The sequence below is a fragment of the Pseudorasbora parva genome, chromosome 5 (genome assembly GCF_024679245.1).
Source record: "Pseudorasbora parva isolate DD20220531a chromosome 5, ASM2467924v1, whole genome shotgun sequence".
Taxonomy (NCBI): Eukaryota; Metazoa; Chordata; class Actinopteri; order Cypriniformes; family Gobionidae; genus Pseudorasbora; species Pseudorasbora parva.
Window position 1 is genome coordinate 1,809,724 of NC_090176.1, and position 125,070 is coordinate 1,934,793.

A 125,070-nucleotide genomic window follows, 5' to 3' on the forward strand; every position below is an offset into this window, starting at 1 on the left:
CATTACAATATTAGAATTTTTTAAATAATAATATCAATAATCTCATCTCACCTTACAATAACAGTAGTTTCCTCAGTAGCTGGCTCTTCTCTGCAACTCTATCCATTACAGTGTCTGTGTCTAAAGCCGAGGATGTCCTTTTCAGTAGCCATCAACATGAAGGCTTCCAATTTGCTGGCAGACAGGCTGCTACTCAGTCTGCTTTTTATATATTTTAGGGTTGAAAATGATCGTTCGCAGTTATTGAAAGTGTCAACAAAAACTTGTCCGCAAGTCCAAGCAGAGGATATGCATCAGTGAGTATGTTAAATCTCTGGAGAATCTGATAGCAGCACAGTGGGCACTCTTTGCAGGAGGCACAGCTTTTGTTGATGATTTCCATGTCCTCTTCCTTTCCATCAGGTCCATCCTCCACTGTCCTGGTCGCATAATCATCCAGGGGTGACTCTTTCAGCTTGTCCCACTGTCCTGCTAAGCTTTTCAGCTCATTCTGCAGGTTGTCAACCGTTGCCCTGCTTTTAAATTTAATTAGGCACTTGCTGAGGTCTTCAAGTGCAGATTTAGGAAGAGCACTGTTTCTGATCAGGGAGAAGTTTTTTGGATCCAGAACTGACAAATCTGCATAAAGAGTGCCATGTGTCAGAAATCTTTGGTGGATGGCCTCAATAGCTGTATCAACAACTTGGTTATGGACCTTTACCTCGTAGGCTTTCTCAGCATTAATTATGGTGTCATCTAGGGCTGGGCGATATGGCCAAAATGTCATATCCCGATATAGCTCATTTGATATCCCGATAACGATATAGCAATTTTTCTGTTAATTCAGTTTATGAATAGTCTATACAAAATTGCAATGTGGAAATGCAGTTTGAAATGATATACAAAACAAATAAAGGTAGTATGGACTACATTTTTATTTTATTTAGAACCTTTTTTTCAAGCAAGACTGTTGGTTAAGTTAACACCTGCCTAGGGATGTTAACCGATGACCGTTTGACCGATGGTTGACCGTATCAACGTTAACCGATCAAAGTTGTCGGTTGTTATTTTTAAAAAAAAAGTCATCTCTAAATTAGACTATTATACAGTGGACTAAACGCTACTACAGTCAGCCGTCTCATTCCAAAATCTTTTTGTGTGAAGTGAACATATCCCTCGCACTCAATTTTTCATAACTCGCCTGTTTGTATAATAAACCAATAAAAACATTTGGCGCGCTCACAAGGTTTGCAAAAAGTAAAACACTCGAGGCTAAAACACTCGAGGTTAGAGCCGGGACAGACCACAGTATGAAGCGTGCATTTCGCTTAAGATGGGCTTACATTTGGAAATATATTACATCTACATTTCTGTGGTAACACATAAGGTGTTGATCGTCTTTCTTTATTATCGTTAGCACTCGGAGCTGTCATTTTCTTAAATGAGCCGCGGCAATGTTTCAAATGAGCTTCTAACGCTAGACAAATGCCTTTATTTTCAATGCGATCACCTTGTACCCAAACCATTTCGAAACTAACGCCTGTTTCACATCGCAAGCGTGAGCAGCGTGTGAGCAGCACTTCAGCGTAACTACACCGTGACTGCAGCTGCAGACGCGCGAGAGTATTCACACTGGAAGCGTTGGTGCAGCGTCACAGCAGCGGCTCCCACAATGATAGAGCCTATACCTGTCTGAGTATTAAATACTAAACTAAAATAAATTATTATATTTTCTGGCTAGTGCACTTTACTGTTTAAAATGCTTTCACCCAAACTGAATAATTAAAACAAGTTTAAATGGGTAAATCTTCTACAGATGATTTTTATTCTTCGTTTTCTTAAATGACATACTCCAGTTATTGTTAAAACACACCACACGTGCTTCTTGTGTGCATTTTCAGCAGTTTTGTGATATTATATTTATTTTGTCCATCAAAAGTGTGCTTTCGCTTTACACCGTGACTGCAGCTGCAGACAGAGAGCCTTTACCTGTCTGAGTATTAAATACTAAACTAAACGAAAGTTTATTATATTTTCTGGCTAGTTTACTTTATTTTTTATAATGATAACCATACTTTCACCCAAACTAAATAATTAAAACAAGTTTAAATTGGTAAATCTTCAACAGATATTTTTTTATTCTTCGTTTTCTTTTCTGACATACTCCAGTTATTGTTCAAATACACTACACGTGCTTCCTGTGTGCATTTTAGGCACTTTTTGTGTGAAATCATATTTAGTTTGTCCTTTAAAAGTGTGCTTTAACTTTAATTGAGCGTCAGGAGCGTCAGCAGCGCAGCAAAAATAGGCTCGCAGCCGAAACCCCCGCTTCACTGCTGCTCACGCGCTGCTCCTGCTCCCGGTGTGAATGCACTCATTGATTAACATGGGCGCCGGAAAAAATACGCGTTGCTCACGCGCCGCTCACGCTTGCGGTGTGAAATGGCCCTAAGGAGCCATTGTCCTCAGATTACAAACAAGCTCCTCGGCGGCGCGTTAGCGGGACTCATGTTTCGTGCTGTGGGGAATTTTAAAAAAGTGACGTGTGTGGAAGGGAGGCGGCAGCGCTAGGACAGTGTGTGTGTGTGTGTGTGAGAGAGAGTAGGAGCGCGGCTCGCGGCTGTTATTTCAAATAGCGCAGCATATTTTAAATTAATCGGTTTCAACCGGCTAATGAGGCTCGGTGGTCGGTCAAGAAAATGTTTAGTTTTCGCCATCCCTACACCTGCCATTAAAATATTTCAATATATGGCTATATGGTGTGCCACGCGTAAAAGCCCGTTGCAGCGTCTGTGTCTGAAGTTTGTTTTGAGCGCTAATGCCACCACTCTGGCATAATTACTCTGAGAATTACCCTGGTCTGAACCGCGTCTACTACCGTCTTCCTCCATGTTTGTTTATGTATTGCAGCGTGCATGGGCATGCCGTGGCGTGAGGTGCATCTTGACGTAAAATTCTGCCGTAAAAGCCTTATCGTGGCGTAATCGATAGAGCCTAATATAAAACGATAGACATTTTCTATCGTCCAGACGATATATTTCGTCATATCGCCCAGCCCTAGTGTCATCCTGAGACATCTCACCCGGCATGGCTTTCTTCTTCCTTCTTCTTTTTGGTGGCAGTGCAGCCTCTACTTCCATATCTGTCTCCTCATCTTGCTGCTCAAATTTTTCATTTGCCCATTTAACAAAGTCATCGGCAGCAGCCTTGACAGCCTGGAAATCTCTCGCCATCTATTTTAGGGCATCTTGTGTCGACATGACCATCCTATGGGCAGAGAGGATGTCCATACCTTCCGTCTGCAGGTACTTTGACAATGGTGATGTCTTCTCAAATATCTTAAGGAATAATTGAGCTGTCAGTATTGTCTCATACCTTAGTAGGCCCCCTTTGTATCCTCTGGCTTTGGTGCGTACATTTCCTTTCACAGTGTTCAGTTCCTGTATGGCTGTGAGTGTGGACAACACATCAGTGTACAAACTGTCTTGAGGCTTTCCAAAGGATCCAAATACTTTGTGCAGAGCATCGTGCTTTGCCCACCAACGTGTCTCTCCAGGAGCAATGCGTCTGTGTCTCTTCTCATGGCTCTCCTTCTCCCAAATGTTCACTCTCTGATATGACTCCCTGATGAACACTGCTTTGTCATTGAGGAGATCAAACAGTGATCCACGCTCTATCACTATTTGAGTGGTATCAGACAGCACGAGATTGAGGACATGTGCATAGCACCATACATGCACATGGTTGGGTGATTGTGATGCCAGCAGAGAAGCCTCTATACTGCCCCTGCATATCTGAAGCTCCATCTGTTGCATTTCCAATGCACAGACTTGTGTCCAGTTTCAGATGCTCAATGACCTCTGTTAGCAACTGGACAAAGGACTGTCCAGTGGATGCGCTGCACCGGACCATGACAACAAGCCTCTCATTGACAACATCAGTCACATACCTCAAAATGACTGAGCATTGGTCTTGCGCTGTTTTATCCTGTGTTGTATCCAGCTGGATCGAAAACATTCCAGCTTTCTGGATTTCAGCTGAGATGTTTTGCTGAATTAAGTTCCGGATGGTATCAATCACAGAGTTTACAGTCGTTTTAGACAGTAGAGAGATGAGGGAGCCTCTGCCTCTTGATCCTCCTGGTGACACATGGAGTTTTTTGCTCTTCTCAATCACATTACTTAGATGCTCTTTTAAACACACATCATATTTTCCCAATAAAATTATCAGCTCTAAGAAATTCCCATGGTCGATGCTATCGTTGTCCAGGGTATATGCAGCCTCATTCTCCTCCTGTCTGTAGCTTAGGCCCCGTTTTCCTATCACTTTTACGACCTCTACTACCCGTTCCAAAACCTGATGCCTCTTCTTGACCTGATTTTTGTGCTCTGTCACCTGTCTGCCCACCAGTAGGTTTTTGATGTCAGCTTTTGAGCAGTTTAAAAAATAAGCTTCGGCACAATTTCTGTGTGCCATGCTTTTTTCGTATTCTTCCACTCTCTGGTGCACATGTCTCCAGTCTGACATTCCAGCAATGAAAATTGTTGAGTCAGTTGGCTTGCTGAAGGCCAGACATAAAAAACTAAACAAAGCATGACGTTTATTGCAATACGTCAGCCACTTTCTGTTTTTGCCATCTTTACTGGTGAACACCTTCTTCACCACAGGATTTTTAGTATCCTGTTTGGGGTGATGATTTAAAAACACCTCCATCAAAGCAGGCTCAGGACGGGCAAAGTAATCTAAAGCCTGGTCCTCCCTGTCTCTATCCTATTGGCTAGGCAACGTGGGGGAGAGGACGCTGGCGTCGTCTGTTCGCCGCTTCTCCACCCACAACAAATCATGTTAATGTACTATTAGATTTACATTTTATTTTATTTCCTTATGTTTGTGACTAGTCTAACAGTCAGAGCTACAATTGGGACTGTTGCTGATTGCTGGCAGCCACTGAGAGGACGTTGTTCGTCGTTTCGCCGTTTTCAACCGCTTCTCTAATGTTTACATTTGAATTGCTGCGGTTGGTTTCTGGTTTGGAGGACATTTTATGTTTCTCGCCGCGGGTGCTCACTGGTGGTCTCCCTTGGGCTTAAGCTGCATGGTGGCTGAAGTTTGCACCGGGCTAGCGTCATCCGGGCTCTCGTCGTCGGTGTCCGGCATGATGTTGGGATGTTCTGCTTCTCGGCTGCGCCGCTGTTCCGTCCTGCATTGCGACCGTGGAGCGACATCTGCGCCGGCCCCGGTGTGTCCACAGAAGTGCCTGGAGGAATGTTCTGCCTCCTGCATGGTGCTGCAGCGATCCCCATCGTTTGAATCATCATGAAGAAGACCCATCATCTGGTCTTCAGCTGTCGTGCCTCAGCGATGTCATCGGGACACTGCCACTGGGAGAAATCTGAAACATGGAGTGGACCACAGTGTGCTGCGGAGCTAACAGAGACTTCCACCATCAGCTGTTTTCTGTTCACCATCAGCTCTGTTTCTGTTCACCATCAGCTCTGTTTCTGTTCACCATCAGCTCTGTTTCTGTTCTGTTTTCTGTGTTGGTTGATTGTTTGTAGTATTCTATATTTTTACTTGTTATTCATTTTTTTGTTGTTATCCCCCCCCCCCCCCCTTTGTTGCACTTTGAGATTCTTCGGAATGAAAAGTGCATTATAAATAAAATCTATTATTATTATTATTATTATTATCCTCCACTGCCAACTCAACCTGGCTTGACTAGACATAAGGACACAGAGAGAGGATTACAATTAATATGTAGAGTTATTAAAGTACACAGTAAGGTCCATTTTGGTTGTATAGTCTTGTATTCTTGAAGAGTAGGATTTTTAGATGGAGAATGTGCTCCATGTTATAAAAGCTAGTTAACCCTTAGAAACCAATAGAATGTGAAGGTAGTATACAGATAATTCTAAAAATATTTTTTCCCCAACAAACTACAATTTACAATTACAAATGTAGTGGGTTTTTTTAGGTGACGTCACGGTGAAATGCGGACCACATGATTTCCGGCCAGATGATTTAAAGCATGCAGGGCGCGACTCGGTGGGAGGCACGCTCGTGTGTTTGGTGTGATTTTAGTGGGAGCGCGGAGAGTTTCAGCACACCGCATACAGCGCAAATCGGTTGTTGCTGTTTCCTGTTCATGCGGCTGATAATACCCGGCCACCTGCCAGCGCGGTCATTTATTGAGGGCTGTACATCTTCGTGTTGTTGCTTTTCCCTGTCTATGTTGCTGATGAGACTCTGTAACACACTGCAGTATGGTTGCTGAACTTGATTGATTATGATGTGTTCAGGTTAATGCAGGAAACACTGTGAAGATTTACCGGGGAGTAGATTGTAACTAGACCACTGTTTTTTCCCAGTGTTGAATGTTTATTTATAATTTGTTTTGGTTGTTTATTTTCATTTCATTGCTTTGGTTATGTGAATGTGGTATAATTTAATGGATTTTGTTTCGTTTCTTTTTATTCAGTTGCTTTAGGGGGGCTTCTGCTTGGAGGAGACAGCGTCACGGCTATATGGTGTGGTGTGATGCAGTGATAACACTAACACTATCAGTTGATTGATTTTATGGTTGCATATTGCCTAGCACGTGTGGACCGTACAGGTCTTTATGGTGATATTAGAAATAGCTGAGACTGTTACTTCCAAATTTAGATATTAATCTAAATGAGTCCATCCAGCCCCACTTGTTGCAGTTATTTTGTTTGTATGTTATTAGCATTTATTCTTTGATTGTATTTTATGTTGATTTATTTCAGATTGTTACTTGGTCTTTTTAAGAAATGCACCAGAGGCCAAGTTTTCATTTAATTGAGAGACTTGAGCGGGTTTACTGCCCCCTATTGGTGATATCCAGGTTGGCCATTATTACACCACCCTACAACACAAATATACTTTGTTTTAACGAGCACAAACCCCTCTTTAAATGTCATTTACCTCTCATTGTTTATATACTCCCCATCAAAAAATAAAATAAAACACAAACTATACTACCAATTACTCAGAGAAAATTGACTTATTAATATGATATTCATATTATTCACTTGCCATAAACAACCAAGTGTTCATACCAGATTAATAGGGTACAATACCAAGAGTTCACTCAAAGCAAGGAGAGTCTGCCTTTAGCTATTATGCCAGCCGCAGTTGAACCAGCTTCCTGAACAGATCAAATGTGCTCCAACAGTAGCCACATTCAAATCCAGACTCAAAACACATCTGTTCAGCTGAGCATTTACAGAATGAGCTCTGAGCCACTGTACGTCCGACTGATTGCACCTTATCTATGCATCATTTTTTAAATTCTTTTTATAACTGTTTTAGTTTACCTTTGTTATCAACATTTTATTATTTTTAATTCTCTTTACATTGTATTCTTTTTCTTATGCATTTTTTATCCCTATTTTAATTCATTTCTATGTAAAGCACTTTGAATTGCCATTGTGTATGAAATGTGCTATATAAATAAACTTGGCTTGCCTTGCCTAAGTTGATTCGTCTTGAGAGCCATTAAGAACCGGTTTGGCTTTCCACATGTAGAGAGCCACCACAGAGCTATAGGTCTTACGTCACTGTATACGTCTCATCTCTCACTAGTGTTTTAGCAAGGCTAGCGAGGCAGCGGGAAATACAACACACCAGGCTTGTTTGAGATGCATTGGCGCTGCGCGGACCGATCCGCGTATGATATCAAAATACTGCGTGAGCAATTTCAAAAGCATAAGGAGTCGTTTGCGCTCGCTGTACTTTGATGTCATACGCGATCGGTCTGCACAGCGCGCGGCAATGCTCCTTTATTCACCCTAACTAATGGTGCATTCACAGCAGACGCGAATGAAGCGTTAAGCTCGAGTGATTTACATGTAAATGAAACTAAAAAACACACGCCTCTCTGGATCAACGTCACAAAAACCCTCATTTCACCAACAAATGGAGGTTTTCTCAGATAATTAGAAGTAAGATCACTAAATGAATCAATTTTGGTGTTGGTGCAAGCATTGATGTTTTACAATAGTTTTACAATAATAAGTGATATATTTATCATAATTAAATTGTCAAGATTACACATCAGTCACACAGACATAAGGTGGTATTTATTGATATTCATTCATATCGGTTTCTGTTTATTTGAAATCACAGGATGGTAGGTTTACTTAACGTTTAGAAAGAATGATAATTTCTACAGATCATCCACTAAAAATACAAATAGCTTTATCTCTCTCTCCAGTGACAGTCCCAATACAGTTACACTCTCAGTCAGAGGAAGGGCCAGCTATTTTATAAGACATGCAGAGCTAAATATGGATATCAGACAGACGTTTTGACATCAAGGCTTCCTTGGTTTTTTGAGTCATTCCAAGGTGAAGGCACATGAAAGGCTTCTCTACGGTGTGAGTTTTTACATCTTTATACAAACTATTCTTAATTTCTCGAGTGAGTCCTCATGTGGGTTTTAAGAGTTACTTTACATCTAAAACTCTTTCCACACTGTTGGCAGGTGAACGGCTTCTCTCCGGTGTGAATTCTCATGTGGATCTGTAGATTTCCTTTTACTAAGAAGCTCTTCCCACACTGATTGCAGGCGAAAGGATTTTCTCCAGTGTGAGTTTTTTACATGATTCTTAAGGCGTTTACTGTTTTTAAAGGTTCTTCCACACTGATCACATATAAAACATTTCTCTTTTGAGTGAATCCTCATGTGGGTTTTAAAAGTTACTTTCCATCTGAAACTCTTTCCACACTGATCACATGTGAACGGCTTCTCTCCGGTGTGAATTCTCATGTGATTCTGTAGGTTTCCTGTTCGTGAGAAGCTCTTCCCACACAGATTGCAGGTGAATGAGTTTTCTCCTGTGTGATCTCTCATGTGGACATTGAGGCTTGATCTTTGAGTGAAACTGTTTCCACACTGTTGGCAGATGAAAGGCTTCACTCCACTATGAATTCTCATGTGGACTTCAAGGTTTTGTTTTCGACTGAAACTGTTCCCACACTGTTGGCAGATGAACGGATTGTCTCCAGTGTGAACTCTCATGTGGTCATTAAGACTTGATTTTCGACTGAAACTGCTTCCACACTGATGGCAGGTGAACGGCTTTTCTCCTGTGTGAATTCTCATGTGGGAATTAAGGCTTGATTTTTGAGTAAACCTTTTCCCACACTGTTGGCAGGTGAAATCACTGGTAATTGCTGTCTTCAGAGCTCTGTTTCGTGAGGGAAACTTTTTTTTCATTGAGCAACTAAAAGATTTTTCTCCAGTTATGTAATCATGGTCTTTCAAATGCGTATTTTTCTCTTCCATTTCCTCCAGTTCTTGACGCTCCTTTTTCAGCTGCATCAGGTCTAAAACAAAACAAAAGCAATTTTAAGTTAACCCTAGTAACTCAAAGTGATTTCCAGCCCAAGGGGTGGTACAGCCCAAACCCCAACAGAAATTAGTAATAATCAAATTACAAGCAACCACTGAATGGAATAATTCAAAATAAGTTGCTTGGAAACTGTGTACCACCAGCAGGCACCTGGCAAACTGTTGCTTTGATTAACACAAAATAGGTTTCATTTGAAAGCTTAGAGTCTGAAGTTTACAATGAAATGCCGCAACCATCGCTGAACGTGCCATCGATCCAACACCTGGTACACAAAGAGAGAGCCTCGCTTTGATGTGTCTGTAGTTTTCTGAAGACTGCAAACAATCTCAGCTCCAAAGTGCAGAACAAATGCGGTCGTCACTTACTTGGGTATTCAACTGGAGCAAGCCCACTGATCTGCCACTTAACATCATATTGAGCAAAACCCAAACCCCCAATTCAGTTCGCACATAGGCTTATGACCATGTTAGTTGTAGTGGGTGAATTGCTAGCCTGACAAGCCAGAGCCACATCAAGATGTTTGGTCTGGAAACTCACCATTGACAGCTCAATCCGAGGGGAGGGATAAACAGTTGTCTTTCAAACTCCCTCTGCACGCGATAGGATAGCGCTACACCAACCAGAGCAACGAAGGTGAAGCAGAGCTTGTTGACTGATTAAACATTCACCGTATCCGGTCAGCTAAACCACAAACACATCTTCCCTTCTTAAGAATGACTTCAGTGCCGTTCTTTTCTCAGAGAAAAGCTTAACTCCAAGTCTTCCAGAGTCGCGGTCAAAGCTGATTCGAAAGACCGCCGTTAGCCAGCTTCTGTGTTTACTAGAAGCACACAAATGCAACTCGGCCGATAATTTTTTTTGGGCCATATCGCCCAGCCCTAGTTAGGGGTCAGCGAACAGACATGCGCTGAATTAGAGAAGGTAGAGAGCATCTGGATCATCTACGCACTGTCGTGTGATTGCTATGGGTGGCTGGACTCACGGCAAACCCGCAGACGTGTGCAATAACGATATCTGGGTTTCCACTTGGGCTGCCTTCATGTGCAATCAGAAGTTTCCCACTTCAGAAGACGTGATTACGAGCTTGTTGCATTCAAGTGCTTTGTTGACTGGCAAAAATTTGGCTTGACATTGGACGTTTGATATTCTCAAATTTAGGGGTTGTCTCTAAAGTTACATCGGACATTGGTATACACGTTTTAAACTTCACTATCATTTGAAGAGAATGACTTACAGTCATAAAACTAACTGTTAAAGCTACACTGTGTGATATTTTCCCCCATCTAGTGGTGAAAAGGTATATGACCATCCAGTGAATAATAGTTTCTGCTCCTCTCAATTCCGATTTCGTTTCAACTCCTACGGTGGCCGATTTAGTCATGGCTTCCAGTTCGACCTCGGTGAGTGTTGCTTCAACTCAAGTTATGAGGTAATTTTTGAAAACTATTATAATTTGCAGTTATTTAATTTACCAAATGATCTATGATCAAATTAATCTATGTAAAATGAATAATAGTTTTACGTTTTCGTTATTTTTTACCATTTCATTGCTAACGTCAGCTATCAGGTTTCCAGACGAATGCAAGCTAATCTTAGTAAAGTAACTTTTATCAGTGCTATCATTATTCTGTATATTGTACAACACCACTAGTGTAAGGCTAACAAATTATAATGCAATTAAAATATTAATCTCATGTTATCCGCCATAGAACACGGATTTATGTTAAAAGGTAAACAATACTTTTTCATCATTGACGCGAGGAAAACTATCCTAGACGTCGTTCTAGTGTTATGCACAGCACACCATGATATAATTAGCCAAGCAACAATAAAACTTCCAATATACACAAATAGGCTGAATTAATATTACCTGTCGAGAAGAAAGCAGGCAACGTCGGCGTTCTTTTTAAAATCGTTGCTCCTCATGAGCTCTTTATCTTGGAAAGGCCACTCCAATATTTACTTTTGTCTTGTTGATTTGCCTGTTGCGTTGCCGTCTTAATTCTCTTTTCCGCTTCCTTGGCGACTCTGATACATATCCCGCAATGTTACTAGGTCCCCGACCAGGGTCGAATTCGGTAATCAATTCCGGGACGTGGTTGCTTTCAAACAGAAGGCGACCCGGCAATGCTCCGGGAATATTGCGGGTCCGATGTGCAGTGTGAAAGGGGCTCAAGAGTGATCCTCCATCATCATATAGCAGCCTCAAGAAATCCCCCTCTTCACATTCGACACGGTGCCATCGAGTGTAAAAACGCGAAAAGCGAAGCTTGAATTTACGGGTATGTCCCTCTTTGGCTACTGTACTTTCAAGATGGAGGAGCAACATGGCGACCGCCATCCGAACCCTCAACACTTATGCATTTTCAATGGTATATTATAAAATTATGAGAATGCATTATTACTTGAATGAAGTAAATATACATTAATGAGCACATATATTTTTGAAAGAACTAAGTGATTTTAGCTAAGAATAAACTAAAAAAGTTACACAGTGTAGCTTTAAGTGTTTATCTAGGTGTCGGTTATGATGCACACCTTTTACTTATCTATTAATATAAACTGTTGGAATGAACATGAATCATAGAGGAAACCAGGTTTATACTTGCATATTTATTGAGAAAATCTTATTAAAACCAACATTATGTGTAGTGTCACATGCATATAAACATTTACGATGCTATCCAGCTGCCAATTCTGTGATTTTGGTCAAATGCAGGATATGTTCTCTGTGAATAAAACATACAATATGCTTTAAATGAGTACTCATATATGTAAATATGCACTACATTAATGAAAAGACAAGACGATCTGCCTGTTTGGAGGGGAAAACCTAATAAATCATACCCGTCACAGCAGTAGTTCTTCCCGTCACCATGTTTAAAGTTTATGGCTCACCCATCTCAGGAATTTGAGTATTACAATTATTTCCAAACTTCTAATTGCTAATTCCCATAGCACTTGAAGGCAGCACTGGGATATGGGAAGGCGGATCCTCAAATTGACAAGACCAAAAAGGAGGTGAGACAGTTCCTGGGGCTGGCGGGTTATTATAGAAGGATAATAACTAATTATTCAGAGCTCACCAAAATCTGAGAAACTGAGTTTTTAGGAGTTTGTAATAGCGAATGTCCAACATGGCAGGATGAGTTTCTCAGATGCTCTTGAAGCAACATTAGTGTTTGTCTGGTCATGTGATCTTAACATTTCATCCCACATGAGGCGACCGGCCTAATGTCCAATAAAACTGCTTTAATTAGGACACGCATATTCAATAATATCATTAATTTCTGTAGAGGTAATTTTAATAAGGATCATATGAAACTAACCTGTTTGTTCCTCAGTATCTTCATGTTTTACGCTGAACACTTCTTCAATCTTTATGTCTTCACTCTCCTGTTTAATCACTGCCATCTTTATAGTGTGTCATGTGGATCTCAGACCTTTCACCAGGAGATTTCCTGTGTGTTTGGACATTTTGACATGTTTGAGAGGAGAATAATAAACAATGAACAGAAACAAGAATAAACACAGGAAACGGGTATTGATATAGGTGATCTGATTGGCTGACGCCTACGTTAGCGCTTGAAAAGTAAATGAGAAGAATTAGCTAGTTGCACGTGGCCACCATGTTGGATTTACGATCAGCGAGTGTTGGGAAAGACACTTCTGCTTTCTCTTTATGCTGGTGCTGAGTGCTGAAGAAAGCCGAAAATTAATCTCTATTTATAGAATCTACTAAATCACTTCAAATACTACTAAGATATAGATTACTATCATTTTTTTTAAAGAAAATAATAAACCAGTTGTGTAACATTACATGGCAATTATACCCATTTATTCTTCAGAGATGTAACTTAACTACAGTGCCTTATGGTGGGGTAAGTTAAAACGCTGGGTCAATTTACCCCACATAATTTGGCTCACTTTGCCCCATAGCTGCCATTTTGGATTAAACCTGCTAGTTTACCAATTCAGGCTTATATTTAGCTAAATGATTTGCATGGTTTCATACATTGCTAAATCAATATGGTCACATAACCAAAAAAAGTGTAGAGTTGCCAAGATAAAGGTGTTGGGTCAACTTACCCACTGGCTCATCTTACCCCACTCTATTAGAGAGTTGTTTGAATAAAATACCCTGTGGACATTCACACATTTACCATGTGATAGGCTACAGTTGAGCTCCATATATACTATTTTCTCAATTCTGAGCATATTTTATCTTTACAGGTTTTCTTTGCATCAAATATAGTTTCAGATAAACATGGGCTGTAAAAAGATTGTGATTAATTTGCACTTTGTGGCAGTGATCTGTTATGTCATATTAAGTGCACCGAAACTGTATTTATTGGTTGAATTTCGTATTAAAACTTGGTTTCATATCAAAAGCAGGGTTGCCAATGTGGCGTGACTTGGGCAGAGTGAGAGTCTGAAACAGGTTAAATAAGAGGATTACCAACAGTTTAATATCAAATAAAACATTTAAACTGAAAACGTGTCCTAGAACTGCAGTCCTGAAACCGCAGCCTCTGGTATTGCAGGTGTTACAATATATTCAGATCCTGAAATTTTTGGTTCCAGTGGGTGGAGCTGACATGAATATTCATGAGCCCCTGTCGTGGGTGGGGCAGCCAATACAGACGAGTGGAACAGAAATGATTAGTGGGAGCACCTCAGATCGCAGGTAATAACGATGAACGAAGTTAAGCTTAGGCTGCTTTCACACCTGCTTCATTTAGTTCGGTTGAATCGTACTAGAGTTCGTTTCCCTCTTTGGTACGGTTCGTTTGGTCAGGTCTGAAAGCAGCAATCGCACTCGGGTGCGCACCAAAAGCGGACCAAACAAGCGTACCGAGACCTCCTTGAAGAGCTGGTCTCGGTACGATTTCAAACGAACTCTGGAGCGGTTCGTTTGTGGTGAGAACGTGATCCGACCTCGAACAGAGCCAACTGCAAAAGTACTGATCATTTTTGGACTAAACCAGCTGCCGTAGTTAGCTGCGCTGACATTGTGTGCATGACATTATTACCTGATAGATCGTTGGCAATATTTTCGGGAAGATGAGCATGTAAGAGTATAATTAATGCACGGCTCCGCTTGAAGTGACGAGAGATGCGCTCTCGCCGTCTGCAGTGCATTAGAGCGTTGTTTTCATGTCGCATCCACGCTTCATTATAGAAATGTATTGTTTGCATACTGTGGTAAATACAAACCAGCCCGCAGTCGTCTCTCCATAGTGTTATTATAGTCTGCTGGCTTTTCCTCTTCTGTTGGAATTTTCCCACACGTAAATTCTGACCAATCGAAAAGCAGTTTAGGAAATACGCCATGGCCAATGAGTGATGTGGATGTTGTCACGTTCCTGCGTTTTGGTTTGTTTCAACTGGTTCAGACCAAAGCAATCAGTGTGGTGTGAAAAGGAACCAAAAAAGCTGAAAAATGCAACAATGTATAATTGTTTGCCCTTGGATCGGACCAAATGAACCGAACTAGAGATGTGAAAGCACCTTTAAACTACTCCAGCTACAATAAAGTGCTGACGTTCTATAATAGTAAAATTATGAATGAATGAGATTAAGCTTTCTAAATGTGTATGATTGCAGGTTTAAATAAATATTTACAAATATATATTCTTGTGTTTTTATTCTGTTAACTGTTTTATTCTGAAGCAATGCTTTAAAATTTAGGTCAAAATGGCTACACCCTCCCCTCTTTGCCGTGTATTGTATAAAACCTCATCTAATAGTACTTTACTCACCTTTGATTATATACAAAGACATATTTTTCATTTTTGAAAACACCATCAGGAACATTTCCAGATTTTTTTCAATTCATAAAAGGTATAAAACATTTCCTTGCATTGACAAATTCCACAGGGATGGGTTTATTTATGAATTGTGGTCTTGAGACTCGTCATTCTTTAGCACATCCGCACATCTAACTGGATGTTGTAGATATATGTAATGAACCATTTATTTACTGGCCAGAGCTGTGAAAAATGAACAGAAATGCAGATGTTATATTCAAAGAAGAGCACAGAAAGCATGTTAATAATTTAATACAATAGACATAAAGTTATCTAACTATCCTAAATACTATCTAGACTGTTTAAATTATTGTAAAATGTATTTTTAAATGCATTCATTAACTGGAAATGACTAGTATAGTAAAATAAAGTGTCTTAAAAGTAAATATATTATTCATATTCATCTTGTAAGAATGAGAATGTTAGACGAGAAAACAACGGGACTAATCAATTAGATACTATATGGTTCTAATAGGCCTATGTGTTTATAACTATACATTTCCTTCGTTTGGGATAGTAGTGCCTTCACCAGTGTGTTTTTGTGTTCACTTGTTAACATAAGAATGATAATATTAGTTATATTATTATCAGTTAAGTTGACCAACATTCTAAAGCATTGCTACAGAATAACACAGTTAATGCGCCTGAAGCTTAATGTTTGATAAAGTATGAGGGTTGTGTATGAAAATGATTTTTATTTGAGTGTAGAGCAACATTCAAAGCATGCAGCTGTTCTTGTGTGGTCTTGAGCTATCAGCCTATTATTCAAAGGCTATTTAAATCATATGCAGGAAACTTTAGGAGACAGAATAAAAACACAAGAATATATTTTTAAATATTTATTTAAACCTGCAATATTACACATTTAAAAAGCTTCATTCATATAAATGAATGTAATTTACGATTATTAAAATTAAGTAAAACATTATGATATTACAATAAACAAGCATGTAATGTAATGTGACAACAAAACAAATAAAAGAAAGGACTATATCTATTTGAACACTTTAAATGTTTAAAATCACAAACCTTTCTTCAGCTGATCCACAACAGACGCATCTCGCGACGCCGCCGTATGACGTCACAACACCCCACCAAAATAAAAGTCCCGGTCAAACGCTATCATAGTTTGAATGTGGAAAATAGTGTGTCTAAAATCAAGTGCACAGGAATTTAGACTTCATACAAGTAAAGACATGAAATATAAGTGATACAAGTGTAAATACATATACAACAATATAAAACAGAGACAGACTGATGACTGATTGGTTAGTTTATGATTATTTTGAGAAGGCCGAATCCATCCCACAGAGCAGAATTGCCCAAACTGTGCTACAGGTCATTCCTGGTGTCCTTTTGAACATCATAACATTTTAATAAAATCTTTTTTTTTTTTTTTATCAGTGTTATACTAAAAAAAGAAATGTAAAGCATGAAGCTCAGGTGAATAACTTTAAACATTTATGAAACAAATTTTAAAAAATGTATACGGCCCACATTTCTATGCTTTAGTGACTTTTTTCTTGGTGTGGCTTTGTGGCATCGTAAGTCTGCACCACACTGCATCTGCTGTGAATTGGCTGAAGAAAGGTTTGTGTTTTTAAGCATTTAAGGTTATCAAACAGATATTAGCGATGGGGGAAAATGTTTTCGGGGGAGTATAAGCTAATCAAAAGATTTAAAAAAAAAACCAATCTCAGGCAAAACTGATGCAATTGTATTTTTTCCAAATAATCAAAGTATCATCAAAAAGAGTACAACAGATAATTTATCAGTATCAGTATTCACTGTTGAATTAGCTGCAGTCCTCCTCGCTTTAACATTTGATATGTCATCTTTGTTGTATTCTAAATAAAATGTTTAAATTTGAAACGTCCACATCATTGCATCCTGTTTTTATTCACAATTTGAACAGTTCCAACTTTTTTGGAATCGGGTTTGTATACTAGCCTACTATACTTATCTATCAAAGGCAAACAAAACAAACAAAACAATATAGTACTTGAGAGCTTATTTCTACTGTATTCTTGGCTAATGTTTCACAGGTGACTGATGTAAGCCTGTTCCCGAGGCTTGCCACCATTGCAAAGATTATCCTGGTGCTAGCCCATTCAAATACTTATGCGGAGAGAGTGTGTTCTGTGGTGAGACTCAACCATATACATGTGTTATAGAATATAATGTTCACACAGTGGTTAAACATTGTATTTAAGTTGTTATTAGCTGCATGTAGTTAAATGATGTTAGTCATTTAAAATAACATGAACTTCATAAAGTAAACATGCACAAAATGAGCCATGCTGGTATTTTGTCTTGCTGTTGGTATTTTTCTGAATATGAATGAAAATGAGAAAATTAATTTTCCTCACTGCCTAATCTAATGAGGTTTTGTCTTTGGCCACCAGTCCTCCTGATGTCCAAATTAGTATCTTTTTTTCTTCTTTTTTGTTTTGAAGGATTAGAATTTATGTAAATCAGGGGTCCTCATTCTTTCGATTTTCTTTAGAAATCTTTAAAGATTTCAGAGATCCTTGTAGGTCCCTTTGATAGACCAATGTTAATTTAAATTTGGGACCTCTGGTCCCTACACTGAGAACATCATATATATATATGAATGATACGGTAATGATACAAATTGTTTTGTATGCAGCAAAACTTTGGTTGGCCCCACCAAGATTTTTTGATAAGTTGACAGCCCTGTTATTTATTAAACTTAAACATTTCTATGCACTTGATTTTAGACAAAATATTATTTTACTCTTTGACCGGGACTTTTATTTTGGTGTGGTATTGTGACGTCATACGGCCGCACCATATGTGTCTGTTGTGGATCAGCTGAAGAAAGGTTTGTGGTTTTAAACATTTAAAGTGTTTACCTTGAATTAAGTCTGTTCAGACAGTTTTATTCTTTTCATAAGCAGTAAGTGTTGATTATTTTATGTAACATTATAATGCTTTATCTAACTTTAATGAGCGTTATTTATGTCAGTAACCTCTAAGACTGTTTCCAGTAACCTCTTGTTTAATTTTTTAATTTATTTGTTTAGACACGAGTTCAGTCTCTGGTTAAAGTCTAGATGGAGAAACTCAGAGTGAACTGAACCAAATGCTTGTCAAAATGATTCACAGTGTTTCTCAAGAGTCTCGAGATCCTGCAATGCCAGAGGCAGCAGTTTCAGGACCGCATTTCTAGGACACCACCATTTTATAGCATTTTCTGTTCAATTCTCAATTTGTATTATTCATTTTAATTAAAGATTTACAATTTTAAATCTTTTAAATTTAATTGATGTTTTCTTCTAGTCATAAATATAACTGTTGGCAACCCTGTTGATAATTTAACCTAATTCAGTTTTAATAGAAAGAGAGTCCTTATTTTTCAATCGTAAATAAGCTTTTTTCTCTTCATGATTTCTGTTTAATTAGCCCTGCTTCTCATCTTATGTGCGACGACTTAGTTAGTGCAGTAAAACTGTTTGCACCACAATATATAAGGTTAAGCTATTAACTGAAATAATATAAAAATATACCAGTTTACAACCTTACAAAGTAGGGCTGGGTGATATGGCAAGGGGGGGGGGGATCTTGAAGAGATCGTCATAGTATAAATTCTGTAAAACAAATGACATGTTATGTATTAAATAGATTTGCTGATAATATACATGAAATGGGAAGGCAAATATTGTACAAACGTGTCATAAACACAATCAGAAACAATATAAAATAAGGAAAATTGTAAATATTTCTTAGCCAAAAAAGTAATATTACTCCTGACATGTCTTGACCAAACATTATGCGATTGGTTATAGCAGATCCAGAGTGGCTCAGGGCAGATCCAATAGTTGTAAACTTAAATAGAGTGCCCACCTTCGCAGAAATAAATGCTTGTCAATGGAGAGTGGCGGGACTGTATGTACAAATGAAATGTACGAGAGTCTGGTTAGACCAGGCTTGGCCGTTATATAAACAACATAGCGCTCAAGTTAGAAGAAAGTTCAACGTCTAATGTCTTCGGTTTTTTCCTCATTTCACCGCCTGCATCTGTTTTTTTCAACGCAATATTGCATTATCCGCACACTGTGATGTGCTCTACATTCCCACACGAGCGGTTACTCAGGCATGCCATGTGTTCGGATCATTTTCATAATGAACTATGGCTGGAACTATTCATAATGGCCGGCGCCTCACACACGCATTACATTTTCTGGCATTGCAAACGTGACAGCACAGCCTGTTCATTCTGTATCAAAATATACCAAACATATAAAAAGTTACACTTTGCAGAATTGAAATAGTCAGTAGTAGCCTACAATCCGTGTCATTCAGCGTGAGCGCCGGCCCACTGTGGCACAGTGTGTTCTTTTAATCAAGCTGCAAATGATAGTAGGCTATTTATCTGTTATAGTCTTACTGTCGTTAATGGCTATATATTAGTATTCTTATGGTGAGCTTGACTTGATTGCATGTTAATGGTTGTATATATGGGTCATGTCAGTTAAAAAAGAAAACTATGTTATTCAATTGTATACCAGACCCCTACGTCTGATGGTGTAAATGAAGCAGGAACACAAACACTCTTTTACAAACCATCTGCAATGTTTTCATCAGGTCATCTAAGGCCATTAACTCTCAGCCTGAACTAGCTGATTAAAGTACTATTCGCACGGGATTAGTATTATCTAAAGACTTCTGTGATTTAAAAAATGACTCTCCCACATCTGAGTTTTGCGTGGCACATTCGCACGGGATCAGCAAAGCCTGTGATTTTACCCGAATTTACTGACTTCTCCTGGATATGATGTCAAGACTTGTAAATGTTTTTTTCGTTATAGATATAGCTGTATGAAATCATAAACAGGCATCGATATCGCTTTGATTATTATAGTAATGAACATAATTTCGTTCCGTTGAAGAACAGATGCCATGAACTGAGTACAGACAGCAGTGAGAAGCTGACAATATACGGTGGAAGATATTATAAATTTCTTACGGAGAAAAATATTATGGAGCCTCCATTCTTCGTGAAAGATAAAGATAGAAATGCGGACAGGAAATAAAAAGCTTGCAAAAATGATATACGATCCGCCTAATCCTGGCCAAATCACAGAGATGCCGATTCGCACGGGACTATCATCACAGGACCTCGGTGTTCAGCGAAATAGGGTTAGTAATTTCCGGGGGAATTTTTACTTTACAAATTACAGACATGGCCGATTCGCACGGGATTAAGATCATAGACATTCTCTGTAATTATTACAAATCACCAGAGGTCCCCAGATAACCCCCAGAGATTTACTGTGCATTTATTCCTGTTTCTGTTCCTTATTCATCATTTACGTTTACATTTATGCACTTAGCAGACGCTTTTATCCAAAGGGACTTACAACTCAGGAGAACAGGAAGCGATCTGTCATGAAGAGGCAACGAAACACAAAAAGTGCCCCAGATACCAAGATTTGTACACTGCTCAGAGTAGCAAAGACCAGAAAAGGAAAGAAGAAAAGAGAAATAGAGGGGGAAAGAGTTTTTTATTTTTTTTATTTTTTTAATGTAAGATTAAGTGCTCCTGGAAGGGATGAGTTTTTACCTGTCTTTTGAATGAAGCGAGTGATTCTGTCGTGCGTATGGAGGACGGAAGATCGTTCCACCAACCGGGAACAATGAAAGAAAAAGTTCGAGAGAGGGATTTCATGCCTCTCTGTGATGGTACCACAAGCCTCCGCTTATTAGCTGAGCGAAGGCTTCTGGTGGGTGTGTAGACTCGTAGGAGTGAGTCGAAGTATGCGGGTGCTGCGCTTGTGGAAGATCCATAAGCAAGAGTCAGGGCTTTGAATTTGATCCGGGCAGCGAGTGGTAGCCAATGCAGAGAGATGAATAGAGGTGTGACGTGAGCCCTTTTGGGCTCATTGAATACAAGACGTGCTGCAGCGTTCTGGATCATTTGCAGTGGTTTGATTGCACAAGATGGAAGTCCAGCCAGAAGCGCATTGCAATAGTCAAGTCTAGAAATGACCAGGGCTTGGACAAGAAGCTGTGTTGCATGCTCCGTAAGGAACGGTCTGATTTTCCTGATGTTGTGCAATGCAAACCTGCATGACCGAGCCGTCTTCGAGATGTGGTCTTTGAAGGACAGCTGGTCATCAAAGATTACTCCAAGATTTCTGACCGACCCTGAAGGTATTCTCCTCTTAAACAGGATTTAATTGTCCAAACACACAGGAAAACTGCTGGAGAAGCCTCTGAGATCCTCATGACACACTCTTATTATAAAGATGGCGTTGATTAAACAGGAGAGTGAAGACATAAAGATTGAAGAAGTGTTCAGCATAAAACATGAAGATACTGAGGAACAAACAGGTTAGTTTCATTCTCTTCTTTTTATCCTTCTATCCTCTAGTTTTATCATGTGGACAGACATGTTGAGATCACATGACCAGACAAATACTAATGTTGCTTCAAAAACATCTTAGAAAAAACATGGATGATTTGCTGCAGTGGACACTATTCACTCAGTTATCACTTTTAAAAGGAAATAAGACTAGGCAGGCACAGGCACTAACTAAAAACAAATATAGATTTCACGTAGTGCAGATCGTAGAAAATGCACAGCATTATTTACAGCAGATTCTCACAATTAAAATGCATTGCATTGATCACAAGATATTCCTCATGGAGAAGCAGTTTTAAAAAATCCCGATTAGGCGGTGTTATGGGCTGCCTTGGTTCCAAATGCTGTAACTTTTCATTACTTTATCGCCACAAAATTTGATCCAGCTTCAGCTCACATGAAGGGAAGCATCACCAAATAATGAAATTTCCTTATACCTTATTGAGTTATTGCCTGTCAAATAAGAAAAAATATGTAAAACTATTATAAGATGATACAAATCTGATTCCAAAAGTGTTAGGACACTGTACAAATTGTGAATAACAAAAAAAAAAGAATGCAATGATGTGGAAGTTTCACATTTCAATATTTTATTCAGAATACAACATAGATGTATGTTAAGTGGTCTCTTTAAAAAAAAAAATCAGAGCTGTAGATGATATCAATTGTTTAAACTGAGAAAATGTATCATTTTAAGGGAAAAAATAAATTCACACTCAAAAACGTTGGGACAAGGCCTTGTTTGGCATTGTGTGGCATCCCCTTCTCTTTTTATAACCGTCTGCACACGTCTGGGTTGCTCAAGTTTAGGAATAGGAATGTTGTTCCATTCTTGTCTAATACAGGCTTCTAGTTGCTCAACTGTCTTAGGTCTTCTTTGTCGCATCTTCCTTTTTATGATACGCCAAATGTTTTCTAATGGTGAAAGATCTGGACTGCAGGCTGGCCATTTCAGTGCCGGATCCTTCTTCTACGCAGCCATGATGTTGTAATAGATGCAGTATGGGCTCTGGCATTGTCATGTTGGAAAATGCAAGGTCTTCCCTGAAAGAGACGCTGTCTGGATGGAGCAGATGTTGATCTAGAACTTGGATAGACCTTTCAGCATTGATGGTGCCTTTCCAGATGTGTAAGCTGCCCATGCCACACACACTCATGAACCCCAGACCATCAGAGATGCAGCTGGGATAAAACCACCAACCTTCTGGTTTGAAGCCAACCTACATGAACCACTGAGCCACTGCCGCCCCAATATAAATAAAGGCTACAGCATACTCCGCTAAACAGAAAAATAAGGTCTCGCTTTAAGGGCTGCGAGAACAAAATTACGTCATTTTGTTCTCGCAACCCGGGTTTGGGAGTTCTCACAGCCTGTTCTCGGCACATCGCCTGGGCAGAACTTTTTTCTTGCAACTGTCCGAGCACTATTGTGTGATTGGTCATACATTTAAAGTGGGCGTGGTTAATTCAGAGAAATGCAGATGTTCGGCACCTGCTTTTCTCATGGAGTATGGAATGTACTGGCCATAATGAACTTTGTTCTTGTTCTTGCCACATCGAGAAAACGAACAAATTTCTTTGTTCCTGCAGAGTATGTCCCAAGCTTAAGGCTGTAACAACAAAATGTGGAAAAATGTAATACTTTCTGGATGCACAGTATGTTACCCACTATATTACTTACCACTGCACTGTTAATTAGGGTTAACTTGTATTTGTTTTTGTTTTGGTTTAGACAGGATGCAGCTGAAAGAGGAGAGTCAAGAACTGGAGGAAGTTGAAGTGAAAAATGAGTATGAGAAAGATCATGATTTCAAAACTGGGGAAAAATCTTTTCGTTGCTCAATGTTAAAAAAAGTTTCCTTACGAAAACGATCTCTGAAGACTAGAAGGGATTTCACCTGCCAACAGTGTGGAAAATGTTTAACTCAAAAATCAAACCTTGAAATTCACATGAGAATTCACACTGGAGAGAAACCGTTCACCTGCCAACAGTGTGGAAATAGTTACTGTCGAAAACAAAACCTTGAAGACCACATGAGAACTCACAGTGGAGAGAAGCCTTTCCCCTGCAATCAGTGTGGTAAGAGCTTCTCAATAAAAGGAAATCTACAGACTCACATGAGAATTCACACCGGAGAGAAGCCGTTCACCTGCCAACAGTGTGGGAAGAGTTTTAGCCGTAAATCAAGCCTTAAAACCCACATTAGAGATCATACTGGAGAAAACTCAGTCACCTGCCAACAGTGTGGGGACAGTTTCAATCGAAAATCAAGCCTTGAAGTCCACATGAGAACTCACAATGGAGAGAAGCCTTTCACCTGCCATCAGTGTGGAAACTGTTTCAATCAAAAAGGAAACTTTAATGTCCATATGAAACTTCACAGTGGAGAGAAGCCTTTCATCTGCAATCAATGTGGGAAGAGCTTCTCTATAAAAGGAAATCTACAGACTCACATGAGAATTCACACCGGAGAGAAGCCGTTCCCATGTGATCAGTGTGGAAAGAGTTTCAGATGTAAATTAACTCTTAAAACCCACACGAGGACTCACTCAAGAGAGTTTGTTTGTCATCAGTGCAAGAGAAGCTTCACAGACAGCAAACGCCTGAAGAATCATGTTAAAAAAAATCACACTGGAGAGAATCCTCTCGTGTGCCTTCACTGTGGAATGACCTGCAAAAACAAAGGAAAACTTGAGGTTCACATGAGAGATCACACTGAGAAGACGTTGACCTGCCCTCAGTGTGACGCAAGTTTCACATATCAGAGAGACTTGAAACAGCATCTGCTCACTCATTCTGGAAAGAAACTCAAAAGTTCCAAGTCTGCAAGAGATTTAGAAAAAAATAGCAATTTCAAAAATCACCAGTAAAATTACGGGTAAAATTATTTAATCGTGTTCAATGTCAGAATGTTTTCATTGAATTGTTCAACATATCAGAATGAAAATGTTAGTTAAACTACATTACAATTAAAATGTGTTCTAGATCGTTAAACAATCATTTATTCTGCGTTAGTATCCAGTTTGCTGGGCGCTATTTTTTGCCAGATTGCATATCTGTCTATAAATGTGCTACTCACACTAACATAAAAGACTGTAGGTAAGGCCAGAGTTTAATGCTACACAGACTCAGGATACTGTGTACATTGTTGTCTGAAAACAACCTTATCACTCTCTACAGAGCATGCAGTCTTCAGAGGCAGAGAAAGTTGTCCGAAGGAAATCTGGCTGCGGTGTTATGCTGCATTCACACCAAATGCAAATTAAGCATCAAATTCCTGTCTAGTGCATTGTAGGATTATGATTAACAAGCAGCGACTCAAAACAACAAAGCATTCCAGAGACCCCTTTCTGAATCCTTTACATTTTATCATTTAGCAGATGGTTTTATCCAAAGCGTCTTACAAATGAAAAAAATAAATTAAAAAAAATCATATATTCAATATATATATATTGAAAGTGCAAACTGATGAAGAGAGGCGTGACGTGCTCTTCTTCGGCTCATTAAAGACCACTCTCGCCGCTGCTTTCTGGATCAGTTGCAAGGGTTTGATAGTGCATGCTGGAAGGCCTGCTAAAAGAACACTACAGTAGTCCAGTCTGAAGAGAACAAGAGCTTGGACCAGGAGTTGTGTGGGCTGTTCTGATAGGAAGGGTCTAATCTTCCTACTGTTGTATAAAGCAAATCTGCAGGACCGGGCTGTTGCCGTGACGTGGTCAGTGAATTTTAACTGGTCATCAATCACAACTTCAAGGTTCCTGGCTGTCCTGGAAGGAGTTATTGTTGAAAAAACTAATTCATGGAACCAAATGGCCGGAAAAGACACCTCTTCTGCCTCATCTCAAACTTGTAGCTAAGGAACTCACACATGAAACCAAGTGTTATCTGGAAAGAAAAGGTGTGTCCGGACATCAAACAGGGACACTTTGCCTTCCCTCTCCCTGTCAGTCGACACTGTCCAGATACTCTATGGATTCCACACCAGAAGACCTCAAAGGACTTTCACAAACCTCTGAAACCTTACCATTAAAGTGAATGAATCCACCAAATCTTGTCTTAAACATATACCAAGGTATTGTGTGTATTTGTATGTATCCTGTGAAGTTTGTTGCATGACAGACAATTACCACATGTGAATCTTGATTATCTCCTACTCCAATCATGGGAAAGTTATGCTGTGTGATGGAACAATTCTTTCCAACATTTTTGATGCAAGGTAAATCTGTGTAAAATGCACTGTAATTACACTAAAAAGGTTGGTTTCTTGATCTGGTGTTTACCCAAACTCACAAAGAATGCCAGCAGATGATTAATGTGGACATTATGCTAATGATATACCAACACAGCCGAAGTGGGCGTAAGACACGCCCAGAACAACAGCCGACTGGTTGGTGAAAAACAAAGGACAAACAAGATGTCTTTGCTTTTTGCTTTTGCTTCGTGCTTATTTTGACTGCCATGGTTTTGCGGTGACTTCTGCTTTGATTTGTGCTGAAACTCCCGTTGTGTAGCTATCAGCTATCCAGGATATCCAGGATACGGTACTACCCTGCAAAACCAACTATCTGTCCCTCCGAACACAACAACTGACTACTACCAGCCAAGCAACGCCATCCTAAGAGGAACCCATGCTTGTAGGAGCATTCAAACGCGAGTATAACTCTCCATTTTGGCTGAACTGGTAAAATCTTATCTAAGTAAGGTTGAATTGCTAATATAAATCGATTCTCCCAGGTTGTGGTAAAGAAATCTTGACTGAACGAGACACTTGAGACTCCCTTCTATTAACAAACATCACTTTCCCTGTAACTTTATTAATGTGTGTTCGTGCGTGTGTTTTGGTTAGATTATTTTGTGTGTCTAGAATAATACAATAAACCCTTCTTTACCTTTTCATCTTAAAAAATGTCTTGGGCTTTGTGTTTATAAATTTGATTCTTTTCACGGTAATTCAATACCTTGTTGAGTTATTTAATCCAAAAAAGTCCTCTAGTTGGACGCATGAACATATTGAATCCGTTCGCGTGTCTACAGAGAATCGGATTCACGTATAAATCAAGCATTTGCTTTATTCCAGAAAACTGGGATGTCTGGTCACATGCTGTAATTGATAGGCCTACATAGGTGTAGCTGTATTAAACTAAGATCATTTAAATCCCTGCAGGTTTCAAGTATGCCCCACAATAAGGGAAGGCCAGTAAAAAAGATGAGTAAAGAGTAGGGGTGTAACGATTCGGTTTAACAATGATTCGATTCGGTTGAAATAAAACTTTCACACTGATTTAAATTTTTGGCTAAAAAGTTACTGAATTGATTTCAAGTCACTGAATCGTTTCGGATCATATCTTTCTAAATGAACCAATATCATCCTTAAATCGTATTGACAACCTCAAATCGCGATACGAATCGAACCGTTGTTAACCGAATCGTTACACCCCTAGTAAAGAGGAAACACGTTTCATTTTTTTACTGAAAGATAAAAAAGCCGCACAACAGACAGAAGAGAAACAGACAGAACAGACCAAACAACAGACAGAACAGCAACAGACAACGGAGGTCAATGATTAGAGCCTTGTGTGAAGCTGCAACATCCGGTTTTACCTTCAAGAATGAGTGTACCACAATATGGCAATTTTTCAATAAAGGTAGCCTCAGCACACATTACTGGTGTTCTGCATGTCGTGTAGGAAACATATTGCCACCAGGGTGTTTCAGATATTGTGAGACATGTTAAGAGCAAGGGCCGCCAGGAAAAAAGAACGGGTCATTGAATCCACCACTATAATTAACATATGTCTGATGTCCGCTCTCTATGTTGGGGGGAAGTCAGACGAAGAGGCTAAGGCATGATATGTCATGGTCCTGTCAAGGTTCAAGAGTTTTGTGTAATATACTGTACTGTCATGGTTGATAGTTTTGACTAATTTACCATCTTGTTTAGGTTTTGTATTTATTTGTTCTGTTTCACAGTCAGGTTTTCTTAGTTTAACGTCCCTCTTAGTTGCACATTGTGTTCACCTGTGCCCTGTTGGCTCCTGTGTCTACAAACCCGATTCCAAAAAAGTTTTGACACTGAACAAATTGTGAATAAAATCAGAATGTAATGATGTGGAAGTTTCACATTTCAATATTTTATTCAGAATACAACATATGACATATCAAATGTTTAAACTGAGTTTAAGTTGCACACATTTAGGAATAGGAATGTTGTCCCATTCTTGTCTAATACAGGCTTCTAGTTGCTCAACTGCCTTAGGTTTTCTTTGTTACATCTTCCTCTTTATGATGTGCAAAATGTTTTCTTTGGGTGAAAGATCTGGACTGCAGGCTGGCCATATTAGTAACTAGATCCCCCATCTACGTAGCCATGATGTTGTTATGGATGCAGTATGTGGTCTGACTTTTTTTCTCACAGACATGAAAGGGCTGAGGTTAAAATGATAGCAACATTAGTTCAGCACAATGTGCTGCTTGTGTTGACTGACCACATGGGTCCTCTGAAAGAGTGTTCCAAGGATTCCAAAACAGCCCAGGAGTACAAGTGTGCCAGAACCAAGAGTTCATGTATAGTTAACGAAGCACTGGCCCCAGATTACCACACCAGTGAGTTGGTAATACAAATGAGGGAAGGGCCAGTTCATTATTTTCCATTATTTTTCATTATTTTCCATAATGTAATGATAAAAATTAAACTTTCATATATTTTAGATTCATTGCACACCAACTGAAATATTTCAGGTCTTTTATTTTTTTTAATACTGATGATTTTGGAATACAGCTCATGAAAACCCAAAATTCCTTCAAAAATGTGCATATCATGAAGCGGTTCTCTAAACGAGCTATTAACCTAATCATCTGAATCAACTAATTAACTCTAAACACCTGCAAAAGATTCCTGAGGCTTTTATCTGGCTTTTATTTTATCTATTCCTGAGGTTCATTTCTCAAAACCGCAATCATGGGTAAGACTGCCGACCTGACTGCTGTCCAGAAGGCCATCATTGACACCCTCAAGCGAGAGGGGAAGACACAGAAAGACATTTCTGAACGAATAGGCTGTTCCCAGAGTGCTGTATCAAGGCACCTCAGTGGGAAGTCTGTGGGAAGGAAGTGTGGCAAAAAACGCTGCACAATGAGAAGAGGTGAGCGGACCCTGAGGAAGATTGTGGAGAAGGACCGATTCCAGACTTTGGGGGACCTGCGGAAGCAGTGGACTGAGTCTGGAGTAGAAACAGCCAGAGCCACCGTGCACAGGCGTGAGCAGGAAATGGGCTACAGGTGCCGCATTCCCCAGGTCAAGCCACTTTTGGGCTACAGAGAAGCAGCACTGGACTGTTGCTCAGTGGTCCAAAGTACTTTTATCGGATGAAAGCAAATTTTGCATGTCATTGGGAAATCAAGGTGCCAGAGTCTGGAGGAAGACTGGGGAGAAGGAAATGCCCAAATGCCTGAAGTCCAGTGTCAAGTCCCCACAGTCAGTGATGGTCTGGGGTGCCATGTCAGCTGCTGGTGTTGGTCCACTGTGTTTTATCAAGGGCAGGGTCAATGCAGCTCGCTATCAGGAGATTTTGGAGCACGTCATGCTTCCATCTGCTGAAAAGCTTTATGGAGATGAAGATTTGGTTTTTCAGCACGACCTGGCACCTGCTCACAGTGCCAAAACCACTGGTAAATGATTTACTGACCATGGTATTACTGTGCTCAATTGGCCTGCCAACTCCTGACCTGAACCCCATAGAGAATCTGTGGGATATTGTGAAGAGAAAGTTGAGAGACGCAAGACCCAACACTCTGGATGAGCTTAAGGCCGCTATCGAAGCCAAAACACAACATGTCAACATCATCATCAGTTGAGAGCTGCAACAACAACTTTTAAATGACAATATCCTGGCCGGACTACTGTTGTCAGTGATATATTTGAAATTAACATGATTTCTTAATTTCTAGTGACATATCAGGGCCATTTTATGATTAATTGAAATACATTTCTTACATACAGGGGTAACTTGTAATTGTATTGATGACAGTTGGGATCTTGTCTCCTTTAATTTGACAACACTGCCATTTAAAGAACACCACACAGCAGAAAACATTGCCTGTGGCAGAAAAATTCAGCATTTCATTTGAGAATGTCCTTGCTATTGTCCATGACAATGCACGTAACATTTTGGCATCTCTCATAATCTTGTAAGAGAAATTTGGGGTGGTATCCCATCGTGTGCTGGGCATACACTACAACTGGTAGTCATCCATGCAATGGACAACCCTGTGATTAACAAGGCACTCTCAGCTACACGGTGCCTCGTAAAACACAAAGAAAAGTGAGACAGCTAAGACTAAGCTGAAGCTAAAACAAAAACAGATGGGCACAGTTGAACATAAACTGATACAGGATGTAGCAGTTCATTGGAACAGTTCATGGTTGCGACACTATCAGATCCAGAAATCAAACAGCGTGGAAAGCACAATCTTGATCTGAAAAACAATCAATCAATGGATATTTCTGGAGGAACTGGAAGAGGTGCTCAAACCCTATGAGCAATCCACGGTTTTCCTTAGTGGTCAATCTTATGTCACAACCTCTGTTCTCCCCCTCCTGCTGAACGGTCTCCTGAAATCCACCCGAAATAAATAATATGATTCTGCTGCCATGACCTTTTTCTAGACCAAAGCAGAAGAGGAGATATTGTCAAGGTAGCAGGAGGTGTTTGTATTTCAAGAGGATGGGAAACATGTGTCTCTCATTGCTGCTGCATTCGATTCCCGTTTTCGGAAATTGAAGTTCCTTCCAGCAGATGATGTATTCAGACTACAAGTACAAATACAGACGGTTGCTCTTGATATCAGGAGGAAGCAGAGATTGTTACAGGCAGCTGTGGGACAGGCAGCCTCAGCAAGCTCCCTACCAAAGAAGAGGTCCTGCTCCTGCTCTTTGTGGGACACAAATTCTGAGGGAAGATGGCAATGAAGAAAACATGGACCAGGAGGATGGTGATGGGGACACTGAGACAGTCAGGCAAGGGGTGCTTTTGTATTTGGGGGGAAACCCTATCCCATGGGATAATAAGCCCCTTACATGATGGAAGGATAAGGCCATAAGGATAAGGTTCCCTGCCATGGCTGCAGTAGCCAAGTCATATTTGTCTATACCTGCCACATCAACGCCATCTGAAAGACTTTTATCAGTTGCTGGGAACATTGTTACTAAAAAAAAAGGGCAAGCCTGACTCCTGTGATCTTTCGAGTTTTGTCCACTGTAGTGGACATTATATTTTGGTGAGTTTCTGTGACATCATACACGTCACCGTTTTAAGTCAGGATATCCTGTAAAGAGCACATTCAGGGCTTTGCACAGACACCAAATGATTGGAGGTTTCAGCAAGACAACAACAACTTCTTGGTCTTTAAAAATGGCTGACATTAATTTTTAGCACTCGTATGAAAATATAATAATATTTTGTAATTATAATTTAAATCTAATGATTTTTCAGATTGTTATAAATCAACATTTTAGGAAAATGTAACGGGGTTTCTAATCAAAATATGACTTTTTCTTACAAAACAGGGCATTGATTTCATAAATGTCCACCAAATGTAGAGACGCCAGGACTTAAATCATGTTTATCAGGCATTTTGGAGACACAACAAATGAGTAACCAAGAAAATATATATCAATATTCCTATGAAATCTTACATATGTTATCAAAATGTTGGAAACTTTTACTCCCATTATTACACTTCTTTTTTTCATTACATGTTGCACCAAGAAGACATTAATATGCAAATTAGATGCAGTGTATAAATACACTGTATTGAATGGGAAAATTCAAGTTTTCAAGCCATTTTACCCACATATTGCATAAAGTAAAATGGTATATCAATGCATTCAGTTATATCTTTCATAACATAGTTCAGAATAACCTTTCAACAAAGTTTGTTAAAAGTAATACTTAAACATAAATGATTGGTAAATTAAAATAAATCCAATTGTTTTTGCCTATACATGCACTTTCATGTCATTTAACTGTTAAATTTTAGGCTGATTTTGAGCTGTAATTAATCTATTGTGGATTTTTTTTAAATTAAGGGAGCAGGGAAGCATTTTGAGTCATTTAGCAAACCTTTTTTATCTTTCTGTGAATACACAGTGCTTACTGAAAATGTTGATGTATAAAACATCAGTGTTGCTACATTTACAATGTGTATGTTTAATTTTTCTTAGTGCCAATCTGTTAAATTTAAGACTATTTCTACAAATTTGCCATATGTCATGGTCTACATTCACACTTGAGTATAGTAATGCAACAATGTCAGTCTCAAATGTTAAGGTACTTATATAAATGTCAGTTTGAGAGATTTTTAGTGTTGCTAAAATGAATAAAATACAGTTACAAGCAAAACCAGCAGTATAAGAATTTCGTGTTTTTTGTTTTGTTTTTTTTTTACAATTCTCAAGTATATACATTTATGGATTGTGAGAGAAAAAATGCAGGATATTTTGTGGAGAACTTTTTTGTGGAGTCTAAAAGGTGTTGTCTATGCAAAATCGCATTTAAAAAGTAGTGCCCAGGTGTAGGAACAAAAATCCCTTTTTAGAGACTGTTTCCTAGTTCACCTTATGGCCTAAAAGCCCCAGAGTTTACAATAGGTACTGTCTTCTTTCAACAGCTGTAAGAAAGGGGTGGCTGGGTGAACTCTTTATTTTTTTTATTGAATGCTAGACATCAGAATGCATTATTTTGCTCTTGTACACTCTTACAGTATTTTAAATTTGAGTTTAAGTAAAAGGTGAGTGGCAGAGTGTATTACTATATGTTTTTGTTATTTTTATGTGAATGAAGAATTAAAAGATGCAATTTTTTTAATAAGCTAGGACTGTATTTTCAACATAAATGTTCAGTTCTGTTGGTTCAGGAAGGACGCCATGACATGCTGCTGCCTCTCATCGGCCTCCAAATGGTTGGCTAAAATGCCAAAACAGTTTTTTTAAATGGATTTTTACCCCCAAGGGGGCAAAATATTAATATATATTAGTAAAGAATAAAATAAAATGTATTTTTAAAAATCATGAAATTGTATTATTTGTGCTCTAATAGCTATAACCCAATTTTAGCATTTCTCTTTAGGTTCTTGCCATTCACTTACATTTCACACAACTGCCTGTATGTGTTTTTGTATGCAGCCTAAATTTCTATGCATTTTTCATAATTTTTCTCTTTCTCCGGGACTTTTATTTTGGCGTGGGGTTGTGACGTCATACGGCCGCGCCGCGAGATGCGTTGCGGATCAACTGAAGAAAGGTTTGTGTTGTTAAGCATTTAAAGTGTTCAAATAGATATATTCCTTTTAGTTAGTTTATAAGTTTCTCAAGCAGTGTGTACTGATCATTTAATGTAACATTATAATGCTTTATCAAAGTTAATGCGCGTTATTTCTGTGAGTAAAGCGCGAAACACAGAAAAGCGTCTCATTTCCTGTAACTGTTATCCGGTTAAAGCGGGTTAAGCTGATGGAGAAACTCCGAGTGAACTGAAACAAATGCTTGTCAGAATGATTTTTGTTTCTAGGACGCTCCGTTGTATATCACTTACTGTCAAATTATCTATTTATATTCAATTTAAATAAAGATTAAATGTTTTAAAAGACTTTAACTCCATAAATCAGCAACATAATGATTGTTAACATGATAGTAATACTATCTGTAACTATGGTATTGTGACAGAAATAGTCAAACGCTTATTGGCTTATGTCCATTCACTCTCTCTCTATATATATTAGGGGTGCACGAATACTCAAATATTCGATGTGTAATTAATATTAATATTCGAAAATTAAAAATACCTTTCGAATTTTACTGCGTTGATTTGCTGGCTGTAAATGCACTGAATCCATGATAAATCCCTCTAAATCTCGCAGTTATAACTAAATTCACTGGGTGGCGCTGTGAAGCAGGTTAATAAGTTAAATGTATTATTACATAATGTCGTCTGCCTGGTTATGTTTGGAATTATTTGGATGAAAATAATCTTATAAAATGGAGGTATTTTTGATTAAATCAATTAATGCAACTGAGTTATAATGTCACCAGCACAACGAGGATCACATGAAAACCAAACATCAGCCGAATGAGGAATACTGCACCACGAGTGCGGGGTAAGCGCTTCTGTACCCCGAGTGAGGGCGAGATAGCTTATGATAGCAAAATGAAAACACACAGTGCGTCGCTCAAACTTCACTCAACTCTGTTATCTGTCTCCGTGACGTCTGTCAGCGGGGCATTCTCACCAGAGAATAATATTATTGTTACTCTCAATATGAAAATGTGAAACAAAACATAACAACCATATACCGATTTGTGTGTGTGTGTGCATTAGGGCTAGGCGATATGGCCAAAAATTAATATCCCGATATAGCTCATTTGATATCCCGATAACGATATGCATAACGGTATAGCAATTTTTCTGTTAATTCAGTTTATGAATAGTCTATACAAAATTGCAATGTGGAAATGCAGTTTGAAATGATATACAAAACAAATAAAGGTAGTATGGACTACATTTTAATTTTATTTAGAACCTTTTTTCAAGCAAGACTGTTGGTGAACACGTGCCTAGGGATGTTAACCGATGACCGTTTGACCGATGGTTGACCGTATCAACGTTAACCGATCAAAGTTGTCGGTTGAAAAAAAAAAAGAAGTGATCTCTAAATTAGGCTATTATAGACAGTGGACTAAACGCTACTACAGTTAGCCGTCTCATTCCAAAATATTTTTGTGTGATTGAACATATCCCTCACACTCAATTTTTCATAACTCGCCTGTTTGTACTTAATAAACCAATAAAAACATTTGGCTTAAATAAAAATGTTTAGGTTTGCGCGCTCACAAGGTTTTCAAAAAGTAAACAGGCTAAAACACTCGAGGTTAGAGCCAGAGCAGACGACAGTATGAAGCGTGCGTTTCGCTTAAGATGGGCTTACATTTGGAAATATATTACATCTACATTTCAGTGGAAACACATAAGGTGTTGATCGTCTTCCTTTATTATTGTTAGCAATTCCTCGAACTAAAGCGGCGTCTCTTCGGAGCTGTCATTTTCTTAAATAAGCCACGGCAATGTTACAAATGAGCTCATAACGCTGGACAAACGCCTTTATTTTCAACGCGATCAGATTGTACCCAAACCATTTCGAAACTAAGGAGCCATTGTCCTCTGATTACAAACAAGCTCCTCGGCGGCGCGTTTGCGGGACTCGTGTTTTGCGCTGTGGGGGATTTAAAAAAGTGACATGAGTGGAAGGGAGACGGCAGCGCTAGGACAGGACAGTGTGTGTGTGTGTGTGTGTGTGTGTGTGAGAGAGAGAGGGGTAGCGCGGCTCGCGGCTGTTATTTCAAATAGCGCAGCATATTTTAAATTAATCGGTTTCAACCGGCTAATGAGGCTCGGTGGTCGGTCAAGAAAATGTTTAGTTTTCGCCATCCCTACACCTGCCATTAAAATATTTCAATATATGGCTATGGTGTGCCACGCGTAAAAGCCCGTTGCAGCGTCTGTGTCTGAAGTTTGTTTTGAGCGCTAATGCCACCACTCTGGCATAATTACTCTGAGAATTACCCTGGTCTGAACCGCGTCTACTACCGTCTTCCTCCATGTGTGTTTATGTATTGCAGCCAGGGTTTCCGTTGTCCGGTAATTACCGGACATTGGCCGGGAAAAAAATTAAATGTCCGACAAAATGAAATCTTTTCGGTCAAATTGTCAGATTAAAACTGCCTCTTATCGATACCGTAAGCCTGCGACGTTATGCCCTCCGTGGCTATGGAGGATTGCAATTCTCCACAGCCTGCGAAGCAGAGTAGGCCTATGTGAGTGGAGTGAGGAGTGGAGCGGCGAGATTTTGAATGGAGTGAGGAGCGATTTTTTTAAAAGTCGGAGCGTTGTGGTTTTTACTCGCTCTGAGAGCGCTCCACTACCGCTCAATCACGAGAACAATTTATGACAATGGGCCGGCACAGCACTACATTTTTCGCCAGAACTAGAGCGTAGATCGGCTCAAAAAAATAAAGCCCAACCCTACCCGAGCCCATGCACCCGAGAGACCGGCCCTGCCCGTGTAGCCTAAGTATCGAGAACGAGCCTGTAATGAGCGGAGCGGAGCCGGTGTGATCAGCTCAATAATCCGCAGGCGCTCATGAACCCGCCGGTAAAATGATGTTCGTTCAAATCCAGCTCAGACATGACATAAATCTGTAGCTTACTTGTTGTAGCCATTAAACAATGTTTTTTTTCTTCATATTTATGTTTAAATATTATAATATTATTTTTAGATTTCATCTGATTATGATAGGCTAAGTGCAAAGATGCAAGTGGGTCAGAAATTATTTTGGTGGTTATATTTAGTTTAATATTAAGTTTTGTTTTGTAAAAAGCCTTTCTTTCGTTTTGTACAAATTGTCTCTTAATTTTAATAAAGGTTTCTTCGGTTAATTGCATGTATTTAATAAATAAGAAATAAATAATTAGACTAGGTCGCTGAAGCCATCGCTTTCATTGCTCATGAACTGGAGCGCGTCTCAAATAAACTGAAACTCGGCAGGCTTGCCTCACAGACATGAGGAATATGTAGCCTAATATGTGTAGAAACGAAAAGATTTAAATAAGCACATGGTGCAGTGTTCAGAACTCACACGGTAAACAACCAGCGTTATACAGATGATCACGGCGATTGGCATGAGCGGGCATTTTAGCATTTTGTTAAAGTTTAAGGGATTTTTTTTTTTTACCTTCTACTGAATATGATCGGGTGCAAGCACATTTTAAACAGGTAGCACTTATTCACACACGTAATTTTGTGAATAAGTAATTTTGTCGTTTTCTCTAATGATTTCAAAAACATCTTGTAGTGCTTACCTGCGTACAGTTATCAGTATACTGTTATATTCTATTATATGATTTTGTCATTTCACACGGTGGCCAATTTAAATGTTACCAACTAAATGAGACATACTGAGTTTATAATTAAATGTATTAATTGCGTTTAATTATTGCATCTAAACACAATAGTGTTGTGCCAAGATTTTTCACGTGAATAAAGGCAAATAGGTTTGCACACTTTGCTTAATCACTGGTCTAGTCTGTTAAACTGGTCAGAAGTTCTCGTTTCTAATCTGCCCTCGTAGCCAATTTTTTCTCTCATCAAAACCGAATATCATCAGTGGTTGTACATCAAGAGCAGGAACAGTTTTTGTGCATTTTGTTTCGCGATCTGACCGGAACAAACAGAAAGTCTCTGCAGCGGCGTTAAGCGTTCGATTAAAGCGCTCGTCTGTGTGAAGACTGCACGAGCCGCGAGAGAAATCTGCTCCACTAATAACAGCGGCAACGAGCGCCAGATCGCCTCTTATTTAACAAACGAATGAAATGATGCTCTTCTAGTTAACCAGAGATGTTTTGTTTGTATTAGTTAGGTTCATCCGTGAAGCAAGATGTTTTAAAAAAGTGGTGGGGACATGTCCCACCTGTCCCACCCGCAAATTACGCCTATGAGTTTAAAAAGATCAATCGCCAATCGGACGTTCATGTTTTTTTTTTTTCGTCTATTTGAAAGTTAGGCTAATAAACATCTTGCATATACGGCCTGATTATGTCATTTTTTTAAAGTTACATAAACTGCTTTCAGGAGTTTTTGACCGGCATATCATCAAAATGTCCGGAAAACGAAACCTCTGCCGGTCACTTTGACCGGCACCATTTTTTTCTAGCGGAAACTCTGATTGCAGCGTGCATGGGCATGCCGTGGCGTGACGTGCATCTTGACGTAAAATTCTGCCGTAAACGCCTTATCGTGGCATAAGCGATAGAGCCTAATATAAAACGATAGACATTTTCTATCGTCCAGACGATATATTTCGTCATATCGCCCAGCCCTACTCTGCATGATAAATGGCGTGCTCTGCTTTATTGGTGTTTCTTTCCGCTCACGCTGCTTGAGCTTATAATGTCTTAAATCTTTCATTTTCTCAAAATACCTTTTTTAAATAAACAAATATTAGATTTTTATGAGCCCAAATATTCAAATACTATATATATAACCAAGGCATTTGTCAGTAATACAGTCAAAATCGGGAATATGTGAATAAGTGCGTTGCTGGTTGATTTAAGGCGTGCCCCTACATTTTGTGTCTGACTACTGAACTAGAGCTGCCTAAAGGCACACCGAGAGGTTTATTCTTGTTTTTTTCATAATTCTAACATGAATAAATTGTCCAAACACACAGGAAAACTCCTGGAGAAGCCTCTGAGATCCACGTGACACACTATAAAGATGGCGTTGTTTACACAGGAGAGTGTAGACATACAGATTGTAGACGTGTTCAGCTTGAAGCATAAGGATAAAGAGCAACAAACAGGTTAGTTTCATTCGCTTCTTTTTATCCTTATTAAAATGATCTCTACAGAAATGAATGATATCTTTGAAGAATGTCATATGAGTGTCCTGCTTCCATTTTGGACATTCGTTGTTACGACATGTAGCACATTTAATTCAGAAAATAATAATGAGTTTGTCTAAAACAATTATTTTGTGACAATCTAGTATTTAACAATAATATTTAAAATTGAAAGGTAAGTAATTTACATTTGTTGTCTAGAAGTGTCATAAAGTTCAACTCTAAAACTCTTTTACAACTTTTAAAAGGAAATAAAGCTGAGAAACTTTGGGTAGGAATGGGAGAGTTAGAGTAAACGTACCTATTAAGCTCACTAAACTCTACATTAAGACATTTTAGTGCACAGGGTATTGGTTTCAGTACAAGAAGTTACATTATAATAAAAGCTTAATCTTTCACACAATATTATTTCATTTTATTTTAAATGACAAAAATGTTAAAATTTAAGATCATCATTAAATGCAAAAAGTCTGGCTGTGCGTAATGGGTGCATGTTTGTCCCTTTACACCCCTGTTTTCAATAACCTGTTCCAATAATGTTCTTTTTATTATTGTTTATTTTAAACAACATAAGAATAATTTTATATAAAGTTTAAGTTGAAGTGACAACCATCAGTTAATATTTAAAATCTGTTTATGAAGTAAACACAGACGTTCGATGTGGATGAGATAAAAGGGAGCACACTGAGCTCAATAGGTATGTTTACCCTATTTATATGCTAAATGTTTCTTTTTAAAAAGAGATGCAATAAATTGCTTGTAAGCTAACAATATTCAGAACAGCGTACCATTCAGTGCATCAATGCTCACTATTCTTTCCTTTTTATTTTTCCTTAAAGTTCTGAAGTGTACAATTTAAATCATGTGAGCTAACTCAATACACATAATGATATTAGATTATTATAACGCAATAGATATTTGAAAATATAAACCATTATTTTATTATATTGTGTTGTACAATATAATATACAGGAGGCATCCGAAATAGATGCCCGAGCCTCTCGATATGGAGGAGCAACGGCTCTACTCTGAGCTCCTCCCGGGTGACCGAGCTCCTCACCCTATCTCTAGAGCAGTGATTCTCAAACTTTTTCAGCCCAAGGAACACTTTATCTTCCAATTTTTTTCTGAGGACCACCTACAGAATCCCACTCTGATGCTGCGTTCACACCGCACGCGAATGATTTACATGTTAAGTCAATGCAGAGACGCGAATAGGCATTCTGCGGCGCGATTCGCGCGAATGAGGCGGCGCGAATGGTGCGGCAATGATCACGCGAATTGAGCGTTTTGAATGCTTGCGCGAAACACACGAATCGCTCAAGTTGAAAAATCTGAACTTTGGCGGATATTTGCGCCGCGTTAACCAATGAGGAGCCTGCTTACTGCGTGGTGAAGTGACGGATGGGAAACCCATAGGGGAACCCCGAGGCCAGGGTAATTTAAAAATACTACTGTATTGTCACAAAATGTACTTTTAATCGTTTTTCAGGCGAGAATGTAGTTGTTTATAGCTCAAATATGTGATTTATATATTAAGAGAGCTCCTATTTGAAAATTTGATCTGGTGTTTTCGGAGGTGTGAGACCCAGGCGTTCACCGGAGCTCAGCGCTCATCAACCCCGGTGAGAGCAGCCTTAACTCGGCTAGTCCTTCTGCCGACTGCCGCTGCCTGGCAGAACCCCCTCCCATGACGTGAATTCGCGTCTGTTGTGTAGTGAATGTCACACGCGAATGAAGCGAATGGATTCAAATTGTTCACGCATCCATATTCGCGCGATTTATTTGCGTCATTCACGTGCGGTGTGAACACAGCATGACACGCCCCCAAAAACCAACAAAATAGGAAGGATAAGCTAAATTTAAGTTTAATATGCAACTGTTTCAATTCAAAAACTAATCATTTAAACACAAATGGAGTGATATGATCAGAAATTATTATATACATTTTTATTTAATTTGAAAAAGTAAATGTGAAATGAGTTGTTTACTATTAAACATACTGTAACAGCCTAGGTCCCACTTAATGCCATTCCAAAGAGCCATTAGTTTAAAACTGAGGTGGTGGGTATAGGAAGTCTATGGTTGTAACTATGGTAACAATAAAATGCTGAAAAGAATGTTCTCCTGAGAGCGCCGCATTTTTAGAATGCCTGGAGCGCGCTGAGCGAGTTTTACGCTCACGCGCTGAGCGCTCTGCGTTTTTAACTGGTCGCCGAGAGTTGAAGAATGTTCAACTTTGAATAAAACACAGTGCTCATCACTGTCACTCTTCACTCAGCCGTCCAATCACAGTGGAGGAATGGCGGGACAAATACAACACCAACCGCCACATTCTGCGTGTCGTCATCAGATGAAAAGCAATAATAACCGAACAAAATAATTTAAAACAAAAGCCAGAGCAAATACTTTACATTGGATCTGCAGTTTATATAGAATCAATACAGAAACAAACTACCTGTGAACTTAGTAAGACTTCTGCTGATTTTCCGTATCATAACAAGCAAAGAGTCTGAACTGAAGAAAAAAACGCTCTCACAGCGAGGCGTTTTCAGCAACCCTGCGGAGAAAGCTTATTTCAGCCGCCTGTATCCGGGATCTTGTCCTTTCGGTCATGACCCAAAACTCATGACGATAGGTGAGATTAGGAACATAGATCAACCAGTAAATTGTGGTGAAGACTCCTCCTTCACCACGACAGACCAGTACATCGACCGCATTACTGCAGACGCGGCGTCAATCCGTCTGTCAGTCTCCCGTTCCATCCTTCCCTCATTCGTGAGCAAGACCCCAAGATGCAGGAACTCTCCACCAACATGAAGCTTGCAAGCCACCCTTTTCCGACTGAGAATCATGCCCTAGGTCTTATTCTCCTCAGGTGCTGATTCTCATCCTAGTCGCTTCACACTCGGCTGCAAACTGACCCAGTGCATGCTAAAGGTCTCGGTCTGAGGAGGCCAACACGAAAACATCATCTGCAAAAAGCAAAGACAAAATCGCGTGGTCCCAAACTGGACACTCTCTGGCTCTTGGCTGCACCTAGAAATTCTCTCCATAAAAATTATGAACAAAACCGGTGATGAAGGGCAGCCCTGCCGGAGTCCAACATGCACCGGGAACAAGTCTTGACTTACTGCCGGCAATGCGAACCAAGCTCCTGCTCTGGTCGTACAGGGACCGTAAGCAGGGGGCCCCGGACCCAATACTCCCAGAGCACTCTTCACAGGATGCCACAAGGGACACAGTCTAATGCCTTCTCCAAATCCAAAAAAGCACATATGGATTGGTTTGGCAAACTCCAGTGAACTCTCCAGCACCCTGGAAAGGGTATAGAGCTGGTCCAGTGTTCCAAAAACCACGCTGTTTCTCCTGAATCTGAGATTCCACTGTAGACCAAATTCTCCTCTCCTGTACCCTGGCATAGACTTTTCTAGGAAGTGTGATTTTTTTTTTTTTCCCCCTATAGTTGGAACACACCTTCCGATCCCCCTTCTTGAAAAGAGGAAGACCACAACCCCCCGGTCTGCCAGTCCAAAGGTACTGTCCCCAACCACCACACGAAAGGCCAAAGGCGTGTCAACCCAAGACAGCCCCACAACATCCTGAGACTTGAGGTGCCTTGCCACCGAGGAGCTGTTGAACTACCTTGTTGACTTTAGCTTGAGGGATGGACGAGTCCACCTCCGAGCCCTCGGCCTCTGCTTTCTCAATGAAAAACATGTCGGAGGGATTGAGGAGATCCTCAGTGTTCTTTCCACCACCCAACGATATCCCTAGTTGAGGTCAACAGCTGCCCACCTCCACTGTAAACGGCAGAGTCTGTCCAGCTTCCTCCCCCAGCCATCGGACCCAACTCACCACTAGGTGGTGATCAGTTGACAGCTTCACCCCTCTCTTCCCCCGAGTGTCGAAGACATAAGGCCAGGGGTCAAATGAGATGACCATAAAGTTGATCACTGGTCTAGGGTGTCCTGGTGCCACGGACACTGATGGACAACCTTATGCTTGAACATAGTGTCCGTCCCTCAGAGACTCCAAGAGTGCTGGGTACTCTGCACTGCCAATCGGCCCTTAGGCACAGTGAGAGACCTGTCCCCGTCCTGAAGGCGCAGGGAAGTGACCCTCACCTTCTCTCGTTCAACACAAGGCGGCTGAGCTTCGGGTCTATTAGTAAACCAACACCAGCCTGCCATCTTTCACCATGGGCAACTCCAGCCTCTCTCAAGAAGCGTGGTTCCAGAGCCAAGCTGTGTGAGGAGGAGAGCTCGACTATCTCTAGCCGGTACCTCATCTTCCCACACAAGCTCAGGCTCCTTCTCTGCCAGCAAGGTGACGTTCCATGTCCCTAGAGCTAAAGATCAGGTCACCGGGGCCCTCGCCTGCCGCCCGATCCACTACGCACTGGCCCCTTACGATCCCTCCTGCAGGTGGTGAGCCAGTTGGAGGGCAGCCCCATTTTGCTCATTTGTGCTGAGCCTGGTTAGGGTTAAGGCCACCATGGGGCCCTGTCCACCAGGTGCTCGCATACCTGGGTCTAGGGTGGGGCCCCGGCTGCGCCATGACGGGCAACATATCGTTCCTTGGTTTTGTATTTATAATGGGCTTTTGAACTGCTCTTAGTTCGTCACCCAGGACCTGTTTGCCTTGGGAGACCCTACCAGGGGCATATAAACCTAAACAATATAGCTCATAAGATCCTTCAGGTACTACCAACAATCCCCATAATGACAACGTGAAAGAATTTTTTTGAAATCTTTGCCGATGTATTCAAAACAAAAAACGTACATACATTAGTATTCACAGCCTTTGCTCTGATTTGTTAAAGCAACTTTGGCACCAATTACAGCCTCAAGTCTTTTTGAGTATGATGCTACAAGCTTGCAACACTTATTTTTGGCCAGTTATCTGATTCTTCTATGCAGGATCTCTCAAGATCTGTCAGGTTGGATAAGGAGTGGTGGTGCACAGTCATTTTTAGATCTCTGCAGAGATGTTCAATCAGGTTCAAGACAGAGTTCTTCCGCGGCCACTCAAGTACATTTAGAGTTGTCCCGTAGCCACGCCTTTGTTATCTTGGTTGTGTGCTTGGTGGTATTGTCCTGTTGGAAGATGAAGCTTTATCCCAGTCTAAGGTCCAGAGTCCTCTAGAGCAGATTTTCATCAGGGATATGTCTGCTACATTGCTGCATTCAGCTTTCCCCTTAAAGGGGTCATATAATGGTACATGCACTTTTACAAGTTGATTATACAGCAATGTGTGTTGGTAGTGACTGTACACAACCATCCTATAATGATAAAAATCCAAATTCAAGTATTTTTTTTTTGTTCTCCTTATGTGTTTTCACCTGTCTGAAATCAAGCCGTTCGATTTGTGATGTCACGCGAACGAATACCGCTCCCACGACTTGATTGACAGCAGCGTTTCAGCTCAGACCCGCCCTGAGCGAGCGCAAGTTGTCCGCCATTGTGGAAACGCTGGAGCAGAATGGCGTCTAAGCGATTGTGTTCTGTTCTTGGGCGTAATAATGAACACTGCAGTCATTTTGATGTTGATATATCTGATATATCGAAATTGATACAGTTGAACTTGCACAGATGTGTCCCGAGAGACTCGCGTTGTCAAACTTTCTCCTGTTGTCTAAGCGACCCTTCACACTCAAAGCCCCCACAGAACAGAGGGGTGGGGTGAGCAAAGCTAATTGACATAAAAGGGACATGCACAGAAACGGCTTGCTGAAAACAGAGTTAAATTTTATGTTAAAAGTTAAAAGTTAAATGAGTGATTTCTTACAATACTAAATAGAATTTTATTACAAAGTTTTAGACACTAAATAATCATATTAAGGATTGGGTATATACAGCAATCCTTAAGTTAATTTACTACTTTTTAATACCCTTTTTACTACCTTCAGAATATTTTTTAAAACCATCACGACACTGAATTGCAAGTGTTAATCAGCAACCTTTCTATTATTTACACAGATTTTGACATATATAACATACAAAAAAAAGAATAGATTTAGAGACTAATGTTGACAGCATATTGCACATTTATTTCACTTAGTAAATAATAAAAAAAAATACATAAAATGTGGAATGGAGAGAATGGATAGTTCCAGCACACTGGCTGGCATTCATTGCAAGTTGATGCATTACAAACGGCATCTTCTATGAACTGTTGCGGATTCACAAACTGGCATCTTCTATGAACTGGTGAACTATTGTTTGCACTTGTGCTATAGGCCTAATATAAACTTGTGGGCATAAAGAACGATGCTAATCCCAATCTGATGATGTACCCGGTTTTGTCTTTACCACACGTGAATGACTTCGCGATGTCAGAGTTGGGAAACATTTCTTTAAACAGCTCCGAAATTCCTTCATTGGAATTCAATGAGTGGTGATTAACTGCAGTGTTCAGACACTACAGAGCCTCCGCACACAGTGTTTGTGTGGCGCCCATGACCACCCAGAGGTCAGACGTTGCTGGAGCCGTAGTGTTGGCCAGTAGGCCTACAGTGGCACTAATTTGCGGCGGTGGTGGTGGAGGTGCAGCCACGCAGACAGCTGAGATTAGTAGAATTAACTGCTCTCTCTGAACGCGCATTTCATTTTTATGTTTAGTGGATTGCATATGCAACCCAAGTGAGTTAGCTCCCATCCAGTTGACATTGATGTTTTTGTTACACACTGAACAATAAGCCTGCCTGTTATTCCCTACTACAGGCCTGAGCCAGTCCTTAAATGCTGGGTCGTTAACCCAACTATTAGAAAACTTGCATTTGCCCATGATGACGACGATGATGATGACGACGGTTGTCCAGTCGTTGAAGATATGCCTTGAAGCAAGTCTAAAATAAAACGTGAGCCAGCCACTTCTGTTGAGCGCGCAGTGTTCTGAGATGATGCTGAACGACCACTGAATATGACGTCAGCATCAAACATAAGTTGAGATGGAGATGAAAGATCTTTGATTATGTGTCCAGATATGCTAAAGCCCATATTTAAACGAACTAACGCAAATGCAGATAGAATTTCAATCAGAATAGGACACCTGATAGTCTGAAAAAATAGTACCTAATTTGGAAAAACGTTTTTTTTTTTTTCCATATCGCACAGCCCTAGTGGGAATGATTTTCAGGTGTTGGGCTTGGCCCCTTCGTTTTAGTGAAAGGAACTCTTAATGCTTCAGCATACCAAGACATTTTGAACAATTTCATGCTCACAACTTTGCGGTAACAATTTGGGGATTGGTCCCTTCCTGTTCCAACATCAGTCCACACCAGTGGTATGGCAAATTTATTTACATACCACATTTCAAACACTGGTGATCCAAAGTGCTTTACACAGAAGCAGAATTAAGGGAATTAAAGGGGAGGAGGACTTTGTCTATACAATGGCCCTCATTTATCAATCTTGCGTAGAAACGGGTGTATATGTTGGTGTAAGATTATGCTTACACTCCTCTCACCGCCTGATTCATGAAGCTGTGCGCACCTCTGCAATCCAGGTGTTAGCAATAATTGCCCTTGATAAATGCTGCGGCTGAAAACAATTGTCATTAAAATAACACGCCCCTATTCAAGTCTCCGCCTCCCCCACGCCCTCATTTTACGCCATGGACACACGGAAGACGGCAAAAGAAGCAAAACTTCTCCGTGGAGATCGGGGAGATTCTTCTTCTTCGTATTATTATTATTATTATTATTATTATTATTATGATTTATATTATTAATGAGGATTACTTTTATTTAGAAGAAGAATATTGTTATTATTTATTTTATTATAATTATTATTTAAAAGAAGAAGAATGTCATTTTTATTATTTTGTCAGTCTGAATTGTTTTCAGTCCCAGTCTGTGCGCAGCTGCCGGGCCTAACCCTTTACCGTCAGGTAAAGTGCACAGGCTCAACTGGAGGAATACATATGCCTGCAAATCAAATGCTTTGGTATAGTCACACAAATTAAACATTGAAGTCCATGTTGCACAAAAATAAACACTGAAGTTTATAATTACTTTGTTGTTGTTTTTACAGTGGGTCATAATATAGCATATCGTTTTCAGTGTTTTGTGGTGTTAGGAATAGTTTTTCTGCGCATTTTCGCACGTGCGTACACCACCTCCTGAGCTGGCGTAGGATTTGAGCGTGCCGTACGCCAATGTCCATATTGATAAATCTTAAAGTCACTGTGGTTTTGGGTGTACGCAAGATGTATGCTGGAAATTTGGTGTACGCACTTTTGATAAATGAGGGCCAATGTCTCTGGCTGCCTCTAAAGCAGAAGACTATGCAAACTCTGACTCCCCTCCGCCTTGCTGCATAAAGAGATGGATACAATCAGGCGTCAGAGCTCATTCACATCCTCATGAAGGCTGTAAAAGAGTTGGGCTTGGGGCCTGTCTGCAGCCACCTCTACGAATGGTTCCTGCAACAGAGGTGGATGGTAACTAAGTACATTTACTTGAGTACTGTTCTTAAGTACACTTTAAGTATCTGTACTTTTACTTGAATATTATTTTTTCTGGAAAGTTATGACTTTAAACTACATTTGAAAGACAAATAACATGCTTCTTACTCCAGTACATTTCTCCCAAGGTCCTCAAAGACGTTTCTGTAGCAGCATCGAGTCAGTGGATGATTTTTGTCTTTAAAAAAATTTTTTTGCAAACGACTCTTGTAGTCACATGAAGTTTTACAGCCGCTACATCCTTGTTCCAAAGCAGGATGGCGGCCTCAGGCCCATCCTCAATTTGAGATGTCTGAACTGTGCCCTAATAAGGCGGCCGTCCAGAATGTAGACTTTGAAACAAATCCTCTTGCAGGTTTGCAGACAGGACGTTTAATTTCATATTCAGATAGCCTTTCTTCACAGACCTTTCTTGAGATTCACGTTTGAAAGGGTGGCTTACCAATATGCAGTCCCACCATTCTGACTGTCCTTAGCTTCAAACACTATTACGAAATGTGTGGATGTGTCCCTCTCCCTACTGATACAGATGGGAATATGCATTCTGAATTACCTTGATGGTTGGTTGCTTTTAGCCCATTTGAAGGAAAAACTCTGCACTTCAGCTTCATAGGTTCAAGGTCAACCTAAGCAAAAGCTCAGTCCCCCAGCCAACGAATCTCGTTCCTGGGCAATACTCTTCTCTGCCAAAATGTGGTATTGGATTTCACCGGATCACTGTCTGAGAATTCAGAGATTTGCGGTGTCATTCAGAGTCGTGGACAGCCTTCCCCTAAAATAGTTTCAGAAGCTACTGGACCTCAATGCAACAGCCTTCTCAGAATTCGCCTTGGGTCTGTTACATATACAGTCACTACAACACTTGTTGAAGGCACGCAGAGCATCTTTGGGCATGCAGAGGTGGACGGACCTCTTTTCATCTAAAGAGAGCTCCGCTCCTACTTGCCGATATTCTTCTTAAAGGAAAAGTGGCCACAGATGTAGGCTCCACAACTCGGGTTTGGGATGCCAAAATGTCCCTGTCCAAAAATACAACTGGCCACAGATGTAGAAATTCCCTCAGGTAGCTCTGCTCTCTCAGTACATCAGCCAAATCAGGGGGGACATATGCTTTGTGATTCCCTGGGATGGTACATCTGCTATCAGCAACCCCATGGCCAGTTCTGTTTTTGGACCTCTCTCAAAAGGGATAGACATTTTGGGATCCCCAACCCGAGTTGTGGATCCTACTTCCTTGGCCACTTGACAGGACACTTCATGTCTTTCCTAGGTTGGCATGAACAACATCTGCCTCTTCTGCTAACTTTGACATCAGTCAAGTGTGTTGAGGTTTTGCAGACTCTTTCAGTGTACTCCTCTAATAGAAGTCATCATTAGAAGAAGGTCCTATCTGCCTAAAGACCAGAAATCATTACGTTCACTACTCTACCTTCCACTGAGGATGAGCAGGCACCACATCCTCTCTGCCCGGTTCTGGCACTTAGGTTGTACATTGAGCAATCTTTCCAGTTCAGGCAGTCAGAGCACTGAACCAGTCCTTCAGTGTCTATCATTATACCGTCTATGTTGCTAAGTCATCTGCTTAGATGGAGTCAAGTGTGCATTATTGATCATTAGTTGTGTGAAAAATGTTCTCACGACATGCTTTTCAAAACTCTATTTAAAGTGGAATTATCATGCAGCAAGAAATTCTTGTTGTAGTTAAGACATTAAAATGCATCATTCCACAGGAAAAGGATGCCTATTTGTGTGAACGCCAAATTTATCCATCGAGCATTTATACCAGGTGCAAACTTGAATGTGTCTCCTTCATTTACTTCTAATCGACACACCAGGTGTTTACAGGGATTTGTTGGTTTTGAGGTTTTGCTTTAACTTGTATTTGTTTTGTTTTTTGGCTTTAGACCGGATGCAGCTGAAAAAGGAGAGTCAAGAACTGGAGGAAATTGAAGTGAAAAATCAGCATGAGAAAGATAAGACTGGTGAAAAGTCTATTAGTTGCTCAATGACTAAAAAGGTTTCCTCACGAAAAAGAGCTCTGAAGACTAGAAGTGGGAAAGATCAGACTAGAGAAAAGTCTATTAGTTGCTCAATGACTAAAAAGGTTTCCTCACAAAAAAGATCTCCGAAGACTAGAACTGAGAAAGATCAGACTGGAGAAAAATCTATTAGTTGCTCAATGACTAAAAAGGTTTCCTCACAAAAAAGAGATCTGAAGACTAGAAGTGATTTTACCTGCCACGAGTGTGGAAAATGTTTTACTCGAAAATCAAGCCTTAATGACCACATGAGAATTCACACTGGAGAGAAGCCTTTTCCCTGCGAACAGTGTGGAAAGATTTTCAGTAAAAAACGAAACCTTGAAGTCCACATGAGAATTCACACGGGAGAAAAGCCTTTCTCCTGCGAACATTGTGAGAAAAGTTTTACTCAAAAATCGTCCCTTGAAGTCCACGTGAGAGATCACACTGGAGAAAACTCATTCACCTGCCAACAGTGTGGGAAACAATTCACTAATAAAGGAAACTTTAATGTCCATATGAAACTTCACTCTGGAGAGAAGCCTTTCCCCTGCGATCAGTGTGGGAAGAGCTTCTCACTGAAAGGAAATCTACAGACTCACATGAAACTTCACAGTGGAGAGAAGCCTTTCACCTGCAATCAATGTGGGAAGAGCTTCTCGCTAAAAGGAAATCTTCAGACTCACATGAGAATTCACACCGGAGAGAAGCCGTTCCCATGTGATCAGTGTGGAAAGAGTTTCAGATGTAAATTAACTCTTAAAACCCACATGAGGACTCACTCAAGAGATTTCGTTTGTCATCAGTGCAAGAGAAGCTTCACAGACAGCAAACGCCTGAAGAATCATGTAAAAAAAAATCACATTGGAGAGAATCCTCTCGTGTGCCTTCACTGTGGAATGACCTGCAAAAACAAAGGAAAACTTGAGGTTCACATGAGAGATCACACTGAGAAGACGTTCACCTGCCCTCAGTGTGACGCAAGTTTCACATATCAGAGAGACTTGAAACAGCATCTGCTCACTCATTCTGGAAAGAAACTCAAAAGTTCCAAGTCTGCAAGAGATTTAGAAAAAAAATAGCAATTTCAAAAATCACCAGTAAAATTACGGGTAAAGTGATTTCATTGTGTTGAGTGTTTTTCTTGGCATTACTATTGCAGATACACTTGGCTTGACAATTTGAAATGCCACCAGAAAATCTTTGTGAAATTAAATTAAGTTTTATTTATTTGATTGTTTAATATACCGGAATCAAAATGTTTTAAACTGTTTTGTTGTGAAATGCCACAATGTAAATTAAATTATAAATAAAAGTACATTACCTGAATAAAATGAAAATTGTACTAAATCATTGCAGTAAGAGAATGCACAAGTAAACACATGGTTTTAGTCGTGACTTGAATATGCCAAGGGGGTAATCTAGCGTTCGGAAAGCGTTCCACCCATAGGGGCGGCCATTGCTAACCAAGCCATCACCTGCTGTTAGCATCCCATTGACTCCCATTCATTTTTGAGTCACTTTGACAGTGAATAACTTTACATCTGAGACGTTTAAAGACTCCATTTGTCCATTGTTTATTTCTTAAGAAACATGACAATGCATAAAAGGCTCCGTTACCTTGTATCTTACACTATCGCCCCGCAGAAGCTGTTTTTGTAAAAATAGGCTAACGATTGCGTCATAACCAACGCGACCCTGTCGCACAGTTGAGAAATTACCGTATAGACCTGAGGAGACGCTCGCAGGCAATCTTTTACTGTCTATGAGACAGTCGGGGGGACGTGGAGACATAAAGTCTGATAAAGTCAAGGGGGAAGAATGGGGAGAAGCCCATAGTGAGCCAAAAGCAACGGGAGAAAATATTTAAACAACGTGATTCAGCTTTCACTTTCCACAACTACTAGAAGACCTACAGCTGTCCGACAGGAGGCTCACGTCACATCTACGTCCTCAAGCTCAGTCTGAGCCGGCGCAGTTCGCTCAGCCATCAGGAAGTGAGTGCTCCTATACTGACATCACTTAACGCCGTAGAAGGCAATGGGATAGCTCGGTCCATTTCTTTTACTGTCTATGGAATATGCCAATGGTTGGGAGTATGGAGGCATATCAGTAACAGTATTCAATTTGAAATGTAATATTCAAAATGGCTGTGCAGTGAACACCATTATATGGTAATTTTTAGGGCCTCTGTAGCACACCACTTTTCACACATTGTAACAAAACTTCAAATACTTACAGATCTCATCAAGCCGAACAACTTTCACACTAATCATATCTCCTAATCATACGTAAGCCCAACAGGAAGTTGTAGGAGGCCAATCACATGGCCTATGAGTATTGTGAGTCAAAGTTATAGCGCCACCAACTAGCAACAGGAAGTGTCACTATGCTTTGCTTTCAAATGCTTTTTGAAAGCTTTTTGATTGCCCTCGTTTTTACCTGTTTTGCTTCAAGCTTTGTCAGAATAAAGTCAAGACACAGTAGATTTAGGCCTGCAACAGGATTCTTGATATATTAAATACTGTTGCCATGGCAACATGTCAAACTAATAATATTCTTGGATTTTTTTTAAAGCTCTTAACATGTTTCAAATTCCATGAAGTTCGACATACACATCAGAGTTGTGGACCAGTAGATGGGCAAATTATTAAAAATCGGCGGGGAAGAGCGGCTAAGTAGTGCCACCTTTTGACAAAAGTATGGGTTAAGTTTTACCTACAGTCACCAAACCTATTACATATATTGTTCTCATTAAGCTGATAACTTCCAAATTTATAGTCAATAGCTCCGACAACAGGAAATTGGCTATTTTGGTTTGAATGTGGATTTTTTTTATCAGGCTCTGTATTTTAAACTACTACTAGGTTTGTTTTTTGTTTTTTAACGATTCACACCAAACTTTTTCAACTTGGTGGCAAGACATTAAAGAGGCTAAATTGTGAACGGATATTGGATATCTTGAACAGTGCTGCCATGAAGAGGGATTAAAGTAATATTTATTTAAAAAAAAGGGAAACAGGAAGAGTCTTTAATCGTCTAAACAATAAATTATACAACAATATAACTAATTTATTTATATATAAAATACAATTATTAGAAATAAACATTGTAAACAGTTTTCTTTTCGAATCACAAGGTATGCAAGTTAAAAATAGGCAGATTAGTGTTATCTGGTTGAAATAAACATTTAAACATAGTAGTACCAAATGATGGCAGCATAGACCTATTTTTAATCAGGTTTAAGAAATTGAGAACAATATATCTAAACTATGACACATGCTCTCAATGCAAAATGCTGAACCATTTAGTTAATGTGTTCATGAGCTCAAGGCTAGATTATTGTAATGCTCTACTGGGTGGTTGCCCTGCTCGCTTAATAAACAAACTCCAGCTGGTCCAAAACGAAGCAACTCAAATTCTTACTTAGAACCAGGAAGTATGATCATATTAGTCCAGTTCTGTCAACACTGCACTGGCTCCCTATTAAACATTGCATACATTTTAAAATCTTGCTTATTACTCAAAGCACTAAATGGTTTACCTCCCCAGTACTTGAGCGAGCTCTTAACACATTATACTCCATCACGTCTATTGCGGTCTCTAAACTCTGGCCAGTTGATCATACCTAGAATATCTAAATCAACTGCAGGCGGTCGATCCTTTTCCTATTTAGCACCTAAACTCTGGAACAGTCTTCCTAGCATTGTTCAGGAAGCAAACACACTCTGTCAGTTTAAATCTACACATAAACACATCTTTTTCACCTTTTCTTATTCTAATAATCAGTTAAATGATTGTTAGGCTGCATTACTAGGTCAGCTGGGTCACTTCCCATAAAACCTGATGTACTCGTTACATCATAAAAAGAATGGCATTTACGCTAATGTTGGTCTCTCTGTTTATTCCGAGGTTTACTGCAGCCCTGAAGGAGTTTTGGTTCCTTGCCACCATCACCACCATCACTTTTGGCTTGCTCAGTTGGGTACACTAAATATTCAACTATATCAATGATCTGGCCGCCTTGACACTATGATAATTTAAATGAGCTGGATAGCATCACCGTTTTCTCCAAAACTGTTGTACAGCCAAATCAAATTCTGTTGCATTATCTTCCTGTTAACACTGTGAAGCTGCTTTGAAACAATCTGCATTGTAAAAAGCACTATATAAAGGTGACTTGCATGTTTAAACAAGTGTTGTTAAGCATTAGCTTATTAAGTTTATGTTGAAATTGAATTAATTTAATTACATTTTAGAAAATATAATCTGTAAATGCTTGTATCCTCCTGGACATGTGGCTCATTTGGATATTTAAAATCGTTTAAAGCTTGTTTGTCAGTGCGCATTACAACGTTTTAACGTTCTAAAATAAAAATAAAATTCTCATTATTGTACGCACAACACCCCATATTGAAAGAAAAATACAGATTTGTTGACATTTTTTCAAATTTATTAAAAAAGAAAAACTGAAATATCACATGGTCCTAAGTATTCAGACCCTTTGCTCAGAATTTAGTAGAAGCACCCTTTTGACCTAATACAGCCATGAGTCTTTTTGGGAAAGTTGCAGATCCTCAGGTTGGATGGTAAATGTTGGTGGACAGCCCCTTTCAGGTCTCTGCAGAGGTGCTCAATTGGGTTTAAGTCAGGGCTCTGGTGGGGCCATTCAAGAACAGTCACGGAGTTGTTGTGAAGGCACTCCTTCGTTATTTTAGCTGTGTGGTAATTTATATTATATTATATGGTAATTTTTTTAGAGCTTCTGTAGTGCACCACTTTTCACATACTGTGAACAAACTTCAAATACTTACAGATCTCATCAAGCCGAACAACTTTCACACTCATAATCAAACGTCAGCCCAACACGAAGTTTTAGGAGGTGAATCACATAGCCTGCGAATATTGTGATTCAAAGTTATAGCACTAGCAACAGGAAGTGTCACTATGCTTTGCTTTCAAATGCTTTGAAGTTGCCCTCGTTTTTACCTGTTTTGCTTCGAGCTTTGTCAGAATAAAGTCAAGACATGGTAGAATTAGGCCTGCAAAAGGATTATTGATATATTAAATACTGTTGCCATGGCAAACATAATATTCTTGTATTCTTTTAAACCTCTTAACATGTTTCAAATTCCATGAAGTTCCACACACACATCAGAGTTGTCGGCCAGTAGATGGGCAAATTCTTAAAAATCTTCGGGGAAGATCGGCTAAGTAGTGCCACCTTTTGAGAAAGGTGACAAGGGTCATTGTCTTGTTGGAAGGTGAACCTTCGGCCCAGTCTGAGGTCTTGAGCACTCTGGAGAAGGTTTTCATCCAGGATATCCCTCTACTTGGCCGCATTCATCTTTCCCTTGATTGCAACCAGTCCTCCTGTCCCTGCAGCTGAAAAACACCCCAACAGCATGATGCTGCCACCACCAGGCTTCACTGTTGGGACTGTATAGAGGGAATGCACGTGACGTCATCGTCAGCTGGAGTGACTGTGATTACGCCCCGCTGAGTGGCAGAAAGACTGAGAGGCAGCACTGGTTTACAGCGCGAATGCAGCGTAAACTCACAAAACCTGGCCCGGCGCCAGAAGGGGGGTAGGGGGAGGCTTGTCCACGGACCGCATAGTCATCGCTGTTCTGAGCTTGAGACGGACTTGATAATAGCGTGTAATTTTCTCACTCAAACCACTGCCAACTGCTGCAGCTTCTGCTTTTAGAGTGAAACGCTGCACATACCTGCTTGTCTAGGATATGTAATCCTCTGTAATAATTGCATATTATCAGCGAAAAGGGGATAGCAAAAGATCCAGTGTGTATCTGTATTTGCACTCGTCAAATGATTACATTTCCAACGTGTTTTCGCCTCGGTGAGTAATGTAGCCAATCACAGACATGTTTGTAGAATTCTACAACGGAATTGGCCAATCACAGGTGTTTAATTTGGAATCACTCACCGCTCGAGCGTTTGTCCAGGCGCTGAGTTCAGTTAAACACGCGCAGCAATCCTCTGTAATTGCAGACATTGTGAAAATAAGAGATTCATTGTATACCAACGTCACTGTGGAACTTTGTGAGATTGCGTTTATTGAATGAGTGACAGCTGTTAGTGAATATAAAGTATATTACCACCACTACACGCTTCAAAACACTGACCCATTCACATATACATGCGGGATTCACTTGAAAAATGTGATGAATGACAGTTATAAACATTCTTGTCGAAATGAGGCTCCTAAAAATGTCAGGAAAACACGATTCCTGGCTGCATATCATTATCCATGGATCACTGAATCTTTGGTAAGTTGTAAGGATCGTTTGCTCTACTCGTGTTTTCCTCCATTAACTCCAGTCAGGCAGCAGCTCTTCTGCCACTCAGCCCCGGCTGAGGGGGCGTGTTACGGCGGGAAAGTGACGTCGATGCCCTCTATTGGACAGGTGATGTAGCCTAGAAATCTAGACCCACCCTAGCGGCAGCAAATCTGATCTGCCGTGAGTATGGTCTAGCAACTCTCAATTACTTCTGAGCTGTAAAAACCAAAGTCTGGTCAGGCCAATCACATCGTGTATAGAGTCGGTGGGCGGGGCTTAACATAACGAAGGCAGAGTTGTGCTTGCGTGCTTCTAGTAAACACAGAAGCTGGCAAAAGTCGGTCTTTCGAATCAGCTTTGACCGCGACTCTGGAAGACTTTAAGTCAAGCTTTTCTCTGAGAAAAGAACGGCACTGAAGTCATTCTTAAAAAGGGAAGATGTGTTCGGAGTTTTAATCTATCGAAAGTTTAATTTTTCAACTAGCTCCTCTTCACCTTCTTTATTGCTCTGGTTGGTTGTAGCGCTATCCAGTTGCGTGCTGAGGGAGTTTGAAAGACAACCGTTTATCATCTTGATGTGGGTCTGGCTTGTCAGGCTACAGGCGATGAGCACTGCCTGGTTTTCTCCACACATACCACTTACAATTAAGGCCAAAAAGTTCTATCTTGGTCTATCAAAGAATCTTATTTCACAGACTTGGAGTCCTTCAGGTTTTTTTTTTTTTTTTTTTAAGCAAACTTTCATGTCTTGCACTGAGGAGAGGCTTCCGTCGGGCCACTCTGCCATAAAGCCCCGACTGGTGGAGGGCTGCAGTGATGGTTGACTTCATACACTTTTTCCCATCTCCCGACTGCATCTCTGGAGCTCAGCCACAGTGATCTTTGGGTTCTTCTTTACCTCTCTCACCAAGGCTCTTCTCCCCCGATAGCTCAGTTTGCCCAGACGGCCAGCTCTAGGAAGGGTTCTGGTCGTCCCAAACGTCTTCCATTAAGGATTATGGAGGCCATTGTGCTGTTAGAAACATTAAGTGCAGCAGAATTGTTTTTGTAACCTTGGCCAGATCTCTGCCTTGCCACAATTCTGTCTCTGAGCTCTTCAGGCAGTTCCTTTGACCTCATGATTCTCATTTGCTCTGACGTGCACTATGAGCTGTAAGGTCTTATATAACAGGTGTGTGGCTTTCCTAATCAGGTCCAATCAGTATAATCAAACACAGCTGGACTCAAATTAAGGTGTAGAACCATCTCAACAATGATCAGAAGAAATGGACAGCACCTGAGTTAAATATCAGTGTCACAGCAAAGGGTCTGAATACTGAGGACCATGTGATGTTTCAGGTTTTGTTGTTTAATGAATCTGCAAAAATGTCAACAATTCTGTTTTTCTGTCAATATGGGTGATGTGTTAGCCTGACAAGCCAGACCCACATCAAGATGTTTGGTCTGGAAACTTAACATAGAGAGCTCAATCCGAGGGGCGGGATAAATGGTTGTCTTTCAAACTCCCTCTGCACGCGATAGGATAGCGCTACACCAACCAGAGCAACGAAGGTGAAGCAGAGCTCGCTGACTGATTAAACATTCGCCGTATCCGGTCGGCTAAACTCAGAACACATCTTCCCTTTTTAAGAATGACTTCAGTGCCGTTCTTTGTTCTTTTCTCAGAGAAAAGCTTAACTCCAAGTCTTCCAGAGTCGCGGTCAAAGCTGATTCGAAAGACCGCCGTTCACCAGTTTCTGTGTTTACTAGAAGCACGCAAATGCAACTCGGCCGTCGTCATTATGGCCCCGCCCGCCGACTCTATACACGATGTGGGATGATTCTTTCTGTAAAATTACGTTGAGCAATGATTAATCCCTATTTATGAATATATTAGCCTACTGTATCATTTAAACTGGTCATATTATATTTAAAAGCACATTTTTAGGGGCCATAAATTATCAATATGAACTTTGCTGAAAAACTAAAATTGATGTAATGCCTTCTGTCCTCCGATTGATAGGCCATACTTTTTTTTTTATCAAGTAAAGATAAACATTTACTGGACTGGAGCATCTTGGGTTTACTTGATTATTCATAAATATTTTTTATGTTAAAAAATAAAACTACTCTTTTTTCATAAAAAAAAAAATGACACAACAGGCTTTTGCTGAACATGTATTTGTCCATCTTTTAATTATCATCAGTTTGATGTGGTACTCAACAAAATAAAAAAAAATAAAAAAACAAGGTTGCATGTGTTTGTTTTATAAGTATCATATTACACACACACACACACAAACATATCAGGCGTTTATGGCTCATAAACGCAAATCATTGATAATTGAGAATAAACAAATCTTCCCCAAAAACACGTTGTTTCATTAACATGAAAAAGGGCTTGAGCTCTTTGAAAATGAAAGTGAAAGTGCCCTTTTTAATCGCACCACAGTGAGCGTCATTTCCACCGAGCGGACACGCATTACCAAATAAGCTTCTTTTTTCCCCAATGAATTTGTATCCTCAAAGGGGCAATGTATTAATATATATATTAGCTACTAAAATGAAAAATAGCAATACATACATTTTCTGATTTTTCATTGGGGTCTTGCCCTTCACTTACATTTCACATATTTGCTTGTGTGTGTTTTTGTATGTAAGCCTAAATTTCTATTTACTATCATGACTTTACTCTTTGTCCGGGACTTTTATTTTGGTGTGGTGTTGTGACGTCATACGGCCGCGCCGCGAGACGACGCGCTGTTGTGGATCAGCTGAAGAAAGGTTTGTGTTTTTAAACATTTAAAGTTTTCAAATAGATATAGTCTGTTCGGACAATTTTTTTAGTTTCACAAGCATTGCGAATTGATTATTTCATGCAGTATTATATAATGCTTTATCTGACTTTAACGAGCGTTATTTCTGTGAGTAACATAAAATAGAACATCTTATTTCCGTTATCGTGAGTCAGTTTAAACACGAATTCAGTCTCTAGTTAAAGTTGTGATGGAGAAACTTCGAGTAAACCGAACCAAGTGCTCATCAAAATGATTAAATGTTTCTCTTGTGAAGAATATACCAGAGGCGAGTAGGTCTGGCTGCAGATCGGGGCGTGGCTGCACGTGTCGCCCCGCCCACACCTACTCTGATTGGTTCAATCGTCTTTTATTGGCATGCACGATATAACGTGTTTGTATTTATAGATAGTGTAGGAAGGAGTGTTTTGAAAAGCTGTGCAGTTTTACATGAGGAAAAAACATTAGCCTGTAATTCGCAATGTCCCTGAAATAATAGCGTTGCTGAATTAAAGGTTCACCAGAAAAATGTATATTATCCCATGATTTGTGTATGACATTCTTTTATCAGACGAATACAATTATGTAAAAAATATATATATATAACCAAGCTTCCTAATGGCAGTGAAAGGGAAGTTGTGTTTTGAGATATCTATAAAAGTGCAGAGTTATAAAGGTGATCCACGCGGCTCTGGGGGTTAATCAAGGCCTTCTGAAGCCAAGCGATGCGTTCATTTAAGAAAAATATTCATATTTAAAACTAAAATAACTAGCTTCTGATATACGGCAGAAATATAACATCAAATTTATCAATATTTTTTATTAAAATGGCACAGCTTTTTTTAACATCTGAACATACACTCTTAACATAAGTCACAACAAGCATTAGATATTATGATAATCAACCACTATTAATGATATAACTTTAGTAATTAGAACTAAAACTGTTGTATGAATGTATTAAAAGCATATTTGTCATTTAAGTGAACTTTGGACTTGTGGTAGTGCTTAAAGGGTTAGTTCACCCAAAAATGAAAATGATTTCATTAATTTCTCTCCCTCATGTGGTTGGACACCCGTCAGACCTTCGTTCATCTTCAGAACACAAATGAAGATATTTTAGTTGAAAGCTGCGAAAGATTTCAAAAAGGCCTCCATTGGCATTAATAGTCAAAGCGTGAAAATGATATTTAAAAGGTAAAATAATATACAGTGATCAGTCTGTGGCAGGGTGAGTAAGTTCCCTCCCCTGTATAGAGTGACGGTCTATCAGCATTGGAGGCCTGTGTATTTAAAACCCTGTGTCCGCTACCTGAGGGTGTGTCACTGCAACCCCCATGGCGAGGGCGGCCACCATTCCGCGAGGGAATGTTTGGTCTGCAGCCCTGCGGTGATGTGTGTAGGCTGTTGTTACGTGTAGGTAAGCTAACGTCTATTGTTTGTCAGTGTTAGGCCGGAGACGCACTGCAAGCGTGGTGTGAGCGTGGCGTTTTCTGCTGCGTGTCAGCCTGGCGTTTTCTCTGTCATTGCACACCAGAAGCGTGTCTGACACGGCGCTGCTGCTGCTGCTATTAATGTACAGGGAAGCCCTATACTTCATGTTAAATATAAATATATTGCCTATTGATACAGCAAAGACAACGTCGGCAGTAGCCTATTGACCATACATATATATGGTATTGACGGCAAAATAGGCTACAGAATATTTCGTTCTGTATTGACAGATTTAATATTTCAAAATCGATAACCTATGTTGTTTTTTATTATTACAATTAGGCCTATATCTGCATTGATGTTAACCTACAGACTTTAAAACATGAAAATGTCATTTATTAATATGTATTCGTGTCAAAATGACAATCATCTTTCCTAATCTATTTTGCCTGGAAACTCTTCCAACACGCTCGCGTGAAAAATAGGCGTCTCTTCTGTTTGAAGCATGCACGTGCGTATCACGCAGGCAGTGTGCAAGCTCTAACCGGTAAACATAGGAGCCGAAATAAAAACAGACACGCCACGCAGCCGAGACGCTCACGGCACGCTTGCAGTGTGTCCCCGGCCTTAATATGGTGTTTGTGGTAACTTGCGTTCTTTAAATTCCAGTGGTTTTAATGTAAATGCGTGAGCCTCGGCGACTCGTGCTGTGAGTAATTGTACAACTATGCATTTACATTTAATCATTTAGCAGACGCTTTTATCCAAAGCGACTTGCAAAAAAGGGGAGAGCAACAGAAGCAACGAAACAAACAAGGCCAACAACCTGTAAGAGCTGTAAGAAGTCTCAGTTAATTAGCACAGTACACACATTTATTTTTATTTTATTTTTTTGGACAAACAAACAAAATGTAATGGATAGTTAAGTGCTATTCTGTATTGGTCAAGTGCAAATGGAAAAGATGTGTCTTAAGATGTTTTTTAAAAATGGCTACAGACTCGGCAGCACGAATTGAGATCGGCATTTCATTCCACCAGGTGGGAACGGTCCAGGAAAATGTCCGTGAGAGCGATTTCATGCCTCTTTGGGAAAGAACCACGAGGCGCCGCTCATTCGCAGAACACAAGATTCTGGAGGGTGTGTAAGTCTGAACAAGTGAGTTTAGGTATATTGGTGCAGAGCCAGTGGTTGTTTTGTAGGCGAGAACTAGTGCCTTGAATTTGATGCGAGCAGCCATTGGCAACCAGTGCAGTTTGATGAAGAGAGGCGTAACATGCGCTCTCTTCGGCTCATTAAAGACCACTCTCGCCGCTGCATTCTGGATCAGCTGCAAGGGTTTGATAGTGCATGCTGGAAGCCCAGCCAGAAGAGCATTACAATAGTCCAGTCTGGAGAGAACAAGAGCTTGAACCAGGAGTTGAGCAGCCTGTTCTGATAGGAAGGGTCTAATCTTTCTAATGTTGTATAAAGCAAATCTGCAGGACCGGGCTGTTGCAGTAATGTGGTCAGTGGAGTTTAACTGGTCATCAATCACATAACGTATGGTTATCCTTTTTGACTAATGTTTTAATTAGGTGAGCTAATCAATTGTTGTTTTAGCAGGAGAATCAGTTCCTTCACGGACGCTCGGCATAGATGATGTTGGGGTGACTGTCTCCTGCATGAAACGCGTTTGAGCTTGCGCTGCTGTTTTGTTGCTATTACAAGTCCGACTGTTTTATTGGCACTCGGTTTTCCCACAAGTCTGCTGTTACCACAGTTTCATCATCGTGCTGTGTTTAGTTTTATCTTCCCAATAGTAACTGTTTCTGAGATTATCGCCTCTGAGGTCTGAGCGGCCTTGTTGGCCGATCTGTTTCTGCCGACTGCCACCTGTTTGGTTCTAGTGGCTGTATATCAGGACTGTGTGCATTCAGTCAACGTATGTCACCTCACTCTGACATCGTAACTGGACTGCCAGAAGTCCGAGTGAATGCTAAGTGTGTTAAGTGTGAATTTGTCTTTAAAGGTGCCCTGTGAAAAAATTGAGGTAAAAATATCCAAAAAAATGACCTACACGCATCAAAAGAATGAGAAGAAATAAGGGCGATGATGTCATAAAAAAAATGTCAAGTTATAGTGCTGCAGAGATATCAACCTTAATTAGCAGTAGCATTACTAGCCCCGGCCCGACAGGTGTCGTAATACCAGTCTCGGCCATGGGAGGCGGTATGCGGGTAACATAACCACCAGCCAACCAGCAATACACGAATAACTCGCACGGCTTGTGGGCGTACTTGAACCTGATGTCAATCGTGTGGAAAGTACAGCCCACTACTTCAGTTCAGTTCAGGGAAGAGAGCAGACGGATGGCCGAAGCCCCTTAAATGAATCTGATATGATAAAAATAGCTGCTTTACCTGACCGGAAAAAGCGGAAGTGTGCGCGCCCGGCGACTGTGTCCCGTCCCGTCATAATAAAAGTCCCGGTACTCGCGAGCCGTTTAGAATAAGAGCCCTCCAGTGGACGAAAAGTTGCATAGTGCACCTTTAACTTAATTTTGGGATATTTATGACTTTTAATGTTTTATTTTGTATTCAGTTATTTTTTTTTCTGTTCAGATTGTCTTTCATCGTGCTGTCGTTTTTTGTTTTTGTTACAGGAGCTGGAAGTTTCTGGAGGGCGACGTCCTGCTGCCATAGTGTGGTGTTCACACCTAGTGCTGTGTGTTTTCCAATCTTCACGTGTGGTATGGGTGTGTATTGTATCACAGGAACGTTCGAAATTGGACGGTGGGCCCAACCCTCCAGATACCTCCGCTTCTGCTCATTTTGTATTGTGTGTGCCTGATGCAGATTGGCGAATCCTGCTCTGAAGTTTGTCTTCTTTTATTCAACATTGATACAATAAAGTGGTAATTTCTTATACATAGGACATGTCTCTCTTCACCCATATAGATAACGAGCCTGTGGTGTCTTAATAATAGAGAATTTACTTGGTATCGTCCCTGGCGAATTTCCAGGGTGGCGTAGTCGCTGAATTAAATCTCTAACTCTCCCTTTGTACCGCCACAAGTCGATTAAAATATTGATGTCAACTAATTATCAGCGTCGACGCAGGCAACTGTATCGACCAATCACAAACAGGCATAGCTTAGACATTTACATTAAGAAAACATATGGTCCCTTCAATTTATTCCTTACATTAACTTTAATTGGTTTTAAAACGGTCTTAAATTTACCTCCATAAAACCCACAGAAACCCTGATTGTTTTTTTCCACACAATAAATCTACATCCTTGAATAAGCAATGTTGTACCTCTGCTTCTGCTTCAGGTGTGGCCGACATTAGATTGGAAAACATCACATTTCATCTCATTTGTAGCTCAAATTCTGGAAATATCTGGAAATCTCTCCAGCCCCTGCGGTCCATCATTGTGTTCGACTTTATGAAGCAGGCTATATTAAATCGAGATCGCCGAGACCCGTTTTGCAACCAAATCTTTTGTACCGATTCCTTTTAAATCAACTAGTTCACAATAAATAAGATCTGATTAATTGGTGAAGTCGACTGATCTAGATCACACGTGCAGTAGCAAACGTCTCAGTGGTTTAATGATATGGTCATAGCGAGATAAGGTAACACCTGAATTTGTCTCAGATTAAGTGTGCTCTAGATTAAGCTCAACCTATTTAAATCTTATTTGTGTGACATTAGACAACTCTCTTAAACATTCGCTCATCAATCCATGCACTACTCTGACATACACCAACTACCAACACATTTTCTGTCATGTATGCCTATGAAAGGTGAATGAGACCATCAGAGTAAGTGTGGGGCAGGTGAATGAAGGAAACTACGAAAGGCTGTTTAATGTGTTGTCTATATATCATATTGAGTATCAGTATTGTATTCTTTTATCAGTGTGTAGTTCTCTGTGTGCTTTGGCTAATCAGGTGATTTAAGGCCACTTTGACTGACAGGAACTGATTGAGACACACCCAGAGATTTACTGTGCATTTATTCCTGTTTCTGCTCATTATTCTCCTCTTAAACAGGATTAAATTGTCCAAACACACAGGATAACTCCTGGAGAAACATCTGGGATTCATGTGACACACTCTTATTATAAAGATGGCAGTGATTAACCCGTTTAATCCCACCGGTCACAATTGTGACCGTAAATTTTCCTCGAATATTTTAGTGTTGTATTAAAAATCAACTTCTATTATGAAGCAAATTTTCATTTATAATACCCATTTAAGATGTCTACATGAGTTCTGGGCAGGTCTAACATTGCTGTATAGTTTGGTCGTGTGACCACACACACTTATTTCTTGGTACTGCCATCTTAGCACAATGACAATGTGAAAGCACAGAAATGACAGGAAAATTTTATGAATTAATCAAAGTTAATTTTTGAATAGCTCATTCATTTTTTGCACACATCATCATGAAAGGGTCATCTATACATACATATTGAAATTATATGAATACATAGTTTATTCTGCTGTCAGGATGCATATAAAAGAAGACGGTCACAATTGTGACCGGTAGTATAACACAGAATATGTCCCCTCTATGTCATTCTGTGTTATTTATATGAACTCACTCACAGATTGAACTGAAAACTATCCATCCGTCCATCCCTCCATCCGTCCATCCATCCATCCATCCATCCATCCATCCATCCATCCATCCATCCATCCATCGTACTTCTGTCTGTCTATACCTTTGTCTAGCTATACTTCTTTCTGTCTGTCTGTCTGTCTGTCTGTCTGTCTATCTATCTATACTTCTGTCTGTCTAACTAACTACACTTCTGTCTGTCTGTCTAACTATACATCTGTCTGTCTATCTATATGTCTGTCTGTCTATACTTCTGTCTATCTAGCTAAACTTCTGTCTGTCTGTTTATACTTCTCTCTGTCTGTCTATCTATACTTCTGTCTGTCTATCTATACTTCTGTCTGTCTGTCTGCCTGTCTGTCTATCTATCTATACTTCTGTCTGTCTGTCTATCTATCTATACTTCTGTCTATCTGTCTATCAGTCTATACTTCTGTCTGTCTGTCTGTCTGTCTGTCTATCTATATCTATGAGATATACCTTATAAACCTTATAAGATATACCTTGTAAACTTCCAAATTTCGGATTTACCAATTGGTGCTTCAATGTTCAAAGTTGCTCTTCCTAATATTTAGGAGTAATAACTACATGTATGTTCCTAGATCTTTTCAAGGTTTGTTGGTCACCTCTTCCCCTCTCTTTGGCCAGACACGTTGTTCAGTGAAGATGAACGTGTTACCTAGATTTTTGTATTTATTTCAATGGGCTGCAATTTTCATACCCCCAATTTTTTTTTTTTATTGTGTATCATGAACAATAGAAATAGTTTTAAAGTAAATCCTAATCATATCTCATTTTTATATGTTGGATATTTTATTGTTATTTTAAGTTTCAAACCGGTAAATAGGTCTAATAGAAGAATTTGTATGAATTCTGTCTATGCTGTTTCCCACCGGTCACTATTGTGACCGAGTATAAAACCTAATATTTCACTAACTTAACCAACATAAAATCAAAGAAGGCATACCATTTGTGTGTTAGGGAGGTCTAAGGAGTAAATTGCATGTACTCACATTGCAGGAAAAAATTTGGGATTAAACGGGTTAAACAGGAGAGTGAAGACATAAAGATTGAAGAAGTGTTCAGCGTGAAACCTGAGGATAAAGAACAGCAAACAGGTTAGTTTCATTCTCTTCTTTGTATCCTTATTGAAATGTAAGGTAGGTAATTTATGTTTGTACATGTGTCATCAAATTTGATTTTAAAAATTGTTTTGCTCCAGTGGACACTCTTTTTATAGTGGAAAAACTCCTCAAAACACACTCAATTACTACTTTTAAAAGGAAATAAGACTGAAAAACTTTGGGTGGCAGTAGGAGAGTTTTTTTCAATAATTGTTTCTTTTTAAAATATATGTAATAAATGCTGTTTATAATATTTATTTAACATTTTTTGCACATGTAAGCTAACAATATACAGAACCTTATAAAATTCAGAGGGTCAAAAAAATGCAATCATTTAAATAAAAATAACAGACAGTAGTAAATATTGAGTTAAAGCTATAAAGAAGTCATATCACTAAAACCTGTTGACAACACAAACCAAACTCTTCCAGTCTCAGCTATAACTAACAGTGTTTGAGGGCGGGGCAAAGCAGACGCTGTTCACCAGCAACCAATGGGCTGACATCATGCAAATTAGATACAGACCCATGTATGTTCTGCAGGAAGTGATACTGGAATTACTGACGACTCGTTTCAGTTCTAAATCACTTTGTTTGTTATAGGCCATAAAGTTAACATTTTTGCAAAAAATCCCCTGCAGTTGTTTTGTCACTATCCATAAATGTAAATTGGAATTTGTTTATTTTTTTAATCTTATGCTGCTGGTTTAGCATGAAACTTTATTTATGTTCGTTTTAGCAACACATATCTCTCGAACTGACTTTAATACACCGATCAAGCATAACATTATGGGGCTTGATGGGGCGGCAGTGGCTCAGTGGTTCATGTAGGATGTCTACAAACCAGAAGGTTGGTGGTTCAATCCCCGGTTCCACCTGACCAAGTGTCGAAGTGTCCGTGAGCAAGACACCTAACCCCAGCTGCTCCCGACGAGCTGGATGGCGCCTTACATGGCTGACATCGCCGTCGGTGTATGAATGGGTGAATGTGAGGCAAAAATGTAAAGCGCTTTGGATAAAAGCGCTATATAAATGCAGTCCATTTACCATTTACATTATTACCGGTGAATTGAATAACTGATGATCTCTTCATCACGGCTCCTGTTAGTGGGTGGGATATATTAGGCAGCAAGTGAACATTTTGTCCTCAGAGTTGATGTGTGTGAAGCAGGAGAAATGGGCAAGCGTAAGGATTTGAGCGAGTTTGACAAGGGCCAGATTATGACGGCTAGACGACTGGGTCAGAGCATCTCCAGAACTGCAGCTCTTGTGGGCTGTTCCCGGTCTGCAGTGGTCAGTATCTATCAAAAGTGCTCCAAGGAAGGACCAGTGGAGAACCGGCCACAGGGTCATGGGCGGCCAAGGCTCATTGATGCACGTGGGGAGCGAAGGCTGGCCCGTGGGGTCCGATCAAACAGACGAGCTACTGGAGCTCAAACTGCTCCAGAAGTTAATGCTGGTTCTGATAGAAAGCTGTCAGAATACACAGAGCAGCTCAGTTTGAGGCGTATGGACCAGTCAGGGTGACCTCTGACCCCTGACCCCGCCGAAAGCACCAACAGTGGCACGTGAGCATCAGAACTGGACCACGGAGCAATGGAAGAAGGTGGCCTGGTCTGAGGAATCACGTGTTCTTTTACATCACGTGGATGGCCGGGTGTGTGTGTGTGTGTGTGTGGCTTACCTGGGGAACACATGGCCCCAGGATGCACTATGGGAAGAAGGCGAGCTGGCGGAGGCAGTGTGATGCTTTGGCCAATGTTCTGCTGGGAAACCTTGGGTCTTCCATCCATGTGGATTAGAGCTGCAACTAACGATTGTTTTTTCTGTCGACTAATCTAACGATTATTTTTTGTCGACTAATCTAACGATTATTTTTTCGGTTAGTCGACTAATCTAACGAAACAGTGACATCCTTTTTAAACATAAATTTAAACATGAAATCTATGAATATATTAACTGTACTGTATTTCAAAGAGGGTAGTAAATCTGTATATTTTTAAATGAACTGAATGTAATTAATTACAATGTTTAATATGATTACAATAATTGTATTTCAGAAAGTGTAGTGAATGTAATTTTATTATGACATACAGAAAGAATTTTAAATCTTTTTAAATAATTCATTATTAATCACGTAAGTTACTTATGATTATGTTTTATTTAATTGGCTTGTGCCAAAAGTAAACAATAGCACTAGTATCTTATTTATCTATATGTTCACGTACACTAGGCCTACTAGATTACAGCGTACTGTCAATGTAAATCTAGTAGTTAATTTCAAGTCTACATGTGCATAAACAACTTCTAACAACCAGTAAATGTTAATTAAAAGTTAAAGTTTGCTTTATTTTCGCCAATGTAACGTTAACATATGTTTACAGTCTATACCATTAGCGGTTAGCGTTGCGATTATTAACTAACAATTACTCCCAAAACTAATTGTAATAATAAATACTTACACAGATGGCTCGTCCTTTTGAGTTCGGAGAGCGCCAGGATGTTTTCTTCTGAGGTGCTCGTGCATCGCAGCTGTGCTGCCGTGGTACGCCATTTCGCTTTTGCAGAGGGAACAAAGGACCATTTTGTTTGGCCTCTGTTTGAAGTATTCCCACACTTTTGACATTCGTGGTCTTGGTTTTTGTGCTAGAGTAGAACTTTCTCCATTCACAGGAGCAGAAGCCGCCATTACTCAAGATAAATGTGTGACGCGACGCGCCGACGCATTTCACGTACGCTGACGTATTTCCGTAGTCGACGTCATCGCGTCGTTGCAGCACTAATGTGGATGTTACTTTGACACGTACTACCATTTGGCATCGATATCGCAATGTATGCATCTGCGATAGTCACATCGCAGGATGTCCGTGTCAAGTATTGGGATCATAGTTGATCTGTGATCCGTACAAGATCCGTACAATCCGTACCCGGTTCAGAACACGTGATCCGCTGATTATTTACAAAGTTTAACCATCATAGAGTGAAAGTTTATAATTTACATGTGTTTTTAAGTCGAGTCCAAGAGGATTGAAACTCTGTTCTCTGTGCTCACACACAGAGCTGCGCACAAAGATGTGACATGATGTAACGAAGGGTGAATTCAAAGATCACGTGGATCTTTGAATTCACCCTTCATTACATCATGTCACATCTGAGGTAGACATATATTTCTCTCAGTTGTTTAGTTTCCTTATCTTTATATCGTAGCGCTGTGCTGCAGTTCTAGGGGTTCCCTCAATACTGTACGTCATACTCCAGGATTCCCTTGCCGTCAGGATGCGTAACGTAGCTTAATACAGAGATATAAAAGAACAAGCTCGCACCTTGTTAGGGAAGCAGGCTATACTATATAGGGTACAGGTGGACTCAGAATATGAACATAACGCACAAAAGTTTCGCGCTAAGCGTTTCCCAGTGATACCCATTTGGACTTCTCTTCTTAAAATAGGAGTCAATTGTCCGCTTCATTTCAACACGTACAGATTGTAGGCTATGTTGAGATCTATATGTGATTGCTGCGTGTGTCTTAACGAAAGGTATATTTTTTTCAATCAACATTAGGCTACGCCTCGCCTACACCATTTCGGGAGGGGGCGGGGGTCGCGGAGTTGAAGCCAACTTGATGCGTTGAATGCTCAGAGAACATTATAAAACGTATTCTTAAAATACAAATTTCTGTATTAATAAATGCTCATAGTAAATCATAGCATTTTGCCTAAAACATAAGGCAGGTACAAAAATAATCAGTGATACATTTGCGACCCCATAGAAATTAGGTTCGCAATGGCATTTCAAAAGGGTGCATATGCAACTATTTTGCTGGCAGTGTAGTTCCCTGCCTCTACAGTTACAGAAGGGATAACTGCATCAGTGTGTGTGTGTGTGTGTGTGTGTCACAGGGTGACACAAAGCGGAACTATTGTTGCCCAATGTTGTTTCCCGGTAAGATTGTTTTCAGTGTAAAAAAGCCAGGCTGGTTCCGGGTTCCTCCATGTTAACAGTCCGGGCGGGCTTAGTTGATGGGGAAATGAGCAACAGCTGTGTAACGAGCCCTGTGGTCAGTTGATGTGCTTTGAATACCTCCACTCTCCAGGCAACCTTGAAAGACCTACCTGTGAGATAGGACTCAAACCAGTGGAGTGTAATCCCTGTGATGCCCAGTGGTGAGAGGGTGGACAGAAGACTCTGATGATTCACAGTGTCAAAGGCAGCAGATAGATCAAGGAGGATGAGGACTGATGATTTGGAAGCAGCTTTTGTAATCCGCAGAGCTTCAGTGACCATCAATAATGCAGTCTCTGTTGAGTGGCCCCTTTTGAAACCTGATTGGTTGATGTCCAGATGTTTATACTGTGATAGGAAAGATTAAACCTGGTTGGCAGGAGAGAGACAGGTCTGTAACTATCTACAAGTGACTTGTTTTTTTAAGAAGTGGGGTTTCCTGAGCCTCGGGAAAATGCCAGTGTGGAAAGATGTGTTGATGATGGGAGGGGATCTAGAGGGCAGGTAGTAGGATGGCTGGAGAAAACTTTAGATACTTCTGCCTCAGTGAGTGTAGTGTAGGAGGAGAGAAGGTTGCTGGCTATAGATGTGGCTGATCTGAGTTCCGGTGTGTGGCTGAGAATTGACTGCTGATGGTTGTTTTATCAGGGAAAATATTGGCAAAATCATGTGGTTAAAGACGTGGTGGAGTGGGACAGAGGAGAGAGTTGAATGTTCTGAAAAGGTGCTGTTGTTTTGTTGTGGAAATATGAAGGGTTCATCTGAAAACGATGAGAGCAGAGATTGATACTTGATACTCAGGTCAGATGGGTCGGCTGAATTTTGCCATTTTCTCTCTGCTGCCCTGAGTTTTGTCCGGTGTTCACGGAGAACATCAGATAACCAAAGGTTAGAGGGAGAAGCTTGAGCTGGCCCAGAAGATAGAGTAGACCAAAGCTTCTCAAACCTGTCCTGGGGATCCCCCCACCACTGCACGAGTTTCCCTTTTCTAACACGCCTGATTCAACTCATCACCTAAAGCCGAGTTCACACTGCCCGATTTTTGCCCCGATTTTGAGTCGCCGACAGGTTTTGTGAAATCGCCGACAAATGCCCGAGATCACAGGCAAATCGGTGCTCATGCACGCGAGTGACAATCACGCAGTGCGAATAATCAAAGACGCGATCAGAGAGAATCGCCGATATTTTGCATGCTAAATATCTGGACCTGTCGGCGATTCAAACTCCTGCTGTTTGAACTGCATTCTGACTGAAAATTACATCGGCGATGACCGATAGCCAATGAAAGAGTGAGATACATGGCAGCGAGAGGTTCAGGGAGGAGTTATGAAGCAGAATTTCAGTATTTTAATAGTTATATTTACAATTCTATCAAACGGAAACAAAGGCCAAACATTTGCACATCCAGCCACAGCACATTACAAAATTGTTTATTTATCTCAAACTGTCTTTGCAGAACACAATCCTAGCTCCCTCTGTCTCTCCAACAATTTCTTCCACTATAATCTTTTTTCTTCTTCTCCACAAATCATCACACATAAAATTTTAAGCAACTGTTGTGCAGTTTATCCTTTTTAATAACAGTTCAAAGTTTTGTGCGAGAACTCCGGTCTGCCGCACGTGATCTCGCGTTGTTTACTTGTCACATCGCACGTGTGTTTGGGAAACGTAGTTTGCGCACCGGAGAGAGAGAGAGTTGTCGGCGATTCTTCCTCTTGTTCAGTCATGCCGTGTGAACTCCTCTGTCGTCAAACCATCGTGCAGTGTGAACACAGCAGTGACTGAATGATACCCCAGATAGTCATGCAGTGTGATAAGAGCAGTGACCCGACGAGTTTGAAAATCGTGCAGTCTGAACTAGGCTTAACAGTAGAGACCGTAAAACTTGAATTGCCCCAGGGCAGGTTTGAGAACCACTGGTCTAGACAAGAATTTAAAGTGGAAAATGAAGTGTCTGTTGCGGTATTCACATTCAGATGAGAATTGTGTGGTTAAGGGAAGAGAGAATGACACAACAGTAAAGATGAGATGGGGAAAGTGAGTGCAGGTTTCTTTCGAAAGTATCGGGTTGTGGGGTTTGTGATGAACAACTAGTAAGTTGTAGAGATATAAAGAAATGAACGGAAATGTGCAGAGGTTTCACAAAAATGTTGTCTGTTGATGGTTATATGCGTAGATTAGGTCAAGTTGGTTGCCTGATTTGTGGGTACCTGTGGTGATGAGCTGTTTGAGATCAAATGAGGCTAGGAGGAAGTGAAAGTCTGTAGCATAAGGCTCCTCTAGGTGAATGTTGAAATCGCTAAAGACTACAAGTGGAGCATCGTACTCAGGGAATGAGGACAGCAGCACATCCAGCTCCTCTACACAGGTGCCCAATTGACCTGGGGGAGGGCAATAAATCACTACAATATGTAACTTACTCCAGTAAAAAGGTCTGCGTTCAATAAAAGGTCATTGTCTGTACTGTCCACACATATTTACACCTAGTGTAAATCTCTATGGGTTAACTTGTATTTGCTTTTGTTTTGCTTTAGACCGGATGCAGCTGAAAGAGGAGCGTCAAGAACTGGAGGAAGTTGAAGTTAAAATTGAGAATGAGAAAGATCATGATTTCAAAACTGGAGAAAAATCCTTTAGTTGCTCAACAACTAAAAAGGTGTCCTCAGGTAAGACAGAAACTAAAAGTGATTTCACCTGCAAACAGTGTGGGAAAAGTTTTACTCGAAAGTCAAACCTTAATGTCCACATGAGAATTCACACCGGAGAGAAGCCGTTCACCTGCCAACAGTGTGGAAACAGTTTCAGTCGTAAATCAAGCCTTGAAATCCATATGAGAGATCACACAGGAGAAAACCCTTTCGTCTGCCAACAGTGTGGGAAGAGTTTCACTCAAAAATCAGGCCTTAATATCCACATGAGAGATCACACTGGAGAAGTCTCGTTCACCTGCGATCTGTGTGGGAAGTGCTTCTCACGAAAAGAAAATCTTCAGATTCACATGAGAATTCACACCGGAGAGAAGCTGTTCACATGTGATCAGTGCGGAAAGAGTTTTTCACTTAAAGGACTCATTAAGGACCACATGAGAATTCATCCATGTGCCTCGGAGAATGAGCTGTTTAATATTTCATCAGTGTGGAAGGAGTTTCACAGAAAGAAAACAGCTTAAGGATCATGTAGGTACTCACACTGGAGAGAAGACTTTGCAAATCTTTTCTCGAAAGATACTTAAATATTCTAAGTCTACCAAGAGATTTAGAAAGGAGAGCAATTAAAAAAATCTCCAGTACATAAAAAAAGTGATTTAATCTTGTCCAGTTGTCAGAGATGTTTTATTTTGCAATCACGCTTAAAGATACACTTCATTTTCTTTTATATTTTTAACAGTCTAAATGATAGATAATCTTGTCTTGCTATGAAATGCTACAATGTAAATGGAGAAATTACAAATAAAAGAACAATCTGTATAAAATAATGAACATTGCCACTCTTATGTCCTCCCCCTTTCTCTGTCCACTGAGTCGCTGTGCAATGTGACGGCAACTTACCATAATCAAAATTTGCAGTCTGTCTAACGCTGCGCTTACACTATATTGCCAAAAAGTATTGGGATTCATTGATTTCAGGTGTTAAAATCACTTCCATGGCCACAAGTGTATTGATCACCTAGACATGCAGTGTAAGAATACAGAAGGTAGTCTGCCAGAAGCTAGATATTTTACTTTTTATCATGTTAAATTTGGATATTTTGCTCACACAAACCCATCAATTTGCTTCAGGCCTTTAATAACCGTCTGGAGCCGTAAATTGAATTAATTTTATAATACAAACTCGATTCCAAACAAGTTAGGAAACTGCACAATTTGTGAATAAAACCAGAATGCAATAATGTGGAAGTGTCAAATTTCAATATTTTATTCAGAATGCAACATAGCTAATGTTTAAACTGAGAAAATGTATAATTTTAAGGTAAAAATTATTTGATTTTAAATTTCATGGCATCAACACATCTCAAAAAAGTTGAGCTAGGCCATGTTTACCCCTGTGTGGCATCCCCTCTTCTTTTTATATCAGTCTGCAAACGTCTGAGGACTGAGGAGACGAGCTGCTCAAGTTTAGGAATAGGAATGTTGTCCCATTCTTGTCTTACACAGGCTTCTAGTTGCTCAACTGTCTTAGGTCTTCTTTATCGCATCTTCCTCTTTATGATGCGCCAAATGTTTTCTATGTGTGAAAGATCTGGACTGCAGGCTGGCCATTTCAGAACCCAGATCCTCCTTCAACACGCATCCAGTGGTTTTCAAACTTTTTTAAGAGCGACCCTCTTTTTTGTTGTTGTTGTCGCGACCCATATGCCTACAACCATTTACATTCAAATAAGTCATGCCAAGCATGGGCCATTTGACTGTATTCTCCCTTAAACCAGTAGATGGCACATGCTCAGCACTTTTCCACACAACCGCTTTTGATCTTGACACGTTCGCAACGCAAAGTTGATTCGTCAATAATTTGATAGCTAAGCCTATATGGGACGCTAATTAACTGGTTAACCTTTAACCAACAAGAATTTTGAGAGGTAGAGAAAAACAGGTAAGTCACGTATAAGTCGCATTTGATTGCATTCAGAAATAATGCCAGTAAGTAAAGCTAAATAACACTACTTAACATTTTAAGCACAACTAACATAGCTAGGTTATTTTAGTTCCCGTCACTCCACAACAAATCCTTCAAATTTAACGGTATTCAGAACAGATCAAGAGTTAAATAATATTAGAAGTCTAACTATAAAGTCAAAACGAAATAATTGAGGAACTTAAAGTAACGAAACCTAACTCCCTCATTCGAGTCCAAGTGTTTCCATATTCGCAATGGATTTGGATGCTAAACCATTTTTTATCATTGGCTTTTTTAGGCACTTCACTCACTGCACCCAATAGGACTCTTTATGGGGAAAAAAAATCATCCGCTACACATGCACAAAAATGGGAATAGAGACCTGCACTGCCGTGGTACTCATGGGACCAAACGCATAGAGTGCGGCGCGGGTCGCAGGTCTAGATTTGATGGATGAGTGCGGGCGGTAAGATAGCTAACGTTTACTCGTGTGTGTGCGGATTGCAGGAGAATAAAACTATTTGCGGGACTCCCGCAAAATAGAAATATCTAAAAATAAAACATCTAGAAACAAATAAATTGTTATTCATCTATTGCAAAAAAAAATACAAAACAAGAACAACTATAAAATAAAAACGATTTACAGGCGCAAGCATAGGCAGAGTTTCTGTTTATAACATGTTTTTTGCTGCGTTGTGCAATGTAACCAATATGTGTTTATTTCTAGAACGCAATGGCCCAACAGAAGCATTTAAGATAGAATCCACTCACCGCTTAAGTTCTGTATGCTGGCAAATCCTCTGATTATAACAAAGAAAGTGTATACATTATGGAAGATTCATTGTGTAGTATTGTTTTATTGATAACATTGTTAAAAATTGCAAAGCGTTTACTTACATTGTGCTATTGCAAATTAAAGAAAACAAGATTTGCTTTCTGTCTTCTGGGTTTCCATTCCGTGATGGAGGAGCGCCGCGCCTCACGATAATGAACCAAACACAGCAGCTACTGTCACATTTCTTTCTTTCTTTTCTTTTTTTAGTGTTAATCTGTTAATTATTTAAGTCAAATATATTTAATGTATTTATTTATTTTATATAAGGCCTATAGACTGATTTTATGAAAAATATTTTATTTTTATTTTTTAATGTAACTCCATTTTCCTTACTTCCTGGCGACCCATTTTTTAAGTCTCAGGGTTTGAAAACCACTGATATAATTGATGCAGTGTGTGGTCTGGTATTGTCATGTTTGAAAATGCAAGGTCTTCCCTGAAAGAGACAACATCAGGATGGAGCATATGTTGTTCTAGAACTGGGATATACCTTTCAGCATTGATGGTGCCTTTCCAGATGTGTAAGCTGCCCATGCCACACACACTCATGAACCCCAGACCATCAGAGATGCAGCTTCTGAACGGAGCGCTGAGAACAGCTTGGGTTATCCTTGTCCTCTTTAGTCCGCTCCAAGCAGGACTCGAACCCTGTCCACCGGCATGAGTCAAATGCTTATTTGGCAGTGTGACACCCTAAAAGGTCAATTTTGTGATTCTTGGGGCAAAAACATTTATTTTCTTGAATTTGTTCATTTTAATAGAGCATTGTTTGGGTCTGTGGGATCGGGACTTTTATTTTAAAAAGTGAACCGAATATTTGTATAGAGGAGCTGTATTGCCCCGGCCAGGGTTACCATATTTGGCGGTTTCGCAATCTATTTTGTAGGCAAAAATGGGTTTGGGCGGGTGGATAAAAATTGTGTTGGTTTTAGATCAGTGCTGCGGGTAGCCGAAACACCGGCACATCAGATCCTTCTTCCTGCGACCTCTGTTCAACAGGCAGCAGTCTCTCTCACACACACACACACACACACACACACACACACTACAGGCTCTGGCCTGCCTGATGTGCTTTGTGTAGAGATGGCCCGCCATGCACAAATGTTCTGCTTCTGCAAAGAGCGCATGGACACATGTTGTCTAAATAATATGGTCAGCGCGATTTTCATGTAATGTTATTCATGAATATGCATGTTTCATGTATTTGAAATAATTTAAATGCTAAAGTGGGTTATTTTGTATATCCATATATCCACTCAATGTTTTCATGTTAGGCTTTTGTTCCAAGCGACTTTTATTGACAATAAACACTTATTGATTGCCTAAGTTAATCACATTATTTTCCGTGACATAAGCTTATAGTTTAATAGTATAATAGTCAGACTGAGGACGCTTTTGCGTACTTTCCGGTTTCCTTTTTTAAACCAGAAATAAAATATGGAAACGCAGTTTCTTTTTTTTATTTTCACTGATTAATAGAATTAGCAGATACAAGGTAATTGTCTTAAATAATAATTAATAATATTAATATTTTTTTCTTAAGTAATATTAAAAATAATATACCTAAATTATTTATAACTTTTTTTGTTTTTTTTAAGTGCCCACAGCAGTGCTTTTTCTTCTGGAATCAATAGAATGAGGGACAGAGGCAGAAAGTCCGTCTACTTTTTTGTTCATTGTTTAAAAGAAAAAGCAGAAATGGCTGTATTTTGTTTTCCAAATGTATTGTCATCAAATAGTATTAGAAAATTGGACGACATTTCCGATCGTGTTTCATTTGACTGATCCTATCTTTATCTGGAAATAATTTTACAAAAGAACATTTGTACATTTACATTTTTTATATAAATCTGTTTATTTTTAGTTTATAAAAATGCAAAACGTGCTTAATTAAAAAAAAATCCAAAAATAAGTTATTTATTTTTGCATGGAATTTGTGTGTAGCCTACGTTTTGATATAAATTTTGTTATTCAACATAGTATTTAAAAATACAACAACCATTCCATTTAATTATTTTTTTTCCATCGTTAAAAATGAAAAAGGAATGAACACAAAAGTACACAGACCATAGGATTCATTTCATTGAATGTTGTTTCTGAAATCGGATAGGCTAGTCAATACATGGGTAATTTTACAGCTTGCTAATGATTTCAATGTATTTATACGAGAAACAAGGCAAAACAAATTGGGCGGTTTTTCGCGAAGTTTTGGGCTGGAAAACCTGCTGGCATCTGGCAACCCTGGCCCCGGCACCCTCACACAGTTGCTGGAGATTATGTGCGACGCATACATGTCTGCGCTTGTATCCTCGGATCGCGTGTCAAACTGCTGAAATCACGTGACATTGGCGATCCGAATCATGAATCAATTCGCTGATTCATAACCGTTCTGTCAGGAAGCTAGAGATCCATTGACAGATTGAGGATGGTATGGAGAGCTGGGTCAGTTTGGCTGTGAAGAGATCAGGCATGATGGTATTAAAGGCCGAACTGAAGTCCACAAATAGGATCCTTGCATAGGTCCCAGGTCTCTCGAAATGTTGCAGGATATAATGCAGTCCAATGTTGACTGCATCATCCACAGACCTGTTTGCTTTGTAGGCAAATTGAAGAGGATACAGCAATTGTTCAGTGATGTCCTTTAGGTGGGCCAACACCAGTCTTTCAAATGACTTCATGACAACAGACGTGAGAGCAACAGGTCTGTAGTCATTTAGCAGAGGTGTGGACTCGAGTCATGTGACTTGGAATCGAGTCAGACTCGAGTCATGAATTGGATGACTTTGGACTCGACTCGACAAAATGTACAAAGACTTGCAACTCGACTTGGACTTTAACATCAATGACTTGTGACTTCACTTGGACTTGAGCCTCATGACTCGAGAAGACTTGCTACTTTTTGGCCATTTTTCTTTCACACAGCCGCGCTGCTCTCAGTGAAAAAAAGCTGCACCTGTATGCATGCAGATAGCACGCGCGCTGCCAGACACCCAATCACTCTAGTCCCACGTTGGTTTGATTCGACAGTATCCATAGCTACCAAGTCCGCGTACTTTGGGCTTCTTTTTTTGGCAAGTCGCGGTAAAAAAATCTCGAGTTGCGGGTCGCGGTTTTTTGGGCTTATTTGAAAAAAATGTGGTTGCTTGTTAGGAAAATATGACAAGCAACTTCGTTTCTTTACATTTATGGTCACTGTTTTGTCCAAATACATTGAATGAAACTGTCTCTCACAGCTAATAGCCATAGTGCAACGATACAAGTGCTGTATTCATTCGTCCTCATACATCTCGCCTCCTTCCCCTGTTTGAAGAAAAATTGCGTTCAACGTGCAGGCATGTGATGTGATGTTATAAATGTAATGATAGTTCATAGACGTAAATAGACGAATACATTTTTTTTTTTTTTTTTTACAAACAATGTAACCATCAAAGATATACAGAGATGGAGAGGAAACAGGGAGGTAAGCCACCTAATTTAATCTTAAAAATATGCTTTATAATGTAGGCTATTTATTATGACTATTATTATTTGGCTATTATAAAATTAAATAATAAAAAAAAGTATAGGCTACTAATAATAACAGTAGGTATGGTTCGAATGTATATTATTATAAACATGTCTCTATATTGCAGCGCTCTCAGTGTTTTCCTATGCACCAACTCCCAATCATAGACTGTAAAAAAAGTGCATTATAATCCTAAATAGTAGCATTAGTGTGACATTAGTAATTTTCAACACTCTTTAGGGCAGATTGCACATTGAGATGCAGGGCTTATCCTTTGTACGGTTTAGGGGGGCTAGGGGGGCTATGCTAGGGGGGCTATGGCAAGCTGGCATAAAAAGTATAGCAAAACAAAATAATTTAATAAATTAAATTATTAAAGTAAACCAAATTAAACCAAAAATAAGCTAAACAATATTCCCATAATGTTTCCATAATGCCCTAAGTTTAGGCTAAAAGGACCCATATCTATTTGAAAGTTGAACTGTTTTGCCATATGAGGTCAACACAATACAGGACTGAAGCCGCTGTGCATTGTTCTAGTGTTTCTGTTTTTTTACTGTATTTGCTTAATGTCATTGTATAAAAAGAGGTTTAAATAAATATAAATCTTACAGACATACATGATTTGTATAATTTTCATTTCTGTGGTAAGATGACTTGAAGTGACTCGAAACTAAAATGGTAGGACTTGGACTCGACTTGAGACTTGTTGGCTTTGACTTCTAACTCGACTCGAGACTTAACTCATCTTTGACTCGACTTGACTCGGGACTCGAGGGCAAAGACTTGAGACTTACTTGTGACTTGCATAACAATGACTTTGTCCCACCTCTGTCATTTAGTCCAGTGATTTTGGGTTTTTTGGGGACTGGATTGATAGTGGAGCGTTTGAAGCAGCTGGGAACTTAACACTGCTCCAATGATCCGAAGATCTGCGTGAAGACTGGGGCCAGTTGGTCAGCGCAGGCTTTCAAACAAGCAGATGAGATGCCGTCTGGGCCTGAAACTTTCTTGGTCTTCTGTTTTTTAAAGACTCGTCTCATGTCCTCCACACATGCATTCAGATCGTCAGCCAGTTGTGGATTCTCTACACCTCGGGGGGATGGTGACTTGTAGTTGGTGATGTTCCTCAGGCCTTTCCAGAATGATGCAGGGTCGTTGGCTGAAAACTGTTTTTTCAGCTTTTCAGAGTAGCTTGTTTTAGCAACTCTAATCTACTTTGTCAGTCTGTTCCTGGCTTGGTTATACAAGATCTTATCCCCAGTTCTGTAAGCATCCTCTTTGGCATGACGAAGCTGTTTGAGTTTTCCAGTAAACCATGGTTTATCATTAGTGAATGATAAGAATGATGTATGATGTTACAGTATCTGTGAGCTCATCCAGATCGGTGGTAGCAGCTTCAAAAACAGTCCAATCAGTGCAATCGAAGCAGGCTTGTAAGTTCTGCTCTGCTTCATTAGTCCATCTTTTTACAGTCCTTATTACAGGTTTAGCTGATTTCAGTTTCTGCCTGTAGGTCGGTATAAGATGAACCACACAGTGATCAGACAACCCCAAAGCTGCCAGTGGGACGGAGTGATTTGAGTCATTTATTATTGTATAACAGTGGTCCAGTATATTACTGTCTCTGGTGGGACATGTAACGTGCTGTCTGTATTTTGGCAGTTCACGGGAGAGATTTCCTTTGTTAAAATCTCCAAGAATGATTAAAAGAGAGTCTGGGTACCTTTGTTCTGTTTCAGCTATTTGTTCAGCCAGCTGCTGCAGTGCCGTGTTCACACACACGTCTGGAGGAATGTAAACATTCACGAGAACGAACGAAGAAAACTCTCGTGGTGAGTAGAAAGGTTTACAGTTTATGAAGAGCGCCTCTAAATTAGGAGAGCACATCTTCTTCAGCATTGTTACATCTGAACACCAACTTTCTGTAGAACATCTACTTAATGTAGAACATAAGAGCAAAGAAATACACACATTCTCTCATATATGCACATATACATCTACATACACACAAACAGAAGACACACATCAGAGATAATGAGACAGAACAATATAGTTATTGAGTTTAGTGAGTATATTATATCAGCTTCAAGCTCATCTCTTACTCAAGCATACCGGCTCTAACAGAAGCTCAGCTATAGTATTAATGTGATGAAGAGAAAGACTCTATAACATCTCAGCGTTTATGATTTATCATGCGGCTCAAAGCATTATGGGTAGAATCTCTCTACAGTCTATTCTGATTCATCAACACAGTTTCACTGAAGATTTATTATAAACAGTAAACCCAGGATAGAGTGTGTGTGTGAATGTGGTCTGGACTGTGTGTATGAGGCTCATCGTGTCAGAGACGCTGTAGAAGGACAGAGTTCCTGCGCTGTGATCCACATACACTCCTATTCTACAGCTGATGGGCTTTACAGAGAGTTTAGTCTCTATGTTATTGTGTCTGAATGAGTATCTGGAGGAAGAGCAGAACAAACGCCAGGACTGATCATTAGATCCAAACCGACACTCATTACCCGATCCCTTCCTGCTGATGCTCTTATATGAGACTGATATACACACACCATTACCACTCCACCCAATCTCCCAGTAACAGCGTCCACACACACTCTCTCTACACAACACCTGATAATACACATCAAATCTGTCTGGATGATCAGGATACGGCTGAGGCTCTGGGAAAGTGCCAGTAATCTCTCTGTTCATCTCAGACAGATGGAGATATTCATTCACTGTGTTCAGATCCAGAGTCAGCGGACGAGAATCTGGTGGAGATAAAACACATCAGAATCAGGAATTATGAATCTGTCTGATATTTTGATGGAGCTGAACTCTTCATGTTCAATATATCATCAGTGTCTCAGTACAGTTTACCAGATCCTGTGCTAATCATCATTGACATGATCAACTCTAAAACTCTTCTGTCATGTTTTCTTTCTCCTTCTCCAGGAAGAACATGAACACACTCAGTGAGTTTTTCTGCTTGTTTTCTCAATGACTTACATTGTAGGAAGTCGTTCCTGGTCCTGGGAACAATGACTGTGGAAATCAACAGACAGGAAGAGTGTGATTATCATGTCAAGAGGAAATGATCCCTGCATCCGTTCCTAAGACATTTCTAATATGATCTTCTACATGATATGAGATGATGGAGGATGATTTCTTAGAGCAGATGTATCTCCAGGGCTTTACCTCTGTTAGAGATCTTCTTCAGCTCCTCTTTGCAGAAATCCTCCAGTTTGCCTCTCAGCTGACGGACAGATTCTCTCACTCCATCAAAAGAGGAGAGAGAACTGAAGGGATTGTCATTGACGTCTGTAGATTCAGGAGGATTTGAGAGAGACTGGAAACTCTACAGAAAACAGAAATCAAAGCTCATCACCTCCACACTTCAGCCAATAACCTGCACTACTGTCAGATTTGAGCGGCTCTTGATGATCTTTAGTGACTCTCCTCAATCCAGCACTTTCACAGCATCAGCTTCATTCTTCTCATATTTAACTTTTAATAAAGCACTTTAAGTTTTATCAAAAAAATATTACTCTACTGTTGCATTATTGAAAATAAAGAATCGTCTCGGTTATGTATGGTAAACCTTGTTCCCTGAAGGAGGGAACCGAGACGTATGTCAGACTAGACCGACAAATAGGGATCACTTCTGGGAGCCCATATCAGCTTCGAGATATAGAAAATGGGCCAATGAACATTGGCATACGAGCTTTGCATATCGCACCCCGCCCCGCTGTGTGGGTATAAAGCGGAAGCGATCGCCACGCACTGTTGTTTTTCACTGAGGAGCCGAACCCGTGGCTCTAACTGCAGTGATGGTACAGCAACTGTGGTGACTGGACGTACGTCTCTGTTTCCCTCCTTCAGGGAACGAGGGTTACTATACGTAACCGAGACGTTCCCTTTCAGTCGGTCACGTTCGACGTACGTCGGACTAGACCGACGAATTGGGATCCCTATGGAAAACGCTACAGTTACTACCACTTCCAGCTCCCAGCCGGAGTCCCTTGGACCCCGTCTCAGCAGGCGGGGAATTTCCTGCAGGGAGAGTCACTCTGCCATCCAACAAGACCCAATCAGTGGACTATTGGATAACGCTGGGAAAGCATGCCCCTGGAGTCTGCTGCGAAAGCCACACTCCCCAACTATCAGTCTAGCATTGTTCCAAGCCCTCATGGAAGACATACCCGACCTTCCATCTCCAAGCAAGCTCACCTGCTGCCCTTTGGACTCCTACCTTTCAACCATGGTAAACTGTCAAGGGCACCCGTGCTTTGAACTTTAAATTGGAGTGACCGGTGCCTCACACGCTACTTCCTGGTCCTTCCAGTCCCGCTGCATAATGTCTACATAGAACCAGACCCCCCTTGGTTAGCCTCAAGGCTCATGTGGACTTTATCAATGAGGTTGTGTGAGCCCCACCAACGTCACAGCCCCCTGTGGTTCCTGTCAACCCAGTGAACCTCCTGTCAGGCCAGACTATTCCAAAGGTGTGTACCCTAACCAACGAACAGGAGACTGCAGTACCTGCTTACACCAAAGGGGTCGCTGTTCGGCTCAACCTGCAATGTGGCTAAACACTAAAGCACATGCTGGGCTTCTTCCACCTGTCACCTGAATGTCTGGAACTTGGACTCAGTCTAAAAGCCACACTACTCACTGAACTGTCATCCGGTGTAGTCTACATCCTGTTCAACAACTGCACAGCAATGGACATCAGGATTAACAAGGCCTACTGCCCGGGATGGCTAGTGAGTCATGACTTCCATGACCTTGAACTCACCTTACCATTCATTGGTCCAATCCAAGCCTTGATGACCCCAGAAGGGAGCACAGACAACAAAGTGTTCACAGCACCCTTCAAAATCATCTCCATCGCTTCTGTCATGCCAATGGCTAAAGATCAAGTGTGCAGAACAGAGCGTACAGAGGACCAATAGCTTGCAGTAGATACAGCAACTAGCCATCTTGCCTGCCTGCGAGACTGAGGACAATCCTGCATGGCTGACTGCCAACATGACAGATGACACCACAACAGAGGAGCTGTACGCAGGATTTGAGACAAGTCCAGCAAATTCTGAAAGAGAACCTTCACACAGTGCGCATCCCAACGCACCTTAATGCTCCTCCCACTTACATCAAGGATTATAAGATCCCCATTGCCTCCCACGCACAGGGGATCATTGACTCTACGCTTGAGAAAGGTGCCATCTGTCGAGGCAACAGCACCTACTCTGCTCCTATCTGATAAGCTGGCTTTCACCTTCGGCAACTGAAAGTATACATTCACAAGGTGCCCGTTCGGCTATGCCCACTCACCAGCCGAGTTAAACATCTTCCTAAACAAAGTTTGCCCAGACGCAAGAATGAGAGGCAACCTTTACGCAGATGATGTTCTCATGAAGAGCACAACCGTGGCAGATCATCTTAAAGAGATGGATCATGTTCTGAACCAATTAACCACCGCCGGCACCAAAATTGCCCTTCACAACAGATGGTGGTGTCGAACTAAGGTCACCTATGTAGGCCTACTCATTGGATCACGGGGCATTGAACCACATTCCAGCCGTATCCAAGCCCTTCAGAACATCAAGCCACCCACCAATGTCTCAGAGTTTTAAAGCTTTCTAGTGTGTAACTACTCAATTCATGGAGAACTATACAGACATTGCACAACCACTAACTGCACTTCTGAAGGACTGCCCATTCGTCTGTACAGAAGCTCAAGCAAACGCCAGGAATGAACTGAAACAAAATCTTTGCATAGCTCTATGTCCCTGACCAACAAAAGAAGTTCCACTGGGAAGCTGGATTCTCCAAACACTGCCTTACAGTGCTGGTCTATACCAAAGGCAAGACCAAGACAAAAGAGTGGTCACATATGCCAGCAAGACACTTCTTCCACCAGAGAGCAAATACTCTGACTGGGAAAGGCTCTACTCTACATGTTATGGACCATCCAGCGATTCTCCTACTACATCGGAGTACAAAAGGTTATTATAGTGCTACCAGCCTGTAATGTTCCTTAACAGCCAATGCATCCGAGATGGCGTCGCCACCAATTCACACATAACCATGTAGTTAGTGGCACTCCAGGGTCGCAATGTTGAGGCACGTTATGCGCAGAATCACAAGTCTGCAGTGTGAAAAGGCTTGGCTGCCTCCCAAAACTTTTCTGATGACACACCAGCAGCAGTGCTGGACCCAGAGGAACCCCAACAACAACAGACCTGTCACAGGTACTTTGAAGAGAATGCGTGTCAAGGAATGCCCACCGCCAACGTCGATGGGTCCTCTTACAACTAAGAAGGCATCCTACAAGCATGTGCGGACATCCTATGGCTGAATGACTAGCCTTCCCCTTCACAGCACTTCAAGTTGGGTCCTCAGTCATCACAATATGCTGAGGTAGCAGCCATTCTAATAACCATCCAAATCGCATCGACCCATAACATCAGAGAACTCATTATTTGCACATACTCTGACTATGCCAGACTCAATTTCACATGACACCTTCCAGGTTGGGAACAAAATGGGTTTACAACGGCAAACAGCAAGTCAGTCAAACAGCAACACCTGTTCCAAGCGTGCAATGACATCACGAGAGTACACAGCATGATCGTCTACTAGAAAAAGGTGAAGGGACACTCAAGACAACCAGGCCTTGACAAAGACTTGAATGACCAAACTGATGCCCTGGCCAAGACTGGCACACTGCACGGCAATCTATGGTCAATGGGGGCAAAGACTCATGTCAGGCTTTTATTTGTTGATTTTACATCTGCTTTTAACACCATTCAGCCCTTTCTGCTCGCTGAGAGACTGATTGTGGATTTTAACCTTGATTTGAATTTGGTGGGCTGGTTATTGGATTTTTTAACAGCGTCAAGCGCGCTCTCTTGGCACCCAGAGATTTTGGAAACTGCTCTTTTTGTGAAGTTTTGGGTACCACTGGCCGCGAGGCACAGGGGAGCCCCCCAGCCCTCCTCCGGGGGGAGGAAGTGGTGCTGCTGCCACTTCCTGTCGAGCAGGACCCTCCATCTCTGGGTGGCTCGTCTCAGGGTCTCTTACGACGACGCTTGCCACCTGGCTTGGCAGCGGTCTGAGCGGGCTGGACGTCCTTCCCGCGGCCGGCTCCACGCCTACACCTGGGTGGAGGCTGCTGCTGGGCTGCGGCGGGCGGACGCCCTCGGCAACGAGCAGGCGGAGCTGCTGCCGCCGGTGGCGGCGGGGTGGAGGCAGCAGCGGATGTGCCGGATGGCCTCCATCTGCTTCTGTGCGGCCAAGAACTGCTGGGCAAAGCTCTCGACCGCGTCGCCAAACAACCCAACCGACAAAATAGGGAAGTCCAGGAACCGGGTCTTATTGGTCTCCCTCATATCGGCCAGGTTGAGCCAGAGATGGCACTCCTGGACCACCAAGGTGGACTTCACCTGGCCAGTAGCACGGGCGGTGGTTTTCGTCCTGGAGGAGCTCTGGACCAGGACTACCCTCGTGCATGTCCATGAGCGCCTGTGCTTGGTGCACCTGCAGCAGCGCCATAGCATGCAAGGCAGACGTGGCCTGGCCACAATACCTATAGGCCTTCGCAGTCAGACCGGAAGAGAACCTAAAGGCCCTGGGGGGTCCCCACACCAGCTAGAGGTGGATGTCGGACACAGTTGCATCGCGACAGCCCGCTTCACCGGCGGGAGACCCTCATACCCCCTGGCCTGCCCGCCATCAAGGGTAGTGAGGAGGGAGGAGCCACTAGGTCCCCCCTGGGCGCTAAACGGTGCTTTCCATGACCTAGTCAGCTCCACATGCACCTCCGGGAAGAAAGGCACCGGGGCGGGACGCTGAGAACCAGCGTGGCCCGCCCCGAGAAACCAATCTTCCAACCTAGAAGGTTCGGGACGTGGTGGAGGGTTCCACTCAAGGCTGACCTTTTCGGCGGCCCAGGAAAGCGTAACCGTCAACTCCGGGTCCGACTCGACCGTTGCCACTCTCCCAGAGGGAGGCAGTACAGCCGAATCTTCATCCCCAGAGGACTGAAACTCCCCCTCCGATGCAGCGATCGACATCTGCTCGTCCGCGGGTGCCCCAAAAGACACCGTTGGCCACGCATGTGGGGGTGGGGGGGTGGGGGTCGACGGGGTCCTCCGGAAGCACCACCGGTTGCGGCGCTTGTGACGGATTAGGGTCCCGCAGAGGCTCACTTGACGGGTTTGCCCTAACCATGATCCTCAGGTCACCCTGGCCATCCATCAAAGTAGGTCTATTCTGCTGGGCAGGGATAGACCTAGATTGAGCTATGGGTAGGGGGACTCCACCTTCCCGAAGGTAGGCGAGTCTCGACCTAAGCGCCGAGATAGTCATGTTCCCGCAGTGAGAACAAACTATCCACAAACGCCGCCTCAGCATGCTCTAAGCCCAGGCACGTGATACAGCGCTTGTGACCGTCAGCGGGCGACAGGGAACGACCGCATCCAGAAACACACGGGTGGAAAGACATCCTGAAAAGGACGGCACGTCACCTGTGTAGCTCTTTTTGTGAAAAAAGTTTGCTCTTTTAGGTGTTGAAGCACCCAGGGATCGACCGCGGCAGAATAAACAGGTTTTGTGTGCAGCCTGTTTTCTGCTCTAAGCAGAAAAAAGGAACCCGCCCACCGAACCAACTGTGTGTGGTGTGTGTGTGTGTGTAGTGCAATTTGCTCAGTTTCTCAGTTTGCTGTGAAAACAGCAGCTCTCTTAGCAGCAGTGAGATCGCAGTCGCGCTGTCTTGTGCCGTCTGGCCAACACGAGTAATATCCCCCGGCACACGCTTTCTCTCTCTCTCTTGCTAGATAGAAGGCAGTCAGATGCTTCATCAACGCCGTTCGGCTCCGAAGTGAATGACAACAGTGATGTTGTGTTGGAAACAGTACTTTAAACTCTTCTAGCGGGTACTGATTAGTGGGTGTTGTTAGTTTCATATTATACAATTTATTTCAACTGCTTTATAAATCAAAACCTTTTTCTAATCTTGACAAAACACATGTCGGAAAAGTTTGTGTCACAAGGTTCCATATTTGGTGACTGTTTTGTGATAGAATATTTGGACATAAATGTATTTATTGTTATAGAAGAATGCACGGACCCTGTACATCGTCATGTATATACTTTCAGTTTTAAATGTCTGTGGACCTCATACGGGATGGGAGGTGTCCTCCCTTCAGATCCATTTGAATAAATCTTGCATACAACATGACACAGAAAAATTGCTTTTTTCCACTATTTTCTGTAATTTACTGGAAGCAGCCCAAACTGTCTGCAGGTTCCTAGAGCACACAGGCCTGAGTTACTCACTTTCAAACTGAATGTATTAAAATAAAAAAGTGTCTAATTTTTTTTTTTTTTGGGGGGGGGGGGGGGGGGGGGGCTTATTACAGCTTAGACAACCTATGCTTACATGGTTATCACTTTTAGCAGTGTTTTAAAGAACTTCAAATGGTTTCCTGTAAAATGACACCAACATTTTGAACACCACTGTATGTGTCTATGGGAAGCTTTTCAATTTGGGTAGGCCAAATCCGGAAATCCCAAAAATGGTACCAGATCTTAAGAGGTTAACAGAAGATAATCAGATGAGCGTCTGACTGATGATTATATAATAACCGCACACACAGATCAACGGCTCATTCTGCTCTCATGAAATGCTTTTCTGAGTCTCTTGTTCTTCTAGATCTCTGTTACCTGCAGGAAATGGACGTGATCCTGTGTGTGTGAAAGCTGCTCCAGCTCAGCGTCTCTCCTCCTCAGATCATTGATCTCCTGCTCCAGTCGCTCCAGTCGTCCTTCAGCTCGACTCACTGCAGTCTTTTCCTGATCTCTGATCCGCTGTGTGGCCTCAGAGCGGCTTCTCTCAATGAAGCGGATGAGCTCAGTGAAGATCCTCTCACTGTCCTCCACTGCTGTCTGTGCCGAGCGCTGTTAGGACACATATCACAATCACACAGTGGCTTCAGTGAGTCCTGACTGAGACTTCTCAAACTGCTCTTCTTCTCCAGACTCACCTTATGAGCCTCCACAGCCTCTCTCAGCTGCTGAAGATCTTTCTCTCTCTGCTGGATTCTCAGCTGGAAGGACCTCTGCGTCTCCTTCAGCCGCTTCTGCAGCACAAACCAGTGACAGAAACAGCACTTTATACTGCGCACACTAGAGCATCATGGGAGCTTTGTGGAAAAAACTCAATGAAGCCTATATTATGAATCCATTATAAGGATATTCTTAGTACATTATAATACATGCATAATGCCTTATAAACAACCTTATAATGTGTTGTCATCTCATGAATAATAATCATAACAGTAATAATACTTACCTATTCGTGGTTATAACTATTACGATTATGATGATTTATAACATGCAATGAAGATAATTTTATCCACTTAACACATATTATGGGATATATAATAGATAATATATCCCATAATTTCATATATTTTACGTTCCCAAGTCTCATATCTTGACATTGTTTCCTTCAGATCTGGACAGTCTCAACAACATCTTAGTCTTTCACTGCTTAAAGTGACACAAAGTCTTCCTTTAAACATCTAAAGCGCTTCATAATCACCTCCACGCACAGCTTGGGCTCTGGAACCACACTTCTCGAGAGAGGCTGGACTCCTATCACTCTGGAGTTGCCCATGGTGAGAGGCGGCGGGCTGGAGTGGGTTTGCTTATAGCCCCCCAGCTCAGCCGCCATGTGTTGGAGTTCACCCCGGTGAACGAGAGGGTCGCTTCCCTGCGCCTTCGAGTCGGAGATAGGTCTCTCACTGTCATTTGTGCCGACGGGCCGAATGGCAGTGCAGAGTACCTGGCCCTCTTGGGGTCTCTGGGAGGGGTGCTGGAAAGTGCTCCGACTGGAGACTCCATCGTTCTACTGGGGGACTTCAATGCCCATGTGGGCAGTGACAGAGACACCTGGAGGGGTGTGATTGGGAGGAACGGCCCCCCTAATCTGAACCCGAGCGGTGTTCTGTTATTGAACTTTTGTGCTAACCATGGCTTGTCCATAACGAACACCATGTTCAAGCATAAGGGTGTCCATCAGTGCACATGGCACCAGGACACCCTAGGCAGAAGGTCGATGATCGACTTTGTGGTCGTCTCATCTGACCTCCGGCCGTATGTCTTGGACACTCGGGTGAAGAGAGGGGCGGAGCTGTCAACCGATCACTACCTGGTGGTGAGTTGGATCCGATGGCAGGGGATGAAGCTGGACAGACTCGGCAGACCCAAACGTACTGTGAGGGTCTGTTGGAAATGTTTGGCTGAACACCCTGTCAGAGAGATCTTCAACTCCCACCTCCGGCAGAGCTTCGACCAGATCCCGAGGGAGGCTGGAGATATTGAGTCTGAATGGACCATGTTCTCCACCTCCATTGTCGACGCGGCTGCTCGGAGCTGTGGCCGTAAGGTCTCCGGTGTCTGTCAAGGCGGCAATCCCCGAACCCGGTGGTGGACACCGGAAGCAAGGAATGCCGTCAAGCTGAAGAAGGAGTCCTATCAGGCCTGGCTGGCTTGTGGGGCTCCTGAGGCAGCTGACAGGTACCGGCAGGCCAACCGGACGGCAGCCCGGGTAGTTGTGGAGGCAAAAACTCGGGCCTGGGAGGAGTTCGGTGAGGCCATGGAGAAAGACTATCAGTTGGCCTCAAAGAGATTCTGGCAAACCATTCGACGCCTCAGGAGGGGGAAGCAGTGCCCCACCAACACTGTCTACAGTGGAGATGGGCAGCTGCTGACCTCAACTGGGGATATTGTTGGACGGTGGAAGGAATACTTCGAGGATCTCCTCAATCCCACCGACACGTCTTCCTTTGAGGAAGTAGTGGCTGAGGGCTCGGAGGGGGACTCGTCCATCACCCGGGCTGAAGTCATCGAGGTAGTGAATAAGCTCCTCGGTGGCAAGGCGCCGGGGGTGGATGAGATTCGCCCTGAGTACCTTAAGTCTCTGAATGTTGTGGGACTGTCTTGGCTGACACGCCTCTGCAGCATCGCGTGGCGGTTGGGGACAGTGCCTATGGACTGGCAGACCGGGGTGGTGGTCCCTCTTTTTAAGAAGGGGGACCGGAGAGTGTGTTCCAACTACAGGGGGATCACACTTCTCAGCCTCCCTGGGAAAGTCTATGCCAGGGTACTGGAGAGGAGGATTCGGCCGATAGTGGAACCTCGGATTCAGGAGGAGCAGTGTGGTTTTCGTCCCGGTCATGGAACACTGGACCAGCTCTATATCCTTCACAGGGTGCTGGAGGGTTCATGGGAGTTTGCCCAACCAGTCCACATGTGCTTTGTGGATTTGGAGAAGGCATTCGACTGTGTTCCTCGTGGAACCCTGTGGAGGGGTCTCTGGGAGTATGGGGTCCGGGGCCCCTTGCTTAGGGCTGTACGGTCCCTTTACGACCAGAGCAGGAGCTTGGTTCGCATTGCCGGCAGTAAGTCAAAGTTGTTCTCGGTGCATGTTGGTCTCCGGCAGGGCTGCCCTTTGTCACCGGTTCTGTTCATAATCTTTATGGACAGAATTTCTAGACGCAGCGAAGGGCCGGAGAGTGTCCGGTTTGGGGACCACACGATTTCGTCACTGCTCTTTGCGGATGATGTTGTCGTGTTGGCAACCTCAGACCAGGACCTTCAGCATGCACTGGGACGGTTTGCAGCCGAGTGTGAAGCGGCTGGGATGAGAATCAGCACCTCCAAGTCCGAGGCCATGATTCTCAGTCGGAAAAGGGTAGCTTGCTCACTTCAGATTGGTGGTGAGTTCTTGCCTCAAGTGGAGGAGTGAGGGAAGGATGGAACGGGAGATTGACAGACGGATCGGTGCAGCATCTGCAGTAATGCGGGCGCTATACCGATCTGTCGTGGTGAAGATTTACCGGTCAATCTACGTTCCTACTCTCACCTATGGTCATGAGCTGTGGGCCATGACCGAAAGGACAAGATCCCGGATACAGGTGGCTGAAATGAGCTTTCTCCGCAGGGTGGCTGGGCGCTCCCTTAGAGATAGGGTGAGAAGCTGGTGGGTCACTTGGGAGGAGCTCAGAGTAGAGCCGTTGCTCCTTCACATCGAGAGGAGCCAGCTGAGGTGGCTCGGGCATCTATTTCGGATGCCTCCTGGACGCCTTCCCAGGGAGGTGTTCCGGGCACGTCCCACCGGGAGGAGGCCCAGGGAAGACCCAGGACACGCTGGAGGGATTATGTCTCCCGGCCTGGGAACGCCTCGGGGTTCCCCCGGAGGAGCTGGAGGAAGTGGTTAGGGAGAAGGAAGTCGGGGCGTCTCTGCTTAGACTGTTGCCCCCGCGACCCGGCCCCGGATAAGGGGAAGATAATGGATAGATGGATGGATGGAAGCGCTTCATAATGTGCCAAAGTGGTTTTTGTCTGCTTTAAGTAAAGTCACAAAAGTTAATCAGCCATAAGATGTCATGAAGTGGTTATACGACATTTCCCTTTACCACTTAGGCTTTACCAAATATCATAAATAGGTAAGTATTATTACTGTTGTTATGATTATTCATGAGATGACACAAAACATTATAAAGTTGTTCATACGGCATTACGCATGCATTATAATGCATTAATAATAACCTATGTTAACGGTGCATCATCTCCATATTTCCTTTTATATTCTGTGAAAGTCCACCTCCAGCTGCTGTTCTCTTCTGCTGACGTCTGCAGTGTGAATGATGTTTCCTGATCATATGGTGCCAGTATAAATAGTGTTAGCATTATTTGATCAGTGTGTGATTACATACCTGTTTCTCTGTCCTCTGTGCTGCGGCTGATACAGTGTCATGGTTTTTATGTTCGTCCATCGTACACAGCACACATATAAACTTCTGGTCAGTGCGGCAGAAAACCTCCAGGAGTTTATCGTGTGTTTGGCAGATCATCTCCTGCAGTCGTCCAGTGGCATTGGTCACTTTATGTGGCTTACGGGAGTGAAATTCCTCATGACGGACAAAATGAGTCTGACAGTAAGACTCCAGACACACCAGACAGGACTTGATGGCTTTGTGTTTTCTTCCAGTACAGACGTCACACTGCACATCTCCAGCTCCAGCATAACAGTCAGCAGGAAGTTTAGTCTTCTTCAGTTTCTCCGCCAGTTCCACCATCATGGTGTTTTTAGCTAAAGCAGGTCTTGGACTGAAGGTCTGTCTACACTGAGGGCAGCTGTACACTCTCATCTGATCCTCCTGATCCCAGCAGCCTGTAATACAGATCTTACAGTAACTGTGTCCACATGGGATGGTCACTGGATCCTTCAGGAGATCCAGACACACTGAACACATCAACTCATCCTGATCCAATGAAGTCCTCGCTTCTGCCATTTTGCTGAATGAATACAGAGACACAAACACACACCAGCTTGACTACACATCAGTCTCTCTTTCCCTGAAGTCATGTGATTTCTGGTACTGTGTTTGTGTGATGTGTGCAAAACCGGTTTATCTGCAATTTGTGCTGAACAAACAAATCCAATCCATGAAGGCTCCCCTTGCAACTTTCAGGAGTTAAAGGATCTGCTGCTAACATCTTGGCACCAGATTCCACAACACACCTTCAGTGGTATAGAGGAGTCCATGCCTCGGCTGGTCAGGGCTGTTTTACCAGTAAAAGGGGGACCAACATAATATTAGGAAGGTGGTCATGATATTATGCCTAATCAGTGTATACAGTGGGTACGGAAAGTATTCAGACCCCCTTACATTTTTCACTCTTTGTTATATTGCAGCCATTTACTAAAATCATTTAAGTTCTTTTTTTATCATTAATGTACACACAACACCCCATATTGACAGAAAAACAGAATTGTAGCCATTTTTGCAGATTTATTCAAAAAGAAACCTTAAATATCACATTGTCCTCAGTATTCAGACCCTTTGCTGTGACACTCATATTTACCTCAGGTGCTGTCCATTTCTTCTGATCATGCTTGAGATGGTTCTACACCTTCATTTGAGTCCAGCTGTGTTTGATTATACTGATTGGACCGGATTAGGAAAGCCACACACCTGTCTATATAAGACCTTACAGCTCACAGTGCATCTCAGAGCAAATGAGAATCATGAGGTCAAAGGAACTGCCTGAAGAGCTCAGAGACAGAATTGTGGCAAGGCAGAGATCTGGCCAAGGTTACAAAAACATTTCTGCTGCACTTAAGGTTCCTAAGAGCAGAAGCCTCTCCTCAGGGCTATATAAAAAGTTTGCTAAAAAACACCTGAAGCACTCCAAGATGGTAAGAAAAAAGATTCTCTGGTCTGATGAGACCAAGGTAGAACTTTAATGAGAATTTTTTTTTAACTTAAATTATTTTAGCAAATGGCTGCAATATAACAGAGTTAAACATGTAATGGGGTCTGAATACTTTGCGTACCCACTGTGTGTGTGTGTATATATATATATATATAATATATTAGTGGTGGGCCGTTAACGTGCTGCGTTAATGTGAGAATCTTACCGGGCGATAAAAATTGGGTTGGGAGCTGGGTCTATACTACACAAGATTACTTTCACCTTGATATTTTAGCGCGGATGTATACCTAGCCGAATTGCACTGCAGGGGGCGAGAACGAGTCTTCGAACCTGTATAGGCCTACTGTCAAATTATCACATCAAACGTGATGTGCTAACATGGATGCAGGTATGAAGCCGCCGGGTTTGCTTCAGGGAAAATTTATTTTTCAGAAGCTTCCCAATGGAAACCTCGACAAGACTAAGGTTGTTTGCACCTTGTGCAATGCAGAATTAGTTTACTGTAGGAGTTCTTCCAGTCTCGAGTATCGTCTAAATGCACGCTTTTTTGTCATTCGGATTGAAAGATTCAGTGGACTGTTTACATGAGACATTATCTAAACCGATCTGGGGTTTACATGAACTCACTTTCAATCGGAATCATTTTGTGAAATGCTGCATCACCAGAAATGTCAACGCTGTCCTCTCCAGCAGCTGGAATGAGTTACCGGTTGCCATAGCAACTCTCGACAACCACCAGGATTTATATGGTTTTATAAAAGCTATTTATTTGTTGTAAAAGTAATAATCCTCTCAGAAAAATACATTCTTCTGTCAGGCGCAGTTGAAGTAAAAAGTGCCTTGGACAAACGCTGTCAAGATGAGAGGGTTTAGCCAGGCTGTGTCTGTTATTATTCTAACATTATCTTCATAACTTCTTACAAAATAAAAAGTTTACCCTTCAGAAAAATTAACTTTCCTGTCTTGTCAACATTATAGCCTGGTGTGAGCGTGGAGAGCGCTCTTCAGTAGTGAAGGCCCGTGCTCTGTATATAACTTCACATAAGGACGCACACCCAAAAGTAATCGGGTCAGGTCGTTTACCTGGTGAATTTTTTCGTTTGATCAGTTCATGAAAAGGTTAATTCCACCCCTCTCAAACTGATTAGAATTTAATTCTGTTTGGGCGTTTTTATTCCGATTGAGGTGTTTATATGGAGCATTTTCATTCTGATTGGGACCGATTACAGTGCTCCATGAAAACGCGCCTATTGCTTGGGTATCACACACATTCTGAATGCCTTCCGCAGAATTCAGATGAGCCATTTTAATCTAGACTTATCTAGATTAATTCAAAGATAAAAAATTATGCCCACCTAATATATATATATACATACATACACACACACACACACACACACACACACACATATATAACTGTAACTTGTAGCCTATTGTATATATTATTGTGGGCAATCTGTCTTGCCCACTGGAGCCTCATCAAAAGGACACGAATGCGCTGAACACTTCTGAAGTAAACTAACCCTGGAACATGAGCCACTCTGGAGCAGGGTATGCTCAGAGACTAAGTTGCTATGTCTACTTGAGTAACCTGAATGTTATCTCTGGTTTTGGGAGTGAATGTTCAGGTTATCTGCTTGCTTGCCCTTAAACACACCCAGGTATGTCATGTCACATAACCTGCTTTACTCCAGGGAACATTCTGATGTTGTCAGTCATGTTCTGAACAGGAACCAGTCTTCGGAGGAATTCATTTATTCCCAAGGGTGAAAAAAACATTGTGTTGGATTTTAAAAGACTATGCTGATGATCACTTTACTCATATGCTGTGGAAAAGATGGACTACAGAAATCGATCATAATAAATGTTTCAAAAACATAAAGATACTTAAACATTCAAACTTTTGGCCCCATTGCACATCAATCCAACAAATATTTGTAATAAGTGAGGCATTTTTCTTAAATGCTAAGATTTTGTTTATGATTTAGTGATTTTGTTTTTTTTAACTCAATAGGTTTAGCACCTAATGTAATTTTACACCTTCTCACATCTTTGTATTTACCCTTCTGACACATTTACTTGGTTAAACTCTTTAACACAATGAATGAGTTAAAATGAACACAACTCCATATTTCCCTAAACTCCCTAAACTCACCAAAAATGTATAAAAATGTAACAAAAGTTGTGTCATTATTAACACATTCTTTCTAAGAGTGTAACATTTCTGCATAATACTATAATTTAAACAAAAACATTACAATATTTATTAATGTGTTTACAACACATTAATAAATCATGTCAATCATAATAAATCAATCATATTATTAATGTAAAATTCACACAGAGTCGACCTCTTCGGAGGTGGCCCTTGCTTTAAAAACCAAATCAGAAGATTATGAGTCAAAGATCAGTTGTGTAAATTTGGGTACTGAAGGCCATTCATTTAACATATAGAGATAAATATTAGCCTGACAAGCCAGACCCACATCAAGATGTTTGGTCTGGAAACTCACCATTGACAGCTCAATCCGAGGGGCGGATAAACGGCTGTCTGTCAAACTCCCTCTGCATGTGATAGGATAGCGCTACACCAACCAGAGCAACGAAGGTGAAGCAGAGCTCGTTGATAGATTAAACATTCGCTGTATCCGGACGGCTAAAGTCCGAACACATCTTCCCTTTTTAAGAATGACTTCAGTGCCGTTCTTTGTTCTTTTCTCAGAGAAAAGCTTAACTCCAAGTCTTCCAGAGTCGCGGTCAAAGCTGATTCGAAAGACCGCCGCCGTTCGCCAGTTTCTGTGTTTACTAAAAGCACGCAAACGCAACTCGGCCGTCGTCATTATGTCCCCGCCCACCGACTCTATACACGATGTGATTGGCCCGACAAAAGTTAGGCGATTACAGCTCAGAAGGGTATTGAGAGTTGCTAGACGACACTCACGGGCAGATTAGATTTGCTGCCGCTAGGGTGCGTCTAGATTTCTAGGCTAGATAAATATGTGTAAATATAATATTAAATCACTCAACTCCATTCCTTCTGTATGAAACAGGGCGTATTTTAGGGACTACAAATCCCATCAGCCTCACCGGGGAGAAGCCATCTTCTACTCTCCTGGAGGTTTGAAGAGAAGCTCTTAGGTAGGTGGAAGAGGGGAATAGAGAAGTAGTTGCTTCTTATGTTCAGCCATGGTGTAATGTTACCCAGGGCAGGATAGTTGAGCCTGAACCTAAGGGTAGATTTCAGGAAACTACAGAACTAAAAGAAGTTAAAGAGATGTTGAGGCAGCAACAAGTACAAATAAATTAACTTACTCAGCGTCTTGAACGCTTTATGTCTCAAAAGAATGAGTCCTCTGTCACCTCGTTTAGGCAAAATGGTTCACGACGATGTCTTCGCTGTTTATCGAGTTGGGCATATAGCTAGATATTGTTGACAGCCCTGGCCTATAGATGCAAACGCAAGTGACTGTGAACAAGACTTCTGTGGGAGAGCCTGATGGTGTAGTATCCCTCACTGTTTTGAGTCATATTGTGGAGGTGGGAAGTGAAGTTTCACAGACACCTGTTTGCCCTACTATTTTACAACGTCTTGTAGGAGATTTCCTGTTTATTGGATACAGGGTCAATGGTGACCACTGTAACACATTTCCAAACACTGGGAGCAGACACCCTTAAAAAATGTAGTTGGTTTCAATTAAAAGCAGCCAATGGTCTTGAGATACCATATGTGGGATACTTTGAAACCGATGTGATTGTGTTGGGGCAAATTATTCTAGGACAGCAGAGGAAGGAGCTGATCCCTGGCCTTTTAGGTATGAATGTGATTGGACAGTGTTATAATAATTTGTTTGAAAAACATGGTTCAGCATTATTTTCAGTTCCACAGGTCAGGCAGGCAGAATTAGGCTGGAAGGATGCCATGTCACAGTGCCATCGAGCAGATGATGCCCCTTCTCCTGGGTTTTTTGGTTAAGTGAAAGTGCAGTCCCGCCATCTGGTTCAGATTCCAGCCGGGACCATGAGGTTAGTGCCTGCATTGTGCCCTAAGAGCATAAAAAGTTGTATCTCTGTCTTTTTAGAACCTCTGGATCCTGATGATGGGGGGCTGCCTGCTGGGGCATAAATCTCACCTGCCTTGATGCAGTGTATCCAAGGAGTAGTTCAGATACCAGTGGTTAACGTTGGCATAGAACCCCTATATTTACCATCAAGAATTAGATTGGGTAGTCTGGTTAGTGCAGAGGTAGTGATAAAATCCGATAAAGATATTTTTTTTCCATTTATCATGTGACTCTAATACCGTTATCGTTCAGTGCCAAACTATTACAACAGCCTTGAACATTGATGTTCAAGGGTTAGAATTGCAGGGACTTCCAGAGACTGAGAAGGAGGCTGTAAGGAGACTTTTAACGATATATTCTGATGTTTTTGCCAAGCATGATGGGGACCTGGGTTGTACAAATCTAATTGATCATGAAATTCCGTTAGTAGATAATACACCTGTACGTCAGCGACATCATAGAATTCCCAGGTCAGGAAGCAGACAAACTGGCTAAACCAACTGTCTGCGAGCGGTATCACATCACCAGAGTCAGCTGAATCACAGCACATAGAGACTCTTTCACCTAGATATTATCACATATACTCTTTCACCTAGATATTATCACATAGACTCTTTCACCTAGATATTATCACATATACTCTTTCACCTAGATATTATCACATATACTCTTTCACCTAGATATTATCACATATACTCTTTCACCTAGATATTATCACATAGACTCTTTCACCTAGATATTATCACAGAGACTCTTTCACCTAGATATTATCACATAGACTCTTTCACCTAGATATTATCACAGAGACTCTTTTACCTAGATATTATCACATAGACTCTTTCACCTAGATATTATCACATAGAGACTGTGTCTGTTCCCTGAATTAGTAAATACAAAAAAACATCAAAACCATTCAACAGTAAAATTTTTATTGATGTCCAACAAATAAACAACAGATATAATACGGATGAACAATTGATAAAGCTTGGGTTGCTGAATATTCGATCCCTTTCTCCAAAAACGCTTATTGTTAATGATATGATTATAGATCATAACTTAGATGTGCTGTGTTTGACAGAAACCTGGCTAAAACCTGACGGCTACATTACTTTAAATGAGTGCACCCCCCGAGATTATTGTTACAAACATTAGCCACGTCTGAAAGGTAAAGGGGGAGGTGTTGCTGTAATTTATAATAATATCTTCAGTATTACTCAGAAGTCTAGTTTCAAATATAATTCCTTTGAAGTTTTGGTGCTTTATGTAACGTTGTGTAGTGTAAATGATAAATCCTGTTTGACATTTGTGTTGGCTACTGTATACAGGCCACCAGGGCACAATACAGACTTTATCAGAGAATTTGCTGGTTTTGTATCAGAGTTAGTATTAGCTGTAGATAAAGTACTAATTGTTGGGGATTTTAATATCCACATAGACAATGAAAAAGACGCATTGGGATTGGCATTTAGAGACATTCTAAACTCTATTGGAGTTAGACAACACGTATCGGGACCCACTCATCGCTGTAATCATACTTTAGATCTAATAATGTCACATGGAATAAATGTTGATACTGTTAAAATTCTGCAGCAGAGCGATGACATCTCAGATCATTACCTAATATCATGTATACTTAATTTACCTAAGGCTGCAAAGCCATCCCCTCGCTTCAAATATGGCAGGATGATAACCGCTGCGACTAAAGATTGCTTTGTCCATAATCTTCCTCATCAGTTCCATCTCCTCAGCATTACAGATAGCCAAGAGGAACTTGATGCTGCAAAAGAAACTATTGACTCTCTCTTTACTAGCACTTTAGACATAGTTGCTCCCCAGCGCTTAAAGAAGATTAAAGCAAATAATCCAACGCCGTGGTACAACGAGCACACTCGGGCCCTTAAAACAGCAGCCAGAAAAATGGAGCGCAGCTGGAAGAAAACAAAACTAGAGGTTTTTCGCAATTTGTGGAAAGAGAGCATGATTACATACAGAAAGGCCATAAAAACTGCTAGATCTGCTTATTTCTCAACTCTTTTAGAAGAAAACAAACACGACCCTAGGTATTTATTCGATACAGTGGCTAAATTATCAAAAAATAAAGCTTCAGCTTCTGACGTTTGGAAACAGCACAGCAGTAATGACTTTATGAGCTTCTTTACTAGTAAGATTGATAATATTAGGAATAAAATTATAACCATGCAGCCGTCTATTACAGTATCACTTCAGACAGAGCATTGTAGTGTCACTGAGGAAAAATTACACTCATTCACTACTATAGGAGGAGAAGAATTGGCTAAACTTGTTAAATCATCAAAATCAACAACATGTATGGTTGACCCTATACCGACTAGGCTATTAAAAGAGATACTTCCAGAGGTCATAGATCCTCTGCTTAATATCATTAATTCATCTTTGACATTAGGATATGTACCGAAAACTTTTAAGTTGGCTATAATTAAACCACTTGTTAAAAAAATGCAACTTGATCCTAAAGAATTAGTCAATTACAGGCCAATCTCGAATCTACTGTTTCTATCACAAATACTAGAAAAGGCCGTGTCTTCACAATTATGTTCCTTTTCAGAAAGAAATGGTATATGTGAGGATTTCCAGTCAGGATTTAGACCGTATCATAGTACTGAGACTGCTCTAATTAGAGTTACAAATGATTTACTCTTATCATCTGATCGTGGTTGTATCTCTCTATTAGTGTTACTCGATCTTAGCGCTGCATTCGATACTATCGATCACAATATTCTTCTGAATAGAATCGAACATGATGTTGGCGTTAGTGGAACTGCTTTGGCATGGTTTAAATCGTACTTATCTGACCGTTATCAGTTTGTAGCAGTAAATGAAGAGATGTCACACCGATTACAAGTTCAGTATGGGGTACCGCAGGGCTCAGTGTTAGGACCGCTGCTTTTCACCCAGTATATGCTACCACTGGGAGATATCATTAGGAAGCATGGCGTTAGTTTTCATTGTTATGCTGACGATACTCAGCTCTATATTTCCTCATGACCTGACGAAACCTACCAATTCACAAGATTAACGGAATGCAGAGCTGATATAAAAAATTGGATAAATAGTAATTTCTTGCAACTTAATTCAGATAAAACTGAATTTTTAATTATTGGACAGAAAAGCTCCACAAGTAGTAACCGAGAATACTGTCTAACACTTGATGACTGCTCTGTCAAGCCCTCGTCGTCAGTGAGGAACCTGGGTGTGCTCTTTGATACCAATCTTTCGTTTGAAAGCCACGTTTCTAGCATCTGTAAAACCGCATTCTATCATCTTAAAAATATATCTAAATTACGGCACATGCTTTCAATGCAAAATGCTGAACAGTTAGTACATGCGTTCATGAGCTCAAGGCTAGATTATTGTAATGCTCTACTGGGTGGTTGCCCTGCTCGCTTAATAAACAAACTCCAGCTGATAGATAGATAGATAGATAGATAGATAGATAGATAGATAGATAGATAGATAGATAGATAGATAGATAGATAGATAGATAGATAGATAGATAGATAGATAGATAGATAGATAGATAGATAGATAGATAGATAGATAGATAGATAGATAGATAGATAGATTATTGTAATGCTCTACTGGGTGGTTGCCCTGCTCGCTTAATAAACAAACTCCAGCTGGTCCAAAATGCAGCAGCTAGAGTTCTTACTACAACCAGGAAGTATGATCATATTAGTCCAGTTCTGTCAACACTGCACTGGCTCCCTATTAAACATCGCATACATTTTAAAATCTTGCTTATTACTCAAAGCACTAAATGGTTTAGCTCCAGTACTTAAGCGAGCTCTTAACACATTATACTCCATCACGTCTATTGCGGTCTCTAAACTCTGGCCAGTTGATCATACCTAGAATATCTAAATCAACTGCAGGCGGTCGATCCTTTTCCTATTTAGCTCCTAAACTCTGGAATAGTCTTCCTAGCATTGTTCGGGAAGCAGACACACTCTGTCAGTTTAAATCTAGACTAAAAACACATCTCTTTACTATGGCATACACACAGAACATTTTTAACTTTCATTATTCAAATCAATTGACTGATTGTTAGGCTGCATTAACTAGGTCAGCCGGAACCGGGAACACTTCCCATAACACCTGATGTACTCGTTACATCATAAAGAGAGCGGCATCTACGCTAATGTTAGTCTCTCTGTTTATCTGCAGTGTTGTGCAAGTTACTTCCAAACTGTAATATATTATAGATTACTTATTTAAAAGTACTTCATTACATTACAATATTACTGTCTCAGAATTGTAATGCGTTACATTACTCCTGTATTACTTTCACTTGAGTATTACTTATTACTTGAGTTACTTTCACCAAAATAACTTCAGAAGTAGCTCTTAACATTCTAAAATGTAGGCAGAGAGCATTTTACATCCAGTAGAAGGCGATATGATGAAGCATAATGACATGGGCCATCCATGCTAACAATAGAGAATTGGCAAAAAAGTGAATGCTCAAGACAATGCAAGAAATCATGATGATCCAACTATGTTTGTATGTATTTGACCGCATTTGCATTTGACTAGCCTACGTTCTTGTCCTTATCTCTGATAAACTAAGCAATGCGCATCCATCTCGCGAATGTACAGTAGGGATGAGACGGTGGGGACATTTTCCCACCGGTTAATCAAAGTGTGATGACATCACCGGTATCTGGGCTTTTAAATCACTATTCTATTTAAGCGAAAGGAACATGCGCACCGCCGCTTGGGCATTAATAACGGGAGCGGATGCAAAGCGAGTGCTTTCAAGAATTCCTATAAAAGTTAAGCTTCCATATGAACTGAAAACGCGCCAGTGCGCGCACACCGTGAATGACAGCTCGTTATAAATGCGCGTTCTGTGCGGCCAAGCAGAATTTTAGTTTCGGTTTAAAATTAGCCTATTATTCTTAATGAAATACACAAAACAATGACAAACCCCATTTAATAGGCGCTTTTACATTTTACTTTGAAACCAAATCTTCCGCGATCATCTGTCAGCTCAAGATCACACATTCGGCTCATGCTTAGCAGACACCTTCCGTTTTTATTTGAACGGCCTGTTCTCTAACTGAACTAAATTACTTTATTATTATAAAAAATCTAAACAACGGTGTCACGGTGTGCAGTAGTCTTATTCTGTCAACGCAAGCGTTACTGTAAATGTACCGAGTAAAATATTACTGAAAATTGATTAGTAATGCCTTACACTACTGCGTTACAGCAAATAGTAATAAGTTACTGTAATGTATTACTTTTATAATGCGTTACTCCCAACACTGTTTATCGGTTTAGGTGGACCCGCGCCTGGACATGACCAACGCATCCTGGAGTGTCTGCTGAGACCGTGTCAATTGGTGTCTCCTCCGAATTTGCCTTACCGGCACGTCATGCTCAAAACCCGCCTCCTGCGCAATAATTCCGATCTTTCATGTATTCATACTCTTGTGTAATCGACGCACCATCCTAAATAAGCCCGTCTCTTCCGTGATACCCTGAAATTTTGAATATTCCCATCTAATATGGTTTCTGACCTGTAAGGTTGCCAGTATAATAATCATACACAGTGTGTTAATAGGCCAGAGGAGAACTGGCACCCCGGCTGAGTCTGGTTTCTCCCAAGGTTTATTTTTCTCCATCATGCCCTGATGAAGTTTTGGTTCCTTTGGTTGCATTGGCTTGCTCAGTTGGGGACACTAAAATTTAGGAGTGACCCCGAATAGTCAAAGATTCGATGCATCGATATGTGGAGCCTGATTCGACCACCGATCTCACGGTCGATGTTATGAAATGAGGATCATACCATTTTGGCAATATGGGGGTGCTCAATATTTTAAAGACGTGTCGCGGCGCTGAGTTGAGCATCGGTGTGCAACCGATGTGTAAACTCTAAGTTATGACAATATGCGCATTTGTTCTTTTCTTATTGTTGCGACATAGTTGCGAGATAGTTATTTCGGTTTTAGAAAAAGGTTGTATTTGACCGCATTTGCATTTGACTAGCCAGACCCAGATGATCCACATCCAGCATCAGCCAGTACTAGTACAGACCCAGATGATCCACATCCAGCGTCAGCCAGACCCAGATGATCCACATCCAGCCTCAGCCAGTACTAGCACGGACCCAGATGATCCACATCCAGCCTCAGCCAGTTCTAGCACAGACCCAGATGATCCACATCCAGCCTCAGCCAGTACTAGCACGGACCCAGATGATCCACATCCAGCCTCAGCCAGTACTAGCACAGACCCAGATGATCCACATCCAGCCTCAGCCAGTACTAGCACAGACCCAGATGATCCACATCCAGCCTCAGCCAGTACTAGCACAGACCCAGATGATCCACATCCAGCCTCAGCCAGTACTAGCACAGACCCAGATGATCCACATCCAGCCTCAGCCAGTACTAGCACAGACCCAGATGATCCACATTTAGCCTCAGCCAGTACTAGCACAGACCCAGATGATCCACATCCAGCCTCAGCCAGTACTAGCACAGACCCAGATGATCCACATCCAGCCTCAGCCAGCACTAGCACAGACCCAGATGATCCACATCCAGCCTCAGCCAGTACTAGCACAGACCCAGATGATCCACATCCAGCCTCAGCCAGTCCTAGCACAGATCCAGATGATCCACATCCAGCCTCAGCCAGTACTAGCACAGACCCAGATGATCCACATCCAGCCTCAGCCAGTACTAGCACAGACCCAGATGATCCACATCCAGCGTCAGCCAGTACTAGCACAGACCCAGATGATCCACATCCAGTCTCAGCCAGTACAAGCACAGACCCAGATGATCCTCATCCAGCCTCAGCCAGACTAGCACAGACCCAGATGATCCACATCCAGCCTCAGCCAGTACTAGCACAGACCCAGATGATCCTCATCCAGCCTCAGCCAGTACTAGCACAGACCCAGATGATCCACATCCAGCCTCAGCCAGTACTAGTACAGACCCAGATGATCCACATCTAGCCTCAGCCAGTACAAGCACAGACCCAGATGATCCACATCCAGTCTGAACCAGTGCTAGCACAGACCCAGATGATCCACATCCAGTCTGAACCAGTGCTAGCACAGACCCAGATGATCCACATCCAGTCTGAACCAGTACTACCACAGACCCAGATGATCCACATCCAGCTTCAGCCAGTTCTAGCACAGACCCAGAGGATCCACATCCAGCCTCAGCCAGTTCTAGCACAGACTCAGATGATCCACATCCAGCTTCAGCCAGTTCTAGCACAGACCCAGATGATCCACATCCAGCCTCAGCCAGTTCTAGCACAGACCCAGATGATCCACATCCATCATTGTGTGACTGTTTTGTTCAAAGGAGGGAGGATTGTATTGGGAGCACTAAGGTGTCAGTTGTAACTGCATGGCAATGGGAAATGGTTTAAATAGCTTACAGGTCAGGTAGGAGGGCCCCTTAGCAGAATTTTGCTTAGGGCCCCAGGGAGTTCAGGATCGGCCCTGAAGCCCATCGAAGCCCTTTGAAATTGCATTGATTTGGACCCATTTTGGTTTCACCTGAAAACCATTATATCATGAACAATCCTGGAATGTTTTCTTCAAGAAACTTAATTTCTTTTCCACTGAAGAAATAAAGACATTTTTATTTCTAAAAGTTCTAAAAGTTTTCTGTGTGCTTTTTAGTATTAAATGGGCCATAAACGGTCTGATTTTGTGTATGACATATATGGGACTTACATTAAACATATAAGATAATTCTGACTGATTTAAGTAAGGAACATATATGGTCGCTATATATGAACCATATAGGTTTTTTTCATATGGGAAGGCCTGCTATTAGTGTGTGTGTGTGTGTGTGTGTGTGTGTGTGTGTGTGTGTGTGTGTGTGTGTGTGTGTGTGTGTGTGTGTGTGTTCATGTATATGGTTTATGAGGACACAAATGTGTATAATTACATGGGTTTTACAACATAAACATGGTTTATGACGATATCTGTGTCCTCATACTAAAACATACTAAATGGTGTTTTTTGAAATTCAAAAAATGGCAAACGTTTTCTGTGGTTTATGGGTAGGGTTAGTTTAGAGGGATATATTATACAGTTTGTACATTAGAAAAACCATTATCCTATGGAGAGTAAACATACAACACATATCCGAGTGTGAAGTAAACATCTCTTGAGTATTTTAACATTCATTTTTTGATTGTGTTGAATTAAAAACCCCAAAATGCAGCGGGTCCACCAGATCCACGAACACTGGCTGAGTAACAAAAAATATGAACACCACACAAGGGTTAAAGACAGACTTAGGCAATAGAATTGGAATATTACTGAAGGGGGGGATTCTGAAATCCACTGCCGCTTCAATATACCTGTATATATTCATATCCTAATTAACTTCATAATCAAAACTTTAATCAATATTTATCCTATATTATTATAATGATTCTATCCAGTTATGATTTTGTTTTAGTTTCTTGTTTTCTAAAGTGTGTATTTGGTCTCTGAGGAGTGACTGAGGGTCTGGCCTAGAGATGTGTGATGTGTCACTAAACACTGGCAACAAGGTTATGTGTTTGGATTTTGGAGGCATCACACACCCCTAACTTGTCAGGAGTGGAGTAACAGCGTTTGCTCACTTAGCCCGGCTTCCAGATATGAAATATGGATTTGTCTTTCATTTAATTTATTATGTTTTATTCCTTTTATATTTCCTTTTACTGAAACACTAAAGACTCAAGATGAATATTGCCTGTACTATTGTGTGTCCCTCTCACTGAAAGAAAGCACATGTTATCAGTATGTTTTGGTAAGAACTGGTTAGAACTGGAGCTTAATCAGCTCCAACCTTGGAGAGACTGTGTATCTGTGTATGTGCGCAATATCCTCTGTTACAGATCAGTGTTGAGAATGGTGTACAATGGGCACCCTAAGAGATGGGTGGACTTGTTGTTCTGGGCAAGCTGGCGCCTGCTCCAGATCGGGAAGGTCACTACGGGCCTTATTCTGGGGTGAAAGCGTCAACAAGTGACATGTCTATGTAAACGTGCATCAGATTAACTGACATGAGTGGAAATTTACCATGACTGTGCATTGTCACTGAGCCAATCAGAACCATCCACATTGCAGTAATGACGTGGATAAGACCTTGAAAACGGTATAACTGTTGGGACAATTGTATGTACGATAGGGCGAGGCAACGAGACGGTGAGAGAGGGAGCGCGGCCTACGAACTCCTTGTGAGACTTGAAGCTGGCTTCTGCTTTTGAAACTGCAAACTTAAAAAGTAAATTTTTCTTTTATGTAATTGGAATCCTGACTCTGTCTTCATTTCTTCACTACTGGTCCTGGGTCATAAGCTGTTTACCCCTAACAGTTTTGGTGGAGGATGCGGGCAATCATTCCTTGGTGACACCCCTGGCAAAACAACAAATAAGGTAGTAGAAAGCTTTAATTATTTGGTTAGGGTTGTCTGAATGGAAGAGATTGGAGAAGGAGTATAATGAAAATATGAATATAAGGTCTTAAGTAATTATTTTTGAAGGAAAGATCTATGAAAATTAATTAAAATTATGAGGTAAAATTAAAGACAATGACCGAAAAACATGTGAGGTGAGAAAATATATAAACAGTGACATTAGAGGTTTAAATGACAGGTTTATAAAAAAGGTGCTTCCTGTTCCTCTTTTCTGATAAAGTTAATTTGTCTGAATGTTGGTAATAACAGTTTTTATCAAATAAATTGGGGTTAATATGTTAAAAACCCTAGATGCTGGTGTTTTGGTTTCAAAAAGATAAGCTGGTGCAGAGCTCTAATAAAACAATTCGCTTATCTGAATCTGGCCCCCACCATTTCTGGTGCTATGGCCAAACTTGAAAGAGTAACAGAGACTTAATCTGAGAAATGTATAGTTTCTAAATTAATTGTATGGGAAAAAGACAAATAAAATTATGATTAATTAAAATTGTGATCTCTGTCTAAGGATAGAGTTTAAAGGAAATGTTTGATGTCTTATTTGAAAACAATTTTAATTTCTAGCCAGATCTTATGCTGAGCTAGTGTGAGTAGTATAAAGTTTATGAAAACACAGTGAACCATCCTGAATAACTCAGAGTCTCTCTCTCATTCAAAACCAGCTCAATGCTGTTATCTGAGCCTGTGTCTTAGGTGATAAGAGATTTATAGTAAAAGCACAGTGCATCAGTTGAAAATCATAGAGACAGTGATTTGTTAAAAAGAGTGAAAGTGCCATTAGGAGGGCAATAATAAAGCTATAAAATGTTTTTTTTAAATACAGAATTTTAATGAACTGAAATTTAAAAAAAAAAAAATATTCCATGACCAGTGACATCTTTGTCTAATCTTAGCCGCCACCATGCACAGGACCAATGGATCAGGTCAGAGTCAACATGCAGGACATTAAATTGAGTGGACAGTGGTTATGGCTAAATTCACTGAGTATAATCTACGCACTAATGTGTTGCGGTTTGGAAGATGTAATTGATATCAGTGATTAAGTAGTGTTATGATTAACCTGTCTACATGTTTTACCTATAGTAAGCAGACTAAATGGCTCTGGTGACTCTTGAATGCACTTTCCCCAAGGCTCCAAAAAAAACATCTGATCCATTTTAAGGGTCAAAGATCTCAAGCGATGACCAATGTGAATGAGGGTGATTCGCCGAAGACGGGTAAGATCCTCTTTTGGCCAGCAGGGGGACAACCTAAGACATGGGGGTCACCGCCATTGGGCACTTCCAAGAAGGGAGGTGTTTTTATGTGAGGTGTGTATGAGAGTTGAACCGATGTCTGTGAGGCCAGCAGCATCAGTAAGGGGGGACGCTGTGTTTGTAGGGGCCGAGAGTCCAGACAGGACACAGCACGGCCTGCCCTAATAATGGCTCCTCTATACCGCTCACTCAAGTACCGCACTGTTTGTGAATGCCAGGGAAGACCCTGAGTGAAAGTTATGATGGTAAAGGTCATTCAAGAGCCAGCTGAGACCATGAGGTGATTGTCAATAACTTTGTGGAGACCAGAACAAAAATGCATTAACTGAATCAGTAAAACTGTGATATTGAACTAATATTTCCATATCATGAGTTTAATCCTGCAGGTCATTAGATATGGCAGTGGAGAATTTGAAGGCATGGTGGTGTCTAAAGATAAGAACAGCTGTTGAAGTTTAAAGAGGAGGTCTGGATAACAAAAGGTATTTAACTAAAGTAACTTGAAGAAAATAATTCATAGCATAACTTATTTTGAGATGATTATATATCTCTAATTGGAAAGTTAAACATTTAAATTTCTGATACAAATTTATTCTTTAAGGATAAACTTTGTGAAGGTTAAAGGTTAATGAATTTAATAAAAGAGACTATCCGTGTAAGAGAGCGAGAGACTGCTTGAGAAGCAGTGATGGTGCTCTGTCTGTTATCGTCCTGCTAAAGCTGAAACAAAACAAAAGCAATGATATCAGAACCAAAACAACCCAGCTGACTTCTCTAAAAATGAAGGAATAACGAACAGACATGATTTGAAAATTGGTTAAGAAACCATGTAAGAACTGAGTTTAAATATTTTTTAGTTAAACACTAAAAGCAAATTTTGAGAATGAGCAATTCATAGTTATATGTTTAATGTGTGTATGTTTGTTGATGACTGCACTTTATGTTTTGTATGTGTTGGTTTGTGAAACTGTTCTGTCCTGATAGTGTGTGTGAGGTCATTAACCTCTGGAATGAGTGTTTATCATTACAGATGGGTTAAGGCAAACGACAACCTTTAAAGAAACTACTAATTCTGAAGGAATCTGGGAAAGTTGATCCAGAACATTGGACGAGCTTTAAGTGGACTGGTATCCAGCTCTGTCCGTTACTGGTAATTATGACTAATTTTGTCATTTATAATGCTGATTTGAATTAATCTCTGGATTAGTTGAAGTGGAATTATAAAGTTAAAGATTGCCGTTTCTTAATGGGTTAAAAACCCGTGTCCAAATTTAACTGAGGGTTTAAATTGAAATAATGTCAACTGATTAGAAATGGTAAACATAAATGTTAGAAACTTGACGGCAGAGACAAAGTGACAAATTGGCTGAAGTCACTATCTAAATTATCCAGAGATTCCCTCATATTTCTGAAGGCAGAAGGGCGACCAAAAAGATAACTTCTAAAAGAAAAAGTTTGATTTTGATTTTGATTTTTCATCCCTTAAATGGATGCAGGACATTAGATGTCTAGTAATAATGTCTAAATGTTAAAGGAGCAAGTGACTAACTTTTTTGTGTGTGACTGGGATTAGGAGATGAGTAGAATAATATTTTGGTTTCTGTAGAGCAGTAGAGATAAGGCTGAAACAATAATGATCACATGGTGCATCTGCACTGGAGACTATTTTGATAAAGAATAATCTGAGTCAAAATGACAGAGAAATAGCCCTAAAGATTAATGTTGTGAAAGTAAAACTTCTGACATAATGTATGAACACTTTACATCAAATTAAGTTAATATTGAACAATGAATGATTTTCAAAATACAGATTGTTTTTAAACAGTTTTAAAGAAATTGATGATGACAACAAATTTGAATACATTATAAAGTAATATGGGAGATTATGGAAATTTGGAAGTTCTTGGTAAAATTATAACAATTTTAGTGTAAGTGGCAAAGGAAGGCTAGTGAGGATTTGATGAGAAGTATCACTGCCAGATGACATGAATCAACAGGGTAAAGATTTTGGTCATTTGGAGCTTACGCCTAAAGAGTTTTAATGGACAAGACATTGAAAGAAAAATGTTACTTTAAAGGAAACCCTAATGAATAGATTTTGAATGGTTTACTAAATAACATGGGTTTGGAAAGTTATTTTGAGAAATAATTGGGTATTGAGTATGATTAAGCACAATGTCACGAGATAAAGATGTGAACAAGCTGATTGAATGTAATACAAATGGATAATTATGTCATTTTGATGAAGTTTTCAACATTAACAATTTTATGGTTATGTTCATTTAAGTTAAAAATGATGTGGGCTATCATGAGTGAAAACTGGATTTGATGGAAAAAGCAAGTGTAACAAAAAGATTTGAGTATGTGGAAATCTATGTGGAAAAGAAAATGGAGTTATGAAAATAACAAGAAAATAATTGATAACAAGAAAATAATTGATAACAAGAAGGTTCTTGAGTAAAATCAGGGAAAAGCGATTGAAATGGATGTTATGTACAAAGAAATGAATAGGATGTGAAATTAAGATGGTACATGTATGTAGACTGTAAACTGAAGGATGTTTTATGCAGAGACTGAATGTAATTGGATGGATTATTATGCCTATTTATTTTGTTTATTTTTATTTCAGACCACTGTTGTTTTTGAAGATGAAGAAGGTCTGTGTTTAAAAGAAATGTATTTAAAATCCCTATTTTTAGATGAGATATCTTGGTATTTATAATGGGGTGGTATTTAACATGGGGTGCTAATGTAGTGTGTCCTCTTGAGGATGAATGTGTGCTTATTGTAATCAATCAAGCCATTGATAAAACCAAATTAGATAAGATTAATAATGGTTGAAGTTAAATCCCCGAGGGGAAAAGAGATTTTCTTTTTTTCAAAGATTATAAACTAAAAAGTGGGGGGATGGAAGATTATGAAGCGGCCTAAATTGGTAGACCAACTTTAGGGGGTCATTGGGACCCTAAAATTGGCCTTTAGGAGGGAGTGAAGGGGGGGATTCTGAAATCCACTGCCGCTTCAATATACCTGTATATATTCATATCCTAATTAACTTCATAATCAAAACTTTAATCAATATTTATCCTATATTATTATAATGATTCTATCCAGTTATGATTTTGTTTTAGTTTCTTGTTTTCTAAAGTGTGTATTTGGTCTCTGAGGAGTGACTGAGGGTCTGGCCTAGAGATGTGTGATGTGTCACTAAACACTGGCAACAAGGTTATGTGTTTGGATTTTGGAGGCATCACACACCCCTAACTTGTCAGGAGTGGAGTAACAGCGTTTGCTCACTTAGCCCGGCTTCCAGATATGAAATATGGATTTGTCTTTCATTTAATTTATTATGTTTTATTCCTTTTATATTTCCTTTTACTGAAACACTAAAGACTCAAGATGAATATTGCCTGTACTATTGTGTGTCCCTCTCACTGAAAGAAAGCACATGTTATCAGTATGTTTTGGTAAGAACTGGTTAGAACTGGAGCTTAATCAGCTCCAACCTTGGAGAGACTGTGTATCTGTGTGTGTGTGTGCAATTTTCTATGTTACAGATCAGAATGGTGTACAATGGGCACCCTAAGAGATGGGTGGACTTGTTGTTCTGGGCAAGCTGGCGCCTGCTCCAGATCTGGAAGGTCACTACGGGCCTAATTCTGGGGTGAAAGCATCAACAAGTGACACGTCAGTGGAAACGTGCATCAGATTAACTGACTTGAGTGGAAATTTACCATGACTGTGCATTGTCTCTGAGCCAATCAGAACCATCCACATTGCAGTAATGACGTGGATAAGACCTTGAAAATTGTATAACTGTTGGGACAATTGTATGTACGATAGGGCGAGGCAACGAGGCGGTGAGAGAGGGAGCGCGGCCTACGAACTCCTTGTGAGACTTGAAGCTGGCTTCTGCTTTTGAAACTGCAAACTATTCTTAAGTAAATTTTTCTTTTATTTAATTGGAATCCTGACTCTGTCTTCATTTCTTCACTACTGGTCCTGGGTCATAAGCTGTTAACCCCTAACATTACGAAATAGGTATAATATTTGTGGAAGAAATATTTTTATCGCATTTATTCTGCCAATTAGAGAGATAGGGAGAATCTTCCAATAGTGTATACAATTCTGTAACTTCGACACTAAGGGGTTGAAATTAGCTTTGAAGAGCAGAGGGTATTTATAGGTAACCACAATTCCCAGATATACAATCTTTTCCATGGAAACCTTAAAAGGGGAAGAATTTATTACAGAAAATAATTTAAGCCAATAGGCATGAGTTCACTTTTTTCAAAATTAACTTTAAAGCCAGAAAATTTCTCAAAGTGATAATCTTAAGTACAGCAGGAAGGCTCACCTGCGGTTGAGTAATATAGAGTAAAATATCATCTGCATATAGTGATATTTTATCAATGGTATTTGAAGTATTGAAGCCATGTATGCAAACATAGATCGGATGGTTTCTGCAAGAGCTTCTACAGTTAACGCAAACAAAAGGGGTGAGAGAGGACAACCCTGTCTTGTTCCTCTTTTAAGATAGATAGAGTCTGAAATTGTTTTATTTGTAAGAACCCGAGCTGATGAACTACTATATAAAAATTATATCCAAGTTATAGACCCAGAATATGGGTGATCATAACTTCAGTCTGTGCAAGCTAAACTGAGGATCATCGGCACTTGATTGAGATATGAATGAAGTGTTTTGTTGGTTTTTGTGGATTTTGAATGTGAAATAACTGCTGTGAAGCAGAAAGTTGGTTTGGAGAACTGTGTGAAGAGTTTTGAAAATGACCAAAGTACTGAGAAATGTGTCCTAGCGATCGTAAAAACTAATTTAGTTTAATTTGGCAGGGCAAATCCCAGCATCTTCTCTAGTTTATTTGAGAATAGTTTTGCCACAATGGTAGCTTGAGCTCTATTGGCCTGTGGTTCACAAACTGTTTTTTCAAGTCTTCCCTTATTGAAATGTATATTGTGTGTGGGGGTTGACAAGAGAAACTCACAGGCGTCGTGATTTACTATCTAACAGGGGACTCGAGTCAGTGTGTGTGTAACGTAATCACTATTCAATAATGACCTGCGATTAATATGTCACAGGTCTGGGGAGTTTAGCCAGACTGCACCCACCGCTAAAACCCAGGACCACCTCAAGGAGCGTGCCAAAGACAAGACAGACAGATGGATGGATGTAAGTTTAACAAGTTTTATTGAATAAATTAAAAGTCCTAATGGAGCTTCTGGGTCCACCAACAGGAGTGGGGACCAAACCTCTGACCCCAGGGAAGGCGTGGAATTCTTCAGAACAACTCGTACCAGAGCGTTACGACTAAGGGAGGCAGAAGTCGTCCACAGAAGGGGGAGACCTTCTACCAGGCAGGTGAATGTCCAGGTACGTATACCTTCTTAGGCGCGGAGCGGGACAAGGAAGGGGAGCGGCCCCCTGCCAAGTGAACAACGTGAATGCTTTCAACACGAGTCACTTCCTTCAAGCAGACCTCCACCCGAGGAGCTTTGGGGGAGGGATTCCTCTTCAAAACAGACAGAATAAGTTATCCAAGTACATGCATGCTTGCCCACAGTGTGGAGACAGAGCTTACAGCTAGAGTGTGTTTCTGTAAAGCAGATAGAGGTGGGTCCAATACGTGTCCCTCCTCAAGCGGGCATCACATAAGAGAACGCTAACAGAAGAACTCTCTATTGAATAGACAGAATAAGTTATCCAAGTGCGTGTATGTTTTTCCTCAAGGCAAAGACAGGAGCTTACGGCTAAAGTGGATTTCTGTAAAACAGACAAGGGTGGATCCAATGGGGTTCTCCTTCAGACAGGCAGAGGGAGTTATACAAGTGCAGTTATGCTTTTCCTCAATACAAAGACAAGGGCTTACGGCTGGAGTGTAATTGTGTAGAACAGACAAGGGTGTGTCTAATGTGGTTCTCCGTCAGGCAGGCATCACACCAGGGGACATAAGCAGAAGAGTCCTCTATTAGACAGGCAGAGTGGGTTATACAAGTGCGCACAGTCTCCCAACAGATAAAGATGAAATGTCCACATTCAGCACCTGAAATCCCTCTTCAATGACAGCGAGTACGAATAAATTTTGGGGAGTGCACGGCGGTCAGTAAATATAATCCCCACACTACAATCTCACTTCAAACCCATACGGTGTGACACATCAAATCAAGCACTGCATATCCACTCTCTCTCTCAGTGCAATAAGGCCAGCACTCACCCAACGAACAATCCTTTCACTGTCGTACTGAGTCAGTTTTCATTACATAATGAGGGAATTCGGATGCCTCCTTACTGGCACAATAAACAGAGCTTCCTCAACATCGCTCACACTCAGAAGAGAAACAAGAGTTCAATGATAATCCAATCCAACCACTCTCAAGTGACGATTACACTCCTAAATAATGCACTTCACAACGTCATCCTCAGCTCAGTGCAGGTGCATACATTCAATAAAAACTAATGTCATACTACTTATCTCCCTTCCCATGATGATAGTGTTTCAGTCAATCTCATGTCAATCTTGAGTACCTATAGAGTAGTATTGCATCCTTCATATCTCCGAAAAGTTTTTAGTTTTTTTATATTTATAAAAGAAATATGGGCTGTACCGAGTCTTTCCGGAAAAAAACGAGCGGCTGGAGGCGTATCGAGTGGGCGGAGCTAAAGAATGACGAGCGCAAAGCGGTGACGTCCTCAAGCATGGAGAAGCCCATCGCTATCTCAGCTAATACAGATAATGATCCAGAATCAGATCCGGAGGCCGAAATAAACTGAACAGGAGAAACAGCAGCAGCAGGACGTCCGTCTCTGTGGTATGGACTGTATTTAGTGGCCTGTCAACATTTGTGTGTCTTTACTCGCAGTTTATGAGGACATGATTCGGTTTATGGACTATTGTATGCGACTAAACCTTAGCAGTAGCAAGCAAAACGGTTTTGCACGTCAGACTAGTGTAACGTTATACATAGATGATCTCATTGGTTATACAACAATGGAGTAACCGTTAGCGCATTTGAATGACGAAGCACGCGATCGTGTCGTTTACTGATGTTTACTCACGCGACGATAGCCGACAGCACAGACATTTGAAGCAGTTTTACTCACCGGCTGCTTCCAAAGCAGGACCGAACCTTTATCGCTGGGACTGCTCCGTCAAAAACACACTTCTTTGGTATGATTTGGTAAGGTCCTGACAGCAGTGAACGGTGGAGATCCACTTTGCGATGCAACTTTATTTATTTATTTATTTATTTTATTGTTTATTTTTACAGGGACAATGCACAATTAATAGTAATTGCACCAGAGTTAGCTAACAGCTAATTTACATCTGCTGTCCCTGGGCAGGTAAACAAATAAAATAACTTACAATAACATACACACATACAACATCACAATAACCTACATATCCATGATCAATTTATAAAACAAGGAATTTACAAACAGTCATTAATGGTTGCAAATTTGTTCTAATAGTAGCCACCGCTTAAGTTTAATTATAAAAATGTTAAAGCTGTCAATACTTCTAATGTCTAAGGGTAAGGAATTCCATATCCTTACTGCTCTGACCGAAAAGGCTTTTTGACCAAAGACTGTTTTTCTAACAATTTGTTCAACAAAAAAACAATTAGCCGTTTCAGTAGAATAATTCTTTCGAAAACCAAATTGCATTGGGTGTAGATTCACTTCACTTTCATTTAAAAAAGAAACTAATTGATCACAAACTTCCCTTTCTGCAATTTTCGATGCTATTGGAAGGATACTTATGGGTCTATAATTTGATGGAAGCGTCCTATCACCTGCTTTAAAGATAGGCGTCACAACTGCCGCCTTCCAGCAAGATGGAAAATATGAGTTTGTTATTGACAGATTTATCAGGTGTGTTAGAGGTCTGCAAAAAGATGATTTATACGTTTTTTTAAAATTGCATCAATATTATAGACATCTTTACACCTAGATCCTTTTAAATTATCAAATATATTCATTACAGTAGATTCTGAAATGCTTTCAATTTTGAAAACCGGAGTTTCATTATTTATAGGTTCTAGAACTTCTGATCTATCACCAAATTTTCTGGCCAGAATCTAAAAAGAATGAATTAAAAATTGTAGCTATTTGTTCTTTATTTTCTATTAATTTTGATCTGTCCTTTATAACCCAATTTTGAACTGATTTATTCTCTTTCTTTGTAATTTTATCAATATTTTTCCAAATTAATTTACTATTTCCTTTAGAATCATTAATCAATTTAATAAAAAAAATCAGCTTTGGCCTGATTAATGTCCTTGATGATTTTTGTAGCTCTGCCTCTTCATCGTTTGATGTAGATGTCCTGCAGAGACGGGAGAGCTGACCCTGAGATGCGCTCGGACAAGCGCACCACTCTTTGCAGGGCTTTGCAGTCGTGACTGGTGCTGTTACCATACCACGCTGTGATGCACTGAGTCAGTAAACTTTCTATCGCCCCTGAATAGAAAGTTTTCAGGATAGCTGGTGAGACCCGGAATTTCCTCAGCTGGCGCAGGTGGTACAGTCTTTGCCTGGCCTTTTTCACCTGAGACTGGATATGTGCAGTCCAGGTCAGGTCCTCGGAGATGTTCACACCCAGGTATTTGAAGCTGCTCACTCTCTCTACTGGTGTCCCGCTGATCTTGAGAGGGGAATATGACCGCTGCTGTCTCTTCCTGAAGTCTACAATCAGTTCTTTGGTCTTGTTCACATTCAGAAGGAGACAGTTGTCTTGGCACCATGATGTCAGTTGCTCCACCTCATCCAAGTATGCGGTCTCATTATTGTTGGAAATGAGGCCCAGGACAACAGTATCATCCGCAAACTTGATGACAGAGGTGGAGCTGTGTGTGGACAAACAGTCATGCGTGTAGAGAGAGTAGAGCAGGGGACTGAGGACACAGCCCTGTGGAGCTCCCATACTCACGGTGATGGAGGTGGAGGTGAACTGTCCTACTCTCACCACCTGAGGTCTGCCAGTGAGGAAATCTTCAATCCAGTGACAGAGAGAAGAGTTCAGTCCGAGATCCAGGAGTTTGTTAGTTAGCTTAATGGGAACTATGGTGTTAACACTAGAAGTCCCAGAGAGCAGCCATTTGGCTTTTCTACCTATAAAACCCGCAGGACAGCCGATGGGCTGGAAGGCTTTAGACTAATATCCTTAATCAGCTGTGAACAGTTGCTTTTGTTATGTAAACAATGTGGGGCCATGCTGAGCCACTTCAGGGAAACTTGAATCTTAGGGAGCCATCTTAGGGAGAAATCAACACACATGTTTTTTTTTCCTTTGTTGCTGATAAAAATAGTACAAAATAAAATAAAGAAACCAACCAAAGACACCAATAAAGAAACCAACCATTTCATACAACACGATTTTACCATCCAGCTAGGTTCATCATTGATTACCCCTTCAAAGTCGGTCAGAAAGCTTGGAGTAATATTTGATGACCAGCTGTCCTTCAAAGACCACATCTCGAAGACGGCTCAGTCATGCAGGTTTGCATTGCACAACATCAGGAAAATCAGACCGTTCCTTACGGAGCATGCAACACAGCTTCTTGTCCAAGCCCTGGTCATTTCTAGACTTGACTATTGCAATGCGCTTCTGGCTGGACTTCCATCTTGTGCAATCAAACCGCTGCAAATGATCCAGAACGCTGCGGCACGTCTTGTCTTCAATGAGCCCAAAAGGGCTCATGTCACACCTCTATTCATCTCTCTGCATTGGCTACCACTCGCTGCCCGGATCAAATTCAAAGCTCTGACTCTTGCTTATGGATCTTCCACAAGCTCAGCACCCGCATACTTCGACTCACTCCTACGAGTCTACACCCCCACCAGAAGCCTTCGCTCAGCTAATGAGCGGAGGCTTGTGGTACCATCACAGAGAGGCATGAAATCCCTCTCCAGGACTTTTTCTTTCATTGTTCCTGGTTGGTGGAATGAACTTCCGTCCTCCATACACACGACAGAATCACTCGCTTCATTCAAAAGACAGGTAAAAACTCATCTCTTCCATGAGCACTTAATCTTAGATAAAAAAATAAACAAAAAAAACCCTCCCCTCTATTTCTCTTTTCTTATTCCCTTCTCTGGTTTTTTCTACTCTGAGCGGTATACAAATTTTGGTATTTAGTGCACGTTTTGTGTTTTCTGCCTCTTCTTGACGGATCGCTTCCTGTACTCCTGAGTTGTAAGTCGCTTTGGATAAAAGCGTCTGCTAAATGCATAAATGTAAATGTAAACCATTTGCACACATATTTACAAATAATATTAAAAAGTGAGTGAGTACGTTCCAGCAATCACTCACAATCCTGGCACTGCCATGGTATCTCCCGTCTGCATTTACCACATGTGAATCTGTAGCAGTGAACACATCGCGCAGTGGCATGATTGTTCTTGCATTGGTGTTTGACCTGACACATGGCTCTTTTTCCAGGGCTAGGTGTGGAGGGTTGTGTCCGAAGCAATTGTTCTTTTCTTGCCTTCTTCGCACACATATGAGAGTTAGCCAACTCTCTTGCAAGCTCCACCAGGAAGTCCATCCATCTTTCCGCCCTTCCGGTGCATGCTTGATACAGCACATGTGCATTCAGTGCAGCCATGTCAATCATGTTATAGAACACGGCAACTGGTCTGCGCCGTGTCCCTGTGCGGACAGTGTACTCCCGCACAATCTGGTCCATCACATCCACGCGCACTTTGTGGTGTTGTAAAGGGTGAGAGTGTTTGGCTTCCTTTTGGTGGTATCATCAGTCTAAAACATGCTGTGCATGCTGCTAAGAATGTAGACAGTCTTCTTCTGTTTGGCGCATACGCCGTCAGCGTAAAATTAGAAACACATAAACATAGAACCACAAAAGACCTTCAAGATACCTGAGTGGTGAATTCATTGCGATCTGTGTGTCTAGCGGATTGAGGGGTTTCCCGGCAAATCTTGTTGACTGTGCCGAGGATGGTGGTTTTCCGGCTAAGAAGTTTATGCGCAAGTGACAGCGATGTGAAGAAATTGCCCATGGTAACATTTCTGCCCATGCCTATGTGAGACATGGTCAATCAAGTTCTCTGCTTTTAGCAGCCCTCCCTCCCCCACACATACAAACAAGCCACCAGCAACCATTCACACACACACCCCCAACCCCCCTGCAGATTGCTCAGGTAATGACCATATTTACACATGAATTGATGCTAATGATAGCCAAAAGACTAGCCAGTTAGCATCCACTTGGCTAAAGGAGGGTTACAAATCTCTGGGACTTCTAGTGTTAAAGGCTGAACTATAGTCAATAAATAGCAGTCTTACATAGTTCCCGTACTTGCTGTCGATGTGTGTGAGGGAGGAGTGGAGGACGTGAGAGATGGCATCTTCAGTCGATCTATTGGGACGATAAGCGAACTGAAGAGGGTCCAAGGTGTCAGGGATGGAGGAGCAAATGTTGTTTTTGATGAGTCTCTCAAAGACCTTCATGACTAAAGACGTGAGAGCCACTGGGCGATAGTCATTTATAAAGAGATATAAAGATACTACAGAGAAGATAGCAAGACGGAGTGGCGGAGTAGCCATTTCTAACGGGGCAGACTGGGAACAAAACCTCCATCATCGTGTTAGTGGAAGACATTTTCTCACAGGTAATGTTTAAAATGTTTGGTTTGGTTGTCTTTGTGTAATTTAGCAGAACATAATGGCTAGCCTGCTAGATAACGTCAGCTCTAGTTTTGACAATGTGACATCCTAAAAGGTCAATTTTGTGATTCTTGGGGCAAAAACATTTATTTTCTTGAATTTGTTCATTTTAATCGAGCATTGTTTGGGTCTGTGGGATCGGGACTTTTATTTTAAAAAGTGAACCGAATATTTGTATAGAGGAGCTGTATTGCCCCGGCCAGGGTTGCCATATTGGGCAGTTTCGCAAACTACAGGTCCTTCTCAAAAAATTTGCATATTGTGATAAAGTTCATTTTTTTCCATAATGTAATGATAAAAATTAAACTTTCATATATTTTAGATTCATTGCACACCATCTGAAATATTTCAGGTCTTTTATTGTTTTAATACTGATGATTTTGGCACACAGCTCATGAAAACACAAAATTCCTATCTCAAAAAATTAGCATATCATGAAGTGGTTCTCTAAACGAGCTATTAACCTAATCATCTGAATCAACTAATTAACTCTAAACACCTGCAAAATATTCCTGAGGCTTTTAAAAACTCCCAGCCTGGTTCATTACTCAAAACCGCAATCATGGGTAAGACTGCCGACCTGACTGCTGTCCAGAAGGCCATCATTGACACCCTCAAGCGAGAGGGGAAGACACAGAAAGACATTTCTGAATGAATAGGCTGTTCCCAGAGTGCTGTATCAAGGCACCTCAGTGGGAAGTCTGTGGGAAGGAAAGAGTGTGGCAAAAAACGAGAAGAGGTGAGCGGACCCTGAGGAAGATTGTGGAGAAGGACCGGTTCCAGACCTTGGGGGACCTGCGGAAGCAGTGGACTGAGTCTGGAGGAGAAACATCCAGAGCCGCCGTGCACAGGCGTGTGCAGGAAATGGGCTACAGGTGCCGCATTCCTCAGGTCACGACACTTCTGGGCTACAGAGAAGCAGCACTGGACTGTTGCTCAGGGGTCCAAAGGACTTTTTTCAGATGAAAGCAAATTTTGCATGTCATTGGACTTCAGGCATTTTGGCATTTCCTTCTCCCCAGTCTTCCTCCAGACTCTGGCACCTTGATTTCCCAATGTCAAGTCCCCACAGTCAGTGATGGTCTGGGGTGCCATGTCAGCTGCTGGTGTTGGTCCACTGTGTTTTATCAAGGGCAGGTTCAATGCAGCTCGCTATCAGGAGATTTTGGAGCACTTCATGCTTCCATCTGCTGAAAAGCTTTATGGAGAGGAAGATTTGGTTTTTCAGCACGACCTGACACCTGCTCACAGTGCCAAAACCACTGGTAAATGGTTTACTGACCATGGTATTACTGTGCTCAATTGGCCTGCCGACTCTCCTGACCTGAACCCCATAGAGAATCTGTGGGATGTTGTGAAGAGAAAGTTGAGAAACGCAAGACCCAACACTCTGGATGAGCTTAAGGCCGCTATCGAAGCATCCTGGGCCTCCAGAACACCTCAGCAGTGCCACAGGCTGATCGCCTCCATGCCACGCCGCACTGAAGCAGTCATTTCTGCTAAAGGATTCCCCACCAAGTGTTGAGTGCAGAACTGAACATAATTATTCGAAGGTTGACTTTTTTTGTATTAAAAACTTTTCTTTTATTGGTCGGATGAAATATGTTAATTTTTTGAGATCGGAATTTTCATTTTCAAAATCATCAGTATTAAAACAATAAAAGACCTGAAATATTTCAGTTGGTGTGCAATGAATCTAAAATATATGAAAGTTTAATTTTTATCATTACATTATGAAAAAGAATGAACTTTATCACAATATGCTAATTTTTTGAGAAGGACCAGTATTTTGCAGTTATGTTACCATTGGGCGGTTTCACAATCTATTTTGCGGGCAAGAATGGGTTTGGGCGGGTGGGCAGTGCGGCGGGTAGCCGAAACACCGGCACATCAGATCCTTCCTCCTGCGACCTCTGTTCAAGAGGCAGCAGTCTCACACACACACACACACACACACACACACACACACACACACACACACACACACACACACACACACACACACACACACTACAGGCTCTGGCCTGCCTGATGTGCTTTGTGTAGAGATGGCCCGCCATGCACAAACGTTCTGCTTCTGTAAAGAGCGCACGGACACATGTTGTCTAAATAATACGGTCAGCGCGATTTTCATTTGACTGATCCTATCTTTATCTGGAAATAATTTTACAAAAGAACATTTGTAAATGTACATTTTTTATATAAATCTGTTCATTTTTAGTTTGTAAAAATGCAAAACGTAGCTAATTAAAAACAAATCCAAAAATAATTTTATTTTGTGCGCACAGAATTTGTGTATAGCCTACGTTTTGATATAAATTTTGTTATTCAACATAGTATTTAAAAATACAACAACCATTCCATTTAAATATTTTTTTCCATGGTTAAAAACGAGAAAGGAATGAACGCAAAAATGCACGGACGGTTCCATTCATTTCATTGAATGTTGTTTCTGAAATCGGATAGGCTAGTCAATACATGGGTAATTTTACAGCTTGCTAATGATTTCAATGTATTTATACGAGAAACAAGCAAAAAAAATTGGGCGGTTTTTCACGAAGTTTCTGGCTGGAAACCCTGCTGGCATCTGGCAACCCTGGCCCCGGCACCCTCACACAGTTGCTGGAGATTATGTGCGACGCATACATGTCTGCGCCTGTATCCTCGGATCGCGTGTCAAACTGCTGAAATCACGTGACATTGGCGATCCGAATCATTGATCGATTCACTGATTCATAACCATTCAAATCTTTATTTGAGGATTGAACACAAACCCGGAAGAGAAGCCAATGCTGAATAAAGTCGTAGTTTTTGTTATTTTTGGACCCAAATGTATTTTGGATGCTTCAAGAGACTCTAATTAACCCACTGATGTCTCATATGGACTACTGTGATGATGTTTTTATTCCCTTTCTGGACATGGACAGTATAGTGTGCATACACTTGCATACGCTCTCGGACTAACCAGCAGATTTCCTCAGCATGAAGTGTTTGGAGTCAATCGAGTGCAGTCCATCTCATCTAACAGTGAATTTACCTGACAAGAGTCAATATAGAGGAATAAAACCAACTCTATGGAGCTAATAATATGATTATAATGCTTGAATTATAGACAAATTTAACAAAAGTTTATATTATATGGCATTTTACATTGTACTGAATTATATATATATATATATATATTTTGATTGAATATTGAACATTATAAATTTACCACAAATAAAAAAAAAATTGCTGAATTTTATAGAGATGTATTTTCAAACAGTGGATTTTTTTCCACTGACTGCAAATATAAATAAAAAAAAATAAGTTTTCAAGATGAAGAAATTCGGAACATCAAATTTAATAATTAATCATATAAATAAATAATAATCACATAAAATTATTATAAATGCATATAATAATAATTATTATTATTATTATTATCACTATTATTTATTATTATTATTAAGATATAAATGTAATATTAAGACTATTAAGACATTTCTGAGGGATCTCGAGACTTAAACACTTGTAATTTGCTCCCATCTCTGATTTCTATTGTCATTTGTACTTTTATTCTGGAGTGAAATTGAGAAGTTTCCCTTTATATTACTTTTTATTTTGCATTTCATGAACAGAAGAGTAAAGAAATAGAAACACATTCCCTCATAAATGCACATCTACATCTACACACACACCAACAGAAGACACACATCAGAGATAATGAGACAGAACAATATAGTTATTGAGTTTAGTGAGTATATTATATCAGCTTCAAGCTCATCTCTTACTCAAGCATACCGGCTCTAACAGAAGCTCAGCTATAGTATTAATGTGATGAAGAGAAAGACTCTATAACATCTCAGCGTTTATGATTTATCATGCGGCTCAAAGCATTATGGGTAGAATCTCTCTACAGTCTATTCGGATTCAGCAACACAGTTTCACTGAAGATCCAATATAATGAACCCTAAACCCAGGATAGAGTGTGTGTGTGAATGTGGTCTGGACTGTGTGTATGAGGCTCATTGTGTCAGAGACGCTGTAGAAGGACAGAGTTCCTGCGCTGTGATCCACATACACTCCTATTCTACGGCCGATGGGCTTTACAGAGAGTTTAGTCTCTATGGTATTGTGCCAGAATGAGTATCTGGAGGAACAGCAGAACAAACTCCAGGACTGATCATTATATCCAAACAAACACTCATTACCCAATCCCTTCCTGCTGATGCTCTTATATGACACTGATATACACACACCATCACCACTCCACTCAATCTCCCAGTAACAGCGTCCACACACACTCTCTCTACACAACACCTGCCACACATCATCAAATCTGTCTGGATGATCAGGATACGGCTGGACTGTGTAAGTGTCAGTAATCACTCTGTTCCTCTCAGACAGACGGAGATATTTATTCACTGTGTTCAGATCCAGAGTCAGCGGACGAGAATCTGGTGGAGATAAAACACATCAGAATCAGGAATTATGAATCTGTCTGATCTTTAACTCTCACCCCTAGAAGGAGAAAATGAATAAAAACATCTTAAAATTCTTATTATTGAACATATGAGAAAACTAAAAGATGTTCAACTCTACCGTACGGTGGAGATGTCAGTTTATGGTAAAGCTTGTTTTACATTTACAGTAGTTTATGATGGGTTTTTTTTTTTTTAACATTTTCTTTATTGAGTTTTAACATTAGCCATTACAATTCTCTAACCCCCCCCCCCCCCCCCCCCCACACACACACACACACACACACACAAACACACACACACCCCATTAATAGGGAAAGAATCAAACAATCCGTTATTGTTCAGTCCATAAGTTATCTTTAAACGCGAGAGATGATGTTTTTTTAATGCTGAATGAAACTTGTAACAATGTTTGTACAGAATACATTTATTGTACTATATATATATATATATATATATATATATATATATATATACAACCAATCAGGCATAACATTATGACCACCTCCCTATATTGTGTTGGTCCCCATTTTGCTGCTAAATCAGCCCTGACCCGTCGAGCCATGGACTCCGCTAGACCCCAGAAGGTGTGCTGAGGTATCTGGCACCAATATGCTAGCAGCAGATCCTTTCAGTCCTGTAAGTTGCACTGTTGCGTCTCTATGATCAGACTTGTTTGTTCAGCTCATCCCACAGATGCTCGATTGGATTGAGAGGGCCGTACCCAGGATTTTCTAAATACCGAGGTCCAAATATGAATTTTGGAGGGTTTGAAAAAAAAAAAAAAAAAATCCCTCGTTTACAAATGCATTTTAAGACATAAGAAAATCAAAGAATCAGCTAACTGTAGCTTTAAAACCATGTCAGTGTGCAGGATAAATTATTTTAAGAAGACAACAGATTTTTATAAATGAGAATTAAATGTTGCAAAAAAATTAGACTCCACATTAGAAATTGTTGTTAAATTGAGCCAAAGACGACATATGTCTTTGAAAACCTAGCTAAAGTTAATTTTTGTGATTTACATTATGTAAAGAACATTATTTGAACATATAACCTTGATATATTTAATGTTGAATGAGTAAGATCATGTCAAAGACAGAAATCAATGTGAAAAT

At 40.8% G+C, this 125,070-nt stretch overlaps 3 protein-coding genes and 2 pseudogenes across 5 annotated transcripts; 2 read left to right on the top strand and 3 right to left on the bottom strand.

Annotated features, from left to right (window-relative positions):
• Window positions 1–8,091: 8,091 nt before the first annotated feature.
• On the bottom strand, window positions 8,092–9,560 carry LOC137075900 (gastrula zinc finger protein XlCGF57.1-like; annotated as a pseudogene).
• An 8,398-nt stretch (window positions 9,561–17,958) lies between these two features.
• On the top strand, window positions 17,959–26,445 carry LOC137074922 (gastrula zinc finger protein XlCGF57.1-like). Of its 3 annotated transcripts, none has more exons than XM_067443009.1 (3): window positions 17,959–18,011; window positions 21,363–21,523; window positions 23,287–26,445. In XM_067443009.1, the coding sequence occupies exons 2-3, from the start codon at window positions 21,439–21,441 to the stop codon at window positions 24,423–24,425; spliced, it is 1,224 nt and encodes a 407-aa protein (XP_067299110.1). In that variant the 5' UTR covers window positions 17,959–18,011; window positions 21,363–21,438; the 3' UTR covers window positions 24,426–26,445. The 3 variants fall into 3 exon arrangements, with proteins under 3 accessions (XP_067299110.1, XP_067299111.1, XP_067299108.1); XM_067443010.1 differs by having other exon boundaries at window positions 17,975–18,011; window positions 21,386–21,523; XM_067443007.1 differs by lacking the exon at window positions 17,959–18,011 and having other exon boundaries at window positions 20,724–21,523.
• A 6,333-nt stretch (window positions 26,446–32,778) lies between these two features.
• LOC137075797 (oocyte zinc finger protein XlCOF6-like) lies at window positions 32,779–72,233 on the top strand. The gene is made up of 6 exons (XM_067444752.1): window positions 32,779–32,855; window positions 37,835–37,966; window positions 48,380–49,577; window positions 60,924–60,995; window positions 64,636–64,733; window positions 71,275–72,233. Exons 2-6 carry the CDS (start codon window positions 37,882–37,884, stop codon window positions 71,907–71,909), a joined length of 2,088 nt encoding a protein of 695 aa, XP_067300853.1. The 5' UTR covers window positions 32,779–32,855; window positions 37,835–37,881; the 3' UTR covers window positions 71,910–72,233.
• Window positions 72,234–79,716: 7,483 nt separating this feature from the next.
• LOC137074923 (tripartite motif-containing protein 16-like protein) lies at window positions 79,717–93,002 on the bottom strand. Its single transcript, XM_067443011.1, has 6 exons — window positions 91,482–93,002; window positions 87,744–87,839; window positions 87,424–87,657; window positions 80,893–81,052; window positions 80,704–80,739; window positions 79,717–80,465 (listed from the first exon to the last, which is right to left on the bottom strand). The coding sequence occupies exons 1-6, from the start codon at window positions 92,058–92,060 to the stop codon at window positions 79,942–79,944; spliced, it is 1,629 nt and encodes a 542-aa protein (XP_067299112.1). The 5' UTR covers window positions 92,061–93,002; the 3' UTR covers window positions 79,717–79,941.
• A 30,077-nt stretch (window positions 93,003–123,079) lies between these two features.
• LOC137074924 (tripartite motif-containing protein 16-like) overlaps window positions 123,080–125,070 on the bottom strand; it is a 24,501-nt pseudogene continuing 22,510 nt past the window's right edge.

Coding starts and splice junctions, on each gene's coding strand:
- LOC137074922 (XM_067443009.1), top strand. CDS start 21,439: ATGGCGTTGATTAAACAGGAGAGTGAAGACATAAAGATTGAAGAAGTG. Junction 21,524..23,286: donor AGATACTGAGGAACAAACAG/GTTAGTTTCATT, acceptor GTTTTGGTTTAG/ACAGGATGCAGCTGAAAGAG.
- LOC137075797 (XM_067444752.1), top strand. CDS start 37,882: ATGGCGTTGTTTACACAGGAGAGTGTAGACATACAGATTGTAGACGTG. Junction 49,578..60,923: donor AGAGATTTAGAAAAAAAATA/GCAATTTCAAAA, acceptor GTGTGCATTCAG/TCAACGTATGTCACCTCACT. Junction 60,996..64,635: donor GTGAATGCTAAGTGTGTTAA/GTGTGAATTTGT, acceptor CTCACATTGCAG/GAAAAAATTTGGGATTAAAC.
- LOC137074923 (XM_067443011.1), bottom strand. CDS start 92,060: ATGGCAGAAGCGAGGACTTCATTGGATCAGGATGAGTTGATGTGTTCA. Junction 87,658..87,743: donor AGGCTGTGGAGGCTCATAAG/GTGAGTCTGGAG, acceptor GTGTCCTAACAG/CGCTCGGCACAGACAGCAGT. Junction 80,466..80,703: donor CAGGAACGACTTCCTACAAT/GTAAGTCATTGA, acceptor TATCTCCACCAG/ATTCTCGTCCGCTGACTCTG.